Consider the following 144,179-nt stretch of genomic DNA (forward strand, 5'->3'; position numbering starts at 1 on the left):
CACTCAAGACCTCTGGTGATACTGAAGCAAGACTCTCTCTCCCATTACTTACTGAACTGATCTGCAACTCTCGGACTGATATGAAGATCAAAACATAACTATCTATTGTGTTTCACACTTTTCTGAGTGTTGTGAAGTTTCGATGAACCTTTGATCTCTGGGCCAACCTCTCTATCCTCTGAAGTTTCGATTGATATGTCTTAGGCTGCATTCTCTCTACTACTTGTGTCTCCTCCTTGCATTTCACTCTCAGAGCCCACCTTGGATCTGCCCTCTGAGAACAAAGGAGCAAGCATGGCTGCCTTTGTCATCTCTACATTAGCTACTGGAAATAGAAATTAGAAATAGTAGCACTTCTTTTAATAAACAACTTATTTTCTTACTCTACAAGTATCTATTGCAACAGGTAAAGTCTAGCCAAATTCACGAGCCGCACTCTGCTTACTCTGTATGCCAATAGTCCAAACAGTTATGCCATGTAGTTTTTGGCTCAAAGATACCCACAGGTCAATGTGTGTTTAAAAATGCATTTACTGAGAGAAAATGTGTTTAGAAATGTGCATTTTAAGGGAAAATGTGTTGGAAAAAAAATCCTTATTTTAATGCAGCTTAATGCATATTTTTTTTGGGTGTAGCTTAATGTGGAAATAGACTTATATGAGTGAACACGTGCAAAAGTAAGACTGTCTGAAAAATGCTGATCTTCCATTCCTACCATCTTTATATCTGGCACAGCAAGCCTACCAGGTCAGAGGAGGGAGTGGTTGTGGCAGACAAATCTTCAATTGTAAAGGCCTGCTGGGCTTGTGCCAGCAGAGCAGAAGGTGGCAGCAGGGCTGTGTTTTCCTCCGTCCTTCCCTTTCTGTTTTTTTTTTAATTAAAAAAAAAATCTTCCCATTGGTCCCAATGGGAAAGAAAATGTGTATGCCAACTCCAGGGGTGACACACTTTCACAGAGAGAAAGGGGGGGGGGGTGAGAGATCCGCTCAGATTGCCCTGATCCACAATGACATGCCCCCAGAAAGTCTCAGCTTTGCCCTCGCTGCTGTCAGACCATTGATAGCAGCAATGGGGCAGCTGCAGCCATTTATGCTGTTGCAACAAGCTGGCTTCCACGAGTGAACGTCCTGCTCCACTCATAAATCTCCATCTCCATCCATGAAGAAGAAGATCTCCAATACCCTAAGACTGTGTCCCAGACTGTGCTGTAATTATCCCTTTTGTATGCGTTTACAGTGGTACCTCTGGTTGCGAACAGGATCCATTCCGGAGGCCCGTTTGCAACATGAAAAGCCCGCAACCTGAAGCGCCGTATCTGCGCATGCGCGGGGTGCGATTTGGCGCTTGTGCGCATGTGCAAAGGGCGATGTAGCGCTACTGCGCATGCGCGAGCGGTGAAACCCAGAAGTAACCCTTTCTGGTACTTCCGGGTTGCCGCGGGACGCAACCTGAAAAAACGTAACATGAAGCAAATGTAAACTGAGGTATGTCTGTATTTAAAACATCTACCTTCCCAAAAGATGAGCATACCCTCAATTCCTCTGTCATTTCTAAAGACATTAAACAACAATGGGCCCAGGACAGAATCCAAGAATGATGCCTGTGTCTGCTGCCATTTGATCTAGGACAGGAGTGGTGAGACCATGGTCCTCCAGAGGTTTTGGGACCACACCTCCCATCACCCCATACTATTGACAATGATGACCTGGGGTCCACCAATACTTGGAGGGCCATAGCTTGCTTATTCCTGGTGCAGGGCAAGCCCTTAGCAGAAGAATCACATAACAGAAGCACATCACATGGGTTATTAGACACATGGATTCTGAGAAACATCCATGTGAAATTTTATAGGCTCTGCTAGATTTTGTCAGCACACACATTATTAAATGGCCCAAAAGGACAATAAAAGACCGATTCTAGAAATGCAGTGACAGCATGAGCCGCAACGACACCGTGCGAGTATCCTTCTTTCGACCACTACGAGATGAACTGAAATGTGTCAAAAGAACTTTCCCAGATATATCGATAGAGATATTAAACTTAGATATCCTTAATAACGAAGACACCTTCCAATTGCCAAACACCCGGTAATCTTAATGTGTATTTTATTGCTGCCAAGGCGATATTTTTCTCAACTTTATGTACTGACCCTAAGAAGTGGAGGAATAATGGGCCAGGAACTGGTAATAGCTGTTCCAAACTAAATGGCCGATACTGTTGTGTAGGGAAATCAGTCACTGAACCCATCAGTGGGGATGACCCCCTCCTTGCCCCCCACTGTCTCTCTTATGCCTAAGAAATTGGCCACATTCAATCTTTAGGCTCTGAACCCAAATGACCTTTGAAAGATGAATTTATGGCTGTTTCATCACCTTCTGTATCACCTCCCTTTTCCTAACAAATAGGAATAAGAAATATAGGGTGGAGATTGGGAAGGGGGAGTGGGGGAAGGGGGAAAAAAACCACACGCCTCACGATGGCACATTTCCGGCTAATGGTTAAAATGTCAGGGTAATGGCTTCCAAGTGCCGCCCTGCCCTCCAACATGAAATCGGACGCGGCTTTTACAAGGGCTGCCATGCCGTTCCACTTCAGCTAAAGACTCTGACACTTCCTCCTTCTCCCTTTTCCAAGGCTGCCGTTTGGAAACGGCAGCCGTGTTCCCATCAGGAATCCCTCTGCCAGCTCTGTACTGTACTTCATTAGGCAGCTCTATTTAATGGTTTCAACAAAAGCCATCATTTTAGCCCAACTGCCTTGACTAAATTAAAATTTCTAATCTCTGTTTTAGTGTTCTGCAACCGATGTATACATAAGCAAAACTGGTCAACATCTGCTGGTGGGTTGGCCCGAAGTTCGGTAAAGATGTACTTCACATTTCTGAAGCATGTGCAAAGTAACAACGTTCCCCCCCCCAATCCTCCGGAGAGCTCTCATGATTTTACTTCGCCATTTGTTCAGACGCACTTTAGCAGCATATAAGCCATACAGTTGATTCTCCCCTTGGTTGCCGTTTTATCTGTAGTGTCATTTTGAGTAATTGGGGTATGGTAGCTGATCAACTTTCAGGTTTCTCATTGGCAGAAAGGGACTGCTATTGGCACCAAGAAAGGATGTGATGGGTCCTTTCGGTGCCTGAGCAAGAGTCCCTCTTTGCACTTGGCTACCCAAGGCCGTTAGAAAATAAGCTTAATAAAGCCTCTAAGAGGCAGGCATCTTCCCCCGTTTCCCAGCCAGCGGGCGTGCAGGGAAGGCAAAGAAATATTTTAAAGCAATACGAAAGATGGTAAATGTACATATTTAGCCAGTGATCTGTGAAAGTTTTTGAATTAGTTTTTAAAGCTTTGTTAAGACCAGAACGCACAGATGTTGAAAACAAGTTCAGATGTACCGACAGATGGTATTTGATTATGAAGCAGACTGTTCATATAATACAAAGATGCTGCTTCTGCCATACACAAGTAATCGCAGAGAGTGCAGTAGAAATTTTGGAAGCCGGAGCAGTTCAAGAGGTTCTTTGTGTGGCAATAACTTTAACATTTTTTCCCCGCCAGCAGCATTAGAAATTGGGATAATTTTCTTCTGATAAAGGCAATGCCCTCTCCTGCCTCCTCCCCCCTTCCCTTATTATTCCTCTTTCGGTTACACAAGCGCTGCGTCTTTAAAGGTAGTCAGCACTGCGTCAGGCGTTATTCAATGGAAAGAAACCTGCTCTCTAGATTTGGATGCTTACTTCTATGTGCAGATAACTATTTATCAGCCTACACACCAGTGGTTTGCTCTATTTCTCACACATTTTCATTATTAACTGAAATCTGTCCCCCTCCCCCTCTTTAGGGGTACCAGAGTGAAGATGGAGAGAGCCCTGCTACACACGGCTTGAATGTTTTTAAAGCGCATCTAAAAAGGTAATGTGTGAATGTGACAAATGCAACAAATGCACAAGCCAAGTGTCCTCACCAAGCCAAACCTGGGTTTACCCCAATGTGATGGAAAAATGGGTATTTTTAACAGCAGTCTGACATACAGTACGACTACGGCAGACCAACATGGCTACTTACCTGTGACATACAGTATGTTAGAATGACAGAACTCTGCTGGGTCAGACCAAAGGTCTATCTAGTCTAGCATCCTCCATCCAGAAGGACCTTGCCCACAAGCAAGATATACGTTCAGTAGCCCTCACCCATTCATGATCCCCAGCAACTGGTACATAGAGGAACCTAGGAAACTACCTTATACCGAGTCATACCCTTGGTACTCCTAGCTCAGTACTGTTGACGCTGACTGACAGTGGTTCTCCAGGGTTGCAGCTGAACCCTGGAGATGCTGAGGTCTGAACCTGAGAGATTCTGCATGCAAAGCTCAGCTATGGCTCTTTCCAATTATGACTGGGAGCCTTACCTTCCACATACCTGGAGACAAATTCCATTGGAGCCACTAAGGCGTTCAAAATCGTAGGATTGTAGAGCTGGAAGGGACCCTGAGGTTCATCTAGTCTTGCAATGCAGGAATCTCAACTAAAGCATCCTTGACAGATGCCCCCCCAACCTCTGCTTAAAAACCTTGAAGGAAGGAGAGATCACCGCCTCCAAAGGAGTTTGTTCCACTGTCAAACAGCTCTTCCCCTCCAAAGGTTCCTCCTAATGTTGAATGGCAAACCATTAGCAACACTTGGGAGCTGATTTACATTGGGCGGATGGGACATCTTTCTGGTAACTGCTGTCCTGATTTGCTGCATTACCGTTACAAAATTATTATACTCATCCTTCCACCTCACCCCATCTCTAATCATGCTGGTATGAAGCGTTGGGTCTGGAAAAACTGCTGCTCTGGTACAAACACAATTCCTGGACGTTCTGGACCATGTTCCCATTGTCCCAAGTCCAAGGATGTGAACTGGCAGGTGAGAGTGACTGTAGACGAAGCACCAGGGGCTCCTTCTTGAACAACGTCTGTTCATGTTATTCTTCTGCCATGCCGTGCTGTGAAATCAGTCGCCGTGCTATACATGCTTGTGATCATGTGGAAATTACTGATTCGTAGCTCCACATGGGGTGGGGGGGGGAAGGTGTCCCGTCAGCCCTGGAAGGTGTCCTATTCCTCTATATCTTGTGCATAGGATCTGGACTCTCCTTCATTAGAGGTTTTTAAGCAGAGGTTGGGCGGTCGTCTGTCATGGATGCTTTAGTTGAGATTCCTGCATTGCAGGGGGTTGACTTAGATGACCCTCAGGGTCCCTTCCAGCTCTAGGATTCTATGAATTCCCAGCTCTTTCCAGAGCAAGAGTTTCCCAAACTTCCTAAACCTAATGAGGCTCCCCAGGGCGGACACGGGTCACCTCAATTACGAACAAGACAAATAAATGGGCAGACTGTACACTTGCACTATTACAGAGCCATGCGCAACAAGGGGGAAACAGAGGAAAGTGTCCCAGGTTCATGATCTGGATAGGAAACTCTCCTTCTGCATGAACACATGAAGTGGCCTTACTATTTATTTATTTATTTTCTGCCTTTTCCTCCAAGGGGTTCAAGGTGGCGTACATGGTTCTCCCCCACACTCCTTATTTAATCCCCACAACAACTGTATGAGGTAGGTTAGGCTGAGAGGCAGTGACCCAGTGAGCTTCATGGCCGGGTGGGGATTTGAACCCTGGTCTCACACATCCCAGTCCGGCGCTCTAAATACCTACACCAAAGTCACGAATGCCACAGGGCCACCGCTCCCTGCTCCAAACCAGGCTGCAGGTTTCCGTTGCTGCCCCATTGTCATGTTCAATGTGAGATCGAACTTCCAGCCCCGTCAGCTTCTGTACATGAAACGAAGGGTGGTAGTGCCATCTTGTCCTTTGTTTCAGCGAAAAGCTTGGTCTAGTCTGACTGCCAGCAACTCCCCCAGGGATTCAGACAAGGGTCTTGCCAGCCCTGCTTACTAACACCAGGTCCTTTTCACAAAACGCTTGCCTTTGGGATACAAAGGACGAAAGAATGTTATGTAAGACATACTTTTATTGGTTGTATCCACAACCAGTTTGTTTGCAACAAGCATCTAAATAAAAATATTAGGGTTTTTTTTAAAAAAATTATTTTTCAGCTACTGTGATGTTTTGTCTCATAGTGAAATTATTCTTTTTCTTTGCACATTTGGAACAAAGTTTGCGGGTGGTGGGCTCTCTGAATCATTCACCATAAGCATAAATCATCCTCTTGCATGTCCTTGGGAAAAAATTGGAGCTAGTAATTCTCACAACATTTTTGCCATGAAGAATCAGTCACTAACAAGGTGGTTAGGGGTGTTTTCAACTTTTTGAAAAACTGGTTTTTAGACTTTTATGCTTTTATTGTATGGTTTGGTTTTGTTTTAATTGTTGAACTGCTTGGATATATTTTTGTGATATAGCGGTATGTAAATATTTTTGCAAACAAACAAACAGTGAGAGGATTTTTTGCAAATTTTGATTTTGAGCTGATCTGCACAGATATTTTCAGATTTCCATCTGACTCCTTGATCATGATGAGAAGGAGGGTTGTTGTTGTTTTACCAGTGAACAATTTTTGCATTATTATATATGTAATATTACACACATATACATTCCAAATTTCCTAAAGTTACCAGCACATAACCAGATAGGTACAGCAGAGCATATAGTGGCACAAAAAACTATGTATTAATAGTATGCAATTTATGTATTATGTGTTAATACTATATAAAATTATATGCTTGCATATAATTTTGCATATAATTAGTCAGGCTTTTAGATGAACAACCTGACAATGCATGAAAGACTTGAACATAAGTGAGGGTGCAATGCAAGGTTTGGTTGCCATATGTCCTCTTTTTCCAGGACACGTCCTCTTTTTCATGGGTAGAGTCGTCCTAGCGATTCATAGTTAAATGTAGAAGTTGCCAAATGCGCCCCCCTTTTTGCTCTTCAAAATATGGCAACCCTAACTGGCAAAGCTTTTATTTTGTGTAATTGTTTTCTATTTAGAGGATTCCCCTCCCCCCAAAAAAGAAAAACAAATACTAACTTCAGAGGTATGTTTCCCCTCATTTCAACAGAATGAGAAGGAATTTCCTTATCATCCTAATAATCACCTGCCCTTCCAGGCTGACACTATTTACTTTTGTTGGAAAATCTGGGCATTTAAAGTCAAATCTAGCTTGGGCCTTAGAAGTGAGAGTAAAGCGGTGCCCATCCATGGCCATGTATGGCAGCAAAAAGCATCGCTCGCGTGATTCCCTCTCATCTCCCTGAAGATACTCTTTTGACATTGAAGCCACCTAGCAGAAGCTGGGGGAGAAAGTAGGAGGAACCATTAATCTCTGTGATGAGCCATTATGACCTCCGTGCTCTTTTGATTGGAGACGCTTTTTCTGTGTTGCTTGCTTCCTAGTCTATTTCCTCCTTGCTCTGCAGGGCACAACACACACTTTGTGCGCAATGGGTGGCAAATAATTAAAAATACATATACATCATGTGATGTGCGGTAAGAAGAAAAAAGTCCTTAGCTGCTCTGCAGGATGCTGTTAGCCACATGTAACGCAGAGTCAAACCATGGCAGAGAGAGAGAGAGAGAGAGAGAGAGAGAGAGAGAGAGAGAGAGAGAGCGCCTGTGGGTACCAGAGCAGAAATTATGGCTGTTTTCCTTCCCCTGCCCATTCCTACTGCTGCCTTGCTACTAAGGCTAAGCCATGGTTTGGCTTAGCACTGCATGCAAACCCAGACTTGTGGTTTGTTTCGCCCACAAGTGATGAACCAAGAAGAAACCTTGGTTTGCTGGAAGCAAGGCAAACCACGATCCTGAGTTTGGACAACATGCTATGTGAAACCATGGCTTAGCTCTGGGTAGCATGGTAGGAGGAGGACCAGGGGAGGAACAACGCAACCACAATTTCCCCACTGGCTCAGTCTTGCTAAGCTATCGTGTGGCTGTGAACTGGAGTACTGAAGACCGAACTGTCCCAGGGAAAACAAACTCACCCGGGGTAGTTTGGACATCTGTACAGGCTACCAATCAAAGAAATAAAAGTATAAGAGGTGGCTTGCAGGAGTTAGCCTGGGTGAATGATGAGATCTTCACCAGGCACCCAAAAGGTCACACAGATGGCACCAGGCAAACCTGTCTAGGTACCGGTAGTTGGTGCCAATACTGAAAAGTCCCGCTCCTCCATGGTTACTTGCCTCACTTCATTTGGTCAGGATACACAGGAACTCCAATTAAGATCTTAAAGTTCAAGTTGATGCTTGTGGGAGAAAACGGTATTTCAGGCAACCTGGCTTTAAAAAACAAAACTAACACTTCAAATTAGGCTCAGAAATATACCGGAACTGCTGAAGAACCTCTGAAGCCTACCTTCAGAAATAGGAAAATGTCTCCCCCAAGCATTCCTTAACCTGTTCTGAGCCTTGCAGGCAACACTGTTTGCAATTCTAAATAAATCTGAGAGTGAGAGAAGGAACCCAAACATCTCAGGACTGGTAGGTTTTGGATTTGGGGGGGGGCAGGGCTCCCCTCTCTTCTTCCAGACGTTTATTCGATTCATGAAAGATTCCCTTTGGTTTTATATCGTGCTGGCACAAATTGCCGATGACTAGGGCTGTTTTGTACTAAAAGGTGTTAAACACTTGTAATAAATATTTTTCCTTATTTCCCCCAGGATCTGGCTCCATCTCTGGTTGGTGAAGCATAAAAAAGAGCTGTCATGCCCAGTTTTAATAGGCAATAGGATTTCAGGCCCCGAGAGTTGTTTCATAGTCTGGCAGTGGACATAATGAAACTGGCCAGTGTTGCCACAAGATTTTCCCCATCAAGTGCTCTCCCTTGTCGCCTCCCCCAGCTGCCTGTCTGGTGTGCCTATTACAAAGGAAAACAGGGCATTTGCATTGGACTGAGCAGCCGCTCTTTATTAAGGGCTTCTCTCTTTCAGCGTAAATGTTTTCCGAGGACAAGCTTGCCTTTCCCAAAAATTAATAGGCAGCGCAAATGGAGCTATCCTCGAGTAGCATTTAACGGTTCGGAGCAAACTGTCTGGATACGTATCTGGGCTAAAGTCTAATCTGAAGTGTGCAGTTTGACTAGGAGTGTCCCCACTTGGTCTCCTCCCCACAGCCCTTTCAGGCACTCGTTCTGCGCATTGATGGCAACGCACGCAAGCTGTATAGCAGCCGCTCTGTCCAAATGGTAATCCGCACGGCAGATGGGAGACGGAAAATGCTTCGAGGAGTCTAAAGTGTTATGGAAAGTGCTTAAGAGCCTTCCCAGCATTTGAGATCTTCTGATGAGTTTCAACCGCCCCTTCAGCTTACGAGGAAGGACAAGCTGGTTTTTGCCATGAGCAGGGCCTCCTCTGTTTCAGCCCCCCCACTACAGAATTCTGTTCCAAGGGAAGTTCATACCACCTCCTCCTCCCTAGTGTCTCCCCAGATTAAAAAAAAACAACTTACCGTTTATTATGGTTGCACATCAAAAACCAAAGGTGATTTCTGCTTCCTGTGTTTTCTGGTTATTTTGGAGTGTTCTCTCTACCTGTTAGTGAAGTGTGCATTGCATTTTGTTGCCTTTTAAATTTGAAGACTGTTGAGATCAATGAACGGTAGTATAAAAATATACAGTTGTACCTTGGAAGTCGAACAGCTTAGTTCCCAAACGTTTTGGCTCCCCAATGTCGCAAACCCAGAAGTGACTGTTCCGGTTTGCGAACTATTTTTGGAAGCCGAATGTCCGACGGGGCTTCCGTGGCTTCTGATTGGCTGCAGGTGCTTCCTGTAGCCAATCAGAAGCCGTGCTTTGGTTTTCGAACATTTTGGAAGTCGAACGGACTTCCGGAATGGATTCCATTCGACTTCCAAGGTATGACTGTATTGCTTAACAAGCATGCCAACTCTATGGGGCTGAAGTCTCTACAGGCCCTCCCCCACAATGTCCAATGGGACAAGGCCCATTCTTGAGGGGGCAGAAGAAGCCTGGCAGGATGTTGCCCTGGGCCCCACAGTGTCTCTGGATTCTACGCTGCCTGGCAGGATGTTGGCCTGGGCCAACCATTTGGCCTGGCGCACAAATGTTGCATCAGGAGGAGGCGTTATTAAATGGAAAGAAACCTGTTCTCTAGATTTGGATGCTTACTTCTATGTGCAAATAACTATTTATCAGTTTACACATCAGTGGTTTGCTCTATTTCTCACACATTTTCATTATTAACTGAAATCTGTTTCTTTTTCTCTCTCTAGGGGTACCAGAGTAAAGATGGAGAGAGCCCTGCTACACACGGCTTGGATGTTTTTAAAGCACATCTAAAAATGTAATGTGCGAATAATAACAATAATAATAATAATAATAATAATAATAATAATAATAATAATAATAATAATTTATTTGTACCCCGCCCATCTAGCTGGGTCCCGCCAGCCACTCTGGGTGGCCTCCAACCGATATTAATTAAAATATCACAGGTTAAAAACTTCCCTAAACAGGGCTGCCTTAGGTATTTTCTGAATGTCAGATAGTTATTTATCTCTTTGACCTCTGCTGGGAGGGTGTTCCACAGGATGGGTGCCACTACCGAGAAGGCCCTCTGCCTGGTTCCCTATAGCTTTGCTTCTCGCAGTGAGGGAACCACCAGAAGGCCCTCTGTGCTGGATCTCAGTGTCTGGGCTGAATGATGGGGGTGGAGACGCTCCTTTAAACTTTAAACTTTAGGGCTTTAAACTGAATGCAACAAATGCACGAGCCAAGTGTCCTCACCAAGCCAAACCTGGGTTTAGCCATGTGATGGAAGAAAGGGCATTTTTAACAGCAGTCTGACATAGATTAGAACGACAGAACTCTGCTGGGTCAGACCAAAGGTCTACCTAGTCCAGCATCCTCTTCTCGCAGTGGCCGACCAGATGCCTAGGGGAAGCCCACAAGCAAGATATGCGTTCAGTAGCCCTCACCCATTCATGATCCCCCACAACTGGTCTGCTTCTCCTGATGCAACAGCTGTCACACACAGCCCCGCAATGTTGGACGTGACCCGGCGTCTGTGTTGCTTAAAAATGAATTAAAATTGGCAAAATGCACAGGAAGTTCTTTGTATGATGATATCTCTCTTCGCTACACCCAGAAATACCCTTCCTCACACATACACTTTGGACTCTATGCTACATGAATCAGGAGTATGGGGAGATTTCAGGAATATATGCCCTATGACTGGGACTCCTAACACTTGCATAGCAATTGTTGTTCCCTTGTGTTGTGGTGCAATGTTTTGATATGCGAAATAAAAAGAGTGTGGCTGAATCAGACCAAAGGCCCATTTAGAACAGTATCCTGCCCTCACAGTGGCCAACCAGCAGGATATGAGTTCAAGGAAATTCTCCCCAGTTGTGCTTCCCAGCAACAGGAATTGAGATGCAGATTGCCTCTCATACCGGACACATGCTGTGCGCTACACAGTCCTAATGGCTAGTGGCCACTGATAACTTTACCCTCCATGAATGTGTCTAACCTCTTTTAAATCCATCCACTTTGATGGCTGTACCATCTTCAGGTAGCAAATTCAATACTTTAACTGTGCTGCATGAAGAAGTATTTTAGTTCACCTGTCCTGGATCTTCCAATGTCCGGCTTTATTTGATGGCGCAACTACACAACACCAAAACACATCAAAAAATTAATTGGACACAAATTCAAAACCGGTGGCATGATAGATTTGTATAAAGGTATTATGATATCGAGTATTTTATCTCCTAGCACTAACATGAAAGATCCTAACGTGGAATTTGCCTTTTTAAAATATCTGCAGCGCGCTAGTTGAACAATTTTATCTGGCTACCCATTGCAACCAGAGCTGGCCCAGGACATTTTGGTACCTGAGGTGAACCACAAAATGGCACCCCACCTCTCAGTCAGGGAAGAAGGAATGGAACAAGGAGGAAGAATAAAGATCTACATTGGGATCCTGCCACCCAAGGCAGACGCCTGACCTTGCCCCAAGGTCTAGGTCAACGTTGACTACAACACCAAGGTCTCTTTTGTGGTCAATCACTGCCAGCTCAGAACCCATTAATGTATATGCAGTTAGGATTCTTTTTACCTCAATACTTCATGCTTAAGTTGAAGAACACCTGGCATCTTAATATCCATTTCTCCCATTTGGAGAGATCCTTTTGCAGCTCATCGATATACCTTTTTGTTTTAACCACCCTAAATAATCTGTTGCTATCAACAAGCTCTCCTTTAAATATCATTTATGAAAAAGTTTTTAAAGTACTAGTAAATAATAATAATAATAATAATAATAATAATAATAATAATGTCCCACCCATCTGGCTGGATTGCCAGATCTGGGAAGAATCTGAAGCCAAACAGAATTTCTACAGGGCATCCAGGGCACCAATGATGTATTAGGGCACCCTTGAGTTTGAGTTGTAAGCTGGAAAGTCATTAGTTCAAAAATCTCAACTCAGCACTGCATTCACTAGGTGACCTCAGGGAAGTGACTATTCTCTGAGACTGCAACCTGGGCAGCCAGCTGCAAATCTGAAATAGGGAGTATAGTAATACTGATCCACCATAAGGATTACTGAGATAATGAAAATGATGTCAGTGTTGACGGGTAGTGGCAGAGTTAGGATGAAGAAAGCCAGAGCCTCCCACAAGACTGAACAGGTTCACACAGTCCAGGGAAATTTATTATTATTATTATTATTATTATTATTATTATTATTATTATTATTATTACCCCAGCCACTCTGGGTGGCTCCCAACCAAATATTAAAAACACAATACAGTGGTGCCCCGCTAGACGAATGCCTCGCTAGACGAAAAACTCGCTAGATGAAGGCATTCGTCTAGCGGGAGGCTGCCCCGCAAGACGAAAAAGTCTATGGGGCTGCCTCGCAAGACGAAAATTTTTCGTCTTTTTTTTTTTTGTCTAGCGAAAACCGCGGTTTACATTGCCGCTTCGCTAGACGAAAAAACCGCTAGACGAAAAAATTCGTAGAACAAATTATTTTTGTCTAGCGGGGCACCACTGTACAGCATTAAACATTAAAAACTTCCCTAAACAGGGCTGCCTTCAGATGTCTTTTAAAAGTAAGATAGTTGCAAACTTTCCCCCTTTCCTATCCCCACTAACCTTCCTGGCTTCTGAAGCTTCTCAACCACATGCTGGGGGGACTATTTTGATTGGGGGGGGGAAGTGTGCTGTGTGAGTTCTGTAGAATACCTTGCCATCAGTGGTTCAGCAGCCTTTGGCGCACCAGAGGAGAGGCTTTTTAGAAAGAAATATAAACCATGGCAATGAGCTTGTAATTTATATTTTATTTTGCACAAGCTTGCATATATACTGCACATACATTCAGTTCAGAGAAGATGGAAGGCACACAAGGCAATTGAACTACTGTATCCTTTAAGTGGTACAAAGCAAAAAGGTAAAGGTCTGGAGAGTATACAAAAGCTTAAAACACACAAAATAAGATTCCCTCCCTCCCTCCCCAACCCCAAAAAACATTTTGTTTTCCTGATTTCTTTTCAATTTAGTAGCTGCCAAGCTAGAATTGTAATTCCCCTCCCCCCCACCATCAATTGTCTACTGCACCTTTTTTCCCTCCATACAGACAGGGGAGTCTTCATGTTTTATCACATCATCAATTAATATTACAGTACATCCTTGGCAATACAAAATTGTACACCATCAAATAAATTAGGATAAATTAAACCAATAAATTATGCAAAGTCTTCAGAACAATAGACAACAACATCAACAAACAAACAAAAAGAAAATTCCACAGTTGAAATTGCCTCTAGCTAAAAAATAAATTTAAAAAAAATTCAAAAATTGACTTTATTAATTCAGTTATTGTACTAAGTTCAAATTAAAGGGTCTTTATTACAAAAAAAGTTTAATAATGCTATTTACAACATATTGCTAAATAATATAAAGGCAGTGTTTTTGTCACTTTCCTAACTATATACATATGAGAAGTAGCTGGGACAATAGAAGTTTATGCCTTAACCTTTGATTCTTCCAGATAAATAAATATATTTCTCTGAGTCTTTCGTTCAGATCTATATGGCCAAATATCTTCTCACTAAACGAACATGTGTTTGTGTGTGCGTTAAAACCTACAGCAGCATACCTCAATTCGGTGCCCTCCAAGTGTAACTGGATCACAAATCCCATCATTCCTAGTGGGGCTGATGGGAACTGAAGTCCATCTGTACCTGAAGGACACCAGGTTGAAGAAAGTCTGACCTAGTGTTATACTGTTATTAATGCCTTGTGAAAGTCTGGGCCATACATACTCGGGCTAGAATTCAAGGTTTAGTCTCATCCAGATTTGACTGTGTATATCTTGTACAATTTTTAATATTTCTGATGACAGCTGAGAACATAACTGAGGGTCTCAGATGGCAAAAGGAAAACAAGAGAAATGCCTGAAGTCACCACCTTTCCTACTTCAAAACAGACCTATTCCTAAGAAGACACAAAAGTTAAACACCAGCTTTTTTTTTTAATCCCAGCTGAAAATATGAGCATTTTCAATGGTTTTTTGTGGGTTTTTTCTTTTTTACAGCCAACAGTTCCACAGAAAAACAAAAATTGCATTTCCTTCAACAGAACATTTAAGTGCAATACAGTAACTGCTTACTCATATAAACCAGTTACATCCTTGAAAGGGGAGCTTTTTGAAAACAATGCTTATCAAAAATGTCGAAACACAGAAGAGATACCCAAAAGAAGTCTTTGCACTAGAACATCAATAATTACTATATAATACACATGACAAATAGAGGAGGATTTTTTTTTCAATTTTTGATTCATTTTCATGTACAATGCTCATCTGAGGGGGTTTGCAAACCACTTCTTATATATATTTATATTTATCTATTTATATCTATTTATATATATTTATATCTTTCTGTTCTGCTGGTGAAAGTCCTATATTTAAAGCCACAAAATCTTCACTTTTATTTCTTAGTTACTATTAACCTGGAGGGAGGGAACCCTTTGCCAATAAATTATTTTGTGCACATGGGAAGGGGGGGGGGAATTCAGTAATTTTACAGAAACTGAATCACTCATGTCCTGGACACATGATGAGAGAGAGAGAGAGAGAGAGAGAGAGCTCTTTTAAAAAGTATTGAGCTGGATTTAAAAGAATGCTTTCAACTATCTATACAGTTACTGCAGCGTTTCTTATAAATTTAACAGATGTTCTCAGAGTGTAGTTATTAAAATCATGTGCCTTTTATTTGAGAAAAGCCGTCAAGCTGAATATATACATTGCTTTATAAAAGTTCCCCTCAGCTATAGATGTTCACCCACATACCTGGTACAGTAACAATGATTCTGCAAACTTAAAACACTTTAAATTAAATAATACTCAGAGGCACAAAAGCAAACCTCAGGATTATATGGGCGAACACTTCATTAAATAATTACTACATTCTAATATCTTTCACTTTTTAAAAACCATTTAATGTCAAGCGCTCCCATTACACAACCAGAGATACAGTAAGAATTAAATGTTTCATAGTTTCAAATAGAACATTCTTCTCACAAAACATAACAAATGTCTAAAATAGGTTCTTAATCTACATTGGAAAAAGGTAAGCTTTTCACTTCACACGCATATTGTGTGTGTATAAGCTTATATACATATATATATATCTATATATATATATTATCGTATGTATATGTGGGTATATATGTATGTATATGTATACACATATATATATTACGTATGAAATATTGCTTCTATACTACTTTTTATTAGGCTAAGAAAACACAAGATCTGCACCACTATTACAAAAAAGTTGGCTTTCTACAAGATTTTGTTTGTTTTTTCCAAAATTGAATGCCGCCCAAAGGACTGAGAAAAAAATAATTTGCATTATCAAACTGTTCTAAAAATTCTCTTCTTCAAAAACTTATTCTCCTGCTTTTTATTTTTTTTTCTTTAAAAAGACACAAAATATGCATAGCTATCAACATCATGTCAAACAGCTGAAAAAACAGGGGGGGGGGTGAGAGAAAAGAACCTAGCTTATTGCGGCTGTGAGGAAAAGGCGCAGGAAAAGGTTCAAAAAGATGAAAATTGTAAGCCACAGAAGGCACAAGAACAGTTGTACTTGCGAAGGGGAGAAATACTGGTTATTTGAAGGATTTTTGTTTTGTTGTTGTTCCCTAATCCTTCTGCTGGTGAATGTAAGGTCTCTAGGCACCCACTATAACCTCACCTTTGTCTACACAGATTGGGGAGGTGGAAGGGCCAGTGTTGGATCTCAGCTATTTTTGAACTCCTTTCCCAATGTAAACCTTTCTTTACCACAACAAAAGCAGCCTTATGACCCAATCCTATGCAGTTTTGCTCAGAAACGGCAGGGCAGCTGGTGTGTGTGTGTGTCTGTGTGACAGAGGGGTGTGTGATTATTGTGGGCCATGCTCCATGCCATGCCTGCGGTAGTTTGCTGACATCCCAGGCTCGGCAACGCGGGGTCGGCAATATGACGCCAGCAACTGCCACCGCTAGGCAAAGCTGCCGCAAAAGACACGTTGTAATGGCAAAAGCGCTTCTGCACTACAAGCTCACATCGGTTTTGCAGAGGTTGCGAATGCAATGGCTCTCCCGCAAAGAACACCTGGGAACTGAATTCTCCCAGTTTTTATTGGTGAGATGTTGGTTGGATGGTTGGGCATGGCTGCTTAACCTAAGGTTACCAGATTTTTTTTCAGTGAATCCGGGGACACTTTTCAGCTTCCTACTAAATAGATGGATTTTGTCAGGGGACTGATTTGTAAATCCAGGGAGGGAAACAGGGACGTCTGGTAACCTTAGCTTAACCGACTTTGGGGTGAGCGATGGTTGCGGCCCACTGCAGTGCCTCCAGAATGCCCTGCAGCCCTATGCCATATTCTCTGGGCAGTTACTGCTTCTCCTGACCACTGTAGAGGCTCATGGGTCTCCGCCAGACCCTCTGTTCAAATCCAGCCGATCCATGGCGGCCAGGGGGGGGGGGGCATGGCCTGGGAAGCGGACCTGAGGGATGCAGTCTTCACTCAGGTCTGCTCCCCAGGAATATATTCCAGCCAGCACTGCTATACCCTGAACATCTGGGGAAGGAGTAGCTCACCTACAAAACCATTATTTGGGGCATGGCAGAGGCAGCTGCATCAACTGCAATCCTATGTGTTTTTTTAGGCTTAGCATTCTTGCTTTCTTCATAATGGGATTATAATGGACAGCACAGTAGGAAAAAAAACCCTTCTGCACAAAAGACTTCCATGGCAATGGACATCTGTAGGATCAGGGTCAGATATATATGAAATACTAAAGAGCAATGATGATGAAGACTACTTGAAGTACAGCAAAGATTGATGCTTTCTATTTTATTTTATGTGCCTTGGAAGGCACAAAGGCAATATGGCTATATAATGCAATGAAGTCACCATAAATCTAGTTAAATTGTATATGTCAATGTATCAGATCAAGACTTGCCTGTTTTTCCTTCCTTAGCATTCTTGTGTGTGATTCACTAGTGATTTGATGTATGCTACGTATAAATAAATAAATAAAACAATGCCCCAAGCTGTAGTGTTCAACCAAATTCAAATAATCACATTTTCAGTCAATAATAATTATAGTAGTGATAATCGCACAAAACCAGTAATGCTAACAATTAACAGCAAAAACAAAAAAAATGTATAAGGAAAATATTTTTAGAAGTGCATCTAATATTTATTATATGTGAAGTATGGCTTTAATATGGTAGTTGTGTGTTTTTTATGTTTCTAGGTGGCTGAGTTCACACATAATGCAAAGGCAAAACATAGCTTAGCAAGAACGAGCAATTGTGCCGGTACTCAGATGTAAAGTGTGGCTGCTTCAATCCCGAACTACCCAGAACTAAAACATGGTTTGGTTCAACGTTATGTCTAAAGCTGGGTCTGTGGTTCGTCTGCCTCCGTAAGCCAAGAACAAACCATGGCTACAGCTTGTGGTTTGTCTGGAGCGAGACAAACCATTAGCCCGAGTTCAGACATAACACAAAACTAAACCATGTCATAACATGACAGTAGCAGGACCAGGAAAGGCATGAAGCAACTATGATTTTTCCTCACTTGCACGTTCACGCTTAGCCATGGTTTAGCTTAACATTACATGTGAAACTGGCCAATGAAACAGCAGACTCTGTATGTAAGCGAACGCTACAAAAGTGGGTTCCCCCCATTAATAAAGTTAAGTATATGCACAGCCCAATGGTAAATTGTTCCTGTGATAGCATGGGGGGGGGATAGCTCTTGAAGGCCTCCTCTACATTTCCAGAAACCTTCAGCAGAAATGTGTCCTAAATCAGAAATGGAATAGTCCCGCTACTCAATGAAGAAGCATATTGAGATGTTCTGAGTAGTGATGGCATAGCAGGACAGAAAGCACAGCAGTAAGTACTTCAAGCAAGAGGTACTTGCTAGTGCAGAAATCTAGAGCTGCAGCCATTATTTGGGCAAGGCGGTAGCTCTGCCTCCGATGTCACTAAGCACATCTAGGCCAGCATTGCTTGGAACAGGGACAAACATCCTGAACGTGGGGTTGCAGGAGATTGTCAGCAAAATCCTATATATACAAATGCCCTAATGGTCTGCCCATCATGCACAAATGCAATTATGCTGTCAACTGTATGGATGCAAAAAGCAAAACTGTACTAAGTACTTTAGAGGAAGTTTGGAAGCAGCATGACTTGCTTTGGGTACAAAGCACACTACAGCTAATTGGTGGTCCTTTATCCCATGGTATTGGCTAAATCACCTACACTGCAGACACAATTCGTGTTTGAAAATAACAGCAGGAGCTGCAATCCACAGAGTGGCGAGTGAAAAAGAAGAAGAAGCTTACGTACGATTAGGCGCAGTTCAGACATTCAATAGACCATAGTTTATGAAGTTAGGAACAAGTGCCAAGCCGGAAAGCTCTGCCCTTGCTTCCTCTCTTTGTGCACCTGCTTGGCACTTATATCCTGGTCTGTATAAACTACGGCTCATGTCCGAAACAGGGAACTGTGGTTTGATGTCAGGTTACTAGCCTTGTTCTTGAATGTGGATCAAACTGTAGTTTAAGATCCTGGTTAATAAACTGGTATCACAGCTCCCAAGTTTGGATACAATTGGGAACAAACCAGGATTGAAGTGCTAAGGATGACAGGCAAAGGGAGAGCCATGTTCCTAGTTTTAAAAAAACCATGGTTTACTGAGCCAGGGATGTTACATATGAAAAGACCCATTGGGATTTACTTGTAGTGTATGTTGTCTGTATGTATTTGTGTGTATTATTGTGCAAAAGTCTTGCACCAAGAAAATGGGTACTCAGCATGGATAAATTCTGTTATTGCATGTGGAAGAGGTTCGCTGGATTGTGGTCCTGGTGTTCTAGTTTGTTGGTTTTTAATCAGCAGGTTTTTAAGGCTTTTCACTGACAACTACTTTCATCCATTTCTGTCTCTTCAAGCAGTATTTGTAAATGAAGCATCTTTGCAACGACTAGGTCAGCTTTTTAAAAATATATATAATGTTGCATGGGGTAAACTTTCACTCTTGAAACTCAAAAGACAATTGTTTAATAAGGAAAAAAAACAACGAAGTTCAAGAAATGGAGTAAAAGGTAGGGTCCTTTAAAAAAAATTAAATTGCTAAGCTATAAAAAAGATACCTTGGCTAACTGGTATCAAATCTGTATCAAATTGCCAGTAAGGGGTGGATAAGGAAAACTGCTAGCCCAGATAACAATAAATTCTTACTGCATCTATACAAAAGACAACAGAGAAACGACAAATACATAGTGCCATAGAATATAAGAGAACATTACTAGACACTACACCTTTGCAAAAATGCCCAAAGAAAAAGGAGACCACTGAAGAAAGCATTAAAAACTAACAGCGAGCTTTTAAGAAAAAAAGCTGATTATTGTATCAATTCACTGCAGTTGTATTCATTCAACTATTACTAATTTTCCACTCTAAGGTAAACGTATTTTGGTCACCTTGTGGAGAAATCCCATCAATGGCTACTTTAAAATATGAATTCTGTTTCAGTAAATGTCAAAGATCAGGGCCAACTAGACCTGCTAAGTGTGCTGTAGTGGCCTGAATATAGGCCACACTCTCCTGCCCCTCCCCAAAATCTGGCTTGCATAAAACCTGAATACAGTCTACAATTGTGCTCTTATAGCTAGAGATGCTTTGATTTAACAAATCCATACAGGGAGTGGCTATATTTGGGTAAACGGCTTATATTCAGGCTCATATTTTTTTTGATCCACTCGGCGCCGAAAACAGCCGCCGTGTGTCCTCTCCTCACAGCAACAACATAAAGCAGAACTTAATCCCAAATGGCTATTGTGGCATCTTCCTGCCCCATGCAAGTGGGCAAGCATAAAACATTATGGCCTTCATACAGTGATGTATAGTAGATATTACAGAGGGGCAGGAATATGTATATTTGGGCATTACAAGGAACAAACATGTCTCGTTTGGCCTTGGGACCTGCTGAAATCGTATCTGTCTGCAGCCAGGACTCGCATTGAACCACGTGGCTATTCAATGCAAGGTGGTGGTAAAAAGGGGAAAGTTCTCTTGACAAGAAGTGACAGGAAAGCACTGGTAAACCCCATTCTGGTAAGAACTACGCTCCCCCCCTTTTTGGCTGCTTACTTTTGTTGTAGAAGAGAAGTGGTTTGATCAGGTTTATTCCGTGTTAATGAATCACTTACGATTGAGGAAATAATGAAAGTGGCTTTCCTTCTGCTTTCCTAGCCCAAAAGACAGGGATAAAGTTTCTGCATGATTTATAGGCAACAAACCCAGAGGCACTGAAGCCTGCTCAACTCCAAGGGAGTCAGAAAGCACTGTTAACCACTTAAGTTCCCGCTGGTTTCAATGAAACTTGGAATAGCCCATTTTTGCTACAGTGGTGTTCTATCTGTGTATTGTGCTATGTTTATTCCTTTAAACAAAAAAATGTCTTAAATGTCTCTGTGCCAGCTTTCTCTGATCCGGTGCCCTCCACATGTCAGCTCCCATCAACCCCAGCCAGAAAAATACAAGCTTTCTTGTACTTTGATCTGACGTATCTTTTGTTTTGCCTTTTGTTTTTTGTTTTGTTTTTTTTTGCTTCTTCAGCAATTAATTTTTAGAATAAAGCAAAGGTATGTTACAGTGTTTCTCACATGAAAGGGTAATTTCAAACATTGCTTTTCAGGTAAAAATGTGAAATATCAAATATATACACCACTCGAGGGTTTGGTTGGGACAGAGGAACATATTTTGATAAAGATGGCTCCCAGAATGTGGGGGAAACCTGACCGTTCAGTGTGGTAAAGGGAAAGGACACCTTAATAAAGTGGATTAATCCTTCTAGGTTCCATGGCACATAACCTCCCCGAGTATGTGTGCATAGGATTGTAACCTTAAAGGCACACCGATTCCCACAGGAGAGAGTTACCACAATATTTACTGGTGAAATAATGGGACTTAAAAATGCTCAGCTATGGCTAAGAGCTATGCAAGAGTTTGTTTTTGTTTTTTACTCTACGGAGAGTGAAATACTACTGCTTTTATAAGCTGACCATATTATTATGACATTTAAAATCACTCCTAGAATGCTGTGTATAGCCTCTTCAATAACACCAAAACCCCTTGCCTTAATTTACTTTATTTTGTGTGTGCAGTATTGCTTTGTTTGAAATGCAGTTGGGTGGTGGTGGTGGTAAGATTTAGGTGAACAGTGGTGGGAGCAAAGTCCAAAAGTGAGCGAAACTCTCGGCACTGGAATTTGGGGTTCTAACTCCATCTCCCTAATCTGTTTGGACCCAAACCTTGCTGGAATCTTGGTCCAATCCAAAATAGAGCCTTTTCAGGCCTGCAGTGGGTTCACATAAACTCTTCCTCTCCATTCCCAACCTTACTGAAGGGAAGGGCAAGGTGGGGAAATCACTGCAGTAGAGCAGTTTCCTTCAATCTTGAGTCTCCAGATGTTGTTGGAATACAACTCCCATCTTCCCTAACCATTGGCTAATGGCTGTGGCTGATGAGAACTGTTGTCCAATGATGACTCCTGGAGTCCCTTCCAATTATATGACCTTACACTATCTGGGGACAGAAGGTTGAAGAACATTGCACAACCTACACAACCTCGGGTATATGGCAGAAGATGCACATGGTTGCAGCAGCATCTAGGGGCACTGGGAAATGGGGCAAAATGGGGCAAAATGATTTGGGGGCATTTGTTGTTCTAGTAAGAGAAAAGCTTGAAGACTGGTGTGGATAGATACTGCTTTTGACGTCTAAGTAACCGAAAGGGTTGTTTATATGTCTTCTAAACTATAACACAAAAAATCTACCGCCTTCAATGAACAGTTGAGCTAAAATTTAGAAAGCTCTATGCTTGTAAAATGCCTCCCTAGAGTCGCGAGCTTCGTACAAACAGAGAAAACATCATTGTAGGATTGCGACGCGACATTCGTCTTTCTAAGACAAAAATGCCACTTTGTAGCAAAATGTAATGCCCTAAACTTACTAAAACAGGCTTGCACACACTTCAAAACATTATTCTCCCTGAAAAAGAAAAGTAACCCAATCGTTTCCCCTTCCAAATATTAAAAACCCTGGGCAAAAGTAAAACAAAACTTGGAGTTAAAATAATTATCAACTTGTTACTTATCAAATAAAAATAATCATGGTGGATTCTTATTTGATTCCATATATATATATATATATATATATATATATATATATATATATATGAAATTAATATAGACACACGTACACCCACACACACTCACATGCACAACATGGGCATCAAAAAATTGGTGTCTGCTAATTTTTTTATACATTCATAAATAGTGGTTGAAATCTCTACTCATGGAGAAGCTCTTGGAGGCAGTTTGGGGATTTGAAAATCTCAGGAACTTCACTGTCCAGCTTACAGATGACCTTGTATATGGCCTTCTTCCAGGAAGGATCAACATCTTTGCCTGCGATAATGGCATTGAAAAACTCTCGTAATGTGATCTGAGCCACTTCCAGGAATCTCTCTGGAACCTGCTGATACAAGGAGACAATGGCATTAATAAAAGTTTTCAGTTTCAAGTCTCTGGGTCTTCAAAGGAAACTGAGCTAAGTTCTTGCTTTCAAAAGGGCGCTTACATAGCACCTGTATTTTCTAAATGCGGCAGGCCTCTATTCTCTTAGGCAAGGCTGTTATATATAGTACAATAGTAATAACTTTTAAAACATGTGTTAGCTAGCTTTGCAAAGTTGAACCACAGAATGTAGGTATTAAAATATGAACATCTGGGTTTAGTGGGTGCTGGATTTATAAGATATAATTAGCAGAGGAAGGCAATGGAAAAAGCAAAAAGAAATAAAAAACACAAAGAGCAATAATACACAGCTATTGAAGGTCTGCAGGGTTCCCCCCCCCCCCCAATATTGATGTGTTTCTTCCTCTATTCTCTGAGAATTTAGCACATGCTGGGGGGGAAAAAACATAGCCTCTTAATTCTGGCATACTCAATTAATAAATTTTTGTTATTTGCCCTATGGAACGCCCTCCCATCAGATGGCAGAGAGATAAATAATTATACGACCTTCCATAGATGCCTGATGGCAGCCCTGTATCGGGACTCTTTTAATGTGTGTTGCTTTGTTGAGATTGTTTCTCTATATATTATGTTGGAAGCTGTTCAGAATGGCTAGGGCAACACAGTCAGATGGGTCTAGTCCCAGCTAGTTCAGAAAGCCCAGCAAAGAAATAAGGGAATCTATTAATAGTTGTTAGCTGTTTTACAAAGAGCACCTAGTAAAGCCCCCTTCTAATGGCCTGGTTGGAAAGTTGCTTTGTTTGTTCTGCTCCCATAACATTTTCTTGCACTCAGACATTATAGCCCCCCTTAAACATGAGTGTTCGAATAAAAACAACAACACCCTTATGCTTCCGGTGGGTGTGTGTCTGTGTTGTGACCATGGACCCAGGTTCTTTCTGACCCATTAGGTTTCTAAATGACAACCCAGTCTATCTGGCGTATTGGAAATCATTGCACACGGATGGGCGGCTTCCAGCGTCTTCTGCAACTGTGGGTTGGAAAAAAGCGCCCTTGTCATGAAGGCAACTTCCTCTAAATCATCTCCTTTTCATTCATTTGTTTTGCAAGTTGAATCTGTGCAGCCAAGTGGCTGTAGCGCTGTCGAGTTGCATGGAGCTTGCTCCTCTTACGGTATTATTTACTGCAGATCCAAGTTCACTTCGTCATGCCCATCCCAAGTGGCCACTCACAATGCAACTCTTGTCAGCAGAGCTTCTGAAGACCTGGGGCTGCACATGCCAGCAGTGGGAGTGGCCAAAGGCACACAGCTCCCCCCCCTTGCCCCTCCTCTGATGATGGTCTGTGCAAAAGAGCTGAGGAAGGGGATTACTTTCCCTCCCTGCTGAGCAGATGATACATCTGGGAGGGCACACCTTGCATCCTCATTAGGGTGCTTAAACCCCTCTGTCCACCCTAGATCAGGGTCTAATCTAGATATATTTCATTTTGTCAAAATTAGTGAGATCGTGCATGTGTGGTGGGGGCATAAACAATTGCCAGGTCTGTGTGTCATCTGGTTGATGAGCCAGATGGATAGTTTGACCTGATTAAGCCAACTTTTTATGTTCAGCTCAAGCACTGCTCTATGCATTCTGGGGCATAACCCACTCAAGGGATTTTCCTGAAGACGTGGACCACCAACTATTTGTAATTTCAGATCTGGCTAACAAAACCCTTTCCTCCCAGCTGCTCTTAAAGGAATTCATCCACCTTATTCACACTTCATACAGAAGACCTTAAATGTCTCCCCCTGTAACAAAGCGCCGAAAGCTTTTTCGCCCATTGTAGCAGATGACACAGCAGTGATCTCGGAGCCAGGTTTTGCCATGAGGCAGACATGTGATCAGCTGCTGCTGAAGTCAGTGGGAGTTGCTTGCATGCGCTAGAGGGTGGAATTTGGACCCAAACACAGAGTGTCATTTGCAAATGGCATATTGACTCATAATACTGAAGGAGTGATATGCAAAGAGAGACCCGGGGGGGGGGGGGATTCAATATTCAGGATTGAAAAAAATGTCCGCCTTTTCTAGGGAAAAATAGTTCGACAACACACCGCTGTGTTTGACTCTTTAGTCATATAAACACTAACTGTGCTAACTATTTGATGATTGTGTTTGTAGTGGGTCTACAATCAGAGGTTGTGTAGCTATAGGAATCCTTCCCTTGAAAACAACAGCTCTTGTTATTATCCAAATCTGATTATGGAGGACTGGGAGTTTGGGGAGGATGGGAGGTATTTGCCAAATGTTATGGAAAGATAACAAATATTTGATAAATTAAGTCAAATATTTTTCTGTAGGTTTGGTTAAGTATTCAAAAACAACAGACATTTTCCCCTTCAGAGTTGTGCTACAGATTAGGAAAGAGAACTTAAGTGCCCTCATAAAAAAGGAAATGGAGTCAAGGATGGCATAAAAGGGCAAGGGAACTTACTATAGCAGGGATGGAGAAGCTGTGGTCTCCAATTGTGGATGAACTACAACTCCCATGACCCCTAACTACTGGCCATTCTGGCTGCAGCTGGTGGGAGTTGGAGTCGAACATATGGAGGTTCCAAATTCCCCATCACAGTTCCAGGAAGCTGCCTTATACGGAGTTGGTCTATCTAGCTCAATGTTGTCTACACCAGTGATCTTCTACCTTGGGTCCTCAGATATTGATGGACTACAACTCCCACAACCCTTAGTCAATCTAGTCCATGGTCATGGATGATGGGATGATGTTGTCTATCATTATCAGGGCAGGGACCTAGGGTTGAAGAACACTGGTCTACACAAACTGGTAGTGGTTCTCTAGGTTTTCAGGCAGGTTTTCTTTTCTAACTGGAGATACCAGAGATTGAACTTGGGACCTTCTGCATGCAAGGTAGAGGCTGCAGCACTGAGCTGTGATGGTGCTTCCCCTCATGCAGTATGAAACCGCCTTACACTAAGCCAACCCATCAATGTCTAGTCTTGATTGGCAGGGATTGTGGTGTGGTGAGGGTGCAGCAGCTCTTTGTTGCACCCAGCCCTTTGCCAGTAGCCTTCCACAACCTGTGCCCATCCAGATGTTGCTAGACTACAACTCCCACCAACCCACTGGCCATAAAGGCTTGGGCTGATGTGAGCCGCAGTCTGAAGCATGTGGTAGCTTGGAGAAGGCCATGCTAGACAAGCAAATGAACAAGCAAACAAACCAGTATCACAGAGGCGGGACATCATTCCAGAGAATATATGGAACTCCTATTTGTTTGTTTGTTGAATTTATATAGCAACCTGCAGGTCTCTGGGCATTTCACAGGAAAACTCCTACAGAACAAATGTGTGTTTAAAAAAAAAAAGAGCTCTAAAGGAAGAAAAGCTGAATGGATTCTTCGCAATAACTTTCACTGAATGTGTTGGAGGGAAACAATGGGAAAGAGAAATGACAAAGGTTGTAGAGCCAAATAACATTTGCCCAAGTGTTTCCAAAGAACTCAGTTTGCAACTTTGATATTTCAGCGCACCCACACAAACGCATGCACACACACCATTTTTTGTAAGCAAATTTGAAATTTAGATTTTATTCATTTATCCATCCAAATGATGCCAGCAATAGTTTGCTAGAGGTTATTCAGAGGATGTGACAAACAAACAAATGTGACAGTGATTAGGTACGGGGACACATAAAGACTGTAGTGGATGGTGTTGTGGGCGGCAATGCTCACTTTAATTCCTAAAAGCCAGGTCACTAGTGCTTACCAGGAGGGAGAAGGGGGAGGGCCAAGGCAGTGGGGAGGTCAGCACGATGCAAACGCACTGACAGCAGGGCTGGATTGACTCCGCTGGAGGGTTTTCACTGTGCCAGCCTCCCTGCCGCCTTGCCCCTCTCCCTCCTGGTAAGCAGCAGCAACTCAGCTGTCAGGAGGTCGGGTAAGCACCAGCTCTCCACTGCACACCTGCCGCTGCTGCTTACAGGAACTGCTAAAACAGTAGGAAACAGAGGGCAGGAATAATGGATGCTATGTTAAGTGTAAACAGCAGGGCCCTTCAAGGGTCTGCGGACTCTTACTGTTAACTTGATGAGAGGTGAACAGTAAGGTAGCCAGGTTTGGAGATGACCCCAGATTATTCAATTACAGCAGATCATTAAGAGCTCCTACAGCTTCTCTTCGAAACAGATGAAGCGCTTCAAGCTTCAGATGAAATTCATAGTAACTCATACGACACGAAAGAATCAGATGCCTGATTTCGTGGCCACTACGGTGCACCCACTTTTAGATTAATCTATGCAGCTTGAGTTGCTTCATCTCTAAAACAACACAGTGCTGTAAAAAACAGGTCGGGGGTCAAATGTGACCCTCCAAGCCTCACGAGATTCTCCCCAGCCACACACTCACTCTCCAGGCAACAACTCTCCCTGGCCTTGCTTCACATGTTCCCTGAGTACTTTTGCCTGGGTGGAAAGTGTCCTTGAACTCTGGTAACGCCTCTTGCTTGCCTGGATGGAAGACAGAGGTGTGTGTGTGTGTGTGTGTGTGTGTGTGTGTGTGTAAACCACAAAGATACAAAGATACTGTACAAAGATAAAATTTACATTCATTGCTGTGCCCACTTTTGCCTTTCCCCCTGCCTGCTAGTGGAAGGGTGCCCCATAGGGAATATGGTCCTGAAAACTATTCCCCACTCCTGCTGTAAAAAATAAAATAAAATAAAATAAAATAAAATACCAGAAAGGACAACGTCAGAGTTGACTGAAACATATGATGCATATGTGGGATTGCAAATAGCTTGAGAAAATATCATGCAATAACAGCTTTAATAGGTAAATTTGCCAAATGCTGAGTTCCTTACAACCTTTGTCTATCAAACTCCCCTCCTTCATTCTGAGGAAACATATGCAAAACGAATGGCTGCCTACCCTATGTTTCCAAAGGTTTCCAACAGTCTTCAGCCATTCCAGACCTGGTCTATTTTTATTGTCCACCCAGCTTGCTTCTTCATGCCAGGGAGCCTTAGCTTATTCCTTTGTGTTGCATATTATCCTAATAGCCAGGGTTTAGCTTGAGCCAGGGCTCAGCAGAGCTAAGTTCTGCGACCTGTTTTCCATACCATGTGAATTAGATGGATTTTGCTATTTCTTTTTAACAACAAAAAAAAGAAAAACAGCTTCTGGGCCTATGCAGAATGCCTTTCCCTCACCACTGACTAACCACAACCAGTATGTCAAAATTTCCAGCTCAGGAGATGGAGCTCCATGGCTTGTTTTGAGCCTGAGAGACTATCTTTCGAAATTAAGCACTCCTCACAGCTTAGTTGTAGCTGAACACCCCCCCCCCCCGCAATTCCCCATCACAAAGAGTACAATATTTTCTTAAGAGAACTGCACATTCTGAGGCAAAGCATCTAATTGTTTAAACGGATGGGTGGCTAGATAGATTCCCCCCCCCACTCCAAGTGGGCAATTAAGCAGTCAGCTGTGCTAATTGCGTGTGTCTGGGGGTAGCTTTTGCCTGACCCTAAGTGATGATGACCTACTAAGTACGTCTTTACACCTAACTGATTGAACATCTCTCCAGCAGAAACATCTGCAGAAACAATGCCTCAGTGACAAATAAGACCCCCGTCCAGATTTCTTTTTATAGACTCAACAACAATCCCTAGTATGAACCCAGAACATTTTCCTAGCATCAGGTGGCTGCAGTCAATCAAGTAATAATACTTGACATTCGCCAGGAGGAAAGACAATGCTGAGAGGGGGAGCTAGGTGGTGGACTTCAGACTTAGACACGGTTGTCTCAGAAAAGAAGCCACACATTGCTCCACGTAACCAGCAGATCCCGGGGACAAATGGCTATATATGTCTACAACATGGCAGAGAAACCAGCAGTGCCTGTGAAAGTACTGGTGAAAAATAACTGATTATTTAAGGAGTGTTGAATAAACGAAAGAAGGAACATCCTGGCCAGTGTAATGGTTATCTGTGATCCTATGAGCTGGTTCAGCAATTGCTTATCATCCAGTCTTACAAATCATCCAAGTCCCACTTAAGATGCACTATTTTCTCACCAGGAAGGACGAGATGGGTTGCCTGGTAAAGGCCCTGCTCACTTGGTCGTTGTTACAGGAGCTGCATCTCATAAAATGAAGTGCTTTGAACCCTCTTAAGGGGAAATCTGTGGCCTTCTGCATATCATTGGATGATGCCCCATCATCCCTGACCATGGTTCATGCTGGCTATGGAACTCCAACCAAATCTGGAGGCCCACCAGTTCCTCATCCCTGCTCATGAGCATTATTTAAATGCTGACCGCTATTTTTCCCTCCGCCATCCCGACCCAAAACCCACATGGATGGTTTGGGTGGAAAGTCAGCCAGCAATGGAAACACAATCCAGGAAGCCAGATTCATATGTATAATTAGCTTTGCATATACAGAATCAATGTAGAGGTGCACCCTGACATGAGAGGTGGTACAGCATTGTGGGTAGGCAGGTGACATTTCTATTTACCCAGACCTTTGGACTGAGTGCAATTCCAGTATAGTGCTCTGCTGCTGCAAGATAGTGCCATAGGATTTGAAATGTTTTTTAAACTATAAATACTGGTATTTCTGTTTTATTTTTCTGTTGTTAGGCTGCCCTTTGCTCCTACAAGGAAGGGTGGGGTAGAAACAGGATGTATGTATGTATGTATGTATGTGTATGTGTATGTATGTATGGACCATCAAGAAGGCTGATCGCCGAAGAATTGATGCTTTTGAATTATGGTGCTGGAGGAGACTCTTGAGAGTCCCATGGACTGCAAGAAGATCAAACCTATCCATTCTCAAGGAAATCGGCCCTGAGTGCTCACTAGAAGGACAGATCCTGAAGTTGAGGCTCCAGTACTTCGGCCACCTCATGAGAAGAGAAGACTCCCTGGAAAAGACCCTGATGTTGGGAAAGATGGAGGGCACAAGGAGAAGGGGACGACAAAGGATGAGATGGTTGGACAGTATTCTCGAAGCTACTGGCATGAGTTTGGCCAGACTGCGGGAGGCAGTGGAGGATAGGCGTGCCTGGCGTGCTCTGGTCCATGGGGTCACGAAGAGTCGGACACGACTGAACGACTGAACAACAACATGTATGTGTGGCCCTGGGGCCAGAGAAAGGGGTCTGAAGACTGCATTCAGGTGCAAGGCCTGAGGTTCCTCTCCTCTGCCTTAGGCAAGCCACTCTCTCACTTCCTCAGACTACCTAATCACCAACATGGAGATATCAGTGCTAATCGACATTACAGGGTTATAGGCAAGCTTACAACAAGATAATGCACGTGAAGCGCTTTGAACACACACGTGTCCTATAGAAATGCTGAATAATAATACTTGGAGTAGCCATATTCTATTGTACAGTCTGGATATACCATTCGCTGTACAATGGGAACCTGCCATTTCCTATAAGTCCATTGGTTAGGACTAATTGTTTGCATCTGCGGCTGGATAAAAAGCCGATCTGACTCTACCATTTTGATACAGAATTCTAGGTCTCTCAGACTGCGCGTCACAAAGTCTACTCCACTGCTACAAGGCAGAGAAACTGGCTCTCTTAATCCCTACTTGTCAGTCATCTTATGGCATACCTCAAGGAGGGCGCATGGAGGCAATCAGAGAGCAAACCAATTGAAACGACACACAAGTGAGTGAAACCACTTGCTAATAATTGGGGGTAGAGTAGGAATTTAGAAATCTGCCTTCTGCCGAGTCAGGCCAGTTGTTCATATAGCTTCATATTGTCCACTCTCTTAGGACTGCAGGGAAGGTATCTCGCAGTCCAGAGGCGGTGGATTGAATTTGGGACCTTCTGCATGTAAAGCAGATGTTCCACCAATGAGCTATAGAGCTTCTCTTTCCAACCTTACATGGAACCAAGCAAACTGGAGTACAGCGTTTCCTACTTTCTTATAAAGTTATCAACTAGTCTTTAAGATATGAGAGTCTCCCCAAACTGACTTGCCACATCCTGTATAAAATTCATTGCACTATTTGAAACTGTCCTAGGTTGTCTCAAGTTATCCCTGAACACTTTGCCAGAGGCTTCACAAGACCCGCTCATCACATTGTGTTAAGCGTTCTTACCAAAAACAAAACAGTATCAGACATGTATATGATATTACATTTGTTTTGATATATTATATTGTGTGAGCTGCTTTGACTTCGCTTCCCGAAGAGAAGCGGGATATAAGCTGCCAAATAAAAATGAAAAAAACACACGTCAAAAATCATGAAAATGTGTAATTTTCACTTCTCCTAAAACTAGTTGCATGAATCGGCCAGAAGCTACCTCGTTCTTCTTACCTAACAAAACGTAACTTTTCGAGCCAATCTGTCTCTTAAACCTCACAGGGCCTTGGAACCGCTATAGGGAAAAGTTTTCAAGTATGTGCTGAATGGCTTCCCCCCCCCCACCCCAGAGGGGGAAAAGGGTTCCACTTCAACAATTTGATGTGCTCAGACACTTATCCAGTGGCTGCGCTGCTAAATTTATCGAACTGAAGTAGAATTTCCGTTTTAAGTCACCAGGTTTGGAACAAAGAGTGTAGACTGGCACAGAAATTCACTGACATCATACTCAACATGGGGAACCCTCAATGAATCAAGCAGCAAAGGGTTACATTTCCCTGGTTTGCAAAAATAAAAATAAAGAGTGTCTCCTACTTGAAATTAGGGCACACAGGGTGAGAGTTTGGGGTGTGTGTGTGTGCTTATGATGTTCCACAGGCTGGCACTGAGCCTTCACTGCCGACAGTTGTTTTCTTGTTATTTCTTTATTTTTATTTTTTTGCCTGTGCAGCAAAGACTTTCTCCCCCTCCTCCCCCTCTGCCCCCCCTCCTTCTCCTCTTCCCAGTTGCTTTACCTTCAAGGATGATTTGTTTTATTAAACTGACTGTCCCCAGCCTCTGCAGTACATAATAAAAGCCTGACATAGCAGCCTGCCTGCCTTCTGTGTCCTGCAGATACTCATCATAAGTGTCAGGACATACCAAGGTTAGCGGTCACTGGAAGTGTGCTGGCTGGCTCGAGCCTTTGCCAAACATGCTTGGCAGCTGAATGAATGTCATAGAGAATAGAAGGGGAATTACAAAGGTTAGAGGGAAGACAGCCTCGCCTTCACTTTCTTTCTTTTCTTTTCTTTCCTTCTTCTTTCCTTCCCCCTCTCTCATTTCCAACCGGCTCCCCACTTGTTTTCCCCTTCAGGAAACTGATTTTTCACACCCTCCTGAAAGAAACATCAGCTTGTACAGGGAACCTTTACTCAGTCCCTTAAAACTTTTTTCACTGTCAAACAAAGCTTTTCCTTTTTGTGAAAGGAGGCTGATGCTGTGCCTATTTTTAGGCACTGACGCCTTTATTGTATTTTCACTGGTGCCCCGAGATGCTTGCAATTTTGTAATTTTAAGGAGAATTTCACGAAGTTAACACACTTTATCGCTTAAACGGTGGAGCTTGCCTCCTTAAGATTATTAACATGCTTTCTCTCCACCCCCATTTATCTTTTAAACCCACATGTCACTCTTTTATGGACAAGTTGTGGTGTGCAGCCTCTGCTGAAATGAATAGAAAGCGTGCCATTGTGCAACGCCTATGCATTCTGAGGACTGCTTGTGCAGGAGAACTTCCCAATGCACTTTCAAACTCGCCGCCACCACCACCACTAGCGCTGCCCTCTAGATTTAATTGTCATTAAACTCAGAAGAAAGGAAAAGTCAGGGTGATATGAAGATCGTCGTCATGTCAAAACTGATCTCCTGGGGAACTGCATTTTGTTTTTTTGACTATAAAAGGGCAATAAAATGCTGACTGTAAGAAGACAATGTCAAGGAGAAAAGGGTATTGGTATTTTGGATACTCTTGACTGCTCGCCTTGGAGAGAGAGTTATTCTTGTCACAAACCCTTTTGTCTGCATCTGCTGACTGCTTGCCTGTAGCCAGCAGCATACTTTAACTGTTTTGTCACCTCCTAACATCACACGCATCAGCTGTTGTGCTTTTGTTACGGGTATTGTCAAACTAATCCACTGTGGCTGTTCTAGTGTGCAGTAAATAAAACAGAAACTGCTTCTCAGACAATTCTGCATGAATATTTCAGATGGCTTTTACAACTCTGATTCACAAAATAAAAAAGCACACACACACACAAACGCAAAACTAGACTTGGATGCCTTAAAGCTAATTGCATGTGGCCACTTCAATTGTTTTGGAGTAGATAATAAAGAGCTGCTCTTTTCTGTCCTTAACTTTTGAGTGTAGCTCTTTAGATTTAAAAAGATCTAGATAATGTGGTTTTTATGTATGCTACTTAGAGGGCTGGCTTTCTTTAATTTAAGTGGTTCATTTATTTATTTTCTAAAATAGGCAACATTTCACAGTCCAAGGCTACATAAATCTTCTCAAATGCAAGTCCCACCCAGGCTTCCTTCCCAGGTGAGAGGTGCAGGATTGTAGCCTAATACAGTCGTACCTTGGGTTGCATACTTTTCGGGTTACGAACTCCGCTAACCTGGAAGTGCAACCCAACGCACACGCAATTTACGCATGCGCAGAGCGTTTTTCGCGGGCTTTTCGGTTTGGGTTTTTTTCCGGTCTGCACATGTACAGAACGAATTGTTCAGGTTACGTCCTTTTTGGGTTACATACTGTAACCCGGAACGGATTAAGTACATAACCCGGGGTACCACTGTACTGTAGTCCAATCCTATACATGTTTATTCAGAAGCAAGTCCCTTTGGGGGGTGGGGTTCAGTGTTTTCCTGACAGAGTGACTGAGTTTCACAGTATTAATTCGGAATGCGTGAGAGAGTGTGTTTTCGCAAATGAATTTATTTTTAAAATGGAAGAAGTACAGTGCAATTAGATACAGCTGTATTTAGGGGAGTCACACCTTTGTTTTAAACGCATTTGCTGGGAAGTGACCTTTATTTGCCTAGAAGCACATGTGGCCAGGTGCCATGTTGGGCCTGGAAGGGTTTAAGCCAGGTCCACAATTAGGGAAGCCGCTTCCCTTAGTAACACACCCAGTCCTGAGCACCTTTTAAAAAAGGTTTGTGTGAGGTATCAATGGGAGTCCTTGGAGAATCTTTTTTCTAAAGGACAAAAACCAGACTATATTTATATAAATTTGCAAGGTCATTTAAGACACCCTGCAGGGATATGACCAGCACAATTTCATACACAGCCTCCACGTACATGTATATGGTTGTCCTCACCAAAAATAATAACAAATTAGACATTATTATTATTATTATTATTATTATTATTATTATTATTATTATATTTTGCCAGGCATTATGAGTTGCTGGTTTCCAGAAAGTGAAATTTGAATACTGGGAAACAGGCATTCCTTCAAATATAATATAAATGCTTATTTTTAAGAATAATAATTTAACATGTATAAAGTATTTTTAAACTACCATGCCCCAGTAAATCTTAGCAAGAACAATGTAGGATAAGTCAGTATTATTAAACCCAAAGTCTGCAAATCAAGGGGTGACAGAGGTAAGTGTTGCCATTCTCAAAATAAATGAATAATAAAATAACCGAACATCTGCTGGGCACTTTCAAGTATCAAAAGCGCTTCACAGGCATCATCTAGTTGTAATCTTGACACAACAACCCTGTGAGGTAAATCAGGCTGAGGCTGAAAAGTGAGAGAGAAGCATGCAGAAAGGCCTAGTGACTTTGGGCAGATCCACACCATACATTTAAAAGCACATTTAAAACACATGGCTTCTCCCAAATAATTATGGGAAGTGTGGTTTGTTGAGGGTGCTGAGGGGGGGACTACAGTTCCCAGGATTCATTGGGGGGGGGAAGCCATGTGTTTTAAATGTGTGTTGGATGTGCTTTAAACATATGCTGTGAATCTGCCCTTTATGACCCAGGCAAGATTCAAAATGGGGGCTTCCCTGTTTATAGCTCAGTCTCTTGGCTACTCTTCTCAACACAAGCCATAATACGCAGGCTCCTCTCCAGTGAGGGTTATTAAAACTGCTATAGTACCGACCACGTTAGTGAAGTCACACAGGGGTGGTATGAAACGAAGAGAGAAGCCTGTGCATTGGGGGGGTGGGGTGGGATGGGGGGGGGGAGGCACGAGGAAAAGAGGCAAACAGTTGAAGTACTTTTTACCGAGCATTCATTCACCCTTGTGTGCACATGATTCTTCTAAACAAACTCTCCTATCCCTGCTGTTTGTTGAGCAAATATTGATCAAGGAGAGAGATCTATCTCCCGACAGCAGTGACACAAGCTGGGGACTTGCACTGCAGACAGAGTGGACTTAAAACAGATAAACTTGGAAGCTTAAGCAACTCCGAGTGTTAGGTAAAGAGGCAGGACGAGGGACCCCTTTTCTCCTTCCAAGTGTATTGTCAAGAAAAGGGGGGGGGGATTTTCTCTGCTCATAAATATCCTGGGGAGCAATGCCATTGCTTACATGCAACTGGAAGCCTAACAGCCTGATTCACAAACCCGCTAAATCAAAGTGTTCCGATTTAAGATGATTTAGGCCATGCATGGGATTAGGTGAGCTTAAAATCAAGTTTGCCAGTTTAATTGGTCTGAGGTTCAGCTTCAAAGTGGCTTGCCTTGTATCCCCCTCCTTCTTACCGCTGAAGTGGTAATGGATTCCTATCTGAAGGGATGGGGGCTGTGAATGGTCTCTCCTGAATGCGTGTGCGCTTAGGAACTACAAAATCTGCACAGCAGAAATAACTGAATTGAAATCCCTGAACTTCAGTTATCAGATAATCTCTTCATTGCCCTGCTGAACTGCATTTCTTTAAAGAAACAGTGCGACCATATAGCCCTGCATGAAAGGAATTCCTATTTATCGGCACTTCGAAAACTAAATGCAAGCAGTTATTTGTAATCACATTCCAGAGGAATCCCCTCAGAAGGCCTGAAATCTTAAGGGATTCATCATTATGGGATGCATTCTGCGGCTAACACACATCCAGCAAGGTGTTTTTTGTTTTTTTTAAGTTTGCAGAAAGAATCATGCATGGTGGCCTCTTTCAAGCACCAAGATGAGATGAACGTGCCACCTTGTGCAAAACTCCATTGCATGGTGGAGAAGTGGGCTCTCAGAACCCATCTCATAGGCTGGGCTGAAACCATTTTCATTTTTGCTGTACCTCTGATTTGGAAAATTCACATGTAGTTCCCCCTTTAGAAATATTCATTTACTTTTCAGCAGTTGCACTTGTTGTACTCTTTGTTCTAGCCTTTCTCATGACTTAACATCGTTTCTTAAGAGGAGCCTGTGGGATCAGGCCAATGGCCCATCTAGTCCAGAATCCTGTTCTCACAGTGGACAACCCGGGGGAAACTCTTAAGTAAAATCTGAGCACAAGAGCACTCTCTCTTCCTGCCATCTTCATCAGGTGGTATTCAGAAGCATTTCTGCCTCTGACTATGAAGGCAGAGCATAGCTATCATGGCTCATAGCCACTGGTAGCCTTAATTCCATGAATTTGTCTAATCTTTTTTTTTTTTGAAAGCCATCCATGTTGGTGGCCATCAAGGCTTCCTGTTGGAATAAGACCATAGTTTAACTATGTGTGAAGAAGTGCTTTCTTCCTTGCTGCACATCTGACCTAGTGCTTTGATTTTCCAAAGTGCAGAGAAGATAAATGGAACCACAGACAGCTCCATTTCATTCTCAGCTCAAAGCATCCCACTCGTTGTACAAGATTTGTCACTGGCAAAGATGGAAAGAATGGAGGAAGAGCCTCAATTGAAGGGCTATAGCCAATAGCAGAAGGTCCCAGGTTCCATGCCTGGCATTTCCAGCTAAAATGATCCAGTAGCAGCCCACAGAATGTATTTCAATTATTTCAGAGATCCAGCATACTGTGGTGTATTTGGTCTAAGGAGACCTAGGTTCAAATCCCTACACAAGAGGCTGCATGACCAAGTGGCCATTTCTTAGCCAAGTCTGCCTCACAAAGCTGTTGTGAAGATACAACAGGAGAAACCTCACATGAACTTCCTGAGATCCTTGGAGACAGAGCAGGATGCAAACTAAAAATAGTATGGTTGCTCCCTCAGCCCAAACTCCTTTAGCTCAGTTGTTCCAAACTGAGCAGACGTTCAAAACTTAAGTGTCAAATGTTAAAATTTACTCTTAAAATAAAACCTAGTTCTCTGGTTTCAGCAGCATATAGAACGGAGGCAGGCAACCTGCAGCCCAAGGATGCAGCCTTCAGTCTAATATCGGGCAGGTGGCAAGTATGGGAAAATGGAGAATAGGGTGGCAGACACAGAGAGAGATAGAAAGGGTGGCCCATTCAGTTTCAGCTCTCCCTGCACCCACCTCCCACTGACTTTGACTCCCTCTGGCCCCCAGCATATGGTCCTAGACAGTTTGCTCCTGAATGAATGCAGCCCTCATGACTGATGGCCGTCTGAGAAATCTTTTAAAGAATTTCTCTGTTTCCCCCCATATTATCACAGAGTTGGAAAGGAACCAGTGGATTACCTTGTCTAACCCTCTGCCCTGAGGCAGAACATACTTTACTTAAAAAGAAGCCTGCACAGATGCATGTCAAGCCTTATTGTGACAACCTTATGGAAAGGAAATTCTACCCCCTTTCTAGACAATTTGTTCCTCTGCTAAACCAATCTGAACTGTTAAGAACTTGTAAGCCCTGTTGGTTTCAGAGAGACAGTGAAAGACATGCTCTTCCTAATACTTAGCTTACATCTCATTTTCTTCTCATCTGAATCAATTGCTCTGTTCTATACTTTAAAAAACCAAACCCCTAAAGCAATCAACATTTTAAATTAGGCTTCCTAAATAACCGGCCGTGATCATTTCAGTTGTATCTTTCTATACTTTTAACCAGAAATAAAGTATCTTTTTTGAGGTGGAGCATCCAGGGATGTTCGCAATCAAAGGACCAGTTGATTTCATTAGCAACATCAAGTTCAACTGCCTTCCTTGTACAGCGGGGAGGGGGAACCCATGGCCTTCTGGATGTTGCTGGATTACAACTCCCATCATCCCTGACCGCTGGCCATGCTGACTGGGGCTGATGGGAGGTGGAGTCCAACAACATCAGGAGAGCCAGAGGCTCCTCCTTGCAGCTGGACAAAATAATTTCAAACCAAAAACATGACATTGGCAGAATGTAAATATTCCTTTGTATTTGAAAAAAAAATTAAAATCCCTTTAAATCCAAAACATATCAGGGAGAAGGGTTCAGTTTAGCACTGTTCATGGCATGTAAAAAGATTTCTTTCATGGAAATTCAACCGTTCACTATCACAGAGTAGGAAAGGATTTGTCCATTGTGCTGATAATATAAACTGTTCACCTATAGGTCCAACTGACTGAATAGGTCTTGCTATCACAACCTTTGGTGCCTACACCTGAACGCCACAGAGTTTCATCATGAGATCAACAGATTATGCAAGAGGAAACCAGAAACGTTAAATTGTTTGTTGTTTTGTGCACAAGCTTCAAACATGCACGCCCATCTCCCCTTCACATATAAGGGGAGACTTAAAGTTTCTGTCCCTGGTTTGTTGTAAACTGCAAGATCCTACCTCACTTGAACAAGGTTCTTGGTTTGTTATTCAACTTGTGGACTTCTCAAAGCTAGTTGGTTACCCACTGTTAGAAACAGAATGCTGGACTAAACGGGCCTTTCAGTTTATCTCACAGAAACTGTCTTAAGCTCTTATGGTTTGTGGAAACCACACTTTCCTGAGTTGGGATGAAACTGGGAACTGTGGTTTACAACAGATCAGGATCAGAGAGTGATATCCATTCATATTCAGAGTAACAAACAAATGAACTTAAGTCTGTTGATTTTGACTAATACCAGATATCACTGAGAAGCTTAAAATTTCATACTCTCACCTGCCAAAGAAAGTGTGCAAGCTCAAGGCTCATGTTGACAAACCATGATTTGTTTTAGCGTTTTTAGAGCTGTGTTAGAAAATCTCTATAAACAGTAAAACTAAGCAAAGTATACAACTGTAGCCTAATGCTGTGCTGCATTACAAATGTACCCAGGGTAAACACACTTGTAGGAAACAGCTACAGTTCAAGGCTAGCCTTTCTTTGAAAAAACAAACCCTGAATGTTTCATCAGTCTTAGCACAAGAACTAAGAGCAATAACACTCTGTCTCATATTTTACAAAGCTTCAAAAGAACAATGTCCCATTGAGTAAAATTCAGCAGCATTCTGTAAACATTAATTTAAGGAAATCAATAAGCTCTGTGAGCTGAAGGCATATTACAAGATAAACTGGCCCGAGAGCTAGTTGGTCAAACAGATTTTAGTTTTCTCGGCCAGATAAAGATGGTTTCAAAATGGGGCTAACGTGTCGCAACCAAGGTTTGAAAGCTATGTGGCCTTCAAACAGTCTGCTTGTTCCTACTACAAAGCTGGACAAACATACTTTAAATATGATAAGACTGGCCATGATTCGTTTGCTTAGCAGTTTTATATAAAAGTAGAATTGTTAGCCTGGGAAGCTTCTCACACTTGCTCTCAAATCACAATTCTCAACAAACCAATTTCAAGAGCTCAGGTTTGAGACTTTATCGCTTTAACAGGAGACCTCTTTTTTTTTGTTTTTAACAGCAGAGAGTTTACGGGTCCATCTTTATTCATGTTCACCTGGTGGGCAACATGCTGTCCTGCCAAACAGAAAAGCTCAGATCTCTTGTGGATTGGAGATCAGAGGTCTCTGGTTGGTGAAAGCTGCTCACGTTGCAGAGCTGAACCGCACAAGGTCATGTCAACGGGAGATAAACAGGTAGTGGGGAGGGAGGGCAGGTTGGCAGTCTTCTCCTTGGATGCTGCATTAGGGGTTTCTCTTAACGCAGATAAGGGTGCATTAGGGGCAGCTGACTTGGAACTTCTGCAGCAGGAAAAAAGGTGTGAGACCAAGCAGAAAGGGAAGGTGGCACTCCAAAATAAAGCAGCTCCAAGGGAATATGGATCGCCGCAATTTGGATAAAAGGGGGGAGGGGTAAAGGAGGGGTATTAGAAACATTACAGATTAAAAATAAAGCAAAAGGAGGCTCTGGTGAGAATGTTCTACTCCACAATCCAGTATGAACATTCAGAGAGCCCAGGAAGACATGGTACACAATGGCATGTATCCTTTCTCTAATTTAAAAATGAAAAGCGGTCTCAAAAGACTGTAAATGGAAGCGGCTGCTGACACCTTTCCCTTCTGGTGATCCTCCCATTCAAAGCTGCCCCCAAGCTGATTTCCTTACTGCAGGGTATTCCCCACTCCCCCTCTGTTCCAGTGATGAAGCTTGCTGCCTTGGGGGCTTCTTTTTAAATCCAAATAAATCATCAGAGCAAAACTTTTTCATGTAATTTGAAGGTAGCTCCTTCCCATCATCGTATGAGGGGAGGGACGTGTGTGAAATAGGCAGGGCTATACTGCATTTCCACCCCACCGCCCGACAATTCTCCATTTTCTAAATTGATGAGAGAAAAAGCTGCAGTCAAAAACCATCAAAGATTAGCTATCTATCTATAATTTTATGTGTGCACTGCTTTGAGAGGGTTTTTTTGTTTTGTTTATCAAACAGTCCATACATTTCCCAAGTAAATAAATCAGCGAATAATGGGTGAAACTCTCAAGGGTGGCGTGCAGGGTTTTCGTTGTGCTTGCCTTACTTTTGAGGTGGCCGGGGGTTTGTGCAATTGCCTTTTCTTTCATTTTACAAATCATCTAAGAACATAAGAATTGCTAATTGCTAATGGCCCATCTAGCCTAGCACCCTGTTCCTACAGTCTAGCACCCCAACCAGATACCCTCAGCAGCACCCAAACACAAGAGCGCTCTCCCTTCCTGTGATTTCCAGCCACTGGTATTCAGAAGCATTACTGCTTCCCCCTGCAGAGGGAATAAATGTCAGAAAGTAGCCAGAACATACAATAGTTTGTTGCTTGTTAGCTCCTCCCTTTGCCTCCATTAGTCCTGACATCAACTTCCCTTTATCACCTGTAGTGAGCAAAAATTGAATCCCAGCTAGTACAGGTAGGAGAGGAGAGTAAGAAGAAAAAGAAAAACCCCAAATCCACAGTGAAAGAAGGAAAAAAATGTGCTGTAGTGAGTTGTTTTTTGTTCCCTGTAAGCTTTTCAAAAAGTATCGACATATAAAGCTTTTTAAAAGGTATGAAGTGTGATCTGGGTAGGATTAAGATCGAGTAATCCTATTTAGAAGCCTTTAAGAGTCGGAGCTTTTTCCGCACATCTTGTGTGCTGCTTCACTGATAGTCGCAAAACTTCTACTGTATAGTTTTGGCTGGTCTTCCAGCAGTATATGCTCTCCCCCCCTGCATTTCCACAGACAAAAGAGGGTTCCACCTGGAACAAATTATTCATTAGGTTATCACAACTGTTTTTCAAAGGCCAGGGAATTTTTTCCCCACCTACTCACCATGCAATCTCCATTGTGATTGTGTTTATGAGATGCAGAGGACATCAAACTGGCCTGGGGCCAGCTTTGTCCCTTTTTTAAAGAGAGAGAGAGAGAGAGAGAGAGAGAGAGAGAGAGAGAGAGAGGCAGAGAGAGACTATTACCACTACTAAAGTTTTAGCAATGTGCTAAATGTTGTGGATATGCCCTGGGAAGAGAAATCCATTCCTGCCTTGAACCTTAAAGTCTAAAGAGGATGGTAAAGACAAGGTGAGTAAGCAGGACAAGAAGCTTGATTAAAAAGAAATAAAAATGGAAAGGGGTAGAACAGGGATGAGGAGCCATTTTCACCCGAGGGCCACATTCCTTTCTAAGCAAGCTTCTAGGAGCCACATGTAAATGGTGGTGGATGGGCCGAGAGGCAAAAGTGGGCAGCACAATAAATGTGAATTTTGCCTTGTTTCTACACACAGCCTTCTTTATCCTCCATCCAGGCAAGCAATTTTATTAACAGAGTTCAAGGACACACTCCATCTTGACAAAATTGCTCAAGTAGGGCTGGTGAGGGGTGTGGCTTAGGAAAAGGGGGTGTGGCCGAAAGACCATCCCCTCTCCCAGGCCTGAATATGAACCTATAGTGGCATAGTTTTACAGAAGAAATGGCTTCTGGGAAGAAATGGCCACCAACTTGAACAGCTTTAAAAGAGGGTTAGACAACTTCACGGAGGAGAAGGCTATCCATAGCTACTAACTCTTGACAGTTGTGTTCTGCCTTCACTGTTGGAGGCAGAAAGCCTTTAAATACCACTTGCTGGGGATAGCAAGTGGGGAGAAGGGCTCTTGCACTCAGGTCCTACTTGCCAGCTTCCCATAAGCATCTGGCTGGTTACTGTAGAACAAGACGCTGGACTAGATAGGCTACCAACCAGATCCAGATGGTTATTGTTATGTGGAAAAGAGAGGGAATTAGACTGCAAGCCTGGGGGAGGATGTGTCCCAAGGCATAACAGAGCAAGGATGAGGGGTATTGACATGTAAGGACTAGGATCTTGAAGTGGGTGAATAAAATGACAGGGAGAAACAGCAATGGAAGACCATGATGAGTTTAGCAAAAGGAAAGAAAAGCATATGTACACACACACACACACACACACACACACACACATGAACATTGCAGTTAAGACCATACCTTATGAGCACGGGAAGTCTCTAGTTAACAACTCAGCTGAGCTAGTAACTCACTGGGTGGCCTTAGGCAAGCCATTATTTATCAGCAAATTGCAATATGGGGATAAGAATATCAGCCACCAGCTCAGCATTCCTGAGACAATATTCATCATGGGGACAGGGGAGAGGAATAAGGTGCTGAAAATTTACAGCAGCAACTGGGTGAGAACTGTAGTAACTGTCAATGATTTCCTAACAACCAACCCTAACAACTATTGAGGTTGGGGTTCCCCCCCAAAAAAGGATTAGCTACCCTGTTCCCTGCTCTTACATCTTTTAACCCATCAGTTCTTATCTCCCATACCTGCCTCAATGGAATTTTTCTATCCACCATTTACAGCAGCAGCTGTAGCCAGTTCTGGTTGACTGTTCTAATATTGGTGCTGGTCAATGGCCAGCAATTCTTGGCATTTCAATAAGTATGAAAAGAATGTGTGCCTGGGTGGTGAGTGTGGGTCCCTCTTCACGCTGTGTGACGGGTGGAGGTGCTCTCCAGATGCACAAGGATGTACAGTTTGGCCCTGCAGGTAACCAATGTAGGTCCAGAGTCAAATCAGAAGAGAGGTGCAGCAGGAAGAGGATCCTAGACAAAGCTTTTCCACCCTTGAGATGATGCCAGTCAGTGGAGACAATACTGAACCACTGCGAGAAGTGTAGTTTCAGGGAACCAGGCAGAGGGCCTTCTTGGCAGTGGCACCCTTCCTGTGGAACACCCTTCCATCAGATCTCAAGGAGATAAAGAACTACACAACTTTTAGAAGACATCTGAAGGCAGCCCTGTACAGGGAGGTTTTTAATATTTGATGTTATATTATGTTTTTATATGTGTTGGAAGCTGCCCAGAGTGGCTGGAGCATCCCAGTCAGATTGACTGGGTATAAATAATAACATCATTATTACTATTATCATTATGCTGTGACTCGGGTATGTTCCCTGATCATTCTGCTTTTGTGGGGGCCTGTCTCTTCTCTCACAACAGAAAACCAACTTGGCCCACAGAGAAAGGCAGGGTCTGCAAAGTGCCCGATACGATCAGAAGAGATAAGCCCACAGTGAAAGTGGATATGGTGCATTACAGTAGATTATGTTTATGAACTTTAATAAAGCTTTTTTCTCTGCAGAAGGATTCTTTACGTGCCCCATATGGCAACACAGTACATTACAGTTAGCAAGTAAATCAAAAGCACCGTAAATGTACTTCCACAGTGGTAACCCTTGTTCCACTGGTTTTTGTTCCACATTTCTGCTTTACAATATGGCCTGGGAAAACAGATAAAATCCCTTGACAATCGACCCTCGCTCTTTCACTAATCTTCTGCCGAATACCTCCTAGACTGAAACTCCCCAACTTAAAAGCTAAACTGCAACTGGGTCGTTGTAATTGAATCACAGAGTTGGAAGGAACATTGTAGATGATCAAAATCCAACCCACTGCTCAATGGAAGATTGGCAAAATAATTGCTGGATCAGGTCAATGGCCCAACCAGATGCATGTGCGAAGTCCACAAGCAGAACCTGACCTCTCTGCTTTGGTTTCTAGCAACTGGTTTTCAGAAGCATGCCAACTCCAACCGTGGAGGTAGAATATTGTGGTTAGCAGCCACTGGTTGCAAGGTACAACTATCACATGCCTGGCAGATAGCTGTCCAGTCTCTTCTTAAAAAGTGCCCATCACCTCCTAACGTAGTCTTCCACTATCAAGCAGTTCTTGTTGCTAGATAGTTTCTCCTAATATTTAGTCAAAAGCTGCTTCCTTGCAATTTATAGTCATTAGGTCTCATTCTGCCCCTCAAGAGCAACATAGAGCAAGTCTGCTCTTTTTCTGCATGGCAACCCTTCAGAGATTTGAAGATAACAATCATCTCCACCCACCCTCTCCAGGCTTATTTTCTCCATGCTAAATGCACTCCCTCTTTCAATCAGATCTCAAAGGTTTTCAGACCTTACAGAATTCTGTTTGCCTTCCTCTGGACATGCTCCAGTTGGTCGATGTCCTACTTAAAAGTATGAAAGAAGTTGTGTTGTAGTGGCAGCAGGACTAGCATTCCAGGTGCAAACAGATATTGCTTGAGTTGTCAATATTTTGGGTTAACTTCAGGAAGATCTGCACCATACATTGAAAGCACATGACTCCCCCCCCAACTACATCCTGGGAACTGTAGTTTCCCCTAATAGAGCTAAAACTCTCAGCACCCATAGTGACCTAAAGTCAACACAGTTTAAATGAATGATATGGATCTGCCCTAAGTCATGCCCGTTGTTGTTGTTCAGTCGTTCAGTCGTGTCCGACTCTTCGTGACCCCATGGACCAGAGCACGCCAGGCACGCCTATCATTCACTGCCTCCCGCAGTTTGGCCAAACTCATGTTAGTAGCTTCGAGAATACTGTCCAACCATCTCATCCTTTGTCGTCCCCTTCTCCTTGTGCCCTCCATCTTTCCCAACATCAGGGTCTTTTCCAGGGAGTCTTCTCTTCTCATGAGGTGGCCAAAGTACTGGAGCCTCAACTTCAGGATCTGTCCTTCTAGTGAGCACTCAGGGCCGATTTCCTTGAGAATGGATAGGTTTGATCTTCTTGCAGTCCATGGGACTCTCAAGAGTCTCCTCCAGCACCATAATTCAAAAGCATCAATTCTTCGGCGATCAGCCTTCTTGATGGTCCAGCTCTCACTTCCGTACATTACTACTGGGAAAACCATAGCTTTAACTATACGGACCTTTGTTGGCAAGGTGATGTCTTTGCTTTTTAAGATGCTGTCTAGGTTTGTCATTGCTTTTCTCCCAAGAAGCAGGCGTCTTCTAATTTCGTGACTGCTGTCACCATCTGCAGTGATCATGGAACCCAAGAAAGTGAAATCTCTCACTGCCTCCATTTCTTCCCCTTCTATTTGCCAGGAGGTGATGGGACCAGTGGCCATGATCTTAGTTTTTTTGATGTTGAGCTTCAGACCATATTTTGCGCTTTCCTCTTTCACCCTCATTAAAAGGTTCTTCAATTCCTCCTCACTTTCTGCCATCAAGGTTGTATCATCAGCATATCTGAGGTTGTTGATATTTTTTCCGGCAATCTTAATTCCGGTTTGGGATTCATCCAGCCCAGCCTTTCGCATGATGAATTCTGCATATAAGTTAAATAAGCAGGGAGACAATATACAGCCTTGTCGTACTCCTTTCCCAATTTTGAACCAATCAGTTATTCCATATCCAGTTCTAACTGTAGCTTCTTGTCCCAAATAGAGATTTCTCAGGAGACAGATGAGGTGATCCGGCACTCCCATTTCTTTAAGAACTTTCCATAGTTTGCTGTGGTCGACACAGTCAAATGCTTTTGCGTAGTCAATGAAGCAGAAGTAGATGTTTTTCTGGAACTCTCTAGCTTTCTCCATAATCCAGCGCATGTTTGCAATTTGGTCTCTGGTTCCTCTGCCCCTTCGAAATCCAGCTTGCACTTCTGGGAGTTCTCGGTCCACGTACTGCTTAAGCCTGCCTTGTAGAATTTTAAGCATAACCTTGCTAGCGTGTGAAATGAGTGCAATTGTGCGGTAGTTAGAGCATTCTTTGGCACTGCCCTTCTTTGGGATTGGGATGTAAACTGATCTTCTCCAATCCTCTGGCCACTGCTGAGTTTTCCAAACTTGTTGGCATATTGAGTGTAGCACCTTAACAGCATCATCTTTTAGGATTTTAAATAGTTCAGCTGGAATATCATCACTTCCACTGGCCTTGTTGTTAGCAAGGCTTTCTAAGGCCCATTTGACTTCACTCTCCAGGATGTCTGGCTCAAGGTCAGCAACCACACTACCTGGGGTGTATGAGACCTCTATATCTTTCTGGTATAGTTTCTCTGTGTATTCTTGCCACCTCTTCTTGATGTCTTCTGCTTCTGTTAGGTCCTTTCCACTTTTGTCCTTAATTGTGGTAATCTTTGTACGAAATGTTCCTTTCATATCTCCAATTTTCTTGAACAGATCTCTGGTTTTTCCCATTCTGTTATTTTCCTCTATTTCTTTGCATTGCTCGTTTAGAAAGGCCCTCTTGTCTCTCCTTGCTATTCTTTGGAAATCTGCATTCAATTTCCTGTATCTTTCACTATCTCCCTCACATTTTGCTTGCCTTCTCTCCCCCGCTATTTTTAAGGCCACTTTGCTTTCTTGCATTTCTTTTTCATTGGGATGGTTTTCGTTGCTGCCTCCTGTATAATGTTACGAGCCTCCATCCACAGTTCTTCAGGCACTCTATCCACCAAATCTAAGTCCTTAAACCTGTTTTTCACTTCAACTGTGTATTCATAAGGAATTTGATTTAGATTGTATCTTACTGGCCCAGTGGTTTTTCCTACTTTCTTAAGTTTAAGCTGGAATTTTGCTATAAGAAGCTGATGATCAGAGCCACAGTCAGCTCCAGGTCTTGTTTTTGCTGAGTGTATAGAGCTTCTCCATCTTTGGCTGCAGAGAATATAATCAATCTGATTTCGATGTCGCCCATCTGGTGATGTCCATGTGTAGAGTCGTCTCTTGTGTTGTTGGAAAAGAGTGTTTGTGATGACCAGCTTGTTCTCCTGACAGAACTCTATTAGCCTTTGCCCTGCTTCATTTTGAACTCCAAGGCCAAACTTGCCAGTTGTTCCTTTTATCTCTTGACTCCCTACTTTAGCATTCCAATCCCCTAAAATGAGAAGAACATCCTTCTTTGGTGTCATTTCTATAAGGTGTTGTAAGTCTTCATAGAATTGGTCAATTTCAGTTTCTTCAGCACTGGAAGTTGGTGCATAAACTTGGATTACTGTGATGTTAAAAGGACTGCCTTGGATTCGTATCGAGATCAATCTATCATTTTTGAAATTGCATCCCAGTACAGCTTTCGCCACTCTTTTGTTGACTATGAGGGCCACTCCATTTCTTTTACGGGATTCCTGCCCGCAGTAGTAGATATGATAGTCATCTGAACTGAATTCGCCCATTCCCGTCCATTTTAGTTCACTGATGCCTAGGATGTCAATGTTTATTCTTGCCATCTCATTTTTGACCACATCCAGCTTACCAAGGTTCATGGTTCTTACATTCCAGGTTCCTATGCAATACTTTTCTTTACAGCATTGGACTTTCCTTTCGCTTCCAGGCATATCCGCAACTGAGTGTCCTTTCGGCTTTGGCCCAGCCGCTTCATCAGCTTTGGATCTACTTGTACTTGTCCTCTGCTCTTCCCCAGTAGCATGTTGGACGCCTTCCGACCTGAGGGGCTCATCTTCCAGCGTCATATCTTTTATATGCCTGTTGTCTTTGTCCATGGAGTTTTCTTGGCAGGGATACTGGAGTGGGTTGCCAGTTCCTCCTCCAGGTGGATCACGTTTGGTCCAAACTCTCCACTATGACCTGTCCATCTTGGGTGGCCCTGCACGGCATAGCTCATAGCTTCCCTGAGTAATTCAAGCCCCTTCGCCACGACAAGGCAGTGATCCATGAAGGGGAAGTCATGCCCAGTCATTTCAATTAGTGTACTTTGACTGGCATTCAATGATATTGTCCTCAGAGTCTTCTGTTCTGCTCCTGTTTAATGGTCATTGCACACAAACCACACCAGACCTGGTTTGCACATAATACTAAGCCATGGTTTACTGTAGTGATAACGTTAACCATAGTTAATAAATCATAATTAAAGCTGTGATGTCTAGAAGACAAGCACTTAAACCTTGGTTTGTTACACACACACCCCTTCCCCCATTCAAAGAGATAGAAGCCAGGGAAAACCAGGGAAGACTCAGGACTCTGAGGCTTTTGAACCATAACAGATTATTAATTTTAATTAAAGAGGAGGTTGGGGTACACATGTAATGGTAATCTATGTTTAATGTTAACTAAGTTTTATACTCAAACTACAAACCTTTGCTATGGTTAACAAGCTATCGTTACACATAGATAAGTTGGAAGGTTTCACACATAACACTAAACCATAGTTTAATGAATCATGGTTTAGCTTTATGTGTGAACCAAGCCATTACCAACCAACCAACCAGATGCAAGAGTAATAGAAGAAAGGACTTGCACACTTTGTAGGCTTTCCCTGAAACTCTGAGCCTAATTTAATACCTAATTCTCACTAATGTTACTAAATTGTACCACTTCAGACTAGATTAGGTGCAATGTAGAAGGTGTTTTGGGGTTCTAGTAGTTATTTTGAATTAGAATCAATCCTTCAGAAATACATGTTCTGATATGTTTCCAGACGTGTTACATCTTGATATTCTACTCACTGAGTTGTTTGCAATGGCTGTAAAACGCACCCCGGCTTATTTTATTTTATTCATTACATAAGAAGGGAAGAATAATTTGCACAAGACCATCTGTAGCCAGTAGTCTTTAACTCCAGAGCGAAGTCCCAAATCATCCACTGAATTGAACTTCTCTTTCAAGTTTTGTCTGGCATGATAACCCACGCTAAGAAGTATCTTTTATAGAACTCTTATTTCCTAATCCCAATAGATCTTGCAATTTAAAATACCATATGCCAGATCTTATCAGCATTATACTAATATTGTATTTTCATAGATTTCCTGTTTGAATCAGTTCGTAAAAACACCAGCAAAAAAGGGGGGAGGGCAAGGATTAAGTTGAATGTTTACTCTTCTACCAGCTCAGTCCATAACCTATTTATTTAGAACAAACTACTTCAGTCTACAATGATTTAATCCCATTTATAGGAGCACTGAGAAGCTCAACACTTCCAGGGCTTGTGAACCCAACGCTTGGGAGGAATAATTGCCACTGAAACCACACAGTAGCAGCAAAATTAGACTGTAACCTGTATCATTTACTCTGCTGTTTTGATCGCAGAAATTAGCTATACTGGGACCCTGCTGCGTAAGGGATTAAAGCGTTTAAATGCAAATGCAAATAATCTTAGCTGGGTTATGGTTTATTCAGAAAAATTCTCAAAACTTTAAAATGCAGATAACATTTTTAAATGTAAAAAAAAACCCTGTTCAAATACATACTGGCTCTTCAAAGGCCAAACTGAAGACACTTAGGCTACACGATCACAATAGATTAATTCATTAGAATAATTGTTTTAAATCCTTTTTTTAAAATCAACTAAAAAGGTGTTCCCGATTAACCAGGTGACACATATATTAAAAATAATTAATTAAAACAAGGGCTTCTGCATACTGCAGGCACCAGGCACCATTTGGGAAGAGTAATTCCCCTTTCACTCTCAAACTGGAGAGAATGTCTCTTTTAAAATGTCATCTAAAAAAAACACCAAGTAATGGTGCTACTTTTCTTGAAGACTATTGCTGCATCACATGCAAATTTAATTCATTAAAATGTGTTTCATTAGTTTGCTACAATTCTTTTAATCAGTTTACAGCTGTAGTACAACTAACAACTTGGGGAAAACATTGCATTTTAATGTTAACTGTGTGCATGGCTTATAAGAATCAACAAGTGTGGTTAGCAGCGGCAAGATCACAGCTTCATTGCAAATCAGTCAGCCACCAGAATGGTTTTGTGCAAGAACTCAAGGGTGTGTGTGTGCTACAAGCATGGTGGTGCCCCCAACCACTTTAATGGGTATAAATCAGGACAGAGAATGCTAGCACTCAGAAAGTAAATAGTTGAGCATGTTCCCCAGCCTGTACATACAAATAGGATGAGAATTGAATTTTCATACACTGTGGAACACTGCAAATATCTAGAATCTTAAATGAAGTAGAAGCACATTGCAGTTTTACAGATCAGCAACTGCATGAATATTTTTTTTTAAAAAAATGCTGCTCACAATAAGCAGCACTTTATAAAACATTATCAGCAAAATATGAAAACATTGTGTGTGTGTGTGGTGCATTATATATAATAAAAATAAACAGATACTGAAAAAGATGCTTTCAAAAGCCGGTATTTAAAAAACCCCAGGGAAGTGATTATCTAAGCACCAAAATAAAGAGGAGAACAGAAAGAATTTTGTGGCCAAGAAACCATACATTCTGTAATTTAAAAATCGTCAATTGTAATTAGTGATTAAAACACGCATATATTCACTTCCATATTTATTTTCATACAAACCCCCCCCCCCTCAAATTGGGTGTTTCCTTCCACTTCTTTCCCTGCTTGGAGCTAAGAAGCTGAGGGGCAGAAAGGTAAAGATCCTTGTGAGCAGGAAGTGCAGCCTGAGGAACAAAAACTGGGAAGGTGCTGTTCATGGATGTAATATTAATGGATGGGTCTACTCCATCATTCAAGCCTTAAGTAGTAGCAGGGTGGTTCGGACTGCACTAGACGGACAGTAGCAGTGAGAGAAGGAACTAGAGTTTACCGGGCAGTTTACAAGCCTCAGTAATTGTGTGTGTGTGTGAACACAGGAAGTGCAATTTGAGCCACGCTTTCTGGGTTCAGAGGCATCGTTGACACCTGCCACTCTTCACATCTCATTTCTACAGCTCCAGATACATGGGGACGCAACAGCATTGCAACCTGCCATGATTAAAGCCCCCCCCCCCATTGCCCTGTAATAAGCACTAATCAGACACTATTCAGCTTCAAAGCACTTAGTACATGGGTAGGCAAACTAAGGCCCGGGGGCCGGATCCGGCCCAATCGCCTTATAAATCCGACCCACGGATGGTCCGGGAATCAGCGTGTTTTTACATGAGTAGAATGTGTGCTTTTATTTAAAGTGCATCTCTGGGTTATTTGTGGGGCATAGGAATTTGTTCATTCCCCCCAATATATATATATATATATATATATATATATATATATATATATATATATATACTCTAGCCCCCCACAAGGTATGAGGGACAGCGGACCAGCCCCCAGCTGAAAAAAAGCTTGCAGACCCCTGACTTAGTAGAAAGAGTCCATACTGAGTCCCTACCCCTCCCCATTCATGAGAACTAGAAACTTGTCTGTTTTTTAAATGAAAATTTAGATATATATTTTTCAAGGAAGCGGTGGCTGCAAAATGCAGTGAATAAAGGCACACGGAAGCGCACTCCTTTCTCAAAAAAGCACACACCCCAAAACACAGAAGAAGAAGAAGAAAATAGAAGGTGGGGAGACGCAGAGAGCTCCGGCTGAGTCAGAAGAGGTTAACAATCCGCTCCGCCTGTTCCACTTTGCCTTACAATCCTTTTAAGGGAGACTTGAGCTCAGGACATCTGGAGTTCAGGAAAAACAGAGAAGAACTGGGAAGATGAATAAAGGCTCATCACAGTACACAAAAGAACACAGCGAAAAGAAGCCTGGGTTTGGGCATTCTTGTCTGGCAAGGCAGGCAGGCAGGAAGGCTAATGAAGCATTTGCAATATGGGACGTTTGCCAGTGTAACAAAGAAGATGTGCATCAGCTCTGCAGATGTGCCAAAGCCCCCAGAGCAAAATAATGACATAATCACCATAAGTGTCACAGGCCAGACTGTACACAAGGTGACATGGGAGGGAATAAATAAGAGTCTTTAGAGGCATCTAGTACACACATGGGGGTGGGGGTGGAATCCCCATTCCTCACTATTGTCGCTGCCACCAGGCACTTTGGGAGAAGTAAGGAGCATAATGTAGAAGGCAAGCAAAAGAAATCTTCAGCAGGGCAAAGCCGGCACAACTAGCTGTGTCGTTTCTCCCCCCCCCCTTCCCCCTCTTGCTGATTTCTTAATTCCCCTTGCCCTCCTTGCATGCAAAGTGAAATGTCAGCAACGCTCCACAGTGTTTGGCAAGCTCCTTTTTGCAAGAAGAGGCGAAGAAGGGAAGAAGAAAGGGGGGGAGGGGGAAAGTATTGGTAATAACCACTATGTCCAACACATAGCAAAGACCCACTATAGATTGCAGCTGCTCAAATGATCGTCAAATGATTGATTTAAATAAGAATTATACATCTATCTATCTATCTATCTATCTATCTATCTATCTATCTATCTATCATCTCCTCTTCAGAAATTGTCAGGGGAGGGGAATGCAAGCCAGATTGCGCATTAAATATGGCAACCATTCAGTACACGTTGTGAAATTGTGACTTCAATATATTTAACGTGGGCATGAGCCATCCAAAGAAAGACATTTTCAAGGCCACTGGTTTCAGTAAAGAAAGATTTAACCACGGTCATAAAATCATAGAATTGCGGAGTTGGAAGGGACTACAAGGGCCATCTGGCACAACCCCCTGCAATACAGGAAACTTTTGTCCAGTGTGGGGCTCAAACCCATGACCCTGAGATTAAGGGTGTCATGTTATGATTCTACAACCTTATGCTCTACTGACTAAGCTGTAGCAAAGAATGTCTTTCTTCCTCCTCATTGCTCTGTACCGCTCCCCGGTGCTACTGTTTTGTTTCATTGCCGTTCATTGTTTGGTGGTTTCAATTTCTGGTTCCAATGTAAATTGTACTTGTTTTAATTGGGACATTTTTGGTAACCTGTTTGGGACTATTCATTGAATGGCTAGTGAGAAGTACAGTTGATTCATTAATTGAAGTGCATAATATTGACTGGATGTGCAAAATGTTCTCTCTCCCCACCCCATCATTATTCTCTCTTACTCCAAGAGTACAGGATTGCACAGGGCACAAATTCAAATGGATTTTTTCAATGGTACTTCTCCCCAGTTTAAGTGTTTGTGGGATTGTAGCTCCATTAACCACTGGAGAACCTGAGGCAAGCCACCACCGCAGCCCAAGCCCCCCATCTGTAATGTAGGGATATTATCTGCAGCATTGATTCAATGACTACTGGGATAATATATCTGAAGCACTTCATATTTACACAAAGCAGAACACTTCCTATGCATTATTATAATCGTTGTTGTTGTTATTGTTCAATCATTCAGTCGTGTCCGACTCTTCGTGACCCCATGAACCAGAGCACGCCAGGCACGCCTATCTTTCACTGCCTCCCGCAGTTTGGCTAAACTCATGCTAGTCGCTTCGAGAACACTGTCCAACCACCTCATCCTCTGTCATCCCCTTCTCCTTGTGCCCTCCATCTTTCCCAACATCAGGGTCTTTTCCAGGGAGTCTTCTCTTCTCATGAGGTGGCCATAGTACTGGAGCCTCAACTTCAGGATCTGTCCTTCCAGTGAGCACTCAGGGCTGATTTCTTTAAGGATGGATAAGTTTGATCTTTCTACAGTCCATGGGACTCTCAAGAGTCTCCTCCAGCACCATAATTAAAAAGCATCAATTCTTCAGCGATCAGTCTTCTTTATGGTCCAGCTCTCACTTTCATACATTACTACTGGGAAACCATAGCTTTAACTATACGGACCTTTGTTGGCAAGGTGATGTCTCTGCTTTTTAAGATGCTGTCTAGGTTTGTCATTGCTTTCCTCCCAAGAAGCAGGCATCTTTTAATTTCGTGACTGCTGTCACCATCTGCAGTGATCATGGAGCCCAAGAAAGTAAAATCTCTCACTGCCTCCATTTCTTCCCCTTCTATTTGCCAGGAGGTGATGGGACCAGATTATTATAATTACACAATTTATTAGCAGCACCTCCCAGGGTACTGTTCTGCACTAAGAAAGGAAATCCCAACATCTTTATTAATATGCACACAGTTTTTCTCCCATGCTAGCTTGAAGCACAGCCTATGGTTTCTGTTCTCCAAATTGTGGCAGTTTCTATCTACACAACTGGGAATCAATAAATAAGAACCTGCTCCTGTTTGTTAAGTACCGCAAGTCGGCATCTTCTAGGAGAGCTCCAAGCGAAGCTCTTTGCTTCAACATGGCCCTTTTCATCTGGGTCTAATGAAAAATTCATCAGATTAACTTTAAATTTTTATGATCCCTTAATTGTGTAAGCTGTATCTGCTTCACCTACAGCAGACCCTCCAAGTGTCCCTATTTTCCAGGGACAGTCCCGGATTTACGAAAGCCGTCCCGGTTTCTGATTTGATCCTGGAATATCCTGCTTTTCCTTAGGACGTCCCTATTTACATCGGATAAATGTTGGAAGGTATGGAGTTATGTGACCCATGAAGCAAAGGAGATGAGTAACTATACAACCTTTAGAAGACATCTGAAAGCAGCCCTGTATAGGGAGGTTTTCTAATGTTCAATATTTTTATATATGTTGGAAGCCACCCAGAGGGGCTGGGGCAACCGAGACAGATGGGCAGGGTATAATTAATTATTGAATTAATAAAATAAAATAAAATAATAATAATAATAATAATAATAATAGAATAGGATGTCCCTATTTTCATCAGAGAAATGTTGGAGAGTATGCTACGGTGTTGTTTTTAAAATAATGATAATTATACTGATGATTATGATGATGATAATGATAATAATAATAATAATACAAACTTGCTTCAAAAGGTTTTTGCATAAGAAAGTTAATCATTATATAACAAGGATCTGAGTAACCCAGTTGGTTTACTTACAGTGCAATCCTACCCAAAGGAAAATTGCCATTGAGTTAAATGGAGTTTACTTCTGAGGAAGTGAAAAGAGGATTACATATTTGGGGAGTGACATTTTTCACAGCTGCTTCACTTATATAGTGATTATGTGAGCTTCAACCAAGTGTTTAGAACTCTACAGACATACAAAGTTAATTAAATTAATGGAGAGATTGTGCGGTAGATAATTTAGATAATTTATTCCCTCCCTACCACCTCGGTTTCTTTGTATTGAACACCCTTATATTGTTACTTTGATTAAAATAGGCAATGCTCTGTTCTGTGTACTTTCCCTACATCTTCTAACTGAATCTTTGCTTACTATATCATTAGGGAAAACAACAGAACATGTATATCATTTTGTTTTACAGAGCCTAATAATTATGCCACAGAGGATTCTAAATTAATCGCAGACGGTAAAACAATATTAATAATCTGCTCGGCAAACGCCAGCTTCTTTGCTCTTTGATAGATATTATTAGGCTATTACAATTTTAATTAGGCACACATTTCTCAGGGAGCCTGAAGTGGCACACCATTTACCATAAAGCTATGTAAACCATATCATTAAGGCAGCGGCAGCCAGTGTGCTTCCCTCTAGATGTCGAACTACAATTCCCATCATCCGCGACTAGTGGCTGGGGCTGATGGGAATTGTAGTCCAACAACATCTAGTGAGAACCACGCTGCATTCCCTGCCTTAATGAAACACCAGAGTTAACATAGCTTTAGTTATTTTGTCACCAAAAACTGACAGGCCATATTTGTTTACTTCTTTACAACAGCAATGGATAGAGCAAATGATTTTCCATCTTCACTCACCATCTCCATGCAAGTTAGCTTGGTCATGAGGTTCGACCAAGGCACTTTACATTCCCAACTAGCCAACTCAATGGAGGACCATAACATTTACAGATTCACAAAAGCAAATTTGTGATGAATTCGGAGCTAGGAAAATAGGATGCCATTAGTCCATCTAGCTCAGTATTGCTAACACTGACCGGTAACAATTCTCCAGTGCTTCAGACTGGTGACTTTGCTGGCCCTACCTGCCGATGCTGTAGATTGAACATTCTGCATGCAAAACAGATGTTGAATGATGAGTTCTTCCTCAGGTGAAATACCTAAAGAATTTTGAGGATACCCAAATTTTTGAAAGGCTAGCAAAAGATGTTCTCCCTCTATGTGTGTTTACATATCTTTAATATAGGACAATGGTTTGCCACAGACAGAAACATTTTATCATTATTTAAAAAACTAGACATTTTCAATACTATTCCGTCAGTATTTTCCTTAAACTTTTCCCGTTCATGTGTTGCTGGCTGTTATGGTGGAGATAAAAATGAATTTAAACTGGAAATATTCTCGTATTTGTCAGTGCAGGATCTTAAAAGTCCCCTCCCTATAAGTAACTGCAACCCTTACTTCCAGCTAATGACAGGGGCATTATTGGTGGGCAGGGCGGATCAGGGCCCCCTGAGCCCTAATCATCATCATATCATCACCATCATCTTATTTATACCCCAGCCATCCTGGATGGCTTCCAGCACACATAAATACATAATAAAAAATAAAAACTTCCCAATACAGGGCTGCCTTCAGTTGCCTTCTAAAAGTTGTATAGTTTTCTATCTCTTTCACATCTGGACCTTTTGCACTGAGTCCTATGTCTCCTGTCTATTCTACCCTTTCCTCCCCAACTTGTTTTTTTTTCAAGAAACAGTGCCCAACAGATCTGTGAGCAAAGCACAGTGCCATTGAGGCACCACCCACCATCTTAATTTGCTCAGAGACCTAAATCTGCACCTAAATTAGCATACACAACTCCCATGCACGTGCCCAGAGCTGTTCAAGTACCTAGCAATTCCCCCTGCGCCCAGCTAATGAACCCATGTTTTCTGCATTTGGATCTATAGCAGTCTTCCTTTTTAAAACTGTGTGTGACTAAAAGAATGAAAGTTGCGGTGCAAACCTATGCAAGCTTGCTCAGAAGGGAGCCATGCAATCTCTCCTGCATTAAATGGCTATACCAGTCTACACCAACATGATGCCTTCTAGATGTCTTTGGACTACAGCTCCTGCTGCGCCTGATGGGAGTTGTAGTCCAAGCATGCCTGGAGGGCTCCGGGTTGGCCTAGGCCGCGATACAAAATTCCAGCCGATGTGCATAATGATAACTTTTTCCATGTACTTTGACAGGCAGGCAGGCGGGTGGGGAAAGGGAGGTGGGGAGAAACCCTATTAAATTTCCCGAAGAATTAGCAGAATAGCTCTGCTAGAATGTATATGGCATTAAAGAAGAGAGAGAGAGAAAGGGTTCTGAAAAGGCTTGTCAGAACTTTTCCGAGCCCATTTCATCCGCCGCCGGCGGAAGCACAATGATCGGGCTCTTGTCAGAGGACCACAACGGCCACCTGCGGACCTTAGAAGGAGCGGCTGCTCTCTGCTCCCATTGATAACCCTTTGTGGTGTGAAGGGGAGAGGGGAAAAGAGCCGAACGGAGGAGAACTGAAGGTCAGACAATAGACGTTGCTGCACACACTGTCTCTGAACTTTCCTCATCTCTGAAGGACAATTAATTATCAAAGCCTTTGGGGCAGGTCGAAGCAAAGGGAAAGCCTACTGCTGGCCCAGCACTCCAGCCGTTTCGCTCTCTGTGTTTGCTAAATGGCCCGGCCTGTTGGAAAGCTAAAGTAGCAGCCACCAGAAATAAGGCAATAGATTGCATCTAGGGGTGGCTGGCTAGGAAAGCGGACGATTCCTAGCTAGATATAGTGTGCGCGAGCTTGGCCTTGTACCGTTCTATTATCGCCGTGGAATTATCCACACACACACACACACACAAAGCAGGCAAGGGCAATTGCGCCCCGTCTTCCCCGCCAAAAAAGCCACAGGGTAGGTTGGAGTCAGGAAAAAAAAAAACGTCCTCGCCGTGGTGCGTTAAAAAGGATGGTCCTTTCTCTTTCTCCCCCACCCCTTCTCTCCGCCAAATCACTTCACAGAGGCAGAAAAACAGACAAACACAAAAGAGTTTGAGACTTTTTCTCCGACATTAAATAGAGTAACTGATAAGGTCAGACATATGATACCTAAAGACATGAATCTGTGAACTCTTGAAGTCAAAGGACCTCTCTGTGCAAAGGAACAATCTTTCAAAGGAAACAGATCACAGAACTCCACTGAATCCCCTTTAAACTTTATGAAGCAGGAGGGGAAAAAGCTCTAAGTAAGGAAGCCTGACAGAAGAGCCTTGAACTATTTTCTGAAGGAAAGATGAGACCCTCACTAGGCTGCCACAAAACATCTTTTTCTCTCTCTCCTAAAGGCTCTTCTGAACTTTGATATGTGCCAAGACACCACTATTGAAAGCTGTATAATTATGTGCTATAACCACTGTAGAAAATGCTTTGTTCACCTCAACAAAGAACAATAAGCAAAGTAAAGTGACATTACACTGTATCTTTTTCTTTAAGAATGTTGAGAGAGGTCACGGTACATTATAACTAATAGAGCTGTTGAGTAAGGAGGTTTAAAAACTTGATCTTGCTGTGCTTAAATGTAACCCAATGGGGGGAAATAGTCAGAGGGAGCTATAAAATCTAATGACATTAAATCAAATAGCCCGCACATCATTTCGGGCCTATCTCATTGTAGTAGCAAACACCTTGAATCCAAGGGGGGATAAATATCAAAATGAGAGTTTCCTGACTCAAAAACTACATATACTCTCAATTCCCATGCCTGGTTCAGCTGATTAAATACTGTTTGAGGAAGAACTTCCTCAGCTGAACCAGGAACAACAATTGAATGCATAATTATTATTAGGGGTCCACACAAGGTTCATTAAAAATTAAAAGTGGCATTTACATGGAAACACCAATAAATTTTTTGAAAAAAAAGTGGCATTTACAATATTGTTACAGCACCACTTTATACTTGCATAACTTTTGCAACTGAATTCAATAAAATGAGATATACTGGCTGAGCTGAGGGAAACTGTCTTCCTGAAGGATGTTTTCATACTTTCTAAAGAAATAAAAATCAACATTGTTTGAGATGCAGTGAGATAGCTACAACGTCTCTATATTTTTAATGGAAAATAGAGCAACAAAGATCTACCACGAATCCCGTTCCGCAGTCTTTCCATTCATTGATTTTGGATATAATTAATCAGTCCAGCAGGAATATTTTAATTATTTTCAAACCGCAATGTGTAACTTTCAAATTCTTCTGTTGCACATCAGAGGAATTAGAGCTTATTATGAAATAATAATAATAATAATAATAATAATAATAATAATAATAATAATAAATGTGCATGGGGAAATAAGACCACTATCAAATGTCTGAAGAATACATGTAGCCAGGCATTTTCAATATATAACAATGTGCAAATGAAGCCCTATTACTCCTATTGCAAAGTGCAAACTAATGTCCTATCATTGTTGCAGTTGCATCAAACTTCTTTAAAACTGATGCCTCTCGCTTTTTTTGTTGCATACTTTAAAATAATATTTTTAGCCCTGGTAGCAGCTGTGGGAGACTGCATCCTGTTAGAACTTTCTCACTCAAAATTTGAAGCCTAGCTTTAAGGCATCCTTTGCACAGGCACACAGCCTAGGTGGTACCAGCGGTTAAATGCACAGTGCTACATAGTTTTTGCAGTCTGATTCCAGCATGTTTGCAACAGTATTGCTGGTAAACATGCCGTGGATGTTAGAAGTCAGAACCACAACTGATTAAGCAGCTTCAGCTAATTTTGACCCATTGTTTCATTAGGGTGAAAGTCGCTTACATATTTCACAGGGATATGTCTGAGGCTTTAACAAAGCAAACTAAAAGCGGTGTGTGTGTGTGTATATGGATTGTTGTTAACTTTCAAGCTTAAAGCAAAATAGTACATTATATAATGGGTAGAACGATCAGCAGTTTGTCATTTTAGTTAATGCTAAATTATATGTATTGTATTGGGGGGGGGGTTGTTTGAAGATTTTAAATCAGCATCGATAGACATGACTTTAGAAAATGATACACTTGAAAGATTATAGAATTGTGAGAGATCCGAGAAATTATAGCGCACTGTAGTTGGTTAGACAATGACCAGCCCACAATTTTACATCTACTCCTTTATACCAAAGCTTCCAACGTTTGGGGGCCCATGACAGATTTGAAGTTTTGAGAGGGTGCCATGGGCACCACACCCTCTTCCTTCTCTTCCCCCTCCCTTTGGTAATTCCACACAGACACACCCCTCCCTGCTGCAGAGAGCAAGCACACACACGCTGGGCTTTCCTGTCGTCTCTGAAGGTTTACGTTGGTACAGTGCATAGTAGAAGTCACAGAGCTGGTGCTTGCCAGCGCTACAAAAACACTGATGAAATTACAGGCAAAGATTGTCATGGATCTTCACAAGATTTACATATGATGAAAACCAAAGCACCAAGAAATTACAGGACACCTCTGGGTGCAGAGGTAACCAATGATTTGGTGGTAGTTTTCAGAGTAACCCTTGTAAAAATTATGAGGATACATGCCTTGTATTCATGTTTTTGTGTCATGGCAGTGCTGGAAAACACCAGTCATGGGCTCCCCCCCCCATTTCAGTCAATGGATACAGATGTTTCTGTTATATGTATTTCTTTCTCCTCATCCCCTACAGATCTCACTTTTCCCCTCTCTGGTTCTCCCCTAGTTATTCCATTTTCCTGCCTGAGCATCCACTATTGCTCCCGTTTCTCTCCTCCTGTCTTGGCCATTCAACTTCCTTTTCAGCTACTAATCTGAACATTGAAAAACACACACAACTAGCAAAGGAAGTGGAAAAGTTCCCTTTTTTGGAGGGGGGGTGAGCCTCTTCCCCATCACATGACACAGGAAACAATGAGGAAGGGGGAGGGCTCAGAGATTTTGTGAATACCATCCTCAAAGATGGTATTGTGCCCACAAGAACCCCTTTGGTGACCCCAGCCTTAAAGGTAAAGGGACCCCTGACCATTAGGTCCAGTCATGGCCAACTCTATGGTTGCGGCGCTCATCTCGCATTACTGGGCAAGGGAGCCGGCATACAGCTTCCCGGTCATGTGGCCAGCATGACTAAGCCGCTTCTGGTGAACCAGAGCAGTGCATGGAAATGCTATTTACCTTTTTGTTGGAGCGGTACCTATTTATCTACTTGCACTTGGACGTGCTTTCGAACTGCTAGGTGGGCAAGAGCTGGGAACAAGCAACGGGAGCTCACCCCCGTCATGGGGATTTGAACCGCCGACCTTCTGATCAGCAAGCCCTAGGCTCTGTGGTTTAACCCACAGCCTTATAAGCTTACAAAGATATCCAGGATGCAAAGGTATACATGACAACCACAGTTTACTAGGTCAGGATCCTGCAACTCTCTAGCTTATATTTGAGAGAACACAAGTTCACATGTGAGTGCAAGTTTCTGGCCTACAACATTTAAAAACAAATGTAGCAAATAAGTACACCTAGGAATGCGTCAACTGATTTTGCTAGGCTAAAATCCTAAATTACAACCTCTTAAGGAAATGGAACTAGGTATGACAATGAAGTTGTGGATAGAGGCATAGTTTGCACATAACAACAAGCCATCGTTTATTAAATGATGGCTTATTTGCATGTCTGACTCATGCCAAGAGGCTGAACTATAGTTGGGTTACCAAACAATCCACCCACTGAATCCACGATTTGCTGTTGGCTTGCAAATCTTGGTTTATTTTAACTATGGATTGGTGTTACATGCAAACCCAGTGCTCTTTCTTAACTTTGGGCTTGTTTGGCCACCCTTACCCAGACACTCACCTGACTACAAAAGTACAAGGCAAGAGCAGATGAAAAAAGACTTTGGAGAAACAAGCCATGGGTTTATTTGATTGTCTGTAGGAACCCATGATCTGTTAAACAAACAATGGCTTAGTGTTATGGGCAAACCAGTCCATTTAACAGGAGAATTCTAGTGGACGGGAATGTACATGTCCCCATTATGAATCTATTCCTCCCTCTTCCTGACAACATCTCTGCTTTTCTGGAAATCCCAGATCTCATTACTGTGCCCTTCAAAATATAAACTCAGCCATAAGATTTCACAGCAGTGCATCGGCAGAGTTTTGATTTTTACATCAACAGGTAAAGCACCTTTTTGGTATACGTAAGATGCCAGGTTCAATCCCTGACATTCCCAGTTAAAAATATCACAGAGATGGATGAACCAATGATCTAACTTAGTAAAAAGCAAGTTCATACATCCATCACTGTGGAATTTAGGACTTTTCAGCATACATTTCTAAGTAATTGCTTATGAAAGCCAAACAGAGACTACCCACTTGTCAGAGATGAGAGTTACTGAAACTATTTATGAAAGTATATCACAATTTATTGTATTCAAATCTACTAAGAATGTCCATATTACAAACAACAGTGTTCGTAAAATAGGTGCATATATTACTGGCTATAGTGTCCACTTTTTAGTTCATGCATTCTTATTGTATATATTTATTTCTAATTTCAATACCGTTTAATCTACAAAACAATTAAATACAACAAGGCAGCAACATGTGGACCAGATATGTAGGTTCCACACTCTGTATGGTATGTGAGTCAGCCTTTGGCTCATCTTCCATACTGCATGTATAGCCTTTAATCAGGTATACAGGCAAGAGTGCCTATGCAGGTTGGCTCTGGAGATGTGGTCCACACCATGGAAAAGGGCTGGGTGACTGACATGAGCAAGTCCAATTTACAGAGAACATATGCATAAGGGGAAGGCCATGAGTCTCGCTCCTGTATCTCACCATGGGCATAACATACATACTTCTCAAGGCACGTGATAACTGAGGGCCACATGACATGGGAGTTCTGTTATTGGATTTCCAGACACTTTCCTCCTTTCTCCTCAAAGCAGCTGCAGAAGGCCCTGATTTTTGTAAGGCACGATGGAGAGTTTAACTCTTATTTTCAATGCCAGTTCCCAAATGCAAATCAATTTCCCAAAGCTACTTTTAGTTGCAAAGTAGAAGCCTCCATGTATGAGTATTTATGCAATGTATCTATTTTATATCTAGGAGCTCACAGTGAACCACAACTGGTGTGGAATGCATGTTGATAGGGGATGTGCAGCTAATTTGCTTCCCAAATGCCAATTCTGTATATTTTAAAGGGAGGGGGACAACAATTTACACAGGTACATAGGGTGGAATTCAACATAGTGCTAAGTGGGGTATGCCAGCACAGAACGCGGTCTGCTTGTGCAATGGGATTTCCCCCTCTTGCACCCCACTCTCTGGAGCAGATTTAATGGGTATGGGGAACAAAGCAGGAAATGTCTCATTCACAAGTGGACCTCATTCCGTGCACATAACAACTTGGTTGAATCCCACCAACACATTTCACAATCACTTCTTTTATCCTCAGATATATTTGCCCAAGTATGAAATGCAATGGGGAAAGCTACATTTAAGTGCAATTGGAACAAAGTGTAATTTGAACAAGTGCTCCTCGTCTAGGTTGAGTTGATTTGCCACTCGCAACCTACAAGCAATTAGGTAAAGGTAAAGGCACCTCTGACCATTAGGGCCAGTTGCGGACGACTCTGGGGTTGCGGCACTCATCTCGCTTTACTGGCTGAGGGAGCCGGCGTAGAGCTTCCGCATCATGTGGCCAGCATGACTAAGCTGCTTCTGGTGAACCAGAGCAGTGCACGGAAACGGAAACAAGCAATTAGATTTCTGCAAAATCCCAAAATGTTTAGTGGCCATTCACAAGTTTGATATGCTAGCCTACCTAATCTTTAGGTGGGCAAGTAAGTTGAAGATAAACTGGAACTGGTCCAGTGCTACCACTAGATGATTGGGGGAAAGCTGGTGGGAGAACAAAGAGCTAAATGAACCCACCCTAACAATTAAAAATTAAAACCAAATAGTGTGTGTGTGTGTGTGTGTGTGTGTGTGTGTGAGAGAGAGAGAGAGAGAGAGAGAGAGAGAGAGAGAGACTTATGTAAGAAACCCATAGAAAGCTGCTGTCTCTTTCATGTTCTGATTCCCTTTAAAATATTCTCTGCAAACCATCCAGGATAAGTATGTTTCTATCACATTTTGAGTGCATATCTAGATGTCTACTTGCAAGTTCAATTGAGCTTAGTTCTAAGTGTGTCTAGAATTGCAGTCTTTAGACACTTGAGTTTAAAACACACTAGAGATTACACAAACGGCACCACATAGTTGCTGAGGTTTGTTTGTTTGTTTGTTTTTTTAGGAGGGGGAGCTTCTATTTAATAGGTTATGTTATACTCTGGATTAGGTTATGTTTTAATAGATTATGTTTTAATAAGGATGAGAGTGTTGGAGATATGTGCAAATGTGTATGTTAAATCCGGTCTTTGGGTGTTTGATTTTCGTTGTTGTGTATACTGTGTATATACGGACAATGACAATAAATAAATCTAATTTAAAGTGTGCTGAAAAAATAAATGAATTGGGGTGGAGGAAGATGCTATATACGTTACCATTTGTGAGAAATAATAACACCCAAGGATGGACATATGAAAATCCTCCTTCCCCAGCATGGATATCTTTAATTCATCGAAATGTAAGTTTTGCTTACTTCTAAAGATCTTTTGGTTCAGTTTTGTGTTGCAGCTGAGCCTGCAATTTCAACTGACCTCCAATGACAGCACACAGCAACAAATTGGTACACTTCTCGCAAACAGAGAGAGAGATTACTCGTTCAGTCACTGCAAGGTGTTTCAGCTACCTCTGGCTATGAGCCTGAGGCGGTTGTGACAAATCTAAAGTAAGGAGGCATGAGGATTGTTAAGGATCTTATTTGAGTTCTGTTAGCAGCTGCTGGTGGCTCCAAGGCATTGTGAAAGGAAGTCAGAAAAGCCAGCTCATATGTTAGAGCAAAGGCAGGCCCCAGCAGCTCCATGGTGGGTTGAGGATATGTTTTGTATGAACTGCTGAAGGACGTTCATGAGTCTAAAAAGCACTGTGTTGTCCACAGGGACGCCGGTGTGTGATGTAGCTCTGGCAGGTGTATCTTGAGTAATAGATCTTAAGGAAAAGAGGTTCCAGAATTCGCCCAGAATCCCTTTTTTCAATGAGATTTTATCCCAATTTCTTCAACATGTTATGAATGTTAACTCCGTGAGAGGAAGCGAGCAGAAAAGGTTTAGGAAAATCCATTTAAATTATTTAAGATGAAAGGCGTATCAGGCTTCAATTATATTAAAGGATCAGCAATAAAAGTATGAAGGGGAGGAATTCTGATGATGCTAAATATGGAAAATGCTCCATTTGCTCAAGGACTTCAGATCCAATTTCAACACCACAGTACATGTCATTTTTGCTTCAGCGCTAGTCACCTGGGCTGGCCGCTGATCAGGCAAGAATGCATACCTTCAGATTAAACGATATGCAGTAATGGCCTGTTCAGGTCCAGGTTTTCAGCCTAGTGCGTGGAGTTGTGGGTAGCAGTCTTAAAGCTGCCATCCAGCTGTTTGTATGAATTAGGAATTTCATAGCCATGCATTTGAACACAAGTGAAAGGGGTTCTGTGTTATAAGAAATTAACTTATTGGGGGCAAACCTTACGCTGCGATCTCCAGATCAGGTAATTGCAAACTACTGGGAACAATATACCATAGGTGTTATGTTGCAGTCTCAGGCTGCTCCAATTAAAAGCCATGAAAATTTCCTCCATGCTTTAAACTGCGCAACATAGAAAGACTCACATGGGTAGCTCAAAGACAGAAAGAGGGCAACACAATATATAGATGCATATTAATGCTTTTACATTTTCAGACAGAGACGTGATTTATGAGAACAGGCTCATATTGTGAAATTGTACATATAACCCTTATTCATCTTCTGCTAAATTGTTATTAGGAGGGTGTCAAATGCACTTTCCCTTTGTTTTTGTTCTTGGTTTCTTTAGGAGAAGCTCCATCCAAGAGTAGTGCAGTCATTGGCCCTCCAGAGGTTGCTGGACTCCAACTCCCATCAGCCCCAGCCAGCATGGCCCATAAAAGCCTAGGAATGATTGGAGCTATAGTCCAGCAACATCTAGAACATGGTTTCCCAAACTTGGGTCTCCAGCTGCTTTTGGACTACAATTCCAATCATCCCTGACCACTGGTCTTGCTAGCTAGGAATGATGGGAGTTGCAGTCCGAAAACAGCTGGAAACCCAAGTTTGGGAAACCCTGAACTAGAGGGATCTTCAATAGCCAGGACCGCAAGGTAGGGCACACATTTTATTTTAAAAAAATAAGCCTGATGGGCCATGGCTGTTTTGTTTTGGCAACACACACTGAAATAAAAAGCTACGGTGAATGAGTAAGAGTAGACGTGAAATTTGCATCCTAATCTTCTGTGTCCGTTTCCAACTGAATCACTTAGATGTGATGATGATGGTGATGGCAATCACTTTAGAAATGCTTCGGAGCACATTTTTGTACCTAGCACAGTACTACTTCCATAGGGAAAGAAACAAAAGCCCTTACCACCCCTTCTGACCACGCCACTGTGCAGCTTATACCAAACAATGTGGGCCCATCCTTTGAGCAGATAATACCAATGCACTGCCACAAGGCTTCAATGCCACAGAGTGACAACTCCCAGAAGCCCCTCTCGCCTCATCCCTGCGCTTGACAGTGCAAAATGCTTATCATCAGCACGGAGGAATTTGCCACCGTGGGGCTTACGGAAGGTCAGCAGGTTAGCAACAATTGCTTGCTGAGCCAACGCCTCGGTGATTGGCTCATACCCGCTCATTGTTGGCCTGTAAGGAAGAGTTTCAATCAAAGCTGCCAATCCATGGGGTATAATCCAGAGACATTTAGATAGGCCTAGTCCCCGTTGATTTCAATGGAACCGAGACACAACTAAGTCGCGCTTTTGTTTGTTTTTGTTTCGCTCGCGAGCTGCGTTTTCTGTTCGCGTTACAAAACAATTAGCTACAGTCAAAAGATCTCGAGTAGAGTGGCTTTTTTCAAGAAAACAGCTCTCGAAAATGTAGCTGAAACCCAAGCAACCCAAATGCAGCACCCTGCTATTGAGACAGAAAAGTTTCCTGCTTTCTGATAAGGCAGGCTAAAATGACCTCCTTCCCTTTTTAACGAAACAGAACAAAACAAAACACATAAACATCATTCACAAGGTGGGCACTGTAAAAGAAACAGTTTCCAAAACAAGTGAAAATGCATTAAAAAAAAAAAGAGGAGATAAAATTTCAATTATATGCATGCATAGAAGAGGAAGGAACTCAGAAAGGTCACAGCGTACCTCAAAGTCATTTGCCTTATTGTAGTGCATGTTGAGGGCTCTGTACAGCTCACAGTCTCTGGTTATGGACAGCTCTTCAGTGCTTGTTACCCCATCGTTGATGGCTTGGCGTGCATACTTCTCCATCTGAATGTAGTAGAACTCACGGAAATTGCTAAACCACTTGATGAGCTGAGAGGTAATACATCTGTTGAACTGTGAAAATCAGAAGAGCAAGGAGGATTAGAGCCTTGACACGTCCTCTCTTTCCTCCCCATTTCACAACATCCTTTCTTACATCCACCCCTTCTCTTCCACCTGCCCCATAGCCAAGCTTCGAAAGCTTTTTTTAAACCCAAGGGGTAAAGAGGCTTGAGTGGTTGAGTCAAATGATACAGAAATGCTGCGCCAATTTTTTTAATGGGAACGGTCTGGATCTCGTTCCTAAAGTTGCTAAAGAGCCCTGCTGTTCTACCAAGTTAAGCATCCTGAATGGAAAGCACTTCCAAATTTTGAGGCACCACTAGCAAGCTTCTAGGCTCTTACAGGAGGAGATGTCCAGGACCTTCCAGGTTTGTGCTGATGTATTTTGTCCGATATAAGAGATGAGTGGCCAAAACAGTAAAAGTGAATATGTTTTGCCCATTGAAGGCAATTATTTATGGAGGCACATATAAGATAAGGGGGTGGGTGTGCAATGTGTTTCCTATTATGTAGGAGTTATTCCCACAAATAAAAGAGTGAAATCAATTTAGAAAATATTTATGGGCAGGTGGTGTAACAGGCATAAGTAACTCGAGGTTGGTTACATTTCCGTGTGCCACATAGATCTGATGCAAAATTCCTTTCTCGTTCTATGTCAAGCTAAAAAGAATTCCCCTCTCTCTTTATTGCACACACTCTAAACAAAAATGGGGCCTTCCTATAGGGTTGCTCTCACTTTGCAAAAAATAAATTAAAAAATTTGCATGTTGTGCTGCTGACTTGTAGATGCTTATCATATCCTGAGTACCGAAATCCGCAAAGCCTCCATTAATCCCTGGCATTCCGTCCAGCAAATTTAAAGTTTTCCAGCTCATCCATAAGATGGAGGAAAATGCACTGGATCCCTTTATTAGAAGTCAGAAGGTCAAGGTTAAAAGTGCCCACGTCTTTCAGGACAAGTTTTCTTACTGTTCCTATGACCTTTGAACTGAAGATGTCACCTAGGCTGTGTTGCAGCTGATCCCTTCTTATTGACAACCCTTCCTATGTGTAAAGGACAGATGCAACTTAACTTGCCAAGTTAAAACCAATAAATCCATAGCTATATATCAGGCAGGCTGATATACTACCCCCTGCCTTTTGTCATCACAGGCATTCACTTCCCCCGGGCCCCCAGAAAGAGATGTGCATTAATCAAAAATCAACAAAGAACACTTATCAAATGCTGGCCATGAGAACATCCAGGCCTCCAACAAGATGACAGCTAAAGTGTGCATTGGGGCTGTAATTACTACACAGAAAGTTGTTTCCATGCTAGCAAAGATAATAAACGAATGAAAATTTATGGCAGGGAATCTAAGTAACAAGGAAACAGAAGCAGGGAGACTGGTGTTTCTCCCAAAAGGCCAACTTGCATCATAATTGCCATGCAGTTGCAAGGGTCCTTACAGATAATTGACCAGAAAATGATTAAGTCATCATCAAATCGCTTCTGCTTGCAAGAGTTCAAACATGTACTTAACCTATCCAAGAATTATATTTTCACTCTGTGTGTCTGCTCTGTCTCTATTCAGCCCTTGCGGGGAACCTGATTAAAAAGACAACTGAAGGACCCCCGTTATCTGATCTTCTGGTTACCGATTTCAATAGAACTTAAACCCATTACGATTTGCTGAACTTGGAGTTCTTTCCATTTTATCTCAGCAGTAAAATACACTGTCCAAATTTCCAGACACTGAGATAAGGACTACAGGCCCCCGTGACGGCTTACTGTTCCTTTTTAATTCTTTTAGAATAAGAAACAAAACATTACAAAATGATAGCAGGGTGTGCACTGGGGAATGAAAATTGCTTTGACATGAAGATTAGGCTCCTGCATTGTTACAAGACATTGTCTCATATGGGCAAGAGCACTGCAGAAGGGGAGAAAAATAGAAAGGGGATTCTTTTTCTAGAATGGTCATGAATGACCTAATGTGGACAACAACAACAACAAAAAGTAGGTGCGCATGTCATTATTTAGCAATAGGACAGAAAGAGAGATTTAATGCTTATTGCTGCAGCATGGAAACACCAGAGAGAGAAAGTTTTAGTGTGGACAAAAAGAAAAAGTAAGACATGCAAAAATTACAGACATAAGGAACAAAACTAATCAGCTCGAATAGTATAGAAACATTCGGAGAGTGAGTTAATTGTGCATACATACAAATGCGTGTGCAACACACACACACACAAACACAGAGACAAATGCCCTCTCTCGCCTCAACATTCTGGTGTAGATAATTCAGTCTTTTTAAAATTGCTAAACTTTAAAGAGTTAATTATCCCCCCCCCCTTTCTCTAGTGGAGTACAAGAAAAGGATCAATTGTTCTATAAAAGAAAAGCTCTGTAGTGTGTTAATGTGTTACTGCAAAAACTAATCGCTACAATAAAGAGCCTGTGTTTCCACAGTGTAAGAGTCTCTGTGACTTTGATTAATGCTTCCCACGGGATACCTCAGCCTCAATATGGGCTGAAGAAACTTCCTAAATATTCAATGAGCATGGTCAAAAGATGTATAAAACAAATCAATCTGACACCTTAATCTGGCTAGGCAGCAGTTGACTCAAGGGGTGGAGGGAATGAGATACATCATTTAACACTGCTGGGTTGAAAAGCCTGGAAGCGCCTGTTCTTCAAAGCTAAAACGACACTGAATCTGTTGTATTTAGTAGTCTTAGAATTATTAGCTTATACATTAAAATTGGCATCAAGTGGAGCGAAAGAAGATGATACAAGGAGAATCCTTTTTTTGTTCCCACAATACCGACTCGGGAGATTTCCCCCTTTCCCCCAGTTTAGGGACAAAATTATAAGATGGTTGCATCTTATTCAGCCTCACTAATTGCAGCTCCTTAGCAAAGATCATCACCAGCAGAAAAATCAAGGGTGAAATTTGGGTACGGTGATTCATGCATAAGCGATTGGGGAGGGGGAGAGAGAATATAAATGGGACAATTTCAAATAAACTAAGTAAGCAAGATTGATCCACAGAAATCAGTTTGGATTTATTTACGAACAAAAGATTTTGGGGGGCTTATCTGTGTATGAAAAATATTTTATTCTTTTCAAATAGGTTAAATTGGCTTTTTTTGGGGGGGGGAAGTAAGCTCCCTTGAGCACAAGACCAGCACAGAGCGCTAAACTGGACTTTGTATATTTATTGTACAACGTATTAGGGTAGATTGCAGTGCATGGGCTGGGTTCCAAAGAGTCCTTGTGCGTTTTCCAGGGATTCTGTTCCAACTATAGATTCACATGCTGCACTGGAGGCCACTCTGAATGATCTCTTGATTTTTTGGAATGGATTTTTAATGGGGCACATGGGGTTGTGGTGGAAAGAAGGACCCCGGAGGATGGGCTCCATCCATTCTTTCTCCCCTGATTGCATTAGTGTTAGAGTGTTCCTTGAGTTTTTTTATAGGCACTGCTAATACAACAGAGAGTTTCTATTCTGCCACCGTACATTATGAAGTTCTTCCTTCACGTTAACTAAAAGCATCCGACCCAGAAATTTCTTCAAGACCTCTTTCTTATCTAGAAACATGAATAGCTACACTATCAAACCCACCATAGGTGCCTGATCACCCACAAATTTCAGTGCCAGGGCCATGAGCGCAAGCATGGCACCCACGGCCCCGGACACCCACAGACACAGGGCTAAGTTGGCACTCCTGAACCCACTGGTTTTGGTCTTTGAGAGTATGGGCAACATTCTCATGCAGCTAAGTTGGACCAGGGTATCTCATGTTAGTCTAATTGTGTCTAGATTTTTTTGGCTATAATGCATTATTTAAATTCATGCATTAAGTTGCATTGGGTTTCTCTTTCACCTGTCTTAAAATATCAGCCTGTGTACATAGCAAATACTTAAGAGGTCAATTTATTGATCATTTACACCAAGGAGTTCAGTGGGACTAAAACCCCAACCTATTGTTCCAGCAGGGATATCTGGTAAGACTGGCATATTGTGATCTATAATGTTTTGCTGAAGTAGTGATTCATACATGTAGTTCGGAATCTGCTGGCATGAACTTGTGGAAAGTTTGTTTGCAATCTTTTTAAAGCTTTCTTTTTTAAAGGGTGGTGTTCAACTATGTCTTAGAGTAGATCTATTGAGGCTAATGGCCATGTTCATTAATAGCACTGGACCCACACTGAGTAAGAGTTGGTTGAATACCAACCAAAAGTTTGACACTAAAGATTAGCCAAACTGATTTTGAATTACTGTTGCCTAGCATGGTTTGGCTAATTAAATACTATAAAAAGGTGACTTTAGATGAGGGATACACTGATTTTTTTAAAAAAATAAAAGAACTGGTTTAAAGTAAGTTGGGTCAACTGTAGAGACACAAGTTTATGGGTGACACCATGCCCCTTTGCAAATCCAGATGAAAGTAAACATGCCTCCCAAAGCATGTCATTATCACAGGGCCTCTCTCTTCTTTTATAAATAAAACTACCTTCATACACATGGAAAGAATCTACTCAAAAGGAGCCTGCAGGCCTCCTGCCTCCCCACAGAAAGCCTTTCCTCATTCCCACCCACACTTTCCTAACCTGTGCATATCACCTTTGAATGGCAAGCCCACAGAATGCCCCAGGTTCAATTCCTGGAATAGCCATTTGAAGAACACCAGGCAGAAGGACTGTGAAGAGCTTATAGTGTTGTTGCTGGTCAACGTGAACAAGGCTGACTGAGAAAGGCCAATGGTCAATATTTTTCACTAGCCTTCCCCAACCTGGTGCCCTCCAGATGTTCTGGACTCATCAGAAAGACCCAGTCAGCCTGATCAATGGTCAGGAATGAAAGGATTGCAATCCAAAACATCTGGAAGGAACCAGGTTGGGTACAGCCTTCTTACACCCTATTTGCAGTATTGGTCTCATTCCTCCAGACTACTGTACCAGTATTCTATCTGGCTAAGACTGAAGACATCAATCTCCTTTCTTGAGATAAGTAACCCTTTCCCATCTCCTGATATTTTTTTTAAAGGAGCTCAATGCAAAAAGAGAGAGAGAGAGAGAGAATTATGTGCACAATTCCCACAAGCGTCTACTTCTCAGCTTGCCTAAAATAAACATTAACCCAGCCCGGATCACACATTCAGCCCAACCAAATTTACAGAGCAGGTTAAAGGAGAGGCTGACTTTACCCACGAACTGTTACCATGAAATAAAACATTCCAAAAATATTAAACGTGGAAACCCACCCTCCAACCCCGCTCCCCCAAGAAAAGAGGAATGTATCTAATATTTACATCTACTGGTGTGTGATGTTGCTGACCCCGAATGGCTGTTGCCTTCCACCACGGAAGTGGCTGCCTTTCAGTGGTGGGTGAATGATCCCTATATTGGCTGTTTGTAAAGCACTTTGGGCTTCTTCTGGATGAATGATGCTATATAAATATAAGGTGGCATAACATCAAAATATTTCATATCACTTGGCAACATCGCAAGAAGACCGACTTCGGCTGTCACATGCTGAAAAAAGACAACAGGCACTACATACTAGCGAGACTTTTTTTCTTTTCTTTTCTTTTCTGTAGGGCTGCTTACATCAGCATCCGCCAAAGCAGGGCTTCCCAAACTTGGGCCTCTAGCTCCTTTTTGGACTACAATTCCCATCACCCTTGACCGCTGGTCCTGCTAGCTAGGGACGATGGGAGTTGTAGTCCAAAAACAGCCAGAGACCCAAGTTTGGGAAACCCTGGAGCAGAGAGAACATCAGAGAGAGCCTTTAGGAGGATTCCCTCAAGCCATACTGTGGTCAAGCTGCACCAATGGCTCCAGCGTCTCCAGAGCAATCCTTTACATTGTTGCATTGCAGGTAATACTGCCACAGAAGTATTTTCCCTGGCTCATTGGCAGGCTATTAACCAGGCATAGGCAATGTATGGATGGTGCATTATATTATTTATTATTATTATTATTATTATTATTATTATTATTATTATTATTATAGCAAAAGCCTATGACAGAGCAGTCGTTAACAGCAATACACACATTCAGTTTTCTTCACCAACACCCTACTTGACTTTCTGGTCAAAAAGGTTTTCAAAGCACTTCTTAAATTATATATTTAAAAAAAAGGAGAAGTAAGAAAAAGCCTAGAAAACCAGTTTTGCCTGAAACTCTATCAGGGCAAAATATGTCGAATGGACTTATACATGTATGCCATGCAAAAAGAAAAATTAAAGAAGAACCCATTAAAAACAGCCCACAAAGCACAAATATTTCTAAGTAAAATGCTGCAACTAATTGAAAGGGTAATTGAAAGGGTGTGCAACTCAAAACACCCCAATTCTTAAATTGGGGGGGGGGGGTAAGGAAAAAGTGAATGGTAGTTAACAAAATACAAAATACCAGTTTTTTCTTTTGGGGTTTTTTTTTTAAGTGAAAAAGCAGGCCAGTTTCACAGGAGGCCAGTCTAAGAACATCCCTGAAACACAGAAGGCAAATTTGCAAATGTGGAGGAGAGGTGGTGGTCATGGCTGAAGTTTTTGTAGAATTGGGGGGGGGGGGAGCGAAAAGGCAAGATGAGAAGAATTTTAACACGGCAAATTTAAACTAATGTGATGTTTATTTTTAAAGGCTTACAAAATGATACCATGTGTATTATTATAATAATTGGAACCCAAACTTGTTTCTCCCCCCGCGCAAAAAAAGTAGATGATTATAACACAAAAAAATCAAGTTGATGTGAAAGAACAATTACTTTAAAAAAAAAACAGAAAAAACCAGGAGGTCCTAATATTCTGTAAAATGAGGGGAGGATGCAGCTGTACGTCGACAGCTTTCATATCCTCATTTGAATAATGTGGCCTGAATCTGTCAGTTTACTCATCCTCCTTATGCTCAGTGTACTCTGCATCAACAACAAATTAAGTTGTAAATAAGAGACAATCATCACTTTTGTTTTTAAGCAGCTACTGCGTGGAGAATTTCAATGTAGCATTTCTTTTTTTCCCACTTTTCTTTTTTGACGGAAAGAAAAATGGGTCTCTACACTGGGCACTAATCTAAGCGGAATAGGAAGAACCCGGCTGCAATGGAACAATTAAAGGAGCACTTTCAAAATGGTCTTGTATAGTAGGCTAATGCCACCAGTAGACATTTCACAGATGCAAAAGCATGCTGTCCAATGGTGCTTAAAAAAATTACAAATTTACTGTGATTTTTTAAAAAAAATGTCCACAGGGTAGAGGAGATAAACAGAACAGGGAGAGCATAAACACAGACCTTAAGAATGACTTAGCAGCAAAATAATAACAATAGCAAATAATAATAATAACAATAACATTTGCCAAACTATATTATTAGCGAAATCAAATTTAAATTTAAAAAAGCATTCAGGGGGTTAAAGCATGCAACCAAAAGCAAGAGGAAATAAAAATAAATGAATAAAAGAATTTTTTTCCTACCTTTACATCTGAAAAGTACGTTTTCAGCATGTTGGAACTTGGGTAGCGGGTATAAAAGAACATGAGCTTGGCCTTTTTCAAGTGGTTGGGAGACAGACCTTCCTGCATGTGGGATGAAATTAGTTAAGGAAAAATGCTTTGCTTGAAAACTGATATTCAGGGCCAGCTAAGACCTTTGGGGAGAAGAGTTGTACCTGGAACTGACTGACAAATTAACAAAATAAAATAAAATAATTCCTTCCAGTAGCACCTTAGAGACCAACTAAGTTTGTTCTTGGTATGAGCTTTCGTGTGCATGCACAGTTCTTCAGATACACTTCTTCAGACAAATTAACGTTCAAGTTGCAACACACCTCAGAAGGGTCAAAACTGGAGTTGCGGCACAACATCACTCAAAGAAAACCTACATGCTTTCTTGGGAACCATTCTTTTAGAACACAACAGAACTTACTTCCATGTAAATCTTGAACTGGGTCTCATTTGTTTCTTAGGAGATGGTGGCGGAAATTTTGTGAGTGCAAGGTTGAACGCCAGGTGTGCGTTCACCTGTTGCTAAGGAAACAAACACACATTGCATATGTTTCCAAGAAGAAGATCCCCCTCTTCCTTTTTGCGGTTACCTTTTTATGCATTATTCTTCCCTGAGTACCACACCACTCACATCAAATTATGCTAAGAGTAAAAATAGAAATGTTTTCGCTGGGTATACACCATGTTTTCCAACATCTTTGGTGCTCTAGCTCCTTGAGAATGGGGCGGGAAAAGGTTTACAGAACCCTTCTCCCAATTAGAAATAAATAAGAGCTTTGCTTAAAGGTGCACAGAAATGTGTTTGGGGACCAGCAAATATCGAGAAGTGGAAAACTGCCGATTGATCCATGGCCATTTACCCTGCAAGGATACCTATTTATTCTTCAAACATCATTACCTTTCAGGGCTGTAAGCAGAAATAACCAAAAGCATTCCCAAGGGAATGTGAAGCTAACCATAACAATCTAGGCTTTCGGGACGGGTTTTTCCGCCACCCCTCCTTCCCGGGGCTTCTTGGCACTCTTTTGTGTACTGTTTGCTAGGACAGTTTTGGTCACATCTGTGCGGCAGGCTGGCCCTGCCATTTCCTCTGCAAATTAATGGCTTTATAATTTATCAGAAATGAAGATGCACGTGACAAAATCAATGTGGCCCCCACAAGGTCAATTAAGAATGTTCCCAGTAGCTTCTTGGAGGGCTGTTTCCTTTAAAGACAATCACCACACACACATGCACACAAATGTCACTTATTAAATATAACATGCGTTATGGCAGAGAAAGGTCAAACAAGTTCAACGTGATCTAGAAACTGAAGCACCTTCTCCTAACAGCATAATGGAGAGACAGGACACATGAGGTTCAGTGATACAACACACATTATATACTGCTCTTGGAAGGTTTATGGGTTGTTGTTTTTTTAAATAAACCTCTTTTTAAATGGGAGCCCTTGCATCTAACAGTAGATTTTAAAATTTTACTCCTGGATGGGCAGGAGAATGGAGGAAGGTTTATTATTATTTAAAAACACAAGATGTTGCAAAAAAGGGGGGCAAGCTTTGTTTTAATTCTAAAAGGATATATAGAAAATGTTGTGGTTTAAAGCTCTTAATTTTATGTTACACGCACTGCAACATGCTTGGCTGAACTAGATTTTTTCTTTTCTTTTTTAGCTTCAGATGCTTAATGATTACAAAGAAGATAATTTATGACTGACATACTTCTTGTGCCAAGAGAAGAGTTGAAAGAACCTACAGCTACCTCTATTAGACTGATAGAGAAGTCTAAAAGAGCATTGCGCTAGGAACCGCCATCTGTCAAAATGCATAAGTGAAATAATAGTAGCAAGCTGTCACCTATTGCTTAGCAATAAGAGTTTCAGACAAGTCAAAACTTCTCCGATAGAAATCTGTTTCATTATGCAATTGTCCTGAGGAAGCTTACACACACACACAAATATATCAACACTTTAAAAAAAAAAAACAACAACAACACTGTATTAAAGCCCTAAGTAATGGATAATTCCAAAGCAGTTAACCCAAGACACAATTTCTTGGGAACTTCTCCTGGGCAGATCCCATTGAAACGAGTGACACAAGAAAAAAAAAAGAGCTCTCATTCTATTTTAGCAAAGCATTGCTGGGAAAGGACCCCAATTATAATCATGCTTATTGCACTATTGTTTTTTTTTTATTAGGTGTGTGTGCTGCACCTCTTCCAAGGAGTTCACAATGGGGCATAAGTCCTCTCCCTATTTTATCCTCAACAACGAACATGTAAGGTAGGTTAGGGAGAGAGATGGTGAGTTACAGAAGGTCAGGTACTGCACTTCGTTCTGCCTTGGGAGGGTGTATTTGAACTCAGACACGCAACACAACACATGTTCACAAGACCACCTCCACTTCTCAGTACTTACAAGGCAGAAATATCCGATTACATGTATGGCTAGATTATTTCAAACATAAATTTTCAGAAGCCCCTTTCTTCTGTTCCCCTAAACCTTGCCTGTTGTTCACAATACAATCCTCATACACTGTTTCTATTTTGTTTCAAACAGATTAGATTATTGCTAAAAAGCATCCCTAATAGAGACTATTAAAAAAGAGCCAACAAAACGCTAAAAGGGCCAGTAGTGAGATGACCCCCTTGCTAAATCTGAGCTGACCAATTGGTTAATTTTCTTTTTAAGTGCTTGTGTTGAAAAGCAACTGTTCTTCCAAGAAAGCACTGGCTGTTTCCAGGATACTTACACACGCACAATGACTCATGATGGAATAGATTCAGTAAACATACAGCTGTACTGAACACGAGCTAAGCTCCATTCAAGGCCAGGAAAGAAAATGAGCACAAATAAATATTAAGGAGGTAAAAAGGGGAGGGGGAGATAGATTGGGGGGGGGAGGAGGAGGAGGAGGAGGAGGAGGAGGAGGAGGAGGAAGCAAATAAAAACGCAAACAGGCTCTGCCCCAGCAGCTGATGTGGCTTGCCTCCGTACTCTTTGCCATAGCTTTGTGAAGACAGATGACATTCAGTTCTATGTGTAATGCAAAATAGACAATAACTGCTGAAACTTGAGCCAGCTGCCAGGTGTAAAAGAGAGAGAGAGAGAGAGAGAGAGGGAGGGAGGGAGGGAGGGAGGCAAAAAGAAAAGAAAAGATGATAAATCCATAAATTAATGAAAGACATCTGCTCAGGAACATAAAAGATCAGAGAAACTGTGTACTGCAGCTGAACCTAAAACAGTGTTCAAACAACGTGAGAATCCGAGTGTTATCTATTTACAAAGCACAACGCAGCCCTGCTTAACACAACAGCAGAAGAGGAGATGTAAGGAGCAGGAAGTGGAGAGAGGATAAAGGAAGAGACACATTGTTATGTGTAGTTTTCCAGCTCATGTTTTCCTTGTAGGTATACAATATGGGTTGTTGCTCTTGATTTGAGATACTTTTTTGGGGCGGGGAGCACAGGGGACTGGCATCTGGATTGTATCAGGTCTGGAAGCATCATTGTCAGAATTATTATATGAAGATCCCTTTATTTTTATCCCTTCCTATTTGAAATCCTCTAAAGGCCTCTTGTGTTGTTTTTTTGTTTGTTTGTTTTTTGGGTACCATAACCCAGGGTACCTGCCAAGTGAAAAGAATATATATCTTGCGGGCAGATTGGTGCTTCCAACACACCTTTCCTGCTTTCAGTCCTATATCCCCAGATTAATAGAAATTGTGCTGCATATATTTATTGGGATTAATAATGCGACACCATGTTGAACTCAAGCTACCCCAAGTTTAATCAAACAGCGCTCTCTCTCTCTGGGGGGGGGGAGGAGGCTTGGATTTGCTGCAAGTGTTTTTATTTTGGCCAGAGAAAATAACTCAAAATGCTGTCATTCATAAAGCATCGTTTGTCCATACTGCATCCTTGCACAGCTTGGACAAGAACTGTCTGTCTTACTTTTTTTAAAAAAAAAAGTTTCCCCCCCCTTGTGAATTTTATTGAAGACTACCCTTCTGAAGAGAAAAAGATTACAGCCTTCACCTGGGAAGATAATCTTCATGCATTACATCAAGAAACAAAACAAAACAAAACCCACAATCTAATGTTGTGTTTCAATATTCTCTATGCAAATGGCCCGAGGCTGCACAAGGCTATTTTTCTTGAGATGCAAAGAGGGTGGCCTGACAAGGAAGATCAGGCAGCAAAACAATTGGCTGTCTGTTTCTTTTGCAATTTGAATAAAAACTTGAAAAAATATTTGATTAAACGTATTTAGTTTGCAAAGATATACAATGCATTCGCGAACAAGGCAGGAACTCTGGGTGCAGGTGCATCTTCTCATCTTGTTTAATGCAGCATACAAACATTAACTCTCTCCTTTCGCCCTCAAACAAGGAGGATAATGGTTAGGCGCCTTTTACGGGAACAGCGAGATGTATTTGGGAACTAAAGCAAAAACAAAGCAAAAATACCAGGAAGGGCTCTTGCTACCAAAACCTGAACTTGGCTGTTATCTGCAATGCTTGTGTTCTTATCCTGGATGGATTCTCCAAGGAAACAGATGTTGCTTTCTGTTCCAAAGGGAAGAAGGACGGCTGCTCTTAAGAAAGATTCTTTATATAGGAATATTCAGCCATGTGAAATTAAAGAGGAACAAAAACAAAAACCTGGTCGAGAACAAACAGACCTTCACATGCCTCAATCTCCCCCCCCCCCTTTGGTTTTGCCTACGATGGATTCAAGATAACACAGACAAACAGGCAGCTGTGAGAAAATAAGAAGAGCTGCAAATATTCTAGATGTAGTGGTGGCCCCCAGTGGAAATACAATAGCTTTTGAAATATACTTACAGCCAGCACCAACAGTGTGTGTGTGTGTGTGTGTGTGTGTGTGTGTGTGTGTGTGTGTACATGTCTGCAAGATTCTCTACTGAACAAGGGCCGTGGGCTGCTTTGGACATGTTTGTTTGATTGGCGTGTCTCTTACATACAGGCCCAATTACCGGTAATGGTCTGGGTGGCACCAATTCCTGTGATCATGGTGAAGTGGGGAAGATCAGCGCCTGGACAGGAGGAAACTGGGAGTCCCATGTAAGCAGCTCCAACTGAATCCTCCACTGGGGACCACAGAAAGTAGAAACACTTTGCCAACCTCCCATCAGATGTGCTAGCTGGGGCTGATGGGAATTCTAGTCCATAATGCATGGAGGCCATCAGGCTAACAGAGGCAGCAGCCACCAAGCAACCCTACACTGTTGGTGACCTGCCATGATGAATATGGTCCATCAGCTACATGTTGGGTCTACTAGGTGTCAAATGCCCTGTTTTGGCACACCCAGGGAGGCAGCAAAAAGAGGAAGGTATCCAGGCCCAGGTGAGCATTATGATGAAGGCCTGTTGTACAGCTTTGCAGTTTCCTAGCCAAGCGCACAAAGTCTCCTGCATTTTGAGTAACATCTTTAGGACTGGAATAGCAGCAGGGTAGTCAAGGAATCTCTATGGCTGTCCATGGGACATATCTGAGGATATGAGCACATGGATGGGGTGGTGTGGGGTTGAGTAAACAGAATTTAACGTATGGCCAGAGCTTATGCTTGGACAGCATTCCTGCATGCAGACTCTGTTCAGAGATTCAAATCTGGTATATCCCCAGATGCATCATGTGAATGGGACTTTTTCTGTGATGTCTAAGAGAAAAGGATAAGCCCCAGTTAAAATCTGATCTCACAAATTAAGTCACCGAGCTGTAACAATGACATGGGGAAGGGGGTCTGAAGATCTCAATTTCTCCAAAAGTTCCAAGTTATGAAAATGTGAGAAGGGCAAAGAACCTAGTCAAGATTGTCCAGCGCACAGTGGATAAGAGAAGCTATGAATCAGGAAGATCTCAGTTTGCATCTCCTTTGATCTTGCTAGTTGGGTTTAGGGAAGTCTCTGCCTCATTCCCCATTTTGCGGGTATGGGAACAATAATATTGGCTAAATTCACAGGGCTGTTGTGAGGATTGCAACTGGAAAATACACGTGAAGTGATCTGAATGCTTGGAAGCACTATACAAACGTAGGAATGAATGAATGAATGAATGAATGAATGAATGAATGAATGAATGAATGATAGGAAAGGAGGAAAGATTAAAGCAAAACAAAAATCACATGCAAAAGTAGTTCCAGAAATATGAAGAAAGCAATTAAGGGGCTACATATATCAGGAGAGTCCCACTGAAAGCAACTGGTAGTAGTAAATTTAAGAGATACACTCAGTAACTATGAGGAGAACTGCATCAAGGCAGGGTCACAGAATGCTATATTAATAGTTTATATATTTTAGACCATGGGTGGGAAACTTTCCTGCCAGAAAGAAAAGCAGGCGTGGCAAAGGATGCAACTCTTACCTTGTACAGCAGTCTATCCAAAAGATAGAGGTTCCTACATTCTCACATGCAGGGCCCATGGGGTGATGTGGGGCAGCCACATCAGACCTCGGCCTGAGGGGTGCACCACTTACCACCACTGTCATGCCCCCGCAGCAACCATGCCCCTGCTTCCTCTGTCATGGGCACACCACCGCTGCCATGGGCATGGCAGGAGTGGGGTATGCCCACAGCAGAGGAGGTGGCAGTGGAGGGGGTTTTCCTCACACACTTCTCCATCCAGGCAAGCCAGAGACATTATCACAGCTCAATACATCCCAGCCAGGCAAAAGCACTTGAGGAGATGTGGAACAGCCTGGTAAGGGGCGTGGCCTGGGTTTTTTTTCAAGGGCCGAACAGAGATGACTGGAGGGCCACAGTTGGCCCAAGGGCCTGAGCCTCCCACCCATTTTAGCTGTATTGTCACAGTTTTTATTTTGTTGCTTTTTTGACACCTGCTTCATGGGCTCCTGCTATGTTTACTTATGATCTACACTTTACAATTTTACAACAGCCAGCAGAAAGAGGTTGGAACTGAATCCATCACTCCTTGTGTTCTGGGTTTCTTTTCCACTAGGTCCCTCTTTCCACTCAAGTTCTGTTCACCTCCTTCCCTACAATGGCTCTTTCCCTTTGGTATGGCTGATTCCCAGAGTGGAATGACTCCCATGAATGGGTCTCTATTACCAGCAATGCAGGGAAACGTGTTGTGTGAACAGTGCATGGGCTATACACAGTTCACTCAACCACCAGGTTGGGCAAGACCATTCTAAATATTCCTATTCTATCTCCACAATTAACATCAGAAACTGATTCATTCTCCCAGTCCAGTTCTCTTCATGTCCCTTGAGGCTTAATGCAGAATAAGCCCAGCTCAATCTTTGTACCCCTCTACCCAAGGTAGAGGAAGTGAGAGCTGGACCATCCAGAAGGCCGATCGCCGAAGAATTGATGCTTTTGAATTATGGTGCTGGAGGAGACTCTTGAGAGTCCCATGGACTGCAAGAAGATCAAACCTATCCATTCTCAAAGAAATCAGCCCTGAGTGCTCACTAGAAGGACAGATCCTGAAGTTGAGGCTCCAATACTTTGGCCACCTCATGAGAAGAGAAGACTCCCTGGAAAAGACCCTGATGTTGGGAAAGATGGAGGGCACAAGGAGAAGGGAACGACAGAGGATGAGATGGTTGGACAGTGTTCTCGAAGCTACTAACATGAGTTTGGCCAAACTACGAGAGGCAGTGAAGGATAGGCGTGCCTGGCGTGCTCTGGTCCATGGGGTCACGAAGAGTCGGACACGACTGAACAACAACAACCCAAGGGTAACATTCAAAGACACTTAACTGCCATCCAAAGTTCAGTCTTAGCCAGTGCACTAACGTTGAAAGCTTCCACAGACCAAATCCTACAATGCGGAGGAAACATTAAGTGAGCAGGGCTTGTGAAAAGAGTTTGTAGAGACAGGATCTCAATCCCACCTATCAATTGCCTAGGACAAAACATTGTAAAAAGCATTTTCTTCATCACCATTAAAACTTTCACTTAAACCAATTTGGAAGCAAAATACATTTAGAATTATTCTGGCTGAAGCAAATGATTCTGCAATAATATACATACATACATACATACATACATATATATATATATATATATATATATATATATATATATATATATATGTATGTATATACCTTGTATAGACTTTCACCAGATCCCACCACCATCTTGGGCAGTTGACAGCAAATGTACCAGTACTGCTATGACTGCACAAGGGTGAAGGACAGTTATCCATTTACAATAGCTTCCTTTCCAAGTAGGTGAAGCTAAGCCTACTTAGGTCAGCCGTATTCTGCAGTGGGCTATCTAATTTCAAATGACCAGTTTATCCTTTATTTCAAGTCCTCTGTTGAAGACTGGGCAGATTTTATGTGGCCTTCAATAAAATGGCCCATTTCAGTTTATCTGAAGACATCCCTATATACCCTGCGGTAGACAGTTGATGGTAGGGACTGGGCGATTATTATTATTATTATTATTTTTAAAAAACCTAATAGAACTAAAGTCACAATCCTAGCATAGTTCCTGGAAAGTAAATCCCAGTGTACTCCAAATATCTTCCTTCTAAGTGAACATACATAGGATTGGTAGGCCAGTGACTGAAAGCTATTATGAAAATATAACCATCTTTCTTAGATTAAAAAGGAAAGAAAGAAAACAGTGTCATTCCCCTCAACTAAATATTATTTAAGGCTTCTAAATTGTGGGGGGTTCTTCCCCCCCTTTTTTCTTTTAAGGAGGGAGGAAAAGAAGAAGACATGCCCTAAAAGATTAATCCAGCTGAAGTCTTATATCTAATTATACTCTCAAGCTTTGCCAAATGATTTGCTTTTTGTATGTTAGGACAAAAGATTTCTGTGTATGGCTGAGCAGAGGTTAACCATGCATACCCGGCAGCTGCACAAGAGCCGAGAACAGGACTCCGATCAGAAGGAAAGGGGGGTGGGGAAGGTCTTGATTTAGCTTAAATACAGCAGTACCTGTATCTTTATCTTCTTTTGTGTTTGCTTTGTTTACCCACTTGAGAAAATAAGTTAGGAGATCTAAAAATGCATCACTTGTCCTTTGGGAGAGATGCAGCAAAGGCACTGTTAACACGCAGACTCACTAGGGTTGCTTAAGAAAATTTGGATTTGATCTGAAATTATTCCACCCCCACCCCACATCAGATTCTCAGAAGCCTTCTGGTTTTTGAATATCACAAGTCAATTTCTTTCTTTCTCGTATTGGCATCCAAATTTGAAAAATTTCCCCAGGTTTTTTCCCCCTCCCGAAATTGGGGAAATATCGTTTTGGCTTTAATGTGGAAGTTTCACCTGGAAAAGAAACTCCATCCCTTTCAGCGCAATCCTACACATTCCTGCTCAGAAGAAAGGTGTTTTTTGTTGTTGGATGGGGCCTGCTCCCAGCTAAGTATGTATAGGGTGGAATGACATATCTATGCCTGCAGAACTCCAGCCAATAAAACAAACACATAAGCAAATATTATCTGTCTGATAGTGAACACTGGAGCTTTGGAAACAGTTTGAGAAGGAACATCCCTGTCAGTGCGACTAGGATATTTTGATGCAGGCATAGGAAAGGAAGGGAACAGGGGGGAAACCTTCCAGAACTATATTGTAAGGTGGCGGGCTATTGTTTAATTATTTATTTATTGAATTTTAGGATAAAATAATAGTAAGTTAACAGGACAATACAGTAGCAGGTCTTATGGAAAATTCCCTACATCACTGCCGTTGGTGACGACTTTTAACTAGTGCAGGGGTTACTTAGATATCTATAGAACCACTCACAAATAAAAGCTGCATGCTGCTGGGCAATTCAAACAGGCAGCTGACATGGGTACCAAAAGTTTGGGCTTATTCAGCAGGAAAGCTTGCCTCCCTCTGACAGCAGTCGAATTCACGCGAGGGGAAACTTCTACCCATGAGACTGGTAAAAGCCAGTTGCTGCCTTCTGAGTTTAGTCAGGTTGGGGCAAGACAGCAAAGAAGTTTGCCTTGAACATCACAGCCAAGCAGACGCTCTGCTTCATTCCTGGGCTGCTAATGCACCTCCCTCTCCACCTGCCACCTGCATTTGTTCCCTTATGCAGATGTCTAATTTAGGCCCGAAATGCTGTGCTTGGGAGTGCCTTGAAAATTGTATTTTTTAAAAGCTGCCTATGATCTGCCTCAGATATCAATTACAGTATACAGTTTGACAGGTCAGGAACTGAAGAATGGGAAGTGGGGCTACTTGCCCTCTCTCCCCCAAACTTGGGTCTTTTTTATGGCTTCAGTTATAGTTATAACGAGGTTTCTCTCCCAATATACACCACCAAGATGTTCACATCCAGAAATCTATCATTCTCTATCAGGATCAATGGATAAACATTAGAAGGCAACCCATTTAAATCAGGCACGGGGAACCTTTGAGACTCCAGATTCTCCTGAACTACAATTCCCATCATCCCTGACTGGGCATGCTGATGCTGATGGGAGTTGTAGTTCAGTACTATCTGCAGGTTCCCCACACCTGAATTAAAATTATCTCCTAAAACTGTGCCAGTTAGGAACTGCGCAGATTTGATCCACAATGGAACAAGCATAGTTTACCTTTTCTCCACTTTGTGAGAAATTTCGGACAAGAGGGCCTTATGTACATGTCATTTCCCTTGTCCCCGCCCATCAGTTACCCCTTACCACCAAACGAAAGAAACCCCATCATGCAAAATGTGGGCTTTGCATCATAAAGGATATCGCACTCCCCGAATAAGGTGAGATTTCGGAAATATCTTGTAGGTCACCACACTCAGACTTGATGAGAGATATAGAGAGGCTTTCAGCGGTGCTGGGAGGGTGTGCTGGTGAGCAAGGATGGTGGTTCATGTGGTGCGATGACATCTTGGTCCTCAGACTTGTGGTCTCCCTCGTTAAATCTAAGGATTCTGGGGAAGCTCTGTCTTTCCCTGGAAAGGAGGCAGAAGGAGCGCCTAAGGGATTCTGAAATGGGTAGGCCATAAGGGGTAGCGGAAAGGGGTGGCGGAAAGAGGAGGAAGTGAAGCCTGCGGTAGCCGCCAGTGGAGATTGATGGAGAGCCGGGTGGTGGCTGCCAGGAGGAGGGGCAGAGGCCGACTGGTCCGATGAATTCTTGCGGACAACTAGGGGCAGTGCTTCTGTTTGGTCTGTGGAATTAGGCATCGGCACATTGCCAAAGGTGTCTAGCGGGTTTGGAATGATGACATCACCAAAGCACTGGAGGCGCTGGTTGGCTGTGTGGAAGTTGTGGTTCTCCCCATTCACAGCAAATCTTGCCTGGGGGATCTGGAGAGGTGGGAAGACCTGAGGAAGTTGGCGGGCGGGCTTGGATGAGAAAACTTTGACCACAGTGTCCACCACCTGAGACATGGCAGTGTTCAGCTCCTGCTTGAGCGTCTCGGCGAGGTGCTTGCCTTCCGGGTGGAAAGAGTGCGGCCCGTGCTCTTTCTCTTTGGGGCCTTCCTTCCTGGGCTTGTTGTCTGCTATCTCTTGCTCCCTGATCAGGGCTCGGGCGCGGTCGATGAATTGCCCCGGGTCCAGCTCGCACATCTCATGATCTGACCTGCCCACCGAATCTCTGGCCCGGGCGTCCAGCATTTCCGAGCGCAGGCTGTCTTCGGACAGGTTGCCGGCGTCTTCGTCGTTTTCAGAATCTGTGCTGTCGTAGATTTGGTAGAACTTCTCCTGCAGCTGGCGCAGCTGTTTCTGCATGTCCTCCAGCTGCTGTTTCAGCTGTCTGCGCTCCTCTCGCTTCTGTTCTTTCCTAGCCGAAACCAGCTGCTGGAAGCTCTGCTGCTGCTGCTGAGGCAGCTTTTGCTTGCGTTTATTCTCCCGGTAACTTTCCCGGGGACTCACAGACTGCGGAGCCATCTCTCTTTCGTTTTCATTGCCCCGTAATGCCACGCTGGGGGAATGGCTCATCCCCCGAATGATATTCTCAACCCGGGCACGCTTAGCTCTCAGGTGCTCGTCGCATAACCGATCCATATCAAACTGGCTCATGGTAGGCCTGCCAAAAGGGGAAAGACACTCTTGGGGGCTGTCTCTTGAAGAGTTGCTGCACACATCCTCCTGGTGCACTTCTGAGCCTGTGCTGGAGAGACCACTGGCTTGAAAACTGGGCTCCGTGCCACCATTTTTGTTCATGTTATTTTTCAACAGCTGGGAAATTATGGTTGCTCCTGGAAAAGGCATCATGGCATCTTCATAGGAGTTCGCCCTCTTCAGCAGCTTGCGGAGCACATTTGACTTCTCCCCATCTGCATGCTGCACCACTGAATACTCAACATCCTGCTCTGAACCTTGGGGATTCATGGCACTAAAAAACGACGCTCTCGCCTTTGCAAAAAATGCAGATGCTGTCCCTACCGTCCTTTTCACTCCAATGTCAACTCTTCTTCTCTTGGTTTGCCTGCTTAAGAGGGCTGTGCTGTCATGGTCAGGCATCACTGGACTGTTATTGTGCCATCTTCAAAAGCTTGTCAGCTGGGCACAGCTCAAGAATCCTGGGACCCTGGCCAACAGAACAAAAGGACTGATGAATCATTTTCTTTAAATTTCTCCAAATTTCCTGACCTCAATCCTGAATCAAATGCAAAATGCATAGGCTCTGGGATTTATGGCACATTACAATTATTGCAATTTATTATGCACTCTGCTTGAAATGAAACATTTTAAATATTTCTGCTCCACTGGTTTAAGATGGATTAAGATTTTTTTAAAAGAGAGAGAGAGAGAAAGAGAGGGATTGGGGGGGGGAACTGCTTAAGCACCAGCAATATAGGATTCTCTTGCACAAATGCCTAAAATGATACTGTTTATCTTCAGAAGAAACAGTAGATTAGAAGAACACAGGCTCTGACAACCAATTGATTAAATTTAGGGTATTGAGATACATGTTACAAAAGAAGATGAAAGTAGGTCTTATTGTTAAACAAGACAGCCATATCAAATTTGAACTAAAGAAAAATCAATTTCATTGCAAGAAGGTGAAAGCAGTTTTCAGGCTAAAGTAAAAACTGGATTTATATTTTTTACAAGGATTTTTGATGCATGTAAACAATGATTGGGTTGAACAAAATTTCAGAAATGGTTATAGGAACTACAATTTAGGGGAGAAATACATTTTGCTTTTAATGCTCATTTTAAAAAAATAGAATTAGATCTATTACTAATATATAGAAAATGGTTGCTATATTTCCAACTCTATGCAAGTTACTGAAATTGTGTCCTTTTTTAAAAAAACATCCTAATGCGTTGTTCTAAATGGGGAGGGGGAAAGAAACTGTCAACCTTGATGACTGGAGTATTTTCACATTTCATAAACTATGATATATGGCACCAAGGTGTTTGCATAAGCAGAAACAGGGCATTTTCAGCACTGTGACACTGTCCTTTAGAACAGCTTCCAAGGATAATATCTCAGGTGCCTAGTGAAATCATTCTTACATACAACATTTTGCATACACAGAACCTGGTTTCCTGTAACACACACACACACACACACACACACAGAGAGAGAGAGAGAGAGAGAGAGAGAGGAAAACTGAAAGAAAAATATGGAGACATGAAAGAAAGCAACATCAATCAACAGCGTGAGAAAGGAAGGTATCTTCTCTTTTATAGGAACCACCATTGTTTCCTAGGAATACAGAATAAAAAAAGAAGACAGATAACACATTTCCTTGCATTATATATATAAAAGTCTCTTGACTTATTAACTAGTGATGCTAAACTCACATTGCACGTGAGGCATTACAGACTTCTTCCGGTGCCTTCATGTTGAAAGCTATACCAAGTTAAAATTAATTCCCACCCCCCCACACCCCCATACTGTGTTTATCTAATATTAAACTTCACGTTTGCTTAACAGAGCACAATCTTCACAATAACAGGGTCTCTTGCCAAAGGCAGCACGCAGACTTTTTGGAGCTGCTCCCATCTGTTTCGGTTCACCTGTAAAAACATCTACGTGCTCCCTAGGACTGCATCTGTGGCTAGTTTTTAAAGAATGACTACCCATGCAAATAAGCATAATTTCAGCATGAAATAATCTGTACAATCAAGTGTGTAGCCAGTGCTTGTAAGTGCAGCAGCAGCAGCAGCAAAATGAAAAATCTTTTTGAAAGAATGAAAACCATGGCTCTTGTTTTTAATCATCTGAAGGTCTGAAGGCTGAGCCCCCCCCAACCCAAATATTCTGCACCTACTGAAAGAACTCTTTAAAAGATTTTTTTGCTTTCACGCGAGCTGCACAATGCTCATCTGCATCCCTTGCATTTTGCACCCAAAAGAGGATAATAGTATATAGACTCTCTTTCAGATAAATTGTGAAGCTAGAATCAATCACAATTGTTAGTATTTTAGTCAAAATTTCTACTTAAACATACACACAAGGGATGCAAAATACTGTAATAAATAATAATAATAATAATAATAATAATAATAATAATAATAATAATAACTAAATAAACAATTGACCTGGCATAGCTGGCTGAATGTAAACCAATAAGTCTATTTTTCCCACAATCATTTTATACACAACAAAAGTAAAAAGTAGTCTCTCTTTTTATTTATTTTTCTCTTTCTGTCTCTCCAATGAGAGAAAATGAATTAATATTTGATGGCATAGTAGAACTGGATTTATCTGAAGGCCTAGGAAGCAAAGCTTAGCTTGGGATAATCAGAAGTTCAGGTATAAATCAGGAGGCTTGTTTACATAGCTATTATTTCTATGTAGGAAGTTCGCTGTGAATTTGTATAAGTCAGGGAATAACAGGTGGCAATGGTTTTATTATTCTGCTTACTTCATGTGACCATGGAGCAGAGTCAAACCTTTTGTGGAGTTGGCAAGTGTCATTTCTCTCATTTATTCACTATTCCGTTTATTCTAATGGGGGGGGCGGGGAAAATTCAGCTGAACAGCTCAACACCTCCTTTGCTCCTTAGGTTAAGTATAACTGAATGACCACTTCCATGAAGGTAAAGGACAAAAAATGTGCAGCGCTGAAAAAGCCCTTTGAAGGGACTGGATCCGCAGCTCATTTGCATCAGCAGATACAAAATGCCTGACTGTTGCTGATTATCCTCCAAGTATTTCATCAATATAAGCTTCACTGTAATGAAAGAGATTTTGCTATAGGGAATATACTATGAGATGTAAAATGGGACTGAGCATTTGCAACGTTGCTAAAAGTGTTTTCACTTAAGGTAGCAGCAACAGGAAGGGGCATTTAACTCTGAAACCATTTGGCAGCCATTTGAGAGTTTCTTTCTTTCTTTACTTTGTATATTTTAATTCCCGTCCATTCCTACTGACCCACAAACCCAACCACAGGGTTCCACATATACACCTTCTGAAAAACCAGCTTTCCTCAGCTTCTTTCCCTTCTCGCGGCACTGCAGCCAAGGACAAGGGGGAAGAGCCGTGGTTCCATGGCAGAGGACACGTTTTGCATGCCAAAGCTTCCAGGTTCGATCCCTGGCATTTCCAGGTAGCGCGGAGAAGGACCCTTGCCTGAAACCCTGGGCAGCCATTACTAGTGTGGGAGGATAATTCAGACCATGAATCGATGGTCTGAATTGGTATACTGCAGCATCCTATGATAATTTGTGTGTGAGAGAGAGGGAGGCCGGCAGACAGACAGGCCTGGTGCGTGTGTGTGGCACTGACCAAGGAAAAGCGATCATAAGGTCACTGTCACGAATCCACTATCCATTTTCATCTCTCGTATGTGTACTGACTAGTGCTCTGTCCTACGGTTCTGCCACCAGGAGGGAAGACCACATTGGCTCAATAGACAGCAAGCCTGAGGAGTGACTGCTCACGAATGACACAATTAGTCCTCTCCTCGAAGCCCCCCTCCACTCTCCCTGGGGCTCTAGCCCTCTGCTCCCATTGACCCTCTGAGCTGATGCCATCTCTTACTACAACTGCTTTTAGACAGCACAATTTCCGGCTTTGCGATTTCAGCGCAAATGATGAGAAATGCGTTTTCCTGCAGCCAAAGAATGCCAGTGGCTCAACCTCTTGGTTTCAAAAATAAAAATAAAAAATGCCAACGTGAATTGACATCCTGAGAGAAACAGAATACCGCGTACAGCAGAATGTGAGATTCTGAGTCAGCAAGAGTGCACACATTTGATATGATGAAGTCTTCCCTATTAAGACGTGCATGCGTGTATATATATATATATATATATATATATATATATGGAAGGACAAACTGATGGTCAACTTATTGACTGTACTCCTTTCTCATTTAAGGGCGGGGAAAAACTGCTTTGATTTTCACAGATTTCTGTTCTGGAATATATGATCAATGAAATTCTAGAAATCAGTTAAATCCTAAATTTGATTGCAATGTACACAAATGCTGTTGCTTAGCACGATACTTTGAATTCAATATACATTACAAGTGGCCCTTCACCTGGTGTGGCTTCTGTTATCTGAACCTTCAAATTATGTAGGGCTTGATTGTGAGCTCTGTTTTTCAAAGATGCAAAGCAAAGAGCACCTTTTCTCAATTCCATGGCCTGTACCATAAACCAGACTTAGTTCTCTTCTAGCGGAGTCCCATGCTGCAGCTCACACCTTGCTGATCTATAATCTGTCCTCTCCTGTACCATCATCTCAAACACTCAAATATGCTATACTGAGAAATTATGTGTAGTGTAGAAAAAAACCCATGGAGAGGATTAGGTGCCCACAAGGTGCAACACAATTTTTTCCCCAAAACCATGTCGACTATACAACCTTAAGGCACCCCAGTCCTTAGCCCTAAACATTAGTTTGCTTAGATGTGCAATCCAGAAATGTTTAGAATGGCTCAAAAACAAACGTCGATGGACTTGCCTGCAAAGTAATTGCCTCAGATAGTGTAGGCTAAACTGCTTCCCCAAATGGCTAAAGTGGATTGATTCGGGGGAAAGGGAATGATTTAAATAGCGGGTACAGCTAAAAGTTGAACAACATTTTTACTTTGGTAAAAGAAATCAATTGCTTTAAGAAGCGCATAATTATCTGGTGCAATTTCTCAATCAAAGCTGCCGTTGGTGAAGACTGGAGAATGAGAAACCTGAAAGGGAAATATCGTTCTGCAAAGTTCGAAACTGTATGTTCTTTTTACAGAACTCAGTTATTGTCTCTCTTCCACGGTCCATAAATATTATATTCCATATGTAACTAAAAAATGTTTTGAAGGGGGAAATATGTGATAATGAAAGTGTCCTTACTGCACTGGGTTTAGGTATAATAATATAAGGAGCATAAGACAATGACAGCGGTACATGCAAGTTGTTAAATGTTGACAGAACATTATATTGTACAGATCCACTTTAAGTCACCTTACTGCACTTCTGAGAAGTACAAAGGGGGTGGGGAGATACACAACATTAACATTTTTCCAATGGCAATGTTTTCGGTACTTGTAAGATAGATGACAACACTGCTGTCAAATACTCCATCTTTTAAAAATGTTGTGAAGGAATTTAGAAGTACAAGTAATGGTTATTTCTGGCATCAATTGCTTCTTTTCTGCTTCGTTTAAATTAAGGCATTATGTTAAAAAGGACCAAATTAAGGACCCATCTACAGTTAAAGGAAGGAAGGAAGGAAGACTACTGCGTAGCATCATGGGTACATGGGGACCAATCTGGCAAGGTATTAAGAAGCTGCTGTGAGGTGCTTAGCATTCTCACTCCTACATAATATAGAAAGCACAAAGTGTCCTGATGACGAAAAGGAGTTGCTATCTTATTGCTTTGTTGGTGTTAGAAATCTTTTTTGAGGGGGGGAGGGAGCCATCCTATACGAATGCATCTAAAGGTTATTCCGTATGAATAAACTATTTGGGTAAGCAATGTACAAAAGGCACAGCCATGCCAGCATATTCTCCATACAAGCCAGTGCTTCAAAGAATCACTAGAAAAAAGAGCACACCAGCCAAATCAAAACTTGCACATTTATTCCTACCGTAGTTTCAACCCAGACTTTCTCAGTTATATCAAGGTATTGAACCTCCAATCAGAAGACTGAATCAAATCACCCGCAAAACATACTTATAAAAATCATTCAAGCCTTTTGTAACGGAGCACAATTAAGTTATCCGCCACCTGACACTTTCGTACACTTGGAAAGTGTGCTGCAAAAAAAAAGCACCAATAGCAATATCTAACCATCTGAAATATACCAAATTTAATTTTGAGCTGATCATTAAAATAAATCCCCAATGGTGACAGAGGCCTTCTTTCAATTTTGAACTGCAGTTCAAAGTTATGTATTAGATCATTGCCTTGAATGTGTGGTCTGCAATCTCCATTGCCAGCAATCTGTGAAGCACATGGGCTTACGAGCAACATTTTAAAAAGTTCAAGTCCTTCCAATAGTGGGACTCAAATGGCAACTTTTTTATTTGCTAGAGATGAGCTTTGGAAGAAAAAGCAGGTGAAATGGATAATGACAAGGGCCTTGCAGGGTTGTAACCTATGAAATACATGATAGCAGATGAAGCAAAAGACATGACAATCAAAGACACGTACAAATGCAACTAGATGCATTTCAAAAGTAGTCAGACCTGTCAAGGCAATGGAAACAAGAACCAAACAACGTGCTCCATTTTTAATCTAACAGTTCATTCCACATCCCCCTCCGCTAACCTAGCAGACAACATTAACTTGGAAGAAATTACAGGCTCTCATATGGATGCACACAGACTTCCATCCTTTGTATGTGTATATTCAAATGCAGGCATGCAGTTATGGGAAGATTAGGGGAGGAATGATAAAAGTCAAATATGGGGCATTTCATACTTGATGTACTAGAAAGTAATATCCAATAGCCTGTTCACAATTCTTCTTCCAATACTCAAACTACCTTCCATCTATTTTATTTGAATTCTAAACCTGCTCAATCCTTCTTTATCCATGCTCTGGACTCAAACAACACGTAATCTGTCCGCAGATGAAGATGGGAAAGGTATCCTCAAGATTTGAGACCTACCGCCAAATCTTAAACATGTTAACTCAGAAGTGAGCCCCACATAGTTTAAAAGGGTTGCTTTTCAAGTAAGCCTCACTGACTTTCGTGGGGCTAATTTCTGAGCAAACATTGCCAGAAATGGGTTGTTAGAGAACTTATAAGTTCCCTATATATGTTAGAAGGGTTCTGTCTGACCAAGGGTGCCACCTTAGGCCGCAATCCTACACGCACCCACCTGGAAGTAAGCCCCACTGAAAACATTGGGATTTACTCCTGAGTAGACATGTGCAGGATCAAACTGTTCACAAGCACTTTCCCTAACTGAAGACCTTTCTGTTTCCACGGGGAGCACCATCAAGTGATCTCATAAAATCTCCAAGTAACCAGGCAGATGAGAGGCATGGCATCAGCCTGCCAGTTCATGAAAACAAATGCCAACTTTCCCCCTTCCATGCTCCTCCAAGCGTGTCAGGAGAGGTCCAAGTCTCTCTCTCTCCCTCTCTCCCCCGCCCTCCCTTACTCAGCGAGACCCATCTCCTAACAAAGCGCCATAAATTCATCAACAGTCGTTGTGCTGAGGATCAACAGAGGGGGTGAGGGAGAGAGAAACTTGCACCTGTCTTTCTTGACACAACACACCTGTCTGGCACTGCCCATGCGCACTTGGAGCGAAGCGCCCCTTGGACAATTTCAAGAGCTTTGCCAAAGCGGAGGCAAAGAAAGAGAAGCGCACCAGCAGCCTCTCCCGCCGCCAGCCCGCCCTTGTTAGAAGAGGCCACCGGGGGCTGTTACAACCGCTTTCCAGCCAAAACTGCTGCTCGGTCGCTGCTTCGCTCGCTCCCCCCCCCCGTCTCCAGATCGCCAGACACCCCCCTCGCCCCCTCCACCTGCCGGGCATTATTTCTTCTTAAGACACGGCCTCCCATGCTGGAGGGCACTTTTCTTTGCAACTCTTTGCCTCTTTCCCATTTTTTTTTTTTTTGCGCACGCTGAAACTTAAGCAGCCCCCCCCACGCACGCGCGCGCGCGCACCCCCCCCCCTACACAGGCACACACTTGCACAATCGTCCGACAGGCACCGTTTGTAGCCAGATTTTCGCTACCGCGGCGGGGGGAAGGGGGTGCGGTAGGGACCGAGGAGCTTTGCCATATTGAGTTTGTGCGCCAAGTGGATGTAATCCCACCAACTAGCTAGAAATAAATAAAAAAAACGAGGAAGGGAAAAGTGTCCCGTTACGGGGGCTCCTCCGGATGGTAAAGATTTCGACTCCTTCCGCACCCCCCACCTCTCCAAATCGCGCGCGCGCCCTTCCCCCCCCCCCCAAAAAAAATCCAGTCCGCCGCTATCCGCGAGTTTGGAAGCACTTCGGCTCAAGTGCCGCGGGGCGACCACTCTAGAGGAAGCCGGCCGGGAGTGGAGAGAGGAAGAGCGAAAGCGCGCTCTGGAGAGGCGAGATTCTCCTCGAGAATGAAGCGTTCTTTCGAAAAGAAAAGTCACACGCGCGCAGGGCAAAGCCAGCTGATCAACTTGCAGCACCTCTCCAACAGAGAGAGAGAAAGGGAGAAAAGAAACCAAGCAAGGCAAGAACTCTTGAGCAGACGCGGCGGAGATCGCGACCGTGCCGCTGATCGTTCTGGATCTCCTCCCCTACAAACTTCCCACCACCCATTAAGCCCTTTCATAGATTTCCTCGGAACTAACTTAAAACGCCCAGCCGGGAGCTCGCTTCCAAGGAAAAGCGAGTCTGATTGCAACCTAGCCTAAGAACATGACCCCTAGGTGTTGTTTTTTTTAAGCACCCTTCCATGTCATCCTTCCCCGTCCACCAGCACGTCCTTCTCAGTCCTCCCTCCCCCGCAAAAAAGAAGTATTCAAACACCCATACATTTTCCCCACCCCAGCCCTCCTGCTTAAATCTTCTTTCCGCGTATTTATAAATACAGCAGGTGTGGGGGGTGGGGAGATATGAGAAGTCAGGGGCATGCAAATGATAAGCAAATCGAAGGAGACAAAAAGAAAGGCAGCGATTAATAAACAAGACAAAGAAGAAAGACCAGACCAGGAGTTGGAGGGGTGGCGGGGCGATGGGGGGGGGGGGGTTTGGAAGAAGAAGAAGGAAGGAAGCCTCAGGAAAGACACTCATACAAAGCCGAACCATTCCCCACTCCCAACCTTTTTTAAAAATAAAATAAAAACCTCTATACGAAACATCGATAAAAAAAAGTCGAGAGGAGAAAGAACGGAAGAGAGACAATCAGGAAAGGGGGGAAAGACATTTCCAACATCACAACATCAAACCTTGTCCTTTCCAACTGGGCAAACTATTGCGATGACTGTACTGAAGATTTTAGAGTTTGGGGGATAGCAAAAGCAAAAAAACGCAAAAAAACCCGTTATCAGTGTGGTTTTATAAGTCTCTAACGTCATTAACCTCATATTGGGGGACGAGGAGAAGAAATCAGCAAGAATGATAGGGGTTTGTTTGGGGGGGGGAGGTTCCCCTAAGGAGGATAAATAAATAACCGCACACACACCCCCTGCCACCAAGAACTTGATCCAGCATTTGGAGCAAGCCCGTGCCAGGGTCGAAGAAGACCATCTCTCTTACCCGCCACCCCCCCCCCCAATTTGAAAAGAAGTGAAGGGAGACAGATACTTACTCAGTTGCAAAGGCGATGAAACTGAGCCCCCCCCCTCCTCTCTCTCTCTCTCTCTCTCTCTTCCCCCTGCCGGTTAGATAGGAGAGAAAGAGAGAGAGAGAGAGACAGAGCGAGCGAGCAAGAAGGGAACGCGCACACGCTCCGCACAAATACACAGCCTTGCTATCTTGCCGCTGATGAATATTGTAATTGGCCCAGGGAGGGTGAGAGTGAGCGTGCCAGGCTGTATGTAGATGCGTGTGAGTGTGCGTGTGTGAAAGAGAGAGAGAGAGAATGAGTGAGGGTGCAGGAGAGAAAGAGAGAGAGAAAGCAAGAGGGAGAACAGAGAGAAAGAGAGAGAGAGAGAGAGGAGGAGGAGGAGGAGCACCCTGCTCTTCTGCGCCGCTCTCCTCTCCCAGGCTGTAATTGTCTCTTATTTCTGCAGGCAGCAGAGCAGCCTCGCTCAGCTGAGGGCTCCGCACCACAACAAGATTTACTTTAAGACACAGCTGAAGGAAACAGGAAGACTACACGTCACGCTCTGAGTGACGTGCGCCAGGCCCAGCGCCCAATCGGGAGGCTCCTTCGGATTCAAGGGGGATAGCGAGCGGAGAACTTGGGAGGAAAGAGAGCGAGACGTGGGGGGGGGGGGGGGTGCTGGGGAGGAGGAGGAGGAACAACAGGATGGGATCAGATCGGTCTCCCACACTTGCTGCCCCCACCTCGCCGTCCCCTTTCTCCACCCCCTGGCCCCCATCGTCGCTGATGGGAAGGAGACTTTCGTCCCAAATTTGGAGGAGGGCGCATCGGACGAGCCGTCTGTGCCCGGTGCGGAGTTCAGCCTTGCCGGGTGCGGAGATCAGTTACTGTACGTAACTGGCATTGGTTGTTTAGTTTAGTTTTGGATATGGCTACAACATTTCAGAAAGGAACATGGAAAGGTGCGCCTGACCAAAAGGAAGGGGTGGGTGGGAGGAAATATCCACGCGAGTTTCTATAGCTGGTGGTCAGAGATAACCGGGGTGTGTAGGGAGTCCAGTCGGTGTAGCCCCGCACCCGACGCTAATCCTCGGAGTCCCACGCTGGGTTGTAGGGCATTCCCACGCAAGAGTGCTCAGGATTGCGGAATATTATAATTATACCATCCATCCGCGCACAGAAAGCAGGTGCGCGCGCAAAGACGCGCTCGCGTAGCGGAAAGGTGGCATGTCAACGTGTGGCAGAGATACCCCCACCAACTTTACAGCCTCGTTAAGATTTCAAGTTGGTGGGGGCTTTCGTCGCCTTTTGAGCAACTCTGTGGTAGGTGGACAGCCCGATCCAAAAACAGCTAAGGCGAAATCGTTAAAAGTAAAGCTTTCCTTCGACTGCCAGTACTTCGGTTTAGCTGGTAGTGGGTTGGACTGTGTGTCATTGCTTAGGCACGGGGAGAGAGGGAGGGGGTGGTGGCATTGGATAAGTTGCACTGAACGAAGCCAAGGTGCCCCCATTCCATCCATTCCAGGCAATCACGGTTGTCAATGGCCAGGAAATGGTTCTGGGTCTTTGACAGACTCTTAAAACTATAGAAGTAGGGGCATCAAAAAGGTCAGTTTTAATCACGGTATATATATATATAAACTCTCTCTCTCTCTCTCTCTCTCACACACACACACACACAGCCCATTAGATGTAGACAAAAATACCAGTATCAGCAACCTATACACGGCGTAAAAAACTCAGAAGGCGCAAGTGACTAACTTAAAACAATTGGACAACCCCCCCTTTCCCCCCCTTTGCAAACCTCTTCAAAGCTTTTAATACGAATTCACTTTCTCCTGAATTAAAGAAGTTCAGCGATGTTTCTCTCTCCCGCTCCCAGGAGTGATACAACAAAATAAGTGGAAAGGGAAGAAGCAGGCGGTTGCTCCTAACCTGCCTTGTATCTATACAATCTTCTCTTTGTAGTGAAGAGGCTCCTTAGCGCAGACACAACAAAAAGCCTTCACCCAAAGTTCGGATCAGACTCCCTGTATCCACGATGTGTAGGTCATGAACTCAGGAGCCTTAAATTAAATGCTGCTTTAAGTCACTGGGAGGTGGGGTGGGGTGGGGTGGAGACCACTAACTCTTTCCAATAACTCTGGAACACAATCAGATCAGCGAGTTTGTTTGAAAACTCCAATCGGTAGTTCAGAGATTTACGGTCGGTATGTCCGCCGCGAATTCAAACCACACTTTTTCTTGATAGTTTATTCAACTCATTCAGCTCCCTCTTCGAAAGGTTGCCTTATTGCTGTTGCTACTGCTATTAATACTAAAGGCATGTCTATTCCTGGTACCACAAGGAAAGCAATAAAATTAACTTTAAAAAAAATATCAGAGCAGGCAAATTAAACCGCTTTGAGAAAGGACGACGCGCTGCTTATCCTATACTGTAGGCTACGCGGAAATAAAATAAAATCCCACCCCTGCCTTTCTTTCGGACAGGTATCTGTGCAAAATATTTTAAACGCATAATTTTAAAATCCTAACCTTATCTGCATTAGTTAGGGCACCCGGGGGGAAAACCCATGCCGATGCACAGGTTATCTTTTTTAAAAAAAAACACACACAGAGAGAGAGAGAACACGCAGGAATCTGGCGCGCCCACAGATCCGAGTCTGCTTGAATGGATCGCAGCAGCGTGCGAGGATTTTGGCGCTCTCTTTCTGGTCGCTTTCTAACTTTTAATTCTGGGATTTCTTTGGGGCGCACGGGGTTTATTCTACATATATGCTCTCTCGTGCACGTGCAACATTCCGTTCTCCATCCCTTCTTCTCTCATTCCAACTCCAGAAAAGCTAGCAAACTGCAGTGGATAAGAGACGGGCGCCCAAAGAAAACAGCGGGGGAACAATTAAAAACAACACCCCCCCCCAAAAAAAACTTATCAGAAACTCGAATCTGAGAACACATTTTTTAAAAAAGAAATAAGCAAGGAGAGGACATGAGCGAAGCAAAAATGACAGAGAGCAACTGCGTGACGGGAGAAGAAGGGAGAGATTGTGTTGTTATACATCTCTCGCTTGGGAAAACTGTGGAGCCGGGTTTGGGGGGGGGGTGCAATAGTCATTCCTGAAGGCAACCCTCTCGGGGAGAAGGACTGGCTGGGTCGTGTCCCCATCGCTCGGGGTCCCCTGCACTTTACTTCGGGAGGGAAGCGAAATTTGGGGGGCGGGGGTGAGCGAGAAAGAAAAACTCTTCCATAGAAACGGTCCACGCCCCCTTCCTTCCTTCCTTCCTTCCTACTGCGGACTTCTGGGCTGTAGTCCACTGGGGGGGGGAGGCTATCATTTCGCGGCCCTTCATCCAGGGGGCTAAACCCCCCCTCTTTCCCCAAGATATCTGGGACGCAGGGGTTGCAGCTGGAGTGAAACCCGGAAAGTGTCCTCCTCCCCCCCCTTTTTTAAAAAAGCCCTTTGCATCTACTTGTTCAAATCTCTCTCTCTCTCTCTCTCTCTCTCTCTCTCTCCTTCTCCCTGGAGAAAAACTCCTGAATATCTGATGCGACTCTCCCATCTGTTTCCTAATCTGTTAGGTGAGGCAGAAGAGTCAGGAGGCGAGGGGGAGAGAAAACCCGTTCGGTTGCGGAAGGAGAAGCAAGGCGCCCCCCTTTTTTTCCAGCGAGGCGTCTCCCGCGCGCCCCTCCCGTCTCCTTATCTTGTGCAGAAAAGAGGAAACTACCGTTTTTAGTGCCTCTTGGAGAGCCTGTCATAACCATAAAACTGCAGTGGGAAAAACAGGCCCGAGTCCTTGAACTCCAAGCAGCCAGTTCTTCTCAGGGCAACTTCTGCTTCTCCACTTTAAAAAAATAAGTAAATAAAATAAAATCCCCTTACCTTTGGCTCCCGAGTTCTTCCTGGACTTGTGGCTCCAGGTAATGGAGACCCCATGAGCGCCTCGCCGGTTTTATAACTTGCGACGGCTTCGAGGTGCTCCCTTTGTCTCCCCTCGCCACCCCCACCCCCGATGGTTGGTTTTGTAATTTTTTTTTTTAATATATCCTATTTGTAAAACAACATAAAAGTCAGCGCCAACTCCCGCGGCTGCTTGATGGCCTTTGTGTCAAACTGAGAAGCGATCAGTCCTGGTTTAACGCGCAGCCTGTCAGAGTTTATTTTCCTTTCCCCCTCTTTCTCTCCCCCCTCCACCCCGCCTCAAACTCGACGGTTGCCCCCACCGAGGACCGGCTAGGGGCATCCCTCGCCCCCTCGGCGGAATTATGGAGACCACGCGGCGAAGCGATGCAAAAGCGGCAGCTGCGAGGAGGAATTCCCTGACGGGAACCCGGCTGCTTTGCTGTGACCCCTCTGAAGTGCGCTGTTTGTTTAACCGACGGCTCCAGTCTAAACAGAAATAAAAAGAGCCCTTCTCCCGAGCCAAGTTCGGCTCCTCCGCGCTGCGCGCCGCGCACCAAAAGTTCGCGCTGCTTCTCCTCGAACCCTCCCCCCAAACCCCCAAACTCCTATCGTTTCCCCACCAAATAAAACCACAATAACTTACAATAGCCGGTAAATAAGATACCCACGCGCGCGCACTTAAAAAACAACAACATAAATCCGTGCAAATTCTCCACTTGTGTTCCGGACGCAGTTGCCCACTTCTCATTCCTATAGGACAAAATAGCAACATTTCTACTTCTGTAGCAATTGTTCCTTTCTAAACAACAGGGGGAAAGATACCCCCCCCCCCAAGTCATCGTTCTGGGCATTATCTGGTCCCCAGTGATAATTATCCCATGATCCTTTTAACAAACTTAAATTTGTTAGTATTACCCGTTTTACAGATGAGGAAAACTGAGAAAGTATGAGTTGCCTAAGGTCATGCTGGAGTGACCACCTCTTCCACTCAGTCCCATGGCAGGGAATGATTGCTTGACATTCAACAGGTGCAGCTTCTTTCTACCTTTGCTAGGAAATTCTTTACTTTGGGCTGGATTTGTTGGATTTCTGCCTGCTGTGTAGTTTTTAAAGGCTCAGGAGCTGTGTTGGGTGGGGCGAGGAAGGAGGGCGGGTCAGGGGATAAATTGCAAAGAACATCCTTGGTTGAAGTGCAGTTTGAACATAGGTCTTGTCCACATGCCACACATTGCCCTTTGGCTGGGGTCGTTTATGTGGAAGGAGAAGAATGTTTTTGAGCATGACAATGCAACAGCAATTCACAATTGACTGGTACCCGAGATATCGCCAGTACTGGCTTCGCCTCAGGCAACCAAACTTTCCAAAAATCAAGACATTAACAGATGGTGGCAACCACATGGAGAGATGATGTTGCTTAGAGAGAATCTAGTCATTTCACTCAAGCCGATAAAGAGTGAATCCCAGAAGGACACCGTGTATTCTGAAGAGTTCTGCACTTGGCCCATCCTTATCCATCTCCCTTCTGCTCCTGTTTCATTCAGCTTCATGATCTTTTTCTTTTTGGAGAAATTCAATTTTTTGGGGGGGGGGGTAAGCTTCCTGAGAGGGATGATGGCCCACCAAGTGTTTGTGTGGCATTAAGGATGCTCAATGATCTCGGTTTATTTTACTAAAAGAAAAGGTCTATCTACATACAGAAAAACCAATGCCTTTTTTTAAAAAAAAAAGAGAAAGAAAATGGATCTTCTGTGGAAAAGGCCAGGAAATTAATAAATACTATTTCTAATAATATTGCCTGGGAACTGGGACAGAAGTGCTGCATCCTAAGGAATTTTTTTTTTTTTTAAAAAAAACCACCTCTCAAATCTATGATTTGCAAACTTTTGCATGCAATGTAATTTGTTAAAAACACTTGAATCTGATCTGCATCTAGTTCATTATTCCATCTGACTGATGGTGGAAATAGTTATGCTACAACCCTGAAATTAATTGTGAACCTCAGAGCTCATATTTGGAAAAGCTTTTGGGATTGGAATAATAAAGCCAATCGTGATTTCTCTATTGAAATGATTTCTCATGTTTCATTATCACCTGGAATAAGGAAGAATAAAAAAAGACTTCCTAAAAGGAAAACTACCTGTAGAGTAACTTTAAATGATACTTACCTGGGAAGTTGTTAAAAGTTCACAATTTTACTGTACTGTATATGAAAGACACTAAGCTGACTAGATATTGGTACTGCCTAGCAGGCTAACACATAATCTAGTAGAGCTATGCCAATAGAATTTTACCTGTAAACCAATTTTGCTGTTGTGATTTCCCCCAAAGAATCCAAGGAACTAGATTTTTGTAAAGGTGCAAAGAAATTTCTCATTTGGATTGCTGCTAACCCCTTTTCAGAATTACGGTTTGACATGAGCCTTTTGGTAGGTGCAGAAAGAATGACTATTACACTAATTTAATGCTTTGCTGTGGATATACGGCTTAGGAAGAACACTGCAAATAGCTCGCTCTCTGTTGGTACCTGAGACCAGCTTTCGCTTTCTAATGTTCTGTGAATGAATTACTTCAGTTTTCTTTTCTGCCTAGTGAAGAGTCCCATGCGGACAAACTTGGAAAACAGGGATAGGAAACTCCGCCCCCCCCAGCTTGAGGGCTGCATTCCTTTTGTGTGGCATGGGGGTGGCCACACACCATTTGCACTCTCAAAGAGGGGTTGGTGAGAGAGAGATGTGGTCTGGGGAGAGCAGGTGTGGCTAGGGAGGAAGTGCAGGTTGAGGAGAGTCCTGATAGAGAAGCATAGGGGTAGTCTTTGGCCCTTTGGTAGTCTTTGGTCTTTGATTGCCCATCTGGTAAATACCTGGAGACAGCTATCCAGGGTCTCAGGCAGTGGTCCTTCACATCCTCTGGTACCCTAATCCTTTTAACTAGAGATGCTAATGATTGAGCCTACCTTCTGTAGGGGGAAAAATGTGCTCTAGCATCGAGTCTCCCTAAAAGCTACTAGACATGATGAGTATGTCCTACCTCCACTGTCAGAGGCCTATGCCTCTGAATGAATACCCGTTGCTGCAAATCACGTGGGCTGAGTGCTGTTGCACTCATGTCCATCTTGTGGTCTTCCCACAGGCATCTGACTGGCCACTGTGAGAGCAGAAGGCCGATGTAGATGGGCCATTGGCCTAATCCAGCACGGCCTGTCTTGGGTTCCTGTGTATGGTCACTACAGGAGAACGGGCACATCTGGGAATTGAACCAAAGGGAGAACGACTGGATAGCTCAGTTGGTTGAAGCATAGTGCTGATAGCACCAGGGTTGCAGGTTCAATCCCCATATGGGACAGCTGCATATTCTTGCACTGCAGGGGGTTGGACTAGATGGTCCTCAGGGTAACCTTCCAACTCTACGATTCTATGATTCTATGAACTAACAAGTCTGAAACAGGAAAAACTTTGAAATAGGGAGGGCTGCAACGTTTTAGCTTTGCTTGACTGAAGAGGTGTTCCCATCTACCACCGATGAACAGTCTGGACCAAGTCTAGTTTAAAGTCAATGAACCCCAAGAAGGAAGAGCAGGGGTCTTGAGATTCTTATTCTTTTATTATTATTTAAAAAGCTTGTGTACTACTCTTTAGGACAATCACCTCGGAACGCATGCTCGTCAAAATGGCTGAAACACCAATAAAGCAATAAAAACCAGTTACAAACAAGAAAACCCAGAACAATAACGCCTATAAGTTGGCTTCTCAAATATGACTTGAAATTGTCCATCTGAAGATAGCACTGGACAGCAGATTGTAAAGACACACAAGTCACCTGGGCACACTCTTCCCATTATGGTGAACTGCACTGAATTTGTACTGAAATGATAAGTTATTTCTAAATGTGCACCTCTGCATATACATTTGCATATGCAGATTGAATATAAATTGGCACCCTCTTCTGCTCTCTGTTTTGCCTATTTATTTCCTGGGGTGGGCAATGTGCTAGTGGCTACCCTATGCTTGTCCCCTTCCCCCACATTTGAAAAGAAGAATGTCAATCTTCCCTCAAGAGACTTCTTGATCTTCCATTCTACTTTCTGATTATCTTGTGTATCAAAGAAGTGTGAACTATGTCAAAGAAGAAGAGGGGGAGAGGGAGGAACAGGTCAGTTCTTTTGCTGATGCCTCCAGGAAGTAAATATAGGATTTCACAAATAGACCATTACTGTGATTCTCAATATGAGCCCAAGGAACTTAAATATGGGGTGCAATTGACCTGTGACCCCAAACATCTTTTACTCGTATACCTGCTCCCTGCCTTTAAAAAGCTCTCTGTGGAGATATTTCTAGTGTGATTTGTGCCATATTAATAACATAAATAGCAGGACTCAGCTTCTTGATCGGATTTAATCCCACACACTTCTCTCTCCCTCCACCCGCTGACCCTGATTTTTCTGAGGGTGGAGGAGAGACCTGATTTTCTAATAGAATCGGAGGGGATCTGCTTTCTCTGCTGTAGCAAGGCAGCACAACACAATCTGAAGGCTGTCATTCATAGAACGTTAGATTCTCCAGAGAAATGTAACGGTTATGGGTATTGACTGGCACTCTGTTGTGCATCATTTGGCCAAGTGTTCTGTTCTCTTCATCATGTTAGATAGAGGCAAATATGGTATTGCTGAATATTCTGTGGTGGCAGATGTTCTTTCCCAGAAGCCATTATTGAAATGCCTCTTTACAACAGATTTAAACTTGGGTCTGGTGGACTCTGTCTCTCTGTCTCTCTATTGTCATTTCCAGATATTGATTTCTCTGCACAAAGTTTGTGGGGAGGTTAGACGACACCAGCTTTTTATTGAGTATTCATTTAGATTTGGTTCAGGTGAGGTTATACAACGTAGTTATCAAGCAATTGTTGTATTGTAACCTTTACAGTGCATTTCCCTGTTACATTTCTTACTGAAAATGTCTGATTTTGGGGGCGGGGTGCAAGAGTGCCAAATGAACTTCAATCAAACAACCTGAAACTGCAGGTATGTTATGGGACGTGGATGGCGCTGTGGTTTAAACCACTGTGCTGCTTGGACTTGCCGATCGGAAGGTCGGTGGTCCGAGGCCCGGCGATGCGGCGAGCTCCCGTTGTTCGGTCACAGCTCCTGCCAACCTAGCAGTTCCAAAGCACGTCAAAGTACAAGTAGATAAATAGGTACCACTCCGGCGGGAAGGTAAACAGCATTTCTGTGCGCTGTTCTGGCTTTGCCAGAAGCGGCTTAGTCATGCTGGCCACATGACCTGGAAAAACTGTCTGCGGAAATGAACAAACACTGGCTCCCTCGGCTTGTAAAGCGAGATGAGCGTGCCAACCCTAGAGTCATTCATGACTGGACGTAACTGTCAGGGCCGGGGTCCCTTTACGTTTCCCTATTGAAGTCCACCCCAAACTAGCAATAGTCTGAAAGTATCTACCTGTCTGCCTGCCTAGGCTTTCCCCAAGCAAGCCATGATTCAGTTGAAAGATTGCCTTCTAAAATAAAGTATTTAAAGCAAGGCTGTGCTGTATTGAATCCCACATTACTTCTTGAAAAGAATTGCAGCAGATACAATACGTACGCAGTTGTGTGCCACACACTGAATTTCCCTGCCAATTGGGTTTCACATGGTATAGAAAGATGCTTTTTAGGAATGGCGAGCTGCCAGCTCATTGAATAAATGATTTAAAATAACTTTGTGCAATAGGCAACTACTGAGCAGCATGTTAGGATACCTGGGCAAAGTTTTCAAGTCCTGAAGCCACTGTTGGTTTCCAACCTTTTTGAAAGTAAAGGTTTAAACAAGGTAAGTTTGTTTAGAGTGTCGTCCAGAATGGGTCCAGCCTGCAAGTGTCATATTTCTTTCTTCCAGAGTAGTATCAGTAACTTCAATAAAATTACTTGAGGGTAAGTCATGTGAGGGGTTCTAGCATAACTCTCTTGAGTTCCATAGAATAAATAATCAAATTCTTAGTAAGTTTTCCAAAGTTCTGTGGGAACCAACATAGTACTAAGACTTTAGATTGTCTAAATTAAACACACACACACACACACACACACACACACATATTTAAGCAGTTCCTGTCTCTCATTACAATGGAACACCTTTCACTTCCTATTACTTATTTAGAAAAAAAAAGTTTGCCACCCTTCAGCTAAAACTCTCGGGGCTGCTTACATATAAATTTAATAAAATACAGCAGAAATAAAAATATTAATTATTATATATTTAATATTTCCTGCTCGGGCACCCAGAACCACCACATTTCCTGAACTGACCTTCAGGTTGTTGGCCTTTATACAGTCCATTCCTCACCAGAACTTCTTCTTTCTGACTCAAATCTGAGGAAATTGCGAACTGGGCATCATCAGTGTACTAATGCTAACTCACCTCAAGTCTCTGAATAATCTCACTCAGCAGTTTCATGAAGATGTTTGAAAAGCATGGGAGATAAGATGGAAACCCGTGGGACCTCATAACCTAAAACCCACCCGGCGGTACTTCTTAGCATGTGTTGGAACTGGTAGGGAAGAAGACCAGGAGGCCAACACTAGGTGGAGCCGGAGCAAAGAACAGCCAGTCAATGACAGGGAAAGTTGACTAAATCAGGTTCTTCCCCCATTCCCTCATCCTTCATAGAAGTTAGGAGACAAAATGTGCAGGCTGTATTCAACCCAATCATTTTGTGAGAAATCAAGTGGCTATATAAACTTAATATAACAACCAACAACTAACAACAACACCACTTGTGGGTGGGTCAAAGTCAATTTTGATTGCAAAAACAGACAAAAGAAAAAATAAAATAAAAAATTCTTTTCAGTAGCACCTTAGAGACCAACTAAGTTTGTTCTTGGTATGAGCTTTCGTGTGCACGCACACTTCACACTTCAAAGAAAAAATGTTAACCTCCCCACCTCTTCCTCTTTGGACCTCTTTAGTTTTTATGGTAATCAATTGTCTTCATAGGATGATGGACTTGAAGCTGTGATTTGATGTTACGGCTCAAACCTGTCCAGTTTCTTGACTTCACAGGCTGAATCAGGAGTAAACACAGGCATATGTGGAAAGTGTATATGTGTATATGTATATTCCACAGTATATGTGGAAAGTGCCACACTGCACGGTCACTACAGGACAATGTGGTGTCAATCAACAGACTCCAACTTTCTGGACTGTAACTCTTTTAGCCTATGGTGGCTTATGAAGCAGGCCTCATTTTGCAGATACTCATGCATGCATGTGTGCACAAACACATATGCACACACAAACACATATGCAGAGGCAGGCCCACCCCCAGGCAGGGAGCCACTCCCTTCTCAGCTGATCTATGGAGATCAACAGAGGAGAGGGTTATCATACCCTCTCTGCTCATCAAATGAGCAATCTGATGACCAAGATGCAAGTGGATTGCTCTACTCAACACAGTACTATGTGTATATGTAATTTTATTTTAATTTTTGCCATTGCTACCAAAATGGGTTGACTCATGGGGAGGGGTGCAGAAAAAAATGCTTAGGGGGAACTGGATCAGGCCTCTCTGAACTACGTGTTCACCATCCTGTATGTAAGTATTCTGAAGCAAAATCCAGGGCAGTTTATTTATTTGTTTGTTTTAAGAATGAGAGGCCTATTTCTGCAAATAGACAGAAACGTGAGCTTATTCCAGATTCATTGTCCCCTGAAGCTTGTGTTAAAACAGGAGGCGGAATGGTATATCATAACAGTCTAATGAATAATTATGTTGCTCAGGTAGATGTTATTCATTACCATTAACACAAATGCTTCCCTGCCGAAGGTATGGGGGAGAAATTTGATCCAGTTCGCATTTAAAGGCGAACTGTCCTAATTCGCACATTATGAAACAGTGTGCAAATGAAAACACAGCTGCTCTTTGTAATTCATATTCCTCTGAATTCTGCAAGTCACTTCTCCAGCAAAGTCACGTGTACAGAAATACATACAGTTGGGTAAAATGTGCATATAAACACATATGTTTATGAAAAGAGCATGCAGAAATGGATTATATCGGACAAAACTGCATACCATGCAATTTTGCATTTTTTGGGGGGAAGCTTTTAATATTTGATGAATTATTGTATTTTAACATTTTGCCCAGAGTTTCCCCAGAGTAGCTGGGGAAACTCAGCCAGATGGGTGGGGTATAAATACATTATTATTATTATTATTATTATTATTATTATTATTATTATTATTATTTATTATTATCAAAATGTGTATGAGAAATTTGTGCTAAAATGCTGATGAATTTTCACAGGGAACTCAATTCCCCACCCCTACCCCTCAAACTAATGTGGGGAACTGAATTTAACACTGGGGAAATGAGAAACTGAAAGAAAAACAAAATTGACAGAATCACCCAGCCTTACCCTTGGGATTTGGATCCTCGGAAAATAGACCGCTGCAATGCTAAAGGAAAACTGCAGCCGGGGAGCCAAAGAGAAGTTTCGTCTCAAGACACCCACTCAGACTGCATAGAGATGACATGTTTTGTCTCCTCTTATTGCTTGGAGTGCTAACAGGGGCCGAGGTATGAGGGTGCCGAAGTGTACGAGGAAGCTTGAGCAGCTGAGAGACACTTGAATTCCTTCCTTGTGTGGCTGCTACCCCTGCTCAGCCCCACAGCCTTTCAAGGACACTCTGGAGAAGCTTTGAAATTGCCGTGCTTTTGCAATGGACTGGGAGTGACCTCTCTGCAGCAATGCCCCCCCCCCCAACCACTGAAATGTCTGAGCACAGAAGAAGTAGCCTGGGCAGGGTCATCACAGAAGAAGAAGAAGAGGAAGAAGAAGAAGAAGAGGAGGAGGAGGAGGAGGAGGAGGAGGAGGAGGAGGAGGAGGAGGAGGAGGAGTTTGGATTTGATATCCCGCTTTATCACTACCCGAAGGAGTCTCAAAGCGGCTAACATTCTCCTTTCCCTTCCTCCCCCACAACAAACACTGTGAGGTGAGTGGGGCTGAGAGACTTCAAAGAAGTGTGACTAGCCCAAGGTCACCCAGCAGCTGCATGTGGAGGAGCGGAGACGCGAACCCGGTTCCCCAGATTATGAGTCTACCGCTCTTAACCACTACACCACACTGGCTCTCTACACCACACAGAGAACCGGTGAGGTATAATGGAAGCCTGCCTCCAACTTAGAAAGGAGGCCTCTTGAATCGAATGCTATCCTGCATCTGGCCTTGTTTCGCATTGGAGGGAAAGAGAGGGGAAGCAGGCAAAACCAAGGGAGAGGCAATGTGGTAGCGAAATGGCTGTCTTCTTCCGCAATGGCAATAGACATTGGTTTGAGCATATAACGCCAAGCTTGGTCCCACTGCACTGGCTGCCAATTAGTTTCTGTGTCCTAATTCAGAGTGCTGGTTTTGACTTAGGTGAAGGTAAAGGGACCCCTGGCCATTAGGTCCAGTCGTGTCCGACTCTGGGGTTGTGGCGCTCATCTCGCATTACTGGCCGAGGGAGCTGGCGTACAGCTTCCAAGTCATGTGGCTAGCATGACAAAGCCGCTTCTGGCGAACCAGAGTAGTGCACGGAAACGCCGTTTACCTTCCCGCTGGAGCGGTACCTATTTATCTACTTGCACTTTGATGTGCTTTCAAACTGCTAGGTGGGCAGGAGCTGGGAGCGAGCAACAGGAGCTCCCCCCGTCACGGGGATTCGAACCACCGACCTTCTTATCAGCAAGCCCTAGGCTCTGTGGTTTAACCCACAGCGCCACCCGCGTCCCTATAAAGCCTTAAATGGCAACCAGGACTGTCAGTTCCCTGTATGAACTGACTTGGACCCTGTGGTCTTAATCTGAGGCCCTTCTTTGTGTACCTCTTTTCTGTGAGAAGCCTGGAGGCTGTGACATGAGAACGGGCCTTTTCTGGGGTTGCTCAACAAGCTCAATAATTTCGGTGGTTTTCTAGGAAAAAAAGCTCAACAACTTTTGGAGTGTCCTGGTTTTTACTTTTTGAAATATGGCAACCTTATGAATGTTCTCCTCAGGGAGGCTCGATTGGCGCCTTCACTACATGTCTTTAGGCAAAAACTTTCTTCTTTGACCAGGCCTTTAACTATTTGTGGTCTTTTAGAAGTGGGTGGGATGTTTTTAATGTATTTTTCTTTCCTCGTGGTTTTAATGCATCTATCTGATGTTTATTGTCTGATTGGTTGGTTGGTTTTAAGTCGCTTTGGGTTGCCCTGGGCAAGATAAGGTTGGGCTGCCATGAGGTGGACACAAAGCCCCCCACCTACAAAGGAAGATAACCTACAGCCTCAGATCACACAGTTAAGTTTGGTATTGCCATCGTTGCCCAGATTTCTTGAGTGGCTGACGATCAATAATGCTGGGTTGAGCTGTGTGTGTGAATGCAAGCCATGAGTAATCCATACACATGGGTCCAAGCAGTTATGGTGTGGCACCTAGGAGTTAGCTATGAGATCATGGGTTCACATGTTGCAATAAGCTAGCCTTTGCCAACCTGGCACATTCTCGACATTTTGGACTACCACTCCCATCAGCCCCAGCCACCATGCACCACTTTACGCACATGACATGTTTTCCTGTTGGTTAAAATTTAACAGACCACTTAATTTAGTTAAAAGGCAAATGATGAATCAAGCACAAATCATCAGCCTTAATGTTGAAAAAAATACATGTGGATAGATCTTTATTTATTTAAAAGCATTTCTAGACACACACACACACACACACACACCTAAGTGAGTATACAAAAATAATGTAAACACAGTAAAACTGTAACAAAAGCAGTAAAACAGAATTATAAAGAAAACAGGTAAAAACAGGAACAGGTAAAAACAGGAATTGAGAAATAACAGGGTTCAATCTCATGGGTAAAAGCCTGAGAAAAACAAAACAACCACAATATATCCACAGGACATCTAAAGCAAGTGATAGATGATGCTTTATGTATGGCAGGGGGAAGGACATTCCACAGTGTGTGGGTGATGGCAGAAAATGTCAATTTTCAGTAGGGTCTCAAGTGAAATTTTGCTGGATGATCTACCAGATCTATACTGGGACAGGTGACTTTTCATGTAACCTAGTCTTGATTGTAAAACTCCTGTGCTCCCAAAGTTGTGGATTTTATTTTATTTTTAAAAATAAATATCTGTGTGTTTTTTATTGTTGCCCTCCCAGAAATTTACAGGTGGATGCATGCATCTTGAAACAGATTAATTAGAGGAGGGGCTTATCAGGAGGCAGTTTAATTCACGTCTCTTGCTCTGGTGAAAATACAATTACCAATGGAAAGCAGGAGGGGAGGCGGTTGAAGAGAGGCAAGAGCTCAGGAGAAGGGAAAGTGAACTCTCCTAATCCTATTAAACGCAGTAGCATGTTTCTGTGGACCGCAGGGAGAGATTAAGCACAGGAAAAGGGATAAGTGTTGCTTCAGTTTCACTAAACTAATGTGACAACTTGTCATTGGAAATCTTTACAGCTTGTTAGTAGATGACTAGCTGATTCAGATATGTTTTCTACCATTTCCTTTGTGTCTGTGGGTGGATTCCTCCCCCCTTTCCTGTCCCTTTCTTATCTGGGCAGCTTCATTTCGGGCTTCTCCTTCTCCTTTTAATCCTTCGTGTCTCCTTCGAGTCAAAACATTTAACTTGCTTTAATCAATATTTTGTTTTGAAGATGTCCCTTGACCTTTCGGTTGGGCACATGCAACCTTCAAGGGCACCTCGCTCATTCATTAACCGAAGCTGGATGCTGCGTCCCTTTGGTGGGACGTGAAATGTACGTCCTTCCACATATTGCACGAAGAGTTGACAGTGCTTCTCAGATTCCTTTCTTGCCTCACTGGGTGTTGGGTGGCAGTGGGAAATGAGGTGGGCAGTGGAGGAGGTCACACACATCAACATGCCGAGGAGAACTGAAATGTATTTGGAAAGAACCAGCAGGCAAACAACAGCTTTGGAAACACGGGTCAAGTCCACACCATATATTTAAAACACTCTTATAAAAGTTCAACAGCCATGGCTTCCCGCCAAAGAATCTTGGGGACCATAGTTTGTTAAGAGTGCTGAGAGTTGCCAGGTGACCCATCACAGAGCTACAGTTCTCAGCACCCTTTACAAACCACAGTTCCCAGGATTATTTGAGTGGCTTTAAATATGGATAGGGCTTGAAACAGTCATGGCTTCCTGCAAAGAATGCTGGGAACTGCATTTGTTAAGGGTGCTGAAAGTTGTTATGAGACTCCTGTTCCCCTCACAGAACTACAATTTCCAGAGTTCCCTGGGAAGAAGGGCTCTGGGATTTGTAGCCTTGTGAGGGGAAGAGGGGGGGTCTCCTGAGAACTCTCAGGATTATTTGTGGGGAACCAGGACTGTTTTAAAGTTTTGCTTTAAACGTATATTGAAGATGAGGCTCACACACTGCTCTTTTAAATATTCCCCACTCCTTGTCCAAACCCCCTCCTTCCTCCTCTTCTACCACCAAAGGCGTGATTGTTGAATAGATGGAAAAAAACATTTTACAACATTAAAGGAGGACTGTTTAGAAAAGGAAGGACCTGCTGAGGTGTAGAGGAAGCCTGTTTATTAACACTGGACACCTCTTATCTTAGGCAGTTCCAGATGGATTCCCCCCTTGGTAATTCCTGCTCCTTGCCAAGTGGGGTTAAGCAGGGTAGCCACCTTGACGTGGCCTGGAGTTTGCCAAGAGATCAGGGACTCTCCTTCGGAGAGAATTGGCTGTTTGCTTTCTTTTCCCTTCTTGGTAATGTTTTCCCCTTTCATCTGAGGGGATTGCCTGCAACGGAGCCTTTTTGCACACCAATTGTTGCCAGGGCTCGGATGTTCTATACAGCAGCGGAAGGGCTGACACACTGCGTGGTTCCACCTCAGAGAAATCTACCAGGCTGTGTGAATGTGTGAGAGAGAGTTGGTGGGTTTGCAGTAGAAGGTGGGCAGAGGAACAGAAGCCTTAGGAAAGGTATAACTCAGGCTAAATATATATATATATATAGACGGGCACGTGGGTCGGTTGACTTTCCTGGCTGTAAATTGCCTACTGTTTGGTCCAGGTCCAGCCTTTGATTGAGAGATAAAGTCGTCCAAATCTGTCAATAATTAACTGTCAGCCAATTAATAGTTCCTTAACACATCAAGTTGCTTTCCTAAAGGTTCAGGCTCTTCGTGGGAAAAGAATGACTGAGGTGACTGGTGGCCGTTATGTTCTCCAAGCCTCCAAGCATTGGCTTAGCAATGCGTCTCATTTCACACACCCTTGCTCACAATGGAAGCATTTTCTTCCAATCTGGGGAGCTAGGAGTGTAGGAAGATAAATTAGGTGTGCATTTCTTTTCTTTTCTTTTTTTAAAACCAAACATACCTTGAAGTAGTCTAGAAATGCAACCAGGTTACTGTGATTGGAAAGAGAAACAATGGTACTACAGAAGAGTAGGGCTGGCCATGTGTGCTACTTTACAGAGCTTTGGCGTCTTTGCCGGGTTGTCAGAGGACAGTCCTGTATTTGAAGGGCTTTCAGAGAGCAGTCCTCTGTTTCAAGGCATCCTGTACGCAAAGGCTTGACAGAGGTTAGTCCTTTATTTGAAGGACTAACAGAGGACAGTCCTCTTTTTCAAAGCGTCCTGTATGTTAAGGCCTGGCAGAGGATGGTTCATTTATTTGAAGGAAGTCCTCTGTTTGAAGGACTGTCCAGCTCAAGCCTGGTTTAAAGATGAAGAACTGTAAGGAGGGAGAGCAGAGACTTTGACATCACCCATAAAGAGCTGTATTGTATTACTATTTAGATTACAGTGGTTATCTCTCAGTTTGCAGCTACTTATATGAAATAGCACATACAAATTGTATGCAAATCCAGCTTTAAAGGAAAATACAATGGAAATGATGTACAGATGGTATATGGTAACACCAGTGAAATTAGCTAAAATGTACAAGACAAATAACAAATGCTAGGAATGTAAGGAAAAATGAAAATGTACCTTTTGTACATATGTGTACAATGTACAAGACAAATAACAAATGCTAGGAATGTAAGGAAAAAGAAGGTACCTTTTATCATATGTGGTGGGAATGCAAGAAAGTAAAGGACTTCTGGGAAATGATTTATACTGAGATTTTAAAAAATGTTGAAATATACATTTGCATAAAAAAATCCCAAAAACCCCCCGAAGCCCTTTTACTTGGTATAGTAAGCACAGAGATTTACAAGCATGATAAAAAATGGTTTTTATATGCGACAACTGCAGCAAGAATACTATTAGCCCAGCGATGGAAGCAAGAAGAACTACCAACAAAAGAAGAGTGGCAGATGAAACTAATGGACTATGCCGAGTTGGCAAAATTAACTGGAAAAATTCAGAACCACAGACTTTCCTGGATGATTGGAATAAATTTATGATATATTTGAAGAAGAAGAAGAGTTTGGATTTGATATCCCGCCTTATCACTACCCGAAGGAGTCTCAAAGCGGCTAACATTCTCCTTTCCCTTCCTCCCCCACAACAAACACTCTTTGAGGTGAGTGGGGCTGAGAGACTTCAGAGAAGTGTGACTAGCCCAAGGTCACCCAGCAGCTGCATGTGGAGGAGTGGAGACGCGAACCCGGTTCCCCAGATAACGAGTCTACCGCTCTTAACCACTACACCAATCAATTGACATCGCTTGTAGGGTTGCAAGAAGTTTTGTAAGGAGAACTATATGAATTATTGCGAAAAAGGAATGAGAAGGGGTTTATTTAGGATTTGGATTTTATAGCAATAACTATTAAAATAAAATGCAAAATCAGAAAGAAAGTTAGAAAACCATTAGTCGAGGTTGACGGAAATCCTAGGCTGTGATAACCAAAGGTTTGTTATATTGTATAAGATTGGATGTTATGTTTGGAAAACATGTGCAAAAGCCAATAAAATTATAGATATATAATTGTATGCAAATCCGTCTTTTCTCCGCATTCATTGGTGATGTACTTCATCTTTCAGCTTAAGTGGCTGCTCTGAAGAGCAGGCCTGCAAAACCTGAGGACCAAGGAAAGAATGAGAGAAATTTTAAGCTGTAAATACAGCATTTTAAGCTGTATTTTAAGTCGTATTTTAATTAACTGTTTGTTTGTTTGTTTGTTTTCTATTATGTTTTATTGTAATTCATATTTGGTGTTAGCCTCCCTGAGCCTGGCCCTGCCAGGGAGGGTGGGGTATAAATAAATTATTATTATTATTATTAGAATGAAAGAGGAGGAAGAGGCCTCCAAGGCACATAGAAAGCAGTGTTATCACCCAACACACTTTGAGTATATAACTCAGACGCTCCCTCACCCTCCAGAAAAAGAAACCAAAACAATATCCCACAACATCTCAGACTGACTAGTGTGAAACTTTTGAGGACCCTTCTCTGTATGAAGCTATCCCTGTCTGGGCATTGCCCTCACACCTTGGGTGGTGAGTGAGATCATGGCTCTGCCTGCTGCCCTCTCCCACATCACTTCCCCATTGGCTTACTGGTTTCACATTACAGGGGAGCACTGCACAGTTAAGGGCAAGCTCCCCTCTGCAGATGGTTCCCTGTGCTCTCTATTAAAAAAAACATTGCATTTGGTGCATAAAAAAAAAAAAATCCCATTGTCAACGTAAATGTCCCTGTGAATCTGGAGACACAGAATTGATAACTCATGTCCTTATATATTGCTCCTTTTATAGTGATACACATCAGTTTTTTACCGAAACCCTTTTACGGAAATTCTTAGGACAATTGGGTGCATTCTAAGCTTTTTAAAACTGTCAGATTAGAAGAAGTTACAGGTGGGTAGCCGTGTTGGTCTGCCATAGTCAAAACAAAACAAAAAAAATTCTTTCCAATAGCACCTTAGAGACCAACTAAGTTTGTTCTTGGTATGAGCTTTCGTGTGCATGCACACTTCTTCAGATCTGAAGAAGTGTGCATGCACACGAAAGCTCATACCAAGAACAAACTTAGTTAGTCTCTAAGGTGCTATTGGAAAGAATTTCTTATTTTGTTTAGATTAGAAGAAGGCATCTACCTCTAAATATTTTTCTAAATATTTTGCTGCTGTATGCAAAACTCACCAGGGACCTTTAAAAAAAGAAACAAACTTACAGTTTTTGTTCTCTCTGCCTGGTGTTTCATTGTATGATACAGTGACAAGCAATTTTATTGCTACCGGTAGGCTTCTCTATTTTTGTTTGGTATTATTTTATATGTTCGTACAAAGTTTCTGTTTTGAACACAGGATGCAGAGGGCAGTAGAGTTTGAAGCAGGCTTGTTTATAAAATGCTCCTGCCTGCCTGATGCTGAAGGGGATGCAGCAAACAATGTTTTCAGCACCATCTTTCGTATCAGATATCCCACTCTTTATCCTTGGTAGCTCACAAGGCCTCAATAACCTTAGCTTATCTCATTTGATGGTGTTTCCTGCTTGGCAGGGGGTTGGACTGGATGGCCCTTGTGGTCTCTTCCAACTCTATGATTCTATGATTCTATGATTCTATGTGGTCATTTGGGGATTGGGGGATGTTCCCTCACTGGACTGTATTGTTATATCGATATGGCCTTAGGGGCAAAGCAGTTGCTTTCACTTTCCACTCCCTTTCTTATCAGTTTTTAATTACGTCCAGAGAGGATGCAAGGGAAGGCCTGCCTTCAAACTATATAAGAGATACTGTGCAATTATTACTGGGGGCAGGAACTTGCAATGCCTGGCCATGCCCAATTTGATGGGCCGCATAGGATTTTACTCCCGTGTTAAAATCGATTACATCCCTTGTGTGACATAATGTGTCCTGTCTCTTTAAGATTAGCCACATGGGCCAGCAGCAGGGGGCGCACTTCCACTGGCTGAGTGAAGGAGGAATCCAGGTCGGGGAAGGGAACTTGGTGCTGCAGTGGCCATTTTGTTTCTGTTTTGCAATAAAGAATTAAGCCAGGCCTAAATAAGAGGCAAACTGTACTTTTACACTGAAATCGTTTTAAAGGAGCCACGATGAATATATATATATAAGAGAGCTTCCTTGGAAGGGGGAGATTTTGAGCTGGGGGAGGAAGAGGAGGATGCTGGCTTTAACTATTTCATCACCAGTTTTTCTTCTCAAAATGCTTACCAGTTGCATCTCCCCAGCTCTCCTTTTTCACATCATAGCTGTCAACCTTCCCCTTTTTTGCGGGAAATCCCCCTATCAGTACTATACTATAGACCAGTGTTTCCCAAACTTGGGTGTCCAGCTGTTTTTGGACTACAATTCCTATCATTCCTGACCACTGGTCTTGCTAGCTAGGGATGATGGGAGTTGTAGTCCAAAAACAGCTGACGGCCCAAGTTTGGGAAACATTGCTATAGACTGTAGTATTGACAGGGGAATTTCCCACAAAAAAGGGAAGGTTGACAGCTATGCTTTACATACTCTACTGCCCTCCTTTTACATGTATTACTCCCTCTGGTGCTTGCTGATAGGATCATAGCCAGAAAGGAGCGACTGAGAAATAAGAGGGAAATAGCACATGGATCAAGGGAAACCCAAGGTTTGCAGGAGTACAGAAAGTATTTAACCACCAGAAGTAGCCAATTTAACCACTTCCAAGTAGCCAAACGAGAACTGAGCATGCTCAGTGGCTGTGGAATGTCCAGTGTGTGTGGCAGAAAAATGGCAGGGCTAATATAGAATGGGATATTCTAGAGGAGGCACTGCTGGCTGACCAGAAACTCTCCACACTGCAACGTTTTGTTGCAGGTCCTGTCCCCACCCCCCCACCCCCACCCCCGGTTTCTATAATCTGGGATAAGGGAAGGTTCTAACCAAACTATATCTGCTAATGTATAGATGCTCTAATCCAGGGGTAGCCAACATGCCCCCCTCGAAATGTTGCTGGACTATTGATTCTCATCACCCCCTGACCATTGGTTGTGTTTGCTGAGGCTGATGGGAGTTGTAGTTCAGCAACATTTGGACAGCACCACATTGGCTATTCATCAAAGGTAATGCTAGTGTATTTGGAACACACACTGTTTTAGGGTAAGGTATGAAACCATTTCTTTTGGTGAAGATGTTCCATTTCTGTGCTTGGATAGAATCTAAGCCCGTAGAGGGAAGTTTCTAGCAGTAGCCATACAATTAGAACCACGATTCCTTCCCATATTGTCTTCTTTCTTTCTTTCTTTCTTTCTTTCTTTCTTTCTTTCTTTCTTTCTTTCTTTCTTTCTTCCTTTTTGGCAAAGCTTCTGTAGATCTCGGTCTGGAATTTCTAACTGCCCTTCCCAGGAAGAAAGTGAGATTTCCCTTGGGGAAGATCTAAAACAGACACTGTGTTTGGAACGGCGGGACTGAATTTGGCCCATAAATTATCAGCGATTTGAGAGTTTGTTTATTTTCCTTTCATTCGTTTCACCTTGGAGCAAGACGTTAGCCATTTTAATTTTAATTGAGATGTTCGCATTAGCAAATGTGCACCCTCTTTATTAACCCCGGCAGTGTAATTTTTCATTGTGAGGTTCTGATTCAGAGGAAACGGTGTCACTAAAACAGCTCCGCGTTGCGAGTAAAAAAACGACAGCTTTCCTCAATCAGTTCCCTTTGTAACCTTGATTTGAACTTTATTCTCTTTCATCCAAGTACTTTTAATTAGGCATTCATACTTTGACATGATGCTAATTTCCCTGTTTTTAGATTCTTGGTTGATAGCGTCTTCTTTAATATAAGCAGTCAAGAATGGTTGTGTTATATATTACTTTGGTTGTGGTTTCTAATAATTATTTTTAAGGGCTCTCAAGCACTTTGTCTAAAACCTGTGGGCCACTTCTGTTTCATTGCCTCCCCACAACCAACCTACCCTCAGTCTTCATGAAGCCTAAGCAAAACAGACAAGACTAAAATGGACAAACTATTCAAATGCTTTACGCCAAATTCAGAAATGTCCCCTTTGTACACCACTGGGAGTCCCTCACACAGCTGCATGTGTGAGGGAAGCTGTTAGGGATGGGGCATAAAGTCCATTCAGTTTGCATTTAAAGGCAAACCTACTTGATTTGAACTTTCCAAAACAAGACACAAAACTGAAACACAGCCACCCTTTGAAATGCAATTCTCCAGCCAAATAAAGTATATGAAAATGCATATACTGAGGTAAAGTGTGACTATGACACACACAAATGCATTGTATTAACTAAAATTGCATGCAAATATGTATATGTTAGGAGAAAGTTGCAGTAAAAAGCGGATGAATTGTCAATAGGACTTTATTTATTAGGATATGGGTTTTTAAAGGATTTTTTAACTGATATGGAAATGAGGAGAGCTGAACTTAAGACTCAACTAACGAGGAACTGAAAGAAACCAAAGCCACTACATGGGGCTGGCTCCCTTTGAAGGTGACTCGGAAACTACAACTAATCCAGAATGCGGCTGCTAGACTGGTGACTGGGAACGGCCACCGGCACCATATAATACTGGTCATAAGGATTTACATTGGCTCCCAGTACGTTTCTGAGCACAATTCAAAGTGTTGGTGCTGAAGGAGCGTCCACCTCTGAGGGCCTTCTGGCAGTTTCCTCACTGCGAGAAGTGAGGTTCCAGGGAACCAGGCAGAGGGCCTTCTCCGTAGTGGCACCCATCCTGTGGAACACCCTCCCATCAGACGTCAAGGAAATAAAGAACTGTACAACTTTTAGAAGACACCTGAAGGCATCCCTGTATAAGTTGTACCTCGGCTCCAGAATGCCTTGGGAATTGAATGTTCCAGCTCCTGAATGATCAAAAACTAGAAGTGAGTGTTCCGGTTTTCAAATGTTGTTTTGGTAGCTGAATGTCCGATGGGGCTTCAATGGCTTCTTATTGGCTGCAGGAGCTTCCTGCAGCCAACTAGAAGCCGCGCTTTGGTTTTCGAATGTTTCAAAAGTCGAACAGACTTCCGGAACGGATTCTGTTTGACTTCCAAGGTATGACTGTATAGGGAAGTTTGTAATGTATGATGTGTGGTTTCACAATTTGTTGGAAGCTGCCCAGTGGCTGGGGCAACCCAGTTCAATGGGTGGAGTACAGATAATAAAATACTAATACTAATACTAATTATTATTACTACTGTTGGTACTGGGCAGGAGGGGCTTCTGCATGCCAACCCTGTGAGAACAGGATGCTGGCCTAGAGAGACCTTTTGCCTGATCCAGCCATCAAATTATTTTCATGTTATTATGGAACAACAAGGTGTAGCGACGGCCACTGACTTGGATGGCTTAAAAAAAAAAAAAAAAAAGCTTAGATAAAGTGCCGTCTGAATGCAGCCTGACTCCATGGAGTCATCTTGAAGTCTTTTTAGACAAAAGTTATTTTCTGTTCAAGGGTAATTATTACTATTTTAGTCACAAACCACTAGCTATTTTCACCATATCTAAGCTAGTCAGCATGTAAACAAATTTGTGGATAAATGAGGGGATGTTGTTGAAAGGCCATAGCTAGCAGCATGGCTGTCAAGGGAGAAGAGAAAAAAAGGTACATTTAACCCCCCCTCCCCACCCAATCCATTGTTATTCCTTCTTGCCACTTCCTATTAACTGATGGTGACATCTTATCTGTGGCTTGAAGGGCAGGCTAGCAGATTACTTTGGAGCTGATGTAAGTGACACTCCAAGGATTGGCCCGCAGCCGGTTTTGACCACCCAAGCCCAGCAGTCTTTGCATGTCAACTCTGTGACATGCCTTCGAACCTCAGCTTAATCTTGAACTATCCTGTTACGGCCTAATAGTTGTGATATTTCACTTGAAGTCACTCGGCGGTATGTCAAGGCTCAATCAGTTCCATTGCTCCATCGTTTCGTTTACTGCTGTCATCAGTCATTCCTAAATCACATTTAATTTTGCAAATTGCTCTTCTGCCATTTGCTTGCTTGTCCTAAAATAACCGTAAAAAGGTAGACCAACACAATTCCCATTTCCCAGGTGGGGCAAGCGTACACATGTGTGTTTGAGAGAGCGGTGTGGAGGCTGTGACCTCCAGGTTTATAGTAACAACTTTGTGGTCTCAGCACATCTGAACCATTCCTCAATGGAGTCAGGCCTTCATTGCTGGTCTGATGTCTTCTACTGCACTGCCTGCTTCCTCATATCCAGCCTCTAGCAGCTGAGGAAAGGAGGCATCCATAATGGTTGCATTGAAAAGTCTGCTTCCCTCCCGCACCCTCCAGAAGTTCTGGTTGCTACTGTGCTATTTCCCTAGACCAGGGGTCGGGAAACCTTTTACTCCTGAGGGCCATATTTCCTTGTAGGGGTGGGTGGAGCCAGAAGGAAAAGTGGGAAGAACAATGCATGCAAATTTTACCTTTGTACAATAGGCTATATTCCAGAGACACAAAAGTTGTTGTTGTTCAGTCGTTCAGTCGTGTCTGACTCTTCATGACCCCATGGACCAGAGCACGCCAGACACCCCTATCTCTCACTGTATCCCACAGTTTGGCCAAACTCATGCTAGTCGCTTCGAGAACACTGTCCAACCATCTCATCCTCTGTCGTCCCCTTCTCCTTGTGCCCTCTATCTTTCCCAACATCAGGATTTTTTCTAGGGAGTCTTCTTTTCTCGCGAGGTGGCCAAAGTACTGGAGAACTTCAGAATCTGTCCTTCCAGTGAGCACTCGGGGCTGATTTCTTTAAGGACGGATAAGTTTGATCTTACATTTGTAAGTTAGAGCTTACAAACAGAGCTTACACAAACACCTATTTTGATCCAGGCAGCCAAGAGGCATTACAGTGGTACCTCGGGTTACAGACGCTTCAGGTTACAGACTCTGCTAACCCAGAAATAGTACATCAGGTTAAGAACTTTACCTCAGGATGAGAACAGAAATTGCGCGGTGCTGGCCCATTAGCTAAAGTGGTACCTCAGGTTAAGAACAGTTTCAGGTTAAGAACGGACCTCCGGAACAAATTAAGTTCTTAACCCGAGGTACCACTGTATCAGGGTTCAATAATGCGTTCTGGCTAAGAAAACATAGAACAGAGACAGAGTTAGTGTGTAGCTTCAGGAGAGAGCCAGATGAAAAGCCCATTTTCCATCCCATTTTCCATTGTGGTTTTCCTCCCTTACCATAGAAAGAAAGACATATATTTAATTTTAAAAAAACAACTGCTCCTCTTTGTGTTGTGAAAGCTCGCCCAAACTGGTAAGACATAGGCTTCTTTTCCTTTATCTTTCTTGTTCACATATAATGCATGGCACTGCAGTTCAAAGGCACTTTGCTACCTGGAGAAAAGTCCAAAAGTATTATTCTCTTTGTTTCTGAGGCAACCCAGAGTGGCTGAGGCAACCCAGCCAGATGGGTGGGGTATAAATATTATTATTATTATTATTATTATTATTATTATTATTATTATTATTATTTAGTAGTAGTAGTAGTACTAAACTGCGTTGAGGTTGTTGCTGTTGCTGTTTTACAAACAAGCAGTATATAAATCTTTTGCAACAAACAAACAAACAAACAAACAAACACAGTAGTAGCCAATTCATTCTCTTAGTATGGAACCTGACTGAGCCAATGCAGGCAACATATTTTCACAAGAGAGGTGTATATCAGCATGCCTGTGGGGACCCCAACATTTGAGAAAAACCGAAAACCCTAAGGGCAACAAACCACTTCAAAATAACCTAAGGAAGGCTGAGCATGCTCAGTGAGCACAGAATGCTAACTGTGGTGGGTGTCATGGCATGTCGCCCTTGACTGGACTTAATCGTCCATGGGTCCTTTACCTTTTACCTGGGAGAGGGTATGTCTGGCTTGCTGGAATCCTGAACCCAACATGATGGCAGCATGATGTTGTGAGTACCTGTACTAGCTGTTAGTGCCTAATTGTGCTAACTTTCTGGTTAAAAGAGAATTTCACCCCTTCAGATTTCCTAGAAGGTATCATTGGTTGCATATTTGGACCTCAAAGAAACGGAGCTGCTATTATTAATCTGTGTCATTTTCAAGTGGTATTCAGATATAGTTGCAAGAGGGCAATGCACATAATAATAATAATAATATAATGAGTGACGTAACGGCAGCAGGAGATCAGCTCCTACCTCCACTGCTTTTCAACCCCCATCTAATGCTATATTTAGTTGTTTTTCATAAGTGCGCCCAAAAGCGGTAACCTAAAGGGTTTGTGCGTCTGTTTCTTAAAAAATAAAATCACAGAGATAAGGCAACACTGATTTTTCCATGAAACCAGAGAACATTTTCTAGATGCTTACGGTTCTGATTTATTATTTCATTTGCATTCTGCTGGTGGAGCATAACTTAATTACCTCTGTAAAAGCCTATTTGTGGCTTGTGAAGGAACCGGGGTTATGAAATTACGAGGGGGTGTTTGGTAAGTTTCGACGGCTGGAACGCTGCTCTTGAACAGTCTCTCATTTTTGACACTGTTTACCATCGTTTCAGGAGCATACATCTGGGTACCATAGATGAGTTTCTAACTTGGAAGGGCAAAGTTGGGAGGTACAAGGAAAGAAGGAAAGCAGAGCCTTGCCTGAGGTTGTGCATACTTAGGGCTCAAACACAGATCACGGTACAAATGGAAGCATGGAGCCGATTTACAGCTTTGGATGAATGCATAGAAGCCAGTAAACAGGGCTAGACGGCATGGTCCTGCCCTACCCCTCTGTGCATCCATAGCCACAAATTTGGCTCGTGATCAGGGTTTGCCTGTCATATCATCTGCCTAAAAATCTTGGGAATTGTAGCTTTGCAGAGACCAACAAGTTACTCTTTCGAAGCAATTCTTTGAAGACTCTGCATGCTACTCTATTACAGCTTCATCCCCTGCCCACCCCCCACCCCCAGTTCTGGGGACTGCCATTGTCGAAGATGTCAAGAACTATCTGGTAAGAGTTACCTTAACTCCACTTGATTGAAGTACAGCTCTCAGTGTTTCCTGGGGAGTGGGAATGATTCTGAACCCACTTCAATCTTGTAGTGTGGTGAGATACTCTGAGTCCCAGGTGCAGAGCAGATTTTATGTTCACTTTAGGGAGTCTCCGTGTAGCAAAATGACTTGCCCTATGGTTACAATGCATGGAGCTGTTTTGGGAGTGTAGTTCCACCCTGATGTTATGTAGTTCCACATGCCCTCTCAAGAGGCAATCAGTCTCAAGGCCTTCTCAAGGCAAGTTGTTTACTGCATTGAGATCAGACAAGCGCCTAGCGTTCTGATGTTTAGTCAGCTCCTGAAGACATTTTTGTTTAAGAAGATTACCCTGGAAGTGTGACACAGCCATTTTATGGAATAATATCCTGGTTTTTCCCCACCAGTGTGGTGTAGTGGTTAAGAGCGGTAGACTCGTAATCTGGTGAACCGGGTTCGCGTCTCCGCTCCTCCACATGCAGCTGCTGAGTGACCTTGGGCTAGTCATGCTTCTTTGAAGTCTCTCAGCCCCACTTGCCTCACAGAGTGTTTGTTGTGGGGGAGGACGGGAAAGGAGAATGTTAGCCGCTTTGAGACTCCTTTGGGTAGTGATAAAGCGGGATATCAAATCCAAACTCTTCTTCTTCTTCTTCTTCTTCTTCTTCTTCTTCTTCTTCTTCTTCTTCTTCTTCTTCTTCTTCTTCTTCTTCTTCCTGGGGGTCCTCAAGGGTACAAAGTTCCAGCACCTTTCCCCCCTCCAAATGTTAAAAGTGTGTGGCACATACTGTAACAACTTCATGGTGAGAACCAGCACCTTTCTTTCTTAAAAATTAAAAAGCACTGATAATTATATAATTGTTGGACTGGTTTTACGATCTCCGTGTACTGAGTTTGCAATCTCTTGTATAATTTTAAATCGTATTTTATGGTAGCCTGCTTGAGTATTCTTTTTTTGTGGTGAAGTGGCCTGCAAATAAATAAGATAGTCTAGCATGGCCACAGCGAATCAAATTGTAAGGTCATAACTTCACTGTAAATAAATATCTGTCTTACGGCCAGGCATTTTTGGCACAGCATATGTAGCATGTGCCCTGGCGCTGGCTTTTTCTGCTTCACACTTACAATAGTGCAAAGTAAGTGCAAAGTGTGCCCTGCCATTAATTGTAGATACAGAAACAGACTGTCATATTCACACTTGAGAATTCTAAGCTAGGCTAAACCTCAGGTCTAATATAATATCAACAACAGAACAGGAAGTTGCTCTCTAAGTTTATGGTAAGTCCATTGACTCAAAATCTGCTGGGTTGTCCATCTCAGGATCAGGACCTGTGCCATCCTCAGGGTCCTTTCCAACACTACAATTCCACGATTCTGATATCCAGGACACCAGGGTTTGGCTTTTGTTGTTGCTCCATTGCATTGTCACCTCAATTACGATTATTTATTTATTACTTGTATATCCTGCCTTTCCTCCAATTACCGGTAGCTCCATGTGGTGTAAATGGCCCCACCATTCTCTGTTTTATCATCATGACAAACCTGTGGGGTAGGTAGGGCTGGGTGACCACAATTGGCCCAAGTTCATCCAGAGAGCTTCATGGCTGAGTTGGGATTTGAAGCCAGGTCTCCCAAGGCCTTAAAGAAATCAGCCCTGAGTGCTTAAAGAAATCAGCCCTGAGTGCTCACTGGAAGGACAGATCCTGAAGTTGAGGCTCCAATACTTTGGCCACCTCATGAGAAGAGAAAACTCCCTGGAAAAGACCCTAATGTTGGGAAAGATGGAGGGCACAAGGAGAAGGGGACGACAGAGGATGAGATGGTTGGACAGTGTTCTCGAAGCGACTGGCATGAGTTTGGCCAAACTGCGGGAGGCAGTGGAGGATAGGGGTGCCTGGCGTGCTCTGGTCCACGGGGTCATGAAGAGTCAGACACGACTGAACAACGCCCGAGGCCCTAGTTTGACATGGTAACCACACTGGCTTTCACTTGTTGAGGAAAAGGTTGCCCAAAAAGTGGGATTCTGTTGCTTCTTTCATTGGTTTGGGTGGTGGTGTTTGCTTGTTTGTTTGTTTATTTATCTGTCTGTCTGTCTGTCTGTCTGTGTTGTGTGTGTCAGAGAGAGAGGTGTGTGTGTGTGTGTGTAAGGACTGAGCCATGGTGTCAGAGGTGAACAACCAAGCCAGGAACCAGAACTGAGAAACACACCCAACAAGCCAGGGAAATCATCAAGGCTCAGGCATGGTTTCCACCCAAACAGGAAGCCTTTTATAGCCTTCCCTGGCCAGGGAAACCCACTGATTTCACTGGGTCTTCATAATTAAGTCTTAATCCAATGCCGTAAAGCTATCTCAGCAGCCTACCTATGTCTAAGTAAGCAACTATCCCTCAGCATAATCTACCACTCAGGCTGTTGTGCAGACATAATAATAAACTTATACTAGCTGAGCTGCTTGGAGGAAGAGGTAGGACACATACCCTACAACATTCCTCACATTAAACTAGGGACATTTCTCACTCCCCCAAAACTGACCCTCCTCGATCCCCACCTTTTTTGCCTTCCCCCCAAAGAGCATTTTCTATCAGAAGAAAGGTGAGTGCTACCACCACTACACAAATGGGACACAGCACACACACCCTCTACCTTAATCCCAATTTTATTTTATTCTTTCATAGATTTACAAAAAGAACAACAAAAAAAAAACCACACAGATAAATAAATTTTGGAAAGGGTCTACATTAGACGCAGACACACAAAGCATTAAAACACACACACACACACACACACACACACACACATCCAAAATCCTTGCGCTCCGACCAGCTCCCCCTGGAGTGTGGCATAGTGGTTAAAAGCGGTAGTCTCGCAATCTGGTGAACCGGGTTCACGTCTCCGCTCCTCCACATGCAGCTGCTGGGTGACCTTGGGCTAATCACACTTCTTTGAAGTCTCTCAGCCCCACTCACCTCACAGAGTGTTTGTTGTGGGGGAGGAAGGGAAAGGAGAATGTTAGCCGCTTTGAGACTCCTTCGGGTAGTGATAAAACGGGATATCCAATCCAAACTCCTCCTCCTCCTCCTCCTCCTCCTCCTCCTCCTTCTTCCTTCTACCCAGGGCAGCCCTGTCCTCTGCCTACCCCTCAGAGCCGTCACGCCACATGGGGCTTGGCCTGAGCGACGACAGCCTCTCCCCCTTTTCCTCTTCCTCTTCCTCCTTACCCACTCTCCAGCAGCTGCTACAAGTTGCTCAAGGATGGAGGCCAGCAGTGACAGCCATGCAGAGGCCATGGGATATCCTCTCGCAGCTGCTGCTGCGGCCACCACTCAGGACAACTTGCTGGCTCATTCTCCTTCCAGAGTGCAGTGGCAGTGGAAATAGAGACATTCCGGGTTCAAATCAGAAGTGGGGATGGCTTTCGTAATTCTGGGACTGTCCTTGGAAAAAAATAGAGGCACTTGGAGGGTATGGACATAGTTGTGATGAAGATGTAAGCAGATAGCTGCTGAGGGCAACGAGACCTATACCAGTGCTAGCTAAGTAGAAGCCAGATTTTCAGGAATCCAGCTGCTATTGTCAAGTGTAGTTGCAACAGCAAAGTGATAATACATTACAACCTTATCCAAAGAGGGGGATTTATTAACAAGTGCATGTAACAACCAAGAACACAAAAGGGAAACGGGAATGGGAAGGTGTGTTGGCAACTGTTGTCCTTTAACATCTCTGAAAACATAGATGTTAATAACCAAGGTGCAGCCAGTGAATGATAGATGGGTAATACATGATTTGGAGTACAGTTAGAAAAGGATCCATCTTGCTTACATGCTGTATGTTGAATTAGTTAAGGACACCATAGGAAAGAGCACGATGAGCCATTGTCCCTGCAAAATTATAATGACAGCCTTGCTAACTACTGTATATTTATTATGCGAGAAAGGAAATGTCTGGTAAAATTCAGCATAGGTTAATAACACCCATATAGTCCTTCTTTTCTACTGTCTTGAATAGACCTCCGACTGACTTTTACTGGATTATTAGCGTTAATTGCATCAATTGCAATATAATTGATTCTTAAATACTATGTAGAAACCTCATACAATTATGGAAAAACAAAAGTCATCTAGACATCTCAGATTTAGAATTCCTACACATTTAATTCCCGATAATCACCAGTCAGTTTGGATGTTAAGATTGCAGGGTCTCTTGTTTTCTTTCAGATAGGTTTTGACAGAATTGATAGTTTTGCAACATTTAACACATTGCACATGGAAATAATAATATTAAGGCTTCAATGCAGCTTGTAAAAAAATAAAAATGAAATAACTTTGTTTCTCAAATGTGAGGTGAACATCACCACTGAAGTATAGCCTAGAAAACACACACACACACACACACACACACACACACACACACACACACAGAGAGATATTCATATGCAGTAGGGAGTTAATATTCTTATCTTACTTGCAGGGTTGGCGTAAGGATGGTTAAGATAATATGCACTACATATGCTAAAGTGTCAAGCTTGTTAGTGTATGGCAGGGGTGATGAATTTATGGCCCTCCAGATGTTGGACTACAGTTCCCCTCATCCCTGACCAATGGCCATACTGGTTGGGGCTGATGGGAGTTGTAGGCTACCATCTGCAGAGCCACAGGCTCCCAACTTCTGGTCTAGGGTTTTGGATGTGAGATACTTTGCATGCAGATGGTCCCAGTTTCAATCCTCGGCATATCCAGCCAAACCAGAGAGCCAGCTGGTTCTTAGCTAGCTGGACCAATAGTCTTGACTAGCATCCTATTATATGAAACAAAAACAAAGCAAAAAATAAATAAATCTGTATTTCCTGGTTGATGAAGAATGAAATGCATTGTCCACATGTGCAAGAATTGCTCTAAGTAATGCTTGTTAAAGTTACCCAGGCTTTTGGTGTCTGGCATGAAACAGACATGAAATGTTTGTGTCTTGGAGGGAAGAGTTCACTGAGGCATTAGTAGCTTCAACATTATACCCTTGTGCAAATTAATTGAAACAAAGCATGTTTTCTATCTTACTCGTAACCGTGTACTCAAAACAAACATGGAAAGTCAGTTGATCATTATGGCGTTGGAAGCCTGCAGCCAATAGAAGGAATGATGCGCCCGCCACAATATATTGAGGTCCTATGAAAGAGAGTTATTCCAGAGCTGGAAAAGAGGTATCCTGATGGTACTGGGATATTGCAGCAGGACCTAGCCCCCTGTTACACATCGAAAGTGGTGAAGAAATTCATGACAGAGCTGCAAATACAGGTACTTGATTGGCCAGGGAATTTCCCGGATGTAAATCCCATTGAGAATTTGTGGGCTATATGCAAAAGTTGCCTCCGTGCTGTAGACTGTATGACTATGGAGAAGCTCATTCAGGCGCTGATTCAAGTGTGGTACAGGGATCCGAAAATCAACAGTGACTGTTCAAAACTAGTAGACTCCATGCCAAACCATGTTCAAATGCTGCTTAAAAATAGCAGAGGTCATATCCATTACTAATGTACGTATACAGGTATGTGAGTTTGGTACATGTATATGTGAGCTTTGTACAATAAACTACATTGTTTGTTTCAATTAATTTGCACAAGGGTGTATATATATTTTAAAAGTTCGGAAAGACTGCCCTTCTTTCAGTAAAGTGGTACCTTGGTTTAAGAACAGCTTAACGTTATCACCACTGTTGTTCATCTTGGTTCTGGAAGTACTTGCCAGGAATATTAGAATGGATAAAGAAATCATAGGGATAAAAACTGGGAAAAATTAATTTAAATTGAAAGCATTTGCTGATGACCTAGTAATTACGGTAGAAGATCCAAAAAATTATCTCCCTAAGGTAATAGAGAAAATTCAAAAATTTGGGGAAGTAGCAGGACTTAAATTAAATAAAAACAAGACCAAATTATTAGTTAAAAATTTAAAAGAAGAAGAGAAAAAAGAGTTAGAGGAAAGTATAGAGATAGAAATCCATTAAAAAGTTAAATATTTAGGAATCTGGTTAACAACAAAAATATAAATTTGTATAAGGATAATTATGAAAAAGTATGGTTGGAAATAAAAAGGAATTTAGAAATATGGAGCAGAATGAACCTTTCCCTACTAGGAAGAATTGTGGCGATAAAAATGAATGTGCTACCAAAACTGCTCTTTCTTTTTCAGACAGTCCCAATAAAGGTCAAAGATGATTACCTCAAAAGATGGCAAAAGGATATTTCCAAGTATGTCTGGGAGGGCAAAAGGCCGAGGATTAAACACAAGATACTCACAGATATAAAAGAAAGAGGAGGCTTTGCCCTCCCAGACTTTAAATTGTATTATGAGGCTGCATGCCTGGTATAGATTAGGGACTGGATAAAACTGGAAAAGGAGGAAGCGTTAGATTTGGAAGGTCATGATAACAGATATAGTTGGCACGTATATCTTTGGTATGGGAAAGGGAAGATACATAAAGGGTTTTATAATCATATAATTAGGAGATCATTAATGAGAGTTTGGGAAAGGTACAGAGATTTAATAGAGAGGGGGAAAAACACCTTGGTGGTTATCACCAATTGAGGCTTCACTTGGCAAAAAAGAAAAATGGCCTACATACAAGGACTTATTGAGAGATGAAGAAGGCAAATGGAAATTAAAAGAATATGACGAGATAAAAGGATACGTCCAGAGTTGGTTACATTATAGACAACTGAATGAAATGTATAAAGAAGATAACAAAAAAGGGTTCCGTTACACAATTTCGAGATTCCAAAAATAAGTAGAAGAAGAAAAGGTAAAGCTGTTGAAAAAAGCTCATAGCATTTTGTTAGAATAGGAAACAAAGGAGGAGGAGGTAAAATCAGTAATGATTAAATGGGCTCAAGATTTTGGGCATAATATACAATTTGAGGATTGGGAAAAATTGTGGAAAGTGAATCTGAAATTCACAGACTGTTCTCTGTTGAAGGAAAATTATATGAAAATGATGTATAGATGGTATATTACACCAGTCAAAATGGCAAAAATGTACAAAACTGGGACAAGTACATGTCGGAAATGTAAGGAAAAAGAAGGGACTTTTTATCATATGTGGTGGGAATGTAGAGAAGTTAAAAAATACTGGGAAATGATTTATAATGAATTGGAAAAAATGTTTAAAATGACTTTTGTTAAAATGCCGGAAGCTTTTTTATTAGGAAATTTAGGACAAGACATACCAAAGAAAATAAAGAACTTATTTATGTATGCTACAACTGCGGCAAGAGTTTTGCTAGAACAAGGTTGGAAGAAGGAAGAAACACCAACAAAGGAACAATGGCAAGAAAAACTGATGAGTTATGCAGAACTGGCAAAACTAACAAATAAATTGCATGAAAAGGACAATCGGGACTTTAAAGAAGATTGGGGATTTTTCATAAATTATTTGAAAAAACAACAAACAGACTTAGATTCACTGGCAGAATTTGAATAAACATGCACAAACTTTATTAACATTTAGGAGTTTGAATAACAGGAAAATAACATTTTAAACTGTATAACATGCAGAAACAATATTGAATCAATAAAACAGTTGGGGGAGCTGGGGGAAGTCCTGGGGGGGGGAGTGGGAGTGGGAGGGGAAGGGGAGGGGGGAAATGTATGGGATTGTATTGTTTGATAATTTGTATTGATTTAAATTTCTCTCTCTCTCTCTCTCTCTCTCTCTCTCTCTCCATATATATATATATATATGAGAACAGCTTAGTTTATGAACAACTTGGATTAAGAACTCTGCAAACATGGAAGTAGGTGTTTTGGTTTGTAAACTTTGCCTTGGAATAAGAACATGTTTTGCTTCCTGTTGAGTGTGCTCCATTTGTAAATTGAGTCCCCCGCTGCTATGGGAAAGCATGTCTTGGTTTAAGAACACTTTGGTTTAAGAACGGACTTCCAGAACGGATTAAGTTCGTAAAGCAAGGTACCACTGTGTAAGGAAAGATTACACAGACTATAAAGAAGCTCAGGGGCATTCATCATTATTATGCATCTATACCCCTTTGCAGTCAATTGGGGATAACATTTCTTGCACTGCTGTTCATTCTGGTCATGATTCCTGACATGTTTCTTATTGGCTCATTCCAGGCTCTTTATTGGCCTTCCACGAGTCATGTGGTGTTTGTATGAGCAGACTTTCTTTGGGCTTAAGCTGTTAACAGTATCCGTAAGGCTAAATGCAGCATTCGTACAAATTACATTCGTATCTTGGAAGTCGAATGGAATCCGTCCAGGAAGTCCATTCGACTTCCAAAACATTCGGAAACCAAGGCGCAGCTTTGGAAGCCGCGGAACCCACATCGGACGTTCGGGTTCCAAAGAATGTTTGCAAACCGGAACACTCACGTCCGGGTTTGCAGCGTTTGGGAGCCAAAACATTCAACTCAAAAGGCATTCGACTTCTGAGGTATGACTGTATTATTATTATTATTATTATTATTATTATTATTTAGGATGTCCCTATTTTCATCAGAGAAATGCTGGAGGGCATGTTTCACAGGAGCAAGCTGGGCAGAAATTTGGTTGCATTCTCGTACGGCATGTTATTATTTTGCGGCGAATGGTCCAACTTCATCTGTGTCACTTAAACATGCTGCAAAGCAGTCCTGCCGTCAAAAGGTTTCCCTGAGGAAAAATTAAGCCCTTGCAGGCATCAATTATGCAAAGACTACATCTAAGGGCACCATCCACCTTGTCCTCCTGCCTGCCCGAAGTGTTAAATAAATCATAACATCCTGTTCATCCTGCCGTCAGTGCGGGTGAAAGAAGTCATCGTAAATGAGGTCGAAATCACAGGGTCGGAGACAGCGTCCAAGTTTTTGTTTGCAAGAAGCAGCAACTCCAGAGCTTTTGGTAATTCAGGTCCTCAAGGAAAGCCTTCTCCACTATCTCAACTACTTCCTGTTAATATGGACCAGGGAGGAAATGGTCATTAAGCACAAGGAAGTGCCCACCCGTTTCCAGTCGTGTGCCTTAATTTGTCATGGGTAAAATTGGCACCTGGTGGCTTGTTTTGGCTCCTGTTCCATCCCTAATGAGGAAGTATCAAAATACTTGTAACCCGCTGTGTGAGGACTTCAAAGCCTTTCATCAGTGGAGACTTAAATGCATTAAAAAAAAAAAAGCGGAAAGGAAACTCCTATGGCATTTGTTTGATTAATTTTTTTGTGGCGATAGAGAGAAAAGGAATGAATTAGGTAACAACAGCCCGTCGAAAAGTACGTTTACAAATAATGTTTAAATCGCTAGGAATGATGCTGCAACCCCATCTTGAGGATTTGATATTTTGCCTCAATTGTTGTTGATGTTTGACAGTATTTGGCAGTTGCCATGGAAGTGTAAAGCACTCAAGTTTTGTCAGATGCCGAGGCCTAATTTCAGAATCCAAATTCACATTTGGTAGGCGGGAGGATTTTGAAATGATCCACGCTGGACTCCTTTATGGCATGCAGTCTGGGTTAGAGAATGCAAACTGAGAGTTGATTAGACATATCAGACCCAGTCTTACTGTCAGGGAAGGTCCCTGGTTCAATCCCCAGCATCTCCTGATGGGGCTAGGAGAGAAACTTTCCTGAAATCCTGGAGAGCTGCTGCCAGTCAGTGTGGACAATACCAAGCTGTTGTTGTTGTTGTTGTTTTAATTAATTAATTACATTTATATACTGCTAGATGGACCAATGGTTTGACTCAGTATAAGGCAGCCTCCTTTGGTCCTTTGTACTAACACTAATTATTGCCAAATAGAAACTTATTCAGCGTTCTGTGCCTCTTTTCTCTTGTCCTCCTGCCATTCTCTCCTTGCCCCCACACTCAGTCTGATCCCATTTAGTCTTCAGCCTCAAGCCAATCTTCTAAAGATCACTAGTGCCTCAGCTCCCTTGCAGACATCAGGCTTGTGAAATCTACTTTCTTTTCTGCTAGAACCTTGAGATCCATAACGGGGCTTTCTGGTGGCGGGAGGGCACAGCACTGAACCAGCATCATGAACCACATGTGATTCAGGGTTGATCGTTGAGCCAGCGATCTTGCTGTCCATTGCACCTTCTGCTCCAGTTGCCATATGTGGTGGGGCCGAGGTTGCAGCAGTGGTCCCAGCCCACCTCCCTGGAAGCCCCACCAGATTCTGGGGTGGGGAGTCTGAATTGCTCCTTTAGCTTCACAACAGGCTTATGAGAGGGGTTATGTTGAGAGAAAGTGACTGGTCCAAGGCCTGACTTTCATGACCGAGCATGGATGTGTTCCTGGTCTTTCCTGGCCCCAGGTGTCAAATGTTACCACTGCACCATAAAACTGGCTCTTACCAGTTTTATGCAACTTTGTACCTTTTTAAGCAAATTATTATTATTATTAAGCAAATTATTAAGCAAATTATTTTTAATTAACAGCCATATCATTGCTATAAGTGTGGTGGCATATTTTCAAGAACAGTGGAGCAACTAGTAAACAAAGAAAATAAACCACTGCCATCCCTTTCACCGCCTTAGAAATCCATGCCACCTCTCTGCCACCCTGGAATAAGAGTTTTTGCAAACTAATATTTACCAAGCAAATCCTGTCTTTTCCTGCCAACTGCCCATGCATGTGGGTTTGGCATCCGCACCAAATTCACTGCGCACGATCTAACAGTGCCGCTTAGACACACATCCAGCCCCTTTGCACTGATCAGGTGAAAAGTTTCCTGACGTGATTCACCCCGCTGTGCTCTTCTTGTTTGCTGAATGTGATTTGGAAAGAATATTCCTCCTCCACCACCCGCTTTCACCATCATCATTATTATTTTTTTAAAATCATTGTTTCAAGAGGCAGCCATAAGCAACAAAACCACAAGGCTAGTCTTGGCTGGCTGACTACATTCAGCAGCTGCTGTGTTCCAAGTTCTGGGCAAGCCACCGTTATCCAGATTCCCACTTGTCCTCTGTGTCTTCTGCCTCAGTTGCATTACAGCATCTTGAGCAAGATGGACCACTAATTGACCGGTCTGGATAGACTGCCAGCGTTTTGATGCAGCCCATTCCCTATCCCCAGCAGACTGTGCCTGCCCCTGTCACGTCGCGTTTCCCACCCTTGTTATCTGAGGCCTGCGACATCTTCCAAGCCCTCCTTGTACGCAAGACTCCGATTTAGCATGTGATATGTGCTGTGTAGCTTTTATTTCCAGCAGGCTGCTTTGTATCTCGACCAAAGTAAATGTTCCGAGTGGGTAAGTTCTTTCGGCAATTATATTCTAGCAGACTAGCAAGGCAGAAAAACCAAATTTCTTCTCCCCTTCTTTTCTTCTTCCTCCCTTCTCTCTTCACACACACACAAAAAAACATGCACCAAGCCCTATCTTGGGCTCCTTCGCAATTATTCTGAAAGCTCTGCACACTCACAAAAGTGTTGATAGCTACATATTTAGCGATCCTTTTCTTAAAACAAGAGATAAAATGCTGGATGCATTTTCCACTAACCCCCACACCTCCTGACTAAAGTCGGAAGGCTATTTAAGTTGGCTTCAGTGCATTTCTTCATTGTGTTGTGCTGACATGATTTGTTCAAAGAAATTGTGCTTTTGGAAGGAAAAGGTTAGAGTTTGCTACTGATATTCATCAGGAGATGGATATTTAATCTTTAATCTCTTGTTCTAGGCCCCTACTTCGGATCAACTCATTATCCCGAATAAACGATGTGTCATTCCCATTATTTATGTTTCATTGCAGCCAAAGTATCTGGACCTCGTTTGGGTAAGCACCATTCATTTCGACCCATTCAGCATTAATCTCCCTGCTAACATCTTTCCTGTCCTATGCGCTGTCCCCTATTTGCTTTTATGTTTTCCGTGGAGTGTTTATAAAAGGATAATCTTTTACAAAGCAGACAGAATTTTTTTGTGTATAAACTGCTGGGTTTGAATGCCTCATTGATACACCATCTAAACTGAAGTGTTCAGCAAGATTAGTGCATCCAGCGAGCTTCTGAACTGGGTAAAAAAAAAAAGACATTTAAAGAACAGAGGGACTGCGCCTTTCTTTATGGTGGGAAAAAAAAGGGTGGCTAATGATTCCGTCACCATTCAGATGGGATACTTTTTAAAGCAGATGGACTTGGAGAACAGGAAAACATTTGAAAAAAATAATTTTAAAAAACCAGCCAAGGAGGTCGCTTATGGTGACAGAGAGAAAGGGAAAAGAGACAACAGCCGTGTTATTTTGTGGATTCTGATTTGCTGGGGAGTGAATGTCAAGCTGGAACGGAGCCATGGAAATCGGCAGAGTGACTTCTTCTACATCATGGTAGCTGCGATCAGAAATTGCCCCCTAGCACCGCTAAACGCATACGACTTTTGCTGGGGAGCAGAAGCACGTTGCTCTGTAGTATGGAAATAGGGTAATTATATTTTTTAGAAGAGAGATTCATAGATGCATTAGCGATGCATTTTGCCATCATCTCCCTCCCTCCCTCCCCCCGCCCGCCACCCAATCTGTGCACTTTACAAAGCCATATCTTTGAGGATGTTGAATGTTGGGTGCTATTGACAGACACCCCCCTGTACAATGCAAACACTTTTTTGTTGTTGTTTAAAGAACACAATATGCAAGTGCTTTCCTGCCCATATCCCCCACATTTAATAGGGAAAATTCCAAAACAGACATGTGGTGGTATCATTTGAATGGCATAGATCCTTAAATACATTTGTCACTTTGCGTGCTTGCCAGATATTTTTCAAAGATCCACACCATCGAAAACACTCCAAATTATATCCATCATGACACTGTCAACATGTAGCACTGTTTAGCGTTTTATTTTCATTAAACTGCACTATTGTTGTCCATCTATTATGACATAAACTAGGATTCGTGCCCTTGCATTAAAACAAGATGAAGACTGAAAGAAATCATTGGGAAAAATGTTCAGGAAAGCTTGCAATTCGTTTGTGTTTGTTGAGCTGCCTGGGCACATGTGGGGGAAAGGGTAGGTGAAATGTCATGTAGATCAGCTGCACATTGCATAACGGTGGGTATTAAATTCCAAAGGGACTCAGTCACACATGTAGCCAAGAGCATGGGATGCAATTTTACTTCTTTAACTACTGCTTCTGTTGTGCATATTATCCCACCTTTCATCCACAGGGCTTAAGGGGTGGGACACATAGTTCTCCTCTGCATTATATCCTCACAACAATCCTGTGAAGTAGGCCAGGTTGAGAAAAGAGTGAGAGTTCCAGTGTCAATCTAGTGAGCTTCATGGCTGAGTGAGGATTTGAACTTGCATCTCCCTGGTCCCAGTCTGACATGCTGTACTGTTACATTGCACTGGAGTAAAGGGGTGGGGAAGGTAAAGGACCCCTGGACGGTTAAGTCCAGTTAAAGGCGACTATGGGGTTGCGCCACTCATCTCACTTTCAGGCCAAGGGAGCCGGCGTTTGTCCACAGGCAGCTTTCCGGCGCATGTGGCCAGCATGACTAGACCACCTCTGGCGCAATACAACACCAGAGCGCACCGAAACACCGTTTACCTTCCTGCTGCAGCGGTACCTATTTATCTACTTGCACTGGCATGCTTTCAAACTGCTAGGTTGGCAGGAACTGGGACAGAGCAACGGGAGCTCACTCTGTCGCAGGGATTCGAACCAGCAACCTTCCAATCAGCAAGCCCAAGAGGCCCAGTGGTTTAGACCACAGCACCACCAGCGTCTCTACTGCACTGGAGTACATATTACTGTTGTGGTCAAGGTAGTTATGTGCAGTGCTATTTTTCTACAAAAAGAGGTTCCAGAACTCACCATGAACACCTCCTTTGTTCTCTTAGAATGGCAATGGTGCCCATATGAGAGGCTCCGGAACAGTAAACAGTGGCTACGTTCTCACGGAGGTGGCAAACCTGGCCCAAGCTTTATCCTTTAGATTTCAAGAGCTTTCATGATTGAATGTTCCTTTACGGGGGGGGGGGGTGCCCTCTGCATTAGGGTTGCCAGACCTCCAGGGCTGACCTGAAGTCCCCAGATTGGCCTGGCTCCCTCCAGCTGGCAGCGGGAGGGCTTGAATCTTCAGGCATACTCTTAATATTTTATTATTTAAATTTGCGCACACAGCTTGCAAGCTCCGGTTCAGCAGGAGCCAGATTTAAATTATTTCATAGTCCCTTTGAGTGTTTGTGTATTGTCGGGGTTTGGGTGCTGGAGCTCCTCGTGCACGGCCTTGGATTGGTTATGCACGAGGTACCAGTTGCGGGGAAAGTGGCCAGCGTTCCGCGTGCTTTTGAGCACGGTCGCCGGCCAAGCCTCACAGTCTGAAGGATGATGAGTAAGCCAATTGACGACTCCGATGAAGTGTGAGTTCCTAATTGCCTTCTTTAATGAACAGTTGCCTCGTGAAATAAAATATATACCCTGACTCTGAATAGATGGACCAATTTACAGAAAATAAAAATTTTACTTTACTCCCCCCTTTAACCCCAAAGGAAGACAGACACCGGTTGTATCTTTAGTGGCTTCGGCAGAACCCGCGTAGGCTCGTCCCCTAAGCTAAGTTCCCCTAAGCTTAAAGACCCTGCGCGCCCAATCTTCCGCGAGGCTAACTAAATAAACTAAAACCGAAATATCTTCCGCAATTCTAGCCCTAGGCTAAACCTAAAGAAAACCTAACTAAGGCTAAACCGAATGATCTTCCGCGATCTAACTCTAACTAAAGAAAAACCCATCCAACCCGTCCAGCCCGCTCCTAGCCCCTTAAACTAAACTTGACTTCAACTAAAACCCAACTAAAAGAACATAAGAAGAACGTGCGGTCTCGTGCTACTCCTCCTGCCTAAGCGGGGTGCCTCTGCCTTTTATTAGGGAACAAACGTGACATCATCAATAATGCCTTAACCAATAAGATCACTGTTGCTGCCCTCCAAAAGGGCGGGAAGCAAGTTTAACGCTCATTAACAACTTTGAACATGACCGGATCTACAAAATAAAGGCGGATTAATCTTGTAAGTGAATCACACTATTCATTCATGCTTTCACTTTCACTTTTGCGCGCAATTATACCAAAAGTAAACCTTGAAAAACCCATAAAATAACCAATTAATTATGAATCCATGGCGGATCCGTGAAACGTATTCCGACATATCATCTTTCTTTTTTTGTTTTAAATTAAATTAATTTTGATTTAGTTATATAAAAAAAAATTAGAGATATCATAAGCATTTATCTTGACACAAACATTACCATTTGCTTCGATATAAACCTCGACATGAAAAGGCAAAGCGTCAACAGTGCTGACAGTGTCCACATCAAGACTGTGATATAAACACCAGCAAAACCATCAACATCCACCCCTTTCATAGGAGGAAATACTTGTACAATAATGTAGCAATAAAGTCATGAAAATAACAAACCACTAGCCGAACATAAAAAATGATCGATCCGATACACTATAAACCTTCTAGGCATATATAAATACTTCAATATGTAGTGTAACACAACAAATCACCTCATAAACATGTATACTTTCGCGTGCAGCGTAAAACAACAAATTACTCCCCAAACACAAGAGAGGACCTGATACAGGTCCAAAATTAAGAATAACGGATAACGACTGCCCAAACATAAGAGAGGTCCCGATCCGGGACCCAAAATTAAAGTATAACTAGAGCTGGGGCTACATGGCCTACCCAGACCCCTCCCCCATTTTTTTTAAATTTTTTATTTGGAAACTAAGGAAAATGGATAAGGAAACATAAAAGGGTTGTGGCTCTGAGGCTACAGAATCGAGGGAACTTTAGATTCTGGACTTATCACAGCGACCACAGGTAACGGGGAACTAGGGTCCGATTCCAGAGAGGGGATTTAAGCCACCTATGTACAAGTGGTTTTCGCCACAAGAGGGGATTTAAGCTACCTACATAAAGGTGTCCCAGCCAGGATGAGGATTTAAACCATCTATGCAAGGGTTTCCAGCGAAACGAGATGGGATTTAAACCAACTACATAAGGTTCTCCCATCAACAGCAGGAAACAGAGTGAAGGGAAAAGCTGGGAACCTGGTTTACTGCCAAAAGGTAGCATATAGAGGGGTATTCTTCAAAGAAAATAGGGGTACCAAAAGGGTAGGACGCCACCAGACTTGACACATATATCTTGAACAAATCCGAGAATGACCAATTCTTTGACCAAAGGAAATATTTCAAATAAGGCATATAAGTGTTACCACATTTTGAACTACAACTTTTGCAAGCACAACGTGGAGATTTAGGATTATTGAAATAAAACATATATGTATAAATATGTCTATGACTAGAACTGCACAAAGATGATGTTTTTAACCTTACATAAACATTTCCATATCATCAAAGTTGTGACGCTCTAAATGGAAACCATTTCAGAAAAGCTTTGCATATATATAAACATCCATATCATTAATTACCAAGCTATATGGAAAACACATGTAATATGCGAGGCGGATATTTCAAGAAGCATACAAAGGTAAATATGCAATTTTTACAAGTACAAGACAGGTTTAGAACTGCAAAATGGTGTTGGAGAGGAGGATGAAGACGATGAATGAGTTGCCGGTCGTCTTCTTCTCCGACTACACATGACCATGTAGAAGAAATAGTCCTGGAACTCAGGAAAAGTTCATGGAGCTCAGGAAAGTACTGAAACATCGAGTTCTGAAGAAACAACGATACCTGTAGAAGAAAGGAGGTTAAGCAAGCAAATCAAGGTGATCTGCTAGTGAGTGCAGGTATGGGAATAACTGGAACAAATCTAGGCAGCCAGGAACCAGAGGCCGCCCAGAGGCAAACAAAAGGCATAGGTTAAGGATAGTTGAAGAGTTGCTGCATTTGACAGGAAGTTGAGAAGTTAGCGAATAGCTAACAACCAGAGTTAGACATCACGGCTTGTGATGAAAAGGGAGTATCGAATTTCACGCAAAGTTTGTCCAGCGTGTTTCTTGAATGAAGAATGGAGTTGAGCACACAAACAGGTGTGGGAAATAGGGGTTCTTTTCGCAGAAGTAGGGACAGTCCTCCGCTGAGAAGATTAAGCAACAAGGAGTTGTCGTTGAAGATGCAGGCTGGCAAGTACCACGCAGGGTTACATGACTTGATCTTCAGGTGAAGAGTTCCTTGCGGAAGACAGTACTTCTGAGCACAAGGAGGAACTGCCTGAAGAGCCTGTAGTAGAGTTCTTGGTTGATGCAGGAAAAGATACTCCAGAAGAATACCTGGGGAGATGCGGAGCATATTTGCAACCAGGTAGAGAGCAACAGAAAGCAGGTGAAAAGGGTTTGCGGTTTTGGTTGGAAACAGGTATGCTGCAAGAAGTGATGGCAGCAATCTGTAGGCACGGTGAGTACCATTCAAAACCAGCCAACAGAATGCCCATGCAAAAGACAGCACGGAACATAGCAAGGAGCGTCCCATGGTTGACGATTGGATCACTGAGACAAAGGAAAGTTTCAACGGCGTGAGAGTGCTTGAAGATGCTGCTGAACAGAACTTGTAGACAGGAGAATTCACCTTACCAAGCAGTGAAATTCTCCAGGAGAACTTTGCAATAGGTTTTCTGCAAGGGACAGTTTGAAGACTATCAAGGGAACACTCTAAAGTCAATGACTGTGGAGCTTTATCCATGAGGTACTGATGGAGAGTAAAGAGTTGCATGTGATTCTGGTGTAGCAGCTCTTTGATTAGGGCCTCTGCTGCAGCGAGCTTTTCTGACGTCAGCGCCCATTGGTCGACCCATACAGGGGGTCCTTCCTTCCATGTGAGTGGAAGAGCATGTACTGGCGCTGATGCAAAGGCCCACATCAAAAATGTGTATGGACAACAGTTCTTGCTTTAGACAATAAGTCTCTATCCCAAAGGGTGATAGGCACATCCATAACAAGTGGACGGAGCTGCACCATGGAGCCTGAGTCTGACTGGAAGGTAATCGGATGCACACTCTGGTGGGCGGGTTCGAAACCTCCGACTCCGAAGACTTCCTGGGTGACAGTCGTTGCCCACTGGTCAGGCCAATCTTTTCTGGCGATCACTGTAACATCTGCGCCTGTATCAAGAAGACCCTTGATCTTTCGTCCACCCATTTCTAAGACGAGATGAGGGCGTTCTTATGTAATCTTGATTAGCGCCATTGCTGTCTGAGGAGGCAAAGAGTCTACAGGAGCTGTAGGCGTAGAAGTAAGCAAATAGAGTCTGGCAATTTCCAAACCTTTTGTTAGGACACAAGGAACAGTTGAAAATCCTGGAATCAGCAACTGCGATGAATCTGTGATTCGAACTAGGCCTGCAGTCAGTGTGACTGTGGCAGGGAGGCGATCCATCCTAGGCAGGATAAGGCAAATTGAGGTGTCTGGGAATGGACCACGAATGGATGTTGGCAATTGCTGAGCAAACCATGGATTTGAAAAGTAACAGTCCTCTGTTAAGAAGAGTGGTATACCTGGGACAGAAGATTCTTCTTGTTCTTCGTTGGCAGTGTTTGAAGATATCTTTTTGGCTTCGGGTTTTTTGCACTGCTGAAGTTGGCAACTCTGAAGCTGCTTGGCGTTGAGTTGGCAAACTTGAGGTTCCTCTGTTGGTAAAAGTTGCTGATGCTGTTGAACCTGCTGGCATTCAGTCAGTTGTGCATCAAACTGGCAGGATGGAACTTCTTCTTTGACACGAGGCAGTAGAAGTTGTTGTTCCTGATAGTTGTTTGGTTGTGGCGGGCTGAGCTTAAAAGCTGGAGGTGACACAAAGGTGTGGACATTGTTAACTGGAGTGATGCTTAAGCTTCCACAAGAGGGAGCTGGCTCACTCACTTGCATTCTTTGGCCACATGGAAAGTGATCATCAGCTGGGTTGCAACTTGAACACTGCTGTTTCATCAAGGGCAAATGTCCTTCAATGACAGATTGACCTTGATTTGAAGATGAATAAAGCTCAGGAGTTGCGAGATTGATCTCAGTAGGATGTCTTCTCAACGTTGAAGGCAATTCTGCGATCAGAGGCTTGACTGTGATTGCTTGCTGTGAAGCAGGATCAACATCAGCAGGAACTGAAGGGCGGTCAGCAGAAGGTGAACTGAATGCTGTGTTCTCTACTGGAACCCTTTGAATAGGTAAGGCAGATGATGAAACCTCTGGAACCTGAATGCTTGATGAGGTCACATCTTTTCTCTGGACATCTGGAGAGTAGATATCTCTCTGGATCACTCTTTTTTCCTGATGACCTGGATAAGGAGTAGCGTTGTTCACCTTTCTGGGATGGTTGACCTTCATGATGTTCTTGAACTTGCACCCTATTGTTTTACCGGGGCCGGGGCGCGGCCCGCAGAACCGTTTCCCTGAACTGGAGATGAGGTAGGTGATGTGTTTTGTGGATTCAAGCGACAATCATTCGCCCAATGAAATCCTTTCTGACAGATGGGACATCTCTCTGGCGGCTTGGCAGAAGGCCTTGGCGTTGTTGTGCACTGCGACCGGAAATGCCCATCGCCTCCACACCCATAGCACTTCTTGACTGGCGTAGAGCTGTCTTGACGTGGCATCTGTACCGCAGCTGCCAAGAGCTGTGCTTTGTAGGAGTGGGTACCGACATTCTGGCAGACGCGTAGCATCTCAGTCAATGTGGCATCTGGACGAGCTGCAACTGCTGTTAGGGCATTCTTGCAGTCATCATTGGCATTCTCAAAGGCAAGTTGTTTTGTCAGCATGTTTCTGGCATG

At 42.8% G+C, this 144,179-nt stretch overlaps 1 protein-coding gene across 5 annotated transcripts; it reads right to left on the minus strand.

Annotated features, from left to right (window-relative positions):
* Positions 1-22,808: 22,808 nt before the first annotated feature.
* PROX1 (prospero homeobox 1) lies at positions 22,809-100,712 on the minus strand. Of its 5 annotated transcripts, none has more exons than XM_033144782.1 (6): positions 100,564-100,712; positions 85,807-87,598; positions 75,081-75,188; positions 72,918-73,055; positions 67,434-67,628; positions 22,809-23,084 (listed from the first exon to the last, which is right to left on the minus strand). In XM_033144782.1, the coding sequence occupies exons 2-6, from the start codon at positions 87,529-87,531 to the stop codon at positions 22,899-22,901; spliced, it is 2,352 nt and encodes a 783-aa protein (XP_033000673.1). In that variant the 5' UTR covers positions 87,532-87,598; positions 100,564-100,712; the 3' UTR covers positions 22,809-22,898. The 5 variants fall into 5 exon arrangements, with proteins under 5 accessions (XP_033000673.1, XP_033000672.1, XP_033000676.1 ...); XM_033144781.1 differs by lacking the exon at positions 100,564-100,712 and adding an exon at positions 96,725-96,808; XM_033144785.1 differs by lacking the exon at positions 100,564-100,712 and adding an exon at positions 94,299-94,867.
* Between the last annotated feature and the right edge of the window lie 43,467 nt (positions 100,713-144,179).

This window comes from Lacerta agilis, chromosome 3 (assembly GCF_009819535.1).
Source record: "Lacerta agilis isolate rLacAgi1 chromosome 3, rLacAgi1.pri, whole genome shotgun sequence".
NCBI classification, from domain to species: domain Eukaryota; kingdom Metazoa; phylum Chordata; class Lepidosauria; order Squamata; family Lacertidae; genus Lacerta; species Lacerta agilis.

Excerpts from the sequence above, each read along its gene's own strand:
- PROX1 (XM_033144782.1), bottom strand. The coding sequence starts at position 87,531 with ATGCCTGACCATGACAGCACAGCCCTCTTAAGCAGGCAAACCAAGAGA. Across the intron at positions 75,189-85,806 it reads CACCTTATTCGGGGAGTGCG|ATGCAGGAAGGTCTGTCTCC; the intron begins ATATCCTTTATG and ends ATTTCATCCCAC. Across the intron at positions 23,085-67,433 it reads ATAAGGCAAATGACTTTGAG|GTTCCAGAGAGATTCCTGGA; the intron begins GTACGCTGTGAC and ends TTGTATCAGCAG.